This window comes from Oncorhynchus tshawytscha, linkage group LG19, assembly GCF_018296145.1.
Source record: "Oncorhynchus tshawytscha isolate Ot180627B linkage group LG19, Otsh_v2.0, whole genome shotgun sequence".
NCBI classification, from domain to species: domain Eukaryota; kingdom Metazoa; phylum Chordata; class Actinopteri; order Salmoniformes; family Salmonidae; genus Oncorhynchus; species Oncorhynchus tshawytscha.
This window is the reverse complement of record NC_056447.1, coordinates 8,133,938-8,252,170: the sequence shown is the minus strand read 5'-3', so window position 1 is coordinate 8,252,170 and position 118,233 is coordinate 8,133,938. Positions and strand designations below refer to the sequence as shown.

General features: G+C 41.7%; 3 protein-coding genes across 5 annotated transcripts; 2 read left to right on the top strand and 1 right to left on the bottom strand.

Moving 5' to 3' along the window:
• Positions 1-16,851: 16,851 nt before the first annotated feature.
• Positions 16,852-40,277, top strand: ireb2 (iron-responsive element binding protein 2). The gene is made up of 22 exons (XM_024379018.1): positions 16,852-16,899; positions 24,398-24,487; positions 24,712-24,877; positions 25,502-25,639; positions 25,839-26,069; positions 29,152-29,221; positions 29,421-29,604; positions 30,005-30,144; positions 31,826-31,997; positions 32,890-32,990; positions 33,131-33,247; positions 33,590-33,749; positions 33,859-33,994; positions 34,249-34,333; positions 34,590-34,746; positions 34,982-35,106; positions 35,224-35,328; positions 35,545-35,687; positions 35,894-36,041; positions 36,288-36,410; positions 37,587-37,772; positions 37,902-40,277. Exons 1-22 carry the CDS (start codon positions 16,875-16,877, stop codon positions 38,010-38,012), a joined length of 2,913 nt encoding a protein of 970 aa, XP_024234786.1. The 5' UTR covers positions 16,852-16,874; the 3' UTR covers positions 38,013-40,277.
• Positions 40,278-56,506: 16,229 nt separating this feature from the next.
• psma4 (proteasome 20S subunit alpha 4) lies at positions 56,507-74,727 on the top strand. 3 transcript variants are annotated; one of them, XM_024379016.2, is made up of 9 exons: positions 56,507-56,645; positions 57,215-57,239; positions 57,370-57,412; positions 60,597-60,759; positions 60,839-60,916; positions 64,129-64,217; positions 64,526-64,656; positions 70,010-70,133; positions 74,464-74,727. In XM_024379016.2, the coding sequence occupies exons 2-9, from the start codon at positions 57,237-57,239 to the stop codon at positions 74,616-74,618; spliced, it is 786 nt and encodes a 261-aa protein (XP_024234784.1). In that variant the 5' UTR covers positions 56,507-56,645; positions 57,215-57,236; the 3' UTR covers positions 74,619-74,727. The 3 variants fall into 3 exon arrangements, with proteins under 3 accessions (XP_024234784.1, XP_024234785.1, XP_024234783.1); XM_024379017.2 differs by lacking the exon at positions 56,507-56,645 and adding an exon at positions 56,652-56,944; XM_024379015.2 differs by lacking the exon at positions 56,507-56,645 and having other exon boundaries at positions 56,652-57,239.
• Positions 74,728-76,714: 1,987 nt separating this feature from the next.
• On the bottom strand, positions 76,715-101,087 carry oaz2a (ornithine decarboxylase antizyme 2a). Its single transcript, XM_024379014.2, is given in 6 exon segments — positions 76,715-79,179; positions 81,473-81,558; positions 84,171-84,343; positions 91,831-91,911; positions 91,913-91,979; positions 100,860-101,087. Coding segments are annotated over 6 exon segments (648 nt in total). The 5' UTR covers positions 100,970-101,087; the 3' UTR covers positions 76,715-79,048.
• Between the last annotated feature and the right edge of the window lie 17,146 nt (positions 101,088-118,233).

Here is a 118,233-nt window from a genome sequence, read left to right as displayed (position 1 = left end):
CTGCAGGAGGGACTGGTGCACTTCACAAAATAGATGGCATCATGAGGCAGGACAATTATGTGGTTATATGGAAGCAACATCTCAAACATTAGTCAGGAAGTTAAAGCTTAGTCACAAATGGGTCTTCCCAGGCCAAAATTCACACAACTTATTGTGGGAAGGTGGTGGAAGGCTACCCGAAACGTTTGACCCATGTTAAACAATTTAAAGGCAATGCTACCAAATACTAATTGAGTGTAAAACTTCTGACCTACTGGGAATGTGATGAAAGAAATAAAAGCTGAAATAAGTAATTCTCTCTACTATTATTATTCTGACATTTCACATTATTAAAATAAAGTGGTGATCCTAACTGACCTAAGACAGGGAATTGTACTAGGATTGTGAAAAAACTGAGTTTAAAACGTATTTAGCTAAGGTGTATGTAAACTTCTGACTTCAACTGTAAGTGATCAGTACATGGGGTGTTCATAGATTGGGTGTTAACTGACCGGCATGCCTGTAAAATGACCTACATTATCCTAATGATGATGAGCAGGCTGCAGACTTTACACGTGTAAATCAGCCCAAGGCCAGCCTGAACGTGCCAAAACATGAATTAGGTCAAGCGTTTTGGCTAGACAAATAACATTTATTGGAAGGCAGTATCCTAGTAAGATCATGCTGCTATAATATCACCCCAATTATGCCTGTAGCCTATCAACGGTTATCACATAGGTTAACAGCGCTTTTCTTCAACCCATCCTGGTCGCAATTAATCAAAAGGTTTCCATCTTGGACTGAAATTATTTGCGATGTGGGTTCAGGTTTTTGTGATTGTGTGACCTATTATTGCCTCGTAAAATAGCTAGACTCTGGTGAATAGACTGGACACAATCGATTGTTTTGCCAGTGCAGTGCTATATTTGAACAGTATCGTGTCCAATAGCTCCATTTTAAGCTGTTTGACCACAGTAAAACTCCAACGCTTGCTATGCCCAAGCTTTTAGTTAAAACTGGAAACCCATTGTCACTAAATGTATCCATATCATACACATAGCATTTTACCGCAGACCTTTATTTGGAAGGGAAAAGCAGAAAACCGGAAGTGTTAATGCTGCTGACATGACGCTTATGCTGCCATGAGCTAATGCTGCCTGCATGAAAATTGACAAAAGGTGAAAGGTCACACACCGCATATTTAAAATAAGTGTTATAATTTTTTATAGTGATTTTTAGATGTGGGTGTTGTCAAGTATGCATAATGTTATTCTCAATGACTGTGATGCAAATGTTTATATTTATTTATAAAAAAGTCGTTATAAGCATTGTCTTTACATCACAAATTGTCATGTTCTCTGTTGCCCATGACTGGAACAAACTGCAGAAAGCACTGAAGCTGGAGACTCATATCTCCCTCACTAACTTTAAGCATCAGCTGTCAGAGCAGCTTACAGATCATTGCACCTGTACATAGCCCATCTGTAAATAGCCCATTCAACTACCTCATCCCCATATTGATTTTTTTTTTTTTGCTCCTTTGCACCCCAGTATCTCTACTTGCACATACATCTTCTGCGCATCTATCACTTCAGGGTTTAATTGCTAAATTGTAATTATTTCGTCACTATGACCTATTTATTGCCTTACCTCTCTAATCTTACTACATTTGCACACACTGTATATAGATTTTTCTATTGTGTTATTGACTGTACGTTTCTTTATCCCATGTGTAACTCTGTGTTGTTTTTGTCGCACTACTTTGATTTATCTTTGCCAGGTCGCAGTTCTTGAACATGGAACTTGTTCTCAACTGTCCTGAGAACTGGAAGGAAAGGCGGCCAAAGTAGGAATTGGCTTTGGGGGTGACCAGTGGGCTGAGGTGACCAGTGAAATATACCTGCTGGAGCACGTGCTACGGGTGGGTGACCAGTGAGCTGAGCTGAGATAAGGTGGGGCTTTACCTAGCAAAGACTTATAGATGACCTGGAGCCAGTGGGTTTGGCAATGAATATGAAGCGAGGGCCAGCCAACGAGAGCATACAGGTTGCAGTGGTGGGTTTTATTTTTATTTATTTTGTTTTACCTTTATTTAACCAGGTAGGCAAGTTGAGAACAAGTTCTCATTTACAATTGCGACCTGGCCAAGATAAAGCAAAGCAGTTCGACAGATACAACGACACAGAGTTACACATGGAGTAAAACAAACATACAGTCAATAATACAGTATAAACAAGTCTATATACAATGTGAGCAAATGAGGTGAGAAGGGAGGTAAAGGCAAAAAGGCCATGGTGGCAAAGTAAATACAATATAGCAAGTAAAACACTGGAATGGTAGTTTTGCAATGGAAGAATGTGCAAAGTAGAAATGAAAATAATGGGGTGCAAAGGAGCAAAATAAATTAAATACAGTTGGGAAAGAGGTAGTTGTTTGGGCTAAATTATAGGTGGGCTATGTACAGGTGCAGTAATCTGTGAGCTGCTCTGACAGTTGGTGCTTAAAGCTAGTGAGGGAGATAAGTGTTTCCAGTTTCAGAGATTTTTGTAGTTCGTTCCAGTCATTGGCAGCAGAGAACTGGAAGGAGAGGCGGCCAAAGAAAGAATTGGTTTTGGGGGTGACTAGAGAGATATACCTGCTGGAGCGTGTGCTACAGGTGGGAGATGCTATGGTGACCAGCGAGCTGAGATAAGGGGGACTTTACCTAGCAGGGTCTTGTAGATGACATGGAGCCAGTGGGTTTGGCGACGAGTATGAAGCGAGGGCCAGCCAACGAGAGCGTACAGGTCGCAATGGTGGGTAGTATATGGGGCTTTGGTGACAAAACGGATTGCACTGTGATAGCATGCATCCAATTTGTTGAGTAGGGTATTGGAGGCTATTTTGTAAATGACATTGCCAAAGTCGAGGATTGGTAGGATGGTCAGTTTTACAAGGGTATGTTTGGCAGCATGAGTGAAGGATGCTTTGTTGCGAAATAGGAAGCCAATTCTAGATTTAACTTTGGATTGGAGATGTTTGATATGGGTCTGGAAGGAGAGTTTACAGTCTAACCAGACACCTAAGTATTTGTAGTTGTCCACGTATTCTAAGTCAGAGCCGTTCAGAGTAGTGATGTTGGACAGGCGGGTAGGTGCAGGTAGCGATCGGTTGAAGAGCATGCATTTAGTTTTACTTGTATTTAAGAGCAATTGGAGGCCACGGAAGGAGAGTTGTATGGCATTGAAGCTTGCCTGGAGGGTTGTTAAAAACCTCTTAGGGAGGCTGCGAATTTTCGCAGCTTTTTGTTAAAAATCGCGCAACATTTCAGCGCCCTGCTACTCATGCCAGGAATATAGTATATGATTAGTATGTGTGGATAGAAAACACTCAGACGTTTCTAAAACTGGTTAAATCACGGCTGTGACTATAACAGAACGTGCGTTTCATCGAAAAGTGCAGGAAAATCTGATCACTGAAAATGGGAAAATATATCCATGCGCCACTTCAACCCATTGTTAAAAGTGACCCACATTAAATGGGGCCGAGGTTGCAATACCTACAGCTTCCACACGATGTCAACAGTCTTGTCATTTGTCTCGGATTTGTTTCTTGGTCAAACCGAAACAAGGCAGCCGATTTATTCCGGTCTCCGACAGGATGTTTTGGTTGAGAAATATCCGGACATGATTTCAAGACGTGGAGCTATAGAATATACATCGCCCCGTGATCATTTTGATAGATTATTAACGTTTACTAATACCTAAAGTTGCATTACAAAAGTATTTCGAAGTGTTTTGTGAAAGTTTATCGTCAACTTTTTTTAATTTTTAAAAATGACGTTGTGTTATCAAACTCAGTTTTTTCCTTGATTACACAGTCTTCATAGATCGATATCTAGGCTATATATGGACCGATTTAATCGAAAAAAAGACCCAAATAAATGTTTATGGGACATCTAGGAGTGCCAAGAAAGAAGCTCGTCAAAGGTAATGAATGTTTTATATTTTATTTCTGCGTTTTGGGTAGCGCCGGCTACCGCAAAATCTGTCGTGTTAGGTGACGTTGCAGTATTTTGGGGGTACATGCTATCAGATAATAGCTTCTCATGCTTTCGCCGAAAAGCATTTTACAAATCTGACTTGGTGGATAGATTCACAACGAGTGTAGCTTTAATTCACTACCTTGAATGTGTATTTTAATGAAAGTTTAATGAAATTATGAGTTTTATCAAAAACTATAGGTGGCGCTCTGAAATCCGCTGAGTGATGTTCCTGCATGGGAACAGTATTCTGCGTCATCCTTAAGAAGTTTTAACACAGTGTCCAAAGAAGGGCCGGAAGTATACAGAATGGTGTCGTCTGCGTAGAGGTGGATCAGAGACTCACCAGCAGCAAGAGCGATATACAGCGGTATACAGAGAAGAGAGTCGGTCCAAGAATAGAACCCTGTGGCACCCCCATAGAGACTGCCAGAGGTCCGGACAGCATACCCTCCGATTTGACACACTGAACTCTATCAGAGAAGTAGTTGGTGAACCAGGCGAGGCAATCATTTGAGAAACCAAGGCTGTCGAGTATGCCGATGAGGATGTGGTGATTGACAGAGTCGAAAGCCTTGGCCAGATCAGTGAATACGGCTGCACAGTAATGTTTCTTATCGATGGCGGTTAAGATATCGTTTAGGACCTTGAGCGTGGCTGAGGTGCACGGGTGCAAGGTATGGTGAGATTCGAAATGGTCGGTAATCTGTTTGTTGACTTGGCTTTCGAAGACCTTAGAAAGGCAGGGTAGGATAGATATAGGTCTGTAGCAGTTTGGGTCAAGAGTGTCCCCCCCTTTGAAGAGGGGGATGACTGCAGCTGCTTTCCAATCTTTGGGAATCTCAGACGACACGAAAGAGAGGTTGAACAGGCTAGTAATAGGGGTGGCAACAATTTTGGCAGATAATTTTAGAAAGAAAGGGTCCAGATTGTCTAGCCCGGCTGATTTGTAGAGGTCTAGATTTTGCAGCTCTTTCAGAACATCAGCTGAATGGATTTGGGAGAAGGAGAAATGGGGAAGGCTTGGGCGAGTTGCTGTAGGGGGTGCAGTGCTGTTGACCGGGGTAGGAGTAGCCAGGTGGAAAGCATGGCCAGCCGTAGAAAAATGCTTATTGAAATTCTCAATTATGGTGGATTTATCAGTGGTGACAGTGTTTCCTATCTTCAGTGCAGTGGGTAGCTGGGAGGAGGTGTTCTTATTCTCCATGGACTTTACAGTGTCCCAGAACTTTTTTGAGTTAGTGTTGCAGGAAGCAAATTTCTGCTTGAAAAAGCTAGCCTTGGCATTTCTAACTGCCTGTGTATAATGGTTTCTAGCTTCCCTGAACAGCTGCATATCACAGGGGCTGTTCGATGCTAATGCAGAACGCCATAGGATGTTTTTGTGTTGGTTAAGGGCAGTCAGGTCTGGGGAGAACCAAGGGCTATATCTGTTCCTGGTTCTAAATTTCTTGAATGGGGCATGTTTATTTAAGATGGTTAGGAAGGCATTTTTAAAAAATATCCAGGCATCCTCTACTGACGGGATGAGATCAATATCCTTCCAGGATACCCCGGCCAGGTCGATTAGAAAGGCCTGCTCGCAGAAGTGTTTCAGGGAGCGTTTTACAGTGATGAGTGGAGGTCGTTTGACCGCTGACCCATTACAGATGCAGGCAATGAGGCAGTGATCGCTGAGATCTTGGTTGAAGACAGCAGAGGTGTATTTAGAGGGGAAGTTGGTTAAGATGATATCTATGAGGGTGCCCATGTTTAAGGCTTTGGGGAGGTACCTGGTAGGTTCATTGATAATTTGTGTGAGATTGAGGGCATAGTATATGGGGCTTTGGTGACAAAATGGATGGCACTGTGATAGACTGCATCCAATTTGCTGAGTAGAGTGTCGGAGGTTATTTTGTAAATGACATCGCCGAAGTCAAGGATTGGTAGGTTTTTGAAAGAAAAGCACATTTTTTTGTCCATTGAAATAACATCAAATTAATCCGAAATACAGTGTAGACATTGCTTATGTTGAAAATGACTATTGTAGATGGAAACGCCTGATTTTTAATGGAATATCTACATAGGCGTACAGAGGCTCATTATCAGCAACCATCACTCCTGTGTTCCAGTGGCACGTTGTGTTAGCTAATCCAAGTTTATCCTTTGAAAAGGCTAAATAATCATTAGAAAACCCATTTACAATTAGCTTAGCAAAGCAAAAAACTTGTTCTGATTAAAGAAGCAATAAAACTGGCCTTCTTTAGACTGGTTGAGTATCTGGACCATCAGCATTTGTGGTTTCGATTACAGGCTCAAAAGGTCCAGAAACGAAGTACTTTCTTATGAATGTCTTCAGTCTATTCTTGTTCTGAGAAATGAAGGCTATTCCATGCGAGAAATTGCCTCGAATCTGAAGGTCTCATTCAACGCTGTGTACTGCTCCCTTCACAGAACAGCACAAACTGGCTCTAAGAAAGAGGAGTGGGAGGCCCCGGTGCACAACTGAGCAAGAGGACAAGTACATTTAGTGTCAAGTTTGAGTCCTCAACTGTCCTCAACTGGCAGCTTCATTAAATAGTACCTAAGGATTGTGTTTGTCTTGGAATAGAAACACCATAATATTAATCAAATTAATTCACCTAATTTCTTCAAATCAATCCCATATATGTTCTAGTACAGCCAATATTAAAAACAGTCAAATTCTTCTCAAAGATGCCCTCTGGTGGTCAAACTAGCACTAACTAGCATTCATGGCAACAATGGCCGACACTCAAATACATGCCATAGAATTCTGTGGCAGCCCGCAAGCTGTCCTGCATTACGACTACTTTTAAAGAAAGAACCACTGTATGTGATGGGGGTCTATGGTCAGTCTGTTATATATGGTGTAATTCTGTCTTATTTGGTGTCCTTTGTGAATTTAAGTATGCTCCTTCTAATTCTCTCTCCCTCTTTCCCCTCCCCTCCCGGAGGACCTGAGCCCTAGGATCATGCCTCAGGACTACCTGGCCTGATGACTCCTGGCTATCCCCAGTCCACCTGATCATGCTACTGCTCCAGTTTCAAATGTTCTGCCTGTGGCTGTAACAGGATTATATTGGTGATTCCCCTTGTCACTTTATTGTTAAGCCAATGGGTTTTTATTTTTGTCTTGCCTTCACCTACTCAACATGGCATCTTATTGGCTGGTTTGCATAGCTTGCTTACGAGGGAGGATGTTTCAGTTAGTGCTTGTTCACTGGGACGATTCTAAGTCAAAAGTGATTTTTATACACCCAAGTGATGATTTAAATGTACAATTTATATACATTTGTTTGTAAATGTTATTAAAACACCACACCTAAGATGTAACGTTTTTTGGTGCATATTTGTTGTGCATTTTGTTGCAGAACATTCCAGCTAATACTAGCTAGCAACTAACTGTGTCTGGTGGGGGGGTTTGTGTATTTTGTACAGTGCGTGAGTGCAGAGTTGGATGGTGAGCCGTGCATTGCATGACGTGCAATTTTGTGCTGTTTCTATCAGAATAAATCTCCATGACTGGTGCTACAAGTTGGAGTTCGTGTCGATGATTGATTGTACACAACGCAAGAAGATTACTGTTACACGGCTATGGAACCCTGACCTGTTCACAGGACGTGCTACCTTGTCCCGGACCTGCTGTTTTCGACTCTCTCTACCGCACCTGCTGTCTCGACCTCTGAATGCTCAGCTATGAAAAGCCAACTGACATTTACTCCTGAGGTACTGACCTGCACCCTATACAACCACTGTGATTCTTACTTGACGCTACTGGTCATCTATGAATGTTTGAACATCTGCCACCCGGCAGAAGAAAAGAAAATGGCCACCCCTCAGAGCCTGGATCATCTTTAGGTTTCTTCCTAGGTTCCTGCCTTTCTAGGGAGTTTTTCCAAGCTCCCGTGCTTCTACATCTGCATTGCTTGCGGTTTGGGGTTTTAGGTGCTGATCTGCTGATGTAAAAAGGGCTTTATAAATACATTTGATTGATTGATTGATTGATTGATTTAAGTGTCCCTATGTTGCAAGAGACCTTACCATTGAAAAGGCAGTGAAGTCGAAGGATTTCTATATCAAGGAAGTGTCACGCCCTGGTCGAAGTATTTTGTGTTTATCTTTATTTATTTGGTCAGGCCAGGGTGTGGCATGGGTTTTTTATATGTGGTGTGTATGTATTGGGATTGTAGCTAGTGGGGTGTTCTAGTTAATTCTATGGCTGTCTGAAGTGGTTCTCAATCAGAGGCAGGTGTTTATCGTTGTCTCTGATTGGGAACCATATTTAGGCAGCCATATTCTTTGAGTTTGTCGTGGGTGATTGTCCTTAGTGTCCTTGTTCCTGTTTTTGTTAGTTTACACAAGTATAGGCTGTTTCGGTTTTCGTTTGTTACGTTTATTGTTTGTAGTGTTTGTATTTAGATTCGTGTTACGTTTGTTCATTAAACATGGATCGCAATCTACACGCTGCATTTTGGTCCGACTCTCCTTCACACCTAGAAAACCGTTACAGGAAGGAGGGTCTTATCGCCTCTGTGATGACCATCCTTACTGGCACCAGGCCCAAGGTCAGCTCCACATCACTGGAAGGGACACCTGCTTTTTCATTGTGTGGACCACCAAAGCCTCCATCACCATCCAGCTTGAAGACTTCTGACAGACTCATTTAGCTCCTCCTGTCAGTACCTGTTTTCAGGAAACCCAATGATCAAAACATATTCCACACACACGGCTCCCATAAGCAGCCAACTAAAGTAATGTAGTTACCTTTATCATGGGCGCACTGGAATTTCTATCTTTGATGTTCAGATTATTTCTTACCCCATGTCTTACGAAAGCCCCCTGCCTGTACTTGACATTGTTGAAAAGCAAGTTAACAATGAATAAAGACCATACAAACAGTAGGCTCCTAGAATAGATTATATTACATTCAAGTTTTGCTCAGCCCAGCCAAATGAACTAATGTACACTAAACAGAAATATAAATGTAACATGTAAAGTGTTTGTCCCATGTTTCATGAGCTGAAATAAAAGATCCCATTTCTTTTCCATATGCACAAAAAGCTTATTTCTCTCCAATTTTGTGTACAAATGTGTTTACATCCCTGTTGGTGAGGATTTCTTCTTTGCCAAGATAGTCCATCCACCTGACAGGTGTGGCATATCAAGAAGCTGATTAATTTTAAGCAGCAGGATCATTACTCAAGTGCAACTTGTGCCGGGGACAATAAAAAGGCCACTCTAAAATGTGAAGTTATGTCACACAATGCCACATATGTCTCAAGTTTTCAGGGAGCGTGCAATTTGCATGCTGACTGCAGGAATGTCCACCAGAGCTGTTGCCAGAGAATTGAATGTTAATTTCTCTACTATAACCTGCCTCCAACGTGGAGTATTTCTGTCTGTAATGAAGCACTTTTGTGGAGAAAAACTCAGTCCAATTGGCTGGCCCTGGCTCCCCAGTGGGTGGGCTGATGCCCTCCCAGGCCCACCCATGGCTGCATCCCTGCCCAGTCATGTGAAATCCATAGATTAGGGCCTAATGAATTTCAATTGACTGATTTCCTTTTATGAACTGTAAAGCAGTAAAATCGTTGAAATTGTTGCATTTATATTCTTGATCAGTATAGTTAACGTAAGTTCAATCACAAAGGCTGGTCTAAGTGCATCTCACAGTTTCATTCAGTAGTATAACACAATTCACATTGCATTTTTATCATGGCCACAGTGGGAATGTACATCTGTGATGTTTAAATTATGTCCATTTTTGTATTATTGATTTTTAAAACATACAATCTACCTGCAGTGAAGCCACTCAACATTTACATTACATTCAATCATCTAGCAAACACTCCCATCCAAAGTGACCCAAAGGAGCAACCAGGGTCAAGCGGCCCGCCTAAGGGCACATCGACAGATCTCTCACCAAGTCGAATCAGGGACCCACACCAGCGACCTCATTGAGGGGGGCGTTGATCATGCACTGATCTCGTGGGATGTGCCTGATGTTCCGCATGTGGTAGCAGTTGATGTTACTCTTGTTGTTTTGCTTCCCTTTTTTTTGGCCACAGCCTTTTGTTACGCTAGTGTTTCAGCATTGGATGTTCCCTGTACTGGAGTTACTTTTTAGGGTGAAAAAAGACCTGTTTAGTAAATGATACAAAATAAACCACTGCCTCTGGTCTGTTCAATATATGCCTCCCACCTGTGTTAGGGTGCTTCGGACAAACTGAATTGTTTTTTTGCGTTATTTCTTACATTATTAGCCCAGATGTTTTTTGGTGCTATTACATACAGCCAGAAATAACTTTTGGATATCAGAGCGGCTGTAACTCACCAGCATTATGACCAGGAATACAATTTTCCCGAATTGGATTCTTTGTTCGTGCCCCCCAGGGCAATTTAACTTATTTCAGAGGCTGCTCCAAAACACTTCCGGCGGAGAAGGACTTCTAGTCTGACTCAATAGGCATGCACACCATCCACCACTTCCGAGTATATTACTCGTTCAGTCTCTGGATAATAAAGTAGACAAGCTCTGGGCGAGGATCTCCTTCCAGAGAGACATCAGGGTTTGTAACATACTCTGTTTCACGGAAACATGGCTCTCTAGGGATATATTGTCCCAGTCCATACAGCCAGCTGAGTTCTCAGCACATCGTGCAGACAGGAATAAAGAACTCTCTGGGAAGAAGAAAGGCGGGGGTGTATGTTTCATGATGAACTACTCATGGTGTGATTAACATTAAGAAATTCAAGTCCTTTTGTTCACCCGACCTAGAATACCTCAATCAAATGCTGAGCATATTACCTCCCAAGATAATTGTCTTTCGGTTATAGTCACAGCAGTGTACACTCCCCCTCAAGCCGATACCACAAAGGCCCTCAATGAACTACGCTGGACTTTTTGCAAACAACATATCCTGAGGCCACATTTATTGTAACTGGGGATTTTAACAAAGAAAATTTGAGGAAAGCGCTACCGAAGTTCTAACAACACATTGACTTCAGTACATGCTCAGGAAAAACATTGTACCACTGCTACTCAACTTTTCGAAAAACCTCCCCCGCCCTCCCGTCCGCATATCTGATCACGACTCCTTTTTGCTTCTCCGTTCCTATAGGCAAAAACTCAGACAGGAAGTACCCGTGCTAAGATCTACTCAAAACCGGTCTGACCAATGGACATCCATGCTTCAAGATTGTTTTGATCAGGTGAACCGGGATATGTTCCAGGTGGCCTCTGAGAATAACAGATGAATACGGTGACTGAGTTCATCAGGAAGTGTATAGAAGATATTGTACCCATTGTGACTTAAAACCTACCCAAACCAGAAACCGTGGATAGATGGCAGCATTCGTACAAAACTGAAAGAGCGAACCACCGCATTTAACCATAGCAAGGTAACTGGGAATATGGCCGAATACAAATAATCCCCCCTTAAGGCAATCAAACAGGCAAAACATCAAAGTGGAGTCTCAATTTAACGGCTCAGACACAATACTTATGTGGCAGGGTCTACAGACAATCACCAACTACAAAAGAAAAAACAGCCACGTCGCGGACACCGACTTCTTGCATCGGGACAAGCTAAACACATTCTTTGCCCGCTTTGAGGATAACGCAGTGCCACCGACGAGACCAGCTACTACCAAGGACTGTGTGCTCTCCTTCTTCGTGGCCAACATAAGTAAGACATTTTAATTTAAAAAAACATGTATTTCACCATTATTTAACCAGGTAGGCCAGTTGAGAACACGTTCTCATTTAGAACTGCGACCTGGCCAATTTAGAGCAAAGCAGTGCGACACAAACACATGGGATAAACAAACGTACAGTCAATAACACAATAGAAAAGTCTATATACAGTGTGTGCAAATGTAGTAAGATTTGGGAGGTAAGGCAATAAATAGGCCATAGTGGCAAAATAAATACAATTTAGCAATTAAACACTTGAGTGATAGACGTGCAGACAATGAATGTGCAAGTAGAGAGAGATACTCGGGTGAAGGAGCAACAAAATAAAAAATAACAATATGGGGATGAGGTAGTTGGGTGGGCTATGAAAAGGTGCAATGATCGGTAAGCTGCTCTGACAGCTGATGCTTAAAGTTAGTGAGGGAGATAAGTCTCCAGCTTCAGTGAATTTTGCAATTTGTTTCAGACATTGGCAGCAGAGAACTGTAAGGAAAGGCGGCCAAAGGAGGAGTTGGCTTTGGGGGTATACAGTTGAAGTCGGAAGTTTACATACATTTAGGTTGGAGTCATTAAAACTCGTTTTTCAACCAGTCAACAAATTTCTTGTTAACAAACTATAGTTTTGGCAAGTTGGTTTAGACATCTACTTTGTGCATGACACAAGTCATTTTTCCAACAATTGTTTACAGAGATTAATTCACTTATAATTTTATAATTCACTGTATCACAATTCCAGTGGGTTAGAAGTTTACATACACTAAGTTGACTGTGCCTTTAAACAGCTTGGAAAATTCCATAAAATTATGTCATGGCTTTAGAAGCTTCTGATAGGCTAATTGACGTCACTTGAGTCAATTGGAGATGTACCTCTGGATGTATTGCAAGGCCTACCTTCAAACTCAGTGCGTCTTTGCATGACACCATGGGAAAATCAAAAGAAATCAGCCAAGACCTCAGATTTTTTTTTTTGATGCCTGAAAGTACCACGTTCATCTGTACAAACAATAGTACGCAAGTATAAACACCATGGGACCACACAGTCTTCATACCGCTCAGGAAGGCGACGCATTCTGTCTCCTAGAGATGAACGTACTTTGGTGTGAAAAATGCAGATCAGGCCCAGAACAGCAGCAAAGGACCCTGTGAAAATGCTGGAAGAAACAGGTAGAAAAGTATCTATATCCACAGTAAAACGAGTCCTATATCAACATAACCTGAAGGACCGCTCAGCAAGGAAGAAGCCACTGCTCCAAAACCACCATAAAAATGCCAGACTACGGTTTGCAACTGCACATCGGGATAAAGAACGTACTTTTTGGAGAAATGTCCTCTGGTCTGATGAAACAAAAATAGAACTGTTTGGCCATAATGACCATTGTTATGTTTGGAGGAAAAGGGGGAGGCTTGCAAGCCAAAGAACATCATCCCAACTGTGAAATCATGTTGTGGGGGTGCTTTGCTGCAGGAGGGACTGGTGCACTTCACAAAATAGATGTCATCATGAGGCAGAAAAATGATGTGGATATATTGAAGCAACATCTCAAGATATCAGTCAGGAAGTTAAAGCTTGGTCGCAGATAGGTCTTCCAAATGGACAATGACCCCAAGCATACTTCCAAAGTTGTAGCATAATGGCATAAGGAAAACAAAGTCAATTGGAGTGGCCATCAAAGTCCTGGCCTCAATCCTATAGAAAATGTGTTGGCAGAACTGAAAAAGCGTGTTCGAGCAAGGAGGTCTACAAACCTGCCTCAGTTACACCAGCTCTGTCAGGAGGAATGGGCCAAAATTCACCCAACTTATTGTGAATGCTTATGGAAGGATACCTGAAATGTTTGACCCAAGTTAAACAATTTAAAAGGCAATGCTACCAAATACTAATTGAAACTTCTGACTCACTGGGAATGTGATGAAAGAAATAAAATCTGAAATAAATCATTCTCTCTACTATTATTCTGACATTTCACATTCTTAAAATAAAGTGGTAATCCTAACTGGCCTAAGAGAGGGAATTTTTACTCTGATTAAATGTCAGGAATTGTGAAAAACTGAGTTTAAATGTATTTGCCTAAGGTGTATGTAAACTTCCGACTTCAACTGTACATCTTGTTTTTGCCCTCTCAAGGGACGCCATTTTCCAACTCTTTCCCAGAGCTCAATCACAGTGCGACATTAGCTAAGCGACCTGTTTGACTTCTTTGTTAAGGTTTAACGGCTGTTGGTATCTAATAAATGTTGCATTACCGCCATAACTAGACTGGAGTATAACTCCCTTATACTTTGCTATAACTGCATGACATCAAAACACAGACCTTATATGAAGTAGTTCAAAAAATTCCCAATGGAAAAATGAATTGTGAAAAAATGATTCGAACCATCTCCGGGTTTTACTGCTAGGTTTTCTGGGTATTATGACTAATGCTGTGTTCAAAGTCGGAAATCCCCGACTGGAGAAAATCGATTTGAACGGTCATTCAACTCAGAATTCCAGCTAAGGCCTCTTTCTAGAGTTCTGACATGCCATGTTCAAAAACACTGGGTACTCAGAAAAATGATGACATCAGTGATCACCAGGTCAGAAAGTCAGCGCTCTAAAAAGAAGCCAGAGTTCCCGAGTTAGAATTCTGAGTTGGATGACCCTTCAAATAGATTTTTCCCAGTAGGATCACGCGGCATCAATAAAGACACGCCAGGTGCCCAAATTGATGAAGTATGTTGCACAGCGAGAGTGGAGAAAAACTGATTTGTTTCAGTCAGTGGTCCTGATGAGCCCTTCCCAGCTAGCTAGTTTAAAGATGTGCCAAGAAACGTGTCTGCCGAAGTTGGGGCTTAGGCACGTGTTCAGAAATAATTGCGTTTTTAATCAGAGTAATGAATATGATTTTTCACAAAATGTAGACGTTAATGCCGTAGTTGTACATTTCCGGTGTTTATCACTACATTAAATGTGCTTTAGCCGTCACCCTGGCCTGATATGGGGGGTCAGAGGTGCCAGGACAACAACCTCTCTCTCAACATGATCAAGAAAAAGGGGATGATTGTGGACTACAGGAAAAGGAGGACCAAGCACACCCCCATTCTCACTGATGGGGCTGTAGTGGAACAAGTTGAGAGCTTCAAGTTCCTTGGTGTCCACATCACCAACAAACTAACATGGTCCAAATACACCAAGACAGTCATGAAGAGTGCACGACAAAGCCTATTGCCCCTCAGGTGACTGAAAAGATTTGGCATGGGTCCTCAGATCCTCAAAAGGTTCTACAGTTTTTTTTCACCTTTATTTAACCAGGTAGGCTAGTTGAGAACAAGTTCTCATTTGCAACTGCGACCTGGCCAAGATAAAGCATAGCAGTGTGAACAGACAACACAGAGTTAAACATGGAGTAGACAATTAACAAGTCAATAACACAGTAGAAAAAAAAGAGAGTCTATATACATTCTGTGCAAAAGGCATGAGGAGGTAGGCGAATAATTACAATTTTGCAGATTAACACTGGAGTGATAAATAATCAGATGGTCATGTACAGGTATAGATATTGGTGTGCAAAAGAGCAGAAAAGTAAATAAATATAAACAGTATGGGGATGAGGTAGGTACAATTGGTTGGGCTATTTACCGATAGACTATGTACAGCTGCAGCGATCGGTTAGCTGCTCAGATAGCAGATGTTTGAAGTTGGTGAGGGAGATAAGTCTCCAACTTCAGCGATTTTTGCAATTCGTTCCAGTCACAGGCAGCAGAGAACTGGAACGAAAGGTGACCAAATGAGGTGTTGGCTTTAGGGATGATCAGTGAGATACACCTGCTGGAGCGCGTGCTACGGGTGGGTGTTGCCATCGTGACCAGTGAACTGAGATAAGGTGGAGCTTTACCTAGCATGGACTTGTAGATGACATTGCAACATTGAGAGCATCCGGTCTGGTTACATCATTGCCTGGTATGGCAACTGCTCAGCCTCCGACCGCAAGGCACTGCATTTTTTTCCTTAATATTTTATTTGTATTTTTTCGATAATTTCTTAAAGTATTGTTGGTTAAGGACTTGTACGTAAGCATTTCACTGTATGGTCTACTACACCTGTTGTATTCGGCGCACGTGACAAATAACATTTGATTTGCCAGCATAAACTAGCTTGCTGGGAAGGGCCATTGAGCTTTAAAAGAACATGAAAGGGCTCATCAGGGCGACTGACTGAACCAAATCCAATCTTCTCCACGACATATGTCATCAATTTAGGTAACATCTATTGCCGCGTTCACGTGACATTCGGAACTAGCAAACTCTAACATGTTCGACTTGCTAACTGGTATAGCGATACACGTGTCGCGTTCAACCTGTTATCAAGTGAGAAATGTCCGAGGTTCCGACTAGTACGTGGACGCGGCATAAGACTCTATGGCTGTATAGCCAGAGATACTGGATCTAATAACGAGATGCTCAGGTCTCAGCCCTAACAATTGAAATCGATGTCCACCGCGTGGAACGGCGTGTTTCTATGCTTTCTTTTGATTGGTGGATACATATCTTTATTTTAATACAATTTGAATATTCGATGAGGGGTGTTGACGTCAAACGGCCTGAATTCAATGGAGAGTGAAACGCTATGCTAGCCTCATAAATATAAATGATTTCACCAGGGACAAATTAAATCACATTTTATTTGTGACATGCACCAGCAGGTAACCAAGTGGTTAGAGGGTTGGGCCAGTTACCAAAAGGTTGCTAGATCGAAATCCAGAGCTGACAAGGTAAATATCTGTCGTTCTGCCCCCGAACAAGGCAGTTGACCAGCTGTTCCTATGTCGTCATTGTAAATAAGAATTTGTTCTTAACTGGCTTGCCTAGTTAAATAAAGGTTAAATAAAAAAGTGAAATAAAATGAAATGCTTACTTACCAGCCCTTAACCAACTGATAAAGTAGTTTTTTTCCACACAGTTGCCAGGATACCACACTTGTACTGCTTAGGTTATTAGGAGTGGACTGACAACTTTTATTTGATCAATATAGAATTTCATTTTTATCTCCCTAAATTCGACACTCATTGCCCCCACATACAAAAACGCCTCACCTGCTTAATAATTAATGAGTTGCTTAACGTGGACATGTTTTGGGCGGAGTAAACCCTCTCGCTTCGACTCTTCCTCTCTGCTATAGCCTCTCCCGTTTCAGAAGTCATCATGGCGCTCACTTCCTCAGTCAAAGGTAAGAGTCGTCTAAAATAACATTGCCAAGCTATTATTTCAAATCAACACAGTTTGCAAAGCAGTTGACGGCCATGTCAATTATTTTATTATGTGTAAAGCCTGAAATGTCTCACGTTTACTTGAGCTTCCTCACTGTCAATGTAGCTTGTTATGCTAATGATACTTAGCTAGCTAACGTTAGCTGGCTAGTAACATTACTCCTTTAATCTTCACTTGCAGTCGCCCCAAAAAAGTCACGTTACCTAGCTAGCTATACATCCAATTATCTAACGGGGAATTGCACTACAGTAACGTTATTTATTGAATGTGTTGGTGAAAATATTTCGCCAACGTTAACTAGCTATTAACTATAGCGTGCTAGTAACGTTAGCGCGTTTGTTCTATCAGGATGTAATACACAATTGGTATATACACAGGCTGAAACTAATGCTTCCAAAATCGTGTACATTTTTCTTACAAGCCAGAATGTTGAATAAAATTACATTTAAACGTACTCTACCGCTTGTACGTGTCCTATAGCTGCTCGAAATTTGAGACAAAATATCCACAGGAAAGTATTTTTTTACCTGACTTTTTAGAGAGCCGGTAGGTACAGTGGGGAGAACAAGTATTTGGCACACTGCCGATTTTGCAGATTTCCTACATGTACATCAGAAACCTTTGTTTGCAATTACAGAGATCATACGTTTCCTGTAGTTCTTGACCAGGTTTGCACACACTGCAGCAGGGATTTTGGTCCACTCCTACATACAGACCTTCTCCAGATCCTTCAGGTTTTGGGGCTGTCGCTGGGCAATACGAACTTTCAGCTCCCTCCAAAGATTAGGCTAAGATTTGGCTAGGCCACTCCAGTACCTTGAAATGCTTCTTCTGAAGCCACTCTTTAGTTGCCCTGGCTGTGTGTTTTGGGTCGTTCTCATGCTGGAAGACCCAGCCACGACCCATCTTCAATGCTCTTACTGAGGGAAGGAGGTTGTTGGCCAAGATCTCACGATACATGGCCCCATCCATCCTCCCCTCAATACGGTGCAGTCGTCCAGTCCCCTTTGCAGAAAAGCATACCCAAAGAATGATGTTTCCACCTCCATGCTTCACGGTTGGGATGGTGTTCTTGGGGTTGTACTCATCCTTTCTCCAAACACGGCGAGTGGAGTTTAGACCAAAAAGCTCTATTTTTGTCTCAGACCACATGACCTTCTCTCATTCCTCCTCATCCAGATGGTCATTGGCAAACTTCAGACGGGCCTGGACATGTGCTGGCTTGAGCTGGGGGACCTTGCGTGCGCTGCAGGATTTTAATCCATGATGGCGTAGTGTTACTGATGGTTTTCTTTGAGATTGTGGTCCCAGCTCTCTTCAGGTCATTGACCAGATCCTGCCGTGTAGTTCTGGGCTGAACCCTCACCTTCCTCATGATCATTGATGCCCCACGGGGTGAGATCTTGCTTGGAGCCCCAGACCGAGGGTGATTGACCATCTTGAACTTCTTCCATTTTCTAATAATTGAGCCAACAGTTGTTGCCTTCTCACCAAGCTGCTTGCCTATTGTCCTGTAGCCTATCACAGCCTTGTGCAGGTCTACAATTTTATCCCTGATGTCCTTACACAGCTCTCTGGTCTTGGCCATTGTGGAGAGGTTGGAGTCTGTTTGAGTGTGTGGACAGGTGTCTTTTATACAGGTAACAAGTTCAAACAGGTGCAGTTAATACAGGTAATGAGTGGAGAACAGGAGGGCTTCTTAAAGAAAAACTAACAGGTCTGTGAGAGCTGGAATTCTTACCGGTTGGTAGGTGATCAAATACTTATGTCATGCAATAAAATGCAAATTAATTACTTAAAAATAATACAATGTGATTTTCTGGATTTTTGTTTTAGATTCCGTCTCTCACAGTTGAAGTGTACCTATGATAAAAATGATAGACCTCTACATGCTTTGTAAGTAGGAAACACTGACGATTTTGTAGGTTATCAAATACTTGTTCTCACCACTGTATATGGTTCAGCACCGATTATAACGTTAAAGTGAGTTTTGTATTGGATATTCGGTTTCCTCTCGTCAATAGCAATTGAACCAAGCATGACAATGGACAAGTTCATTTTGCATGGCCCTGTGTCAAAGGTGGGCGGATTTTGATCATTTTAGACCATTCCATTGGTCCTTAAAGGAAATGTTCACCCATTTTCAATGTTGTATTGTTTTTGTGCATCTCTGAGTGATGTTCTATCGATTTTCCCTGGGTTATTTCGTGCTTGCATGTGTATCTGAGGTATTGCCGTTCAAGCAGTCAGATCCGTCCGGTATGGGTTAGTACTGTGATAAAGTCGCTCTCAGTAAACTGGAAGATAATAGAAATATGACTTTTAGATTGTGAAAACGTCTTATCATTTATGTCAGATTTCAATACTGGCCGATGTGATAACTCGGGAGAATGTATTTTCTCGAATGAGCCATTGATCATATTTTTGCGATATTCCTACCTTGAGAATTCTTTTATTTAATGGAGGTTCTATCACATTTTTCCTTTTTGTCTGCCTCTAGGCCAGAGTGCATTGCATAGTGCCATTGCCAGATATATATTATAGAAAGGAGATAGGAATCGAATGAATGAAGGAATGTATAATGCAGCACCCAGCAGACTGTCGACAAATCATGTTTACGTTATCGTGCTGCTCACGCGGTTGCTAAGCTAATCGTCACACAATCCTTTCTCAAAGTCATTAGCTGCGCTCGAATACTCATACTATTTGTGACGTGAATTGAATGTATATTGTATGCTTATTGGTTATAGTATGGATATAGTTAGTATGTCAAAAGTTCCCGGATGTCGTACTAAATTTGCCAAAATATGAAGTATACAGAGGACACTGTCTACTTTAGGGCTCATAATGCAATTCTTCAGGAAATGGGCATGGCTACACATCGTTTTCAGATTTGAAGAAAATTGCGGAAAGTTTGCAGCCGAAGTACAACGAGATCGGATACAAATTCATAGCGTTAACTAACGCATGGTGTCTCCGGGAGAAAACCTTGCGTAAAATACTGAGGTAGCCATTTTTCCAATCATTTTTTATGAGAAACCAACTGCCTCCACGGATATATTATCGAATACATATGTTAAAAACACCTTGAGGATGGATCCTAAACAACGTTTGCCGTGTTTGTGTCGATATTATGGAGCAAATTTTGAAAAAAGTTTGGCGTTATAGTTTAAGTATTTTCGGTCGATTTCTCAGCCAAGCAGGATATTCTTTTTGGAAAAAAGGAACATTTGCTATCTAACTGGGAGTCTCCTGAGTGAAAGCATCTGAAGTTCTTCAAAGGTAAATTATTTAATTTGGTTGCTTTTCTTATTTTTGTGAAAATGTTGCCTGCTGCCAGCACAGCCTAGCATAGCATTATGCCATGCTAAACTTACACAAATGCTTGTAAAATTGGCTGTAACGCATATTTTGAAAATCTGAGATGAGTGTTGTTAACAAAAAGCTAAGCTTGTGTTTGAATATATTTATTTCATTTCATTTGTGATTTTCATGAATAGGAAACGTTGCGTTATGGTAACGCGCTTGAGGCTATGATTACGCTCCCGGATACGGGATTGCTCGTCGCTAGAGGTTAACTTCTCTTGCAGTCTGTGCAAGCAGAGTCAGGGTATATGCAGCAGTTTGGGCTGCCTGGCTCGTTGCGAATTGTGTGAAGACCATTTCTTCCTAACAAAGACCCAAATTAATTTGCCAGAATTGTACATAATTATGACATTGAAGGTTGTGCAATGTAACAGCAATATTCAGACTTAGGGATGCCACCCGTTCGATAAAATACGTAACGGTTCCGTATTTCACTGAAAAAATAAACGTTTTGTTTTCGAAATGGTCGTTTCCGGATTTGACCATATTAATGACATAAAGCTCGTATTTGTGTGTGTTATTATATTATAATTAAGTCTATGATTTGATAGAGCAGTCTGACAGAGCGGTGGTAGGCAGCAGCAGGCTCGTAAGCATTCATTCAAACAGCACTTTCCAGCATTTGCCAGCAGCTCTTCGCTGTGCTTCAAGCATTGTGCTGTTTATGACTTCAAGCCTATCAACTCCCGAGATTAGGCTGGCAATACTATAGTGCCTATAAGAACACCCAATCGTCAAAGGTATATGAAATACAAATGGTATAGACAGAAATAGTCCTATAATTCCTATAATACCTTCAATCTAAAACTTCTTGACTGGGAAGACTCATGTTAAAAGGAACCACCAGCTTTCATATGTTCTCATGTTCTGAGCAAGGAACTTAAATGTTAGCTTTTTTACATGGCAAATATTGCACTTTTACTTTCTTCTCCAACACTGTGGTCAAACATTGCACAACCTTCAATGTTATGTCATAATTACGTACAATTCTGGCAAATTAATTAGGGTCTTTGTTAGGAAGCAATGGTCTTCAAACAGTTTGCAACAAGCCAGGCGGCCCAAACTGCTGCATATACCCTGACTCTGCTTGCACAGAGCGCAAGAGAATTGACCATTTCTCTAGTTAAAAGAAATTAATGTTAGCAGGCAATATTAACTAAATATGCAGATTTTAAAATATGTGTGTGTTGATTTTAAGAAATGCATTGATGTTTATGGTTAGGTACACATTGTTGCAACGACAGTGCTTTTTCCGCGAATGCACTTGTTAAGATTGATTGTTTTTTATAAGATCGGTTTAATGCTAGCTAGCACCTTACCTTGGCTCCTTGCTGCACTCGCATAACAGATACTTGTGGGGTGCAATGTAATAGGCCATATTCGGTGTCCAAAAATACTGAGTGTTATGAAAACTTGAAATCGGCCCTAATTAATCGGCCATTCTGATTTAATCGGTCAACCTCTAGTATTGTGTGTACGCCATTGACAAAAAATCTAGATGTAATCCTTTTTCAATTCAGGCTGTAACACAACAAAATGTGGGAAAATTAAAGGGGTGTGAACTTACCGACGGGCATTGTAATAATAAAGCAATTCTCAGAGCTTTGAGAACTATATAATGAAAAGCGGTATACAAATTAAATGTGTTATTATATACATCTAGTCTTTTGTATGATTAGCTAACTCCACACTAGCAACGGTGTTTATACTGTATGCCTAATCTTTCGAAAACATTTGACATGAGGCTTGTGATGATAAGCAGAACACGTTACCTCCCTTTACTAAATAGGAGCATATTTGAGTTCCCTTCCTTGTGTCCATCATTTCTTTTTACTCATGATCTTATGTGGTTGATTTACTGGTGACGGTACGCATGTTGATTTTTCAGTATGCATGCAAGTCTTAACTGTTATTCAATTATTTGAGGCTTGTCATGCCTAGAAGGAAGAAATTAGTTGCCTTACACAGATGCACAATGGACAGTTATGTTGGCAACAAGATGCTTGCATTTTTCTAATACTAATGTGGTGAAATTACGACCATTGTTTTCAAACAGTAGCCACCTAGTCTCGGAAATCCCAGGCCTTGGTGCAGAGCATTCGTACATTTTGGGGGGCAACCCGTCTGTCTAGAGAGACTCGTAGGCACCTGTTTATCTAAATCTCAACACGTTCCTAGTGCTAGTAGGCTGGTTAAGTCACAAACATTGGGACCACTTTGCTGTCCCCTACGGAGGCCTTCCTGACCACTTGTGATTTAGCTTTCATTCTAGCCTTGGTTCAAAGGGCCAGGGACCAAGTTGAACAGAACACACAGGCCTACATGACATTCCCCAGGCTTCTTTTTTTTACAGGCAAAATTGAAGGGAAAGTTAAATGGCGCTGATTTAAAGCGAGTCAACCACTGAGAAGGTGGTGAAGGCTCTTCAAATGGCCCTCAAAGTTTACATAGGATGTACAGTGTAATTTTCGCTCCGATACAGAATATATCGGGGCGGCAGGTAGCCTAGTGGTTAGAGCGTTGGACTAGTAATCTGCAGGTTGCAAGATCAAATCCCCGAGCTGACAAGGATACAAGCTGTCGTTCTGCCCCTGAACAAGGCAGTTAACCCACTTCCTAGGCCGTCATTGAAAATAAGAATTAGTTCTTAACTGACTTGCCTAGTTAAATAAAGGTAAAATAAAAATACAATGATCCCTCATGCTAATAGACACTAGAGGTCGACCGATTAATCGGAATGGCCGATTAATTAGGGACGATTTCAAGTTTTCATAACAATCGGAAATCTGTATTTTTGGACACAGATTATTTTTTTATTTTTACAACGGTGGGTTAACTGCCTCGTTCAGGGGCAGAATGATAGCTTTTCACCATGTCAGCTTGGGGGATCCAATCTTGCAACCTTACAGTTAACTAGTCCAATGCAATAACGACCTGCCTCTCTCTCGTGGCACTCCACAAGGAGACTGCCTGTTACGCGAATCCAGTAAGCCAAGGTAAGTTGCTAGCTAGCATTAAACTTTAAACTTTAGCATTAAAAAAAAATTATCATCACTAGTTAACTACACATGGTTGATGATATTACTAGATATTATTTGGCGTGTCCTGCGTTGCGTATAATCTGACTGAGCATACAAGTATCTAAGTATCTGACTGAGCGTTGGTAGACAGGTGCGTAAACATTCATTCAAACAGCACTTTCGTGCATTTTGCCAGCAGCTCTTCGTTGTGCGTCAAGCATTGCGCTGTTTTTGACTTCAAGCCTATCAACTCCCGCGATGAGGCTGGTGTAACTGAAGTGGCTAGCTAGTTAGCGCGCGCTATTGGCGTTTCAAACGTCACTCGCACTGAGCCTTGGGGTGGTTGTTTCCCTTGCTCTGCATGGGTAACGCTGCTTCGAGGGTGGGTTTTGTCATTGTGTTCCTGGTTCGAGCCCAGGGAGGAGCGAGGAGAGGGACGGAAGCTATACTGTTACACTGGCAATACTAAAGTGCCTATAAGAACATCCAATAGTCAAAGGTTAATGAAATACAAATAGTATAGTGGGAAATAGTCCTATAATTCCTATAATAACTACAACCTAAAACTTCTTACCTGGGAATATTGAAGACTCATGTTATAAGGAACCACCAGCTTTCATATGTTCTCATGTTCTGAGCAAGGAACTTAAACGTTAGCTTTCTTACATTGCACACTTTTACTTTCTTCTCCAACACTTTGTTTTTGCATTATTTAAACCAAATTGAACATGTTCAGTTATTTATTTGAGGCTAAATTGATTTTATTGATGTATTTAGTTAAAATAAGTTTTCATTCAGTATTGTTGTAATTGTCATTATTACAAATATATTTTAAAAAATCGGACGATTAATCGGTACCGGCTTATTTGGCCCTCCAGTAATCGGTATCGGCATTGAAAAATCATAATCGGTCGACCTCTAATACACACTCACTCACTCGTTGTGTGAGGCTGGAAGTAGTAGTAGCCTAGTTGAACTCATGCGGGGTGTAAATAATGAGTGTACGTGCTCTCCTCTAGGACGGGCAGTCTCTAGTGTCAGATTGATATGTGTTTCTCTTTCCCTATACAGGGGAGCATCCTTTTAACCACCTGATTGACACGCTGAAAGATGGCGACCGGAAGTATTTCAATCCACAGAAGATGAATGATGCAAGATACGGTGAGTGTGGATTTGTCAGCTCCTGTGTTGAACAACAATAGGCTAAGGCTTGCACTTATGCATCAAAAGACCAAACCAGAGTCTAATTATTTCTCAAAATGCAGCTTTTGTCATTATAGGGCCATGAGTTGAACTGTGGTCAACCAATAGAATGTAAATAAATGCCACATGCATGCCAAAAGTTATTTTTTGATAATGGTCTCTCATTCCTTTCCTTTCCATAGACAAGCTGCCTCTATCCATCCGTGTCCTCTTGGAGGCGGCCATACGCAAATGTGACGGTTTCTATGTGAAAGAAGAGGACGTCCACAACATCCTAGACTGGAGCGAGCAGCAGAATGTGGCAGAGGTGCCATTCCCTCCTGCCCGGGTCCTGCTGCAAGACTTCACGTGAGTGTCTTTTCCTACCTCCCCAACCTTGGATTATCCAGGTTAATCTCTTTGATATACAATATTTTTCGCAAGAGAAACCTGGTCCAAGATACCAGCAGTGTCCCTGTGTCATAGCATACTCCCTGTCTATCCCTCCAAAGAAATGTAGAGTTGCAGCCATCCCCAGACCTTTTTGTTGGCTTCCTTTTTGTAGCGCCTGTAGGTGAAGTATATGGAGTCTCTAATATTTTGTAGTTCAGGGCTCACCACCGGTATCCTCAGTGTATTCATCTTGGGCAGTTGATCAAGTACACACAGTCTTGCTTGTTGTCTTAGGAATGAACAGTATTTTTCTGAAGAGACCTTGCTCAAGGTTATAGCAACATTGCAGCACTATCTGGTTACATGATCGAATCAAGATCTTGAGTACAATTAGTTAAACTAGCCTATTGCAAAGACTGTTCCACTAATTTCTATGGTTCCACCTCCTTAAAATCCCAATAGGCCTACATGTATTAAATCCTAGTGCGATCACCAATACTGCATCGCAGTGCTGTCGGTCACCAGTGTTGGTTTCCCTGTGTGTTATTGTTTGTTTTGTGGAGTAGTATGGTGGATCTGATTGTTGTTCCTTCCACACAGGGGCATCCCTGCCATGGTGGACCTGGCTGCCATGAGGGATGCAGTGACCAAACACGGAGCTGACCCCAGCCTGGTCAACCCTGTGTGCCCCACAGACCTCATTGTTGACCACTCGCTACAGATCGACCTCAACAAATGGTGGGCTTAAAGGGACTGTTTGCGTAAAGTTACATATTTTACCTTACGATAGCTGGGAAACCCTCCTGAGGTTGATGGCTTCTTTATCTGAGTTGGATATCTTGATACTGTGCTATTTCTGAAATTAACCTTTGCTGTTTCTTAATTATCCTCAGAAATTATCCTGCTCTTTCTGAAATTATCCACCCTTTCTCTGCAGTGCTATACAGAACGCCCCCAACCCTGGTGGAGGGGATAGCCAGAGCCAGGGGCCTCCGTCTCGCCCCTCCCCCGCCAGACCCACACCCAGAAGGGGGTCTCAGTGTGGAGGCGAGAGAGGCAGCTGCAGCAAAGGGGGCTGCAGTGACACCCCGGGAAGACCCGCCACTGCTGTCCAGCAGATTGAGAACACCCCTCTCCTATGCCCCTTCCATCTACAACCCGTCTCTGAGTAAGACACTATACATATTCATGAATTGCACGTTGCATCAAGCCATTGTTAGGAATATTCTCTTGAAGACTGGGGTGTATTCATTACGCTAATTCTGTTGCTAAATATTTATTCTGTTGCAAAACTGTTTACTTCAAACGCTACTGAGATTCGTTTTGTTAAAAGGAAGGTTTAGTTCAGTTGCGTCTCAAAAAAAAAAAGCGGCTGTAAGGAAAAAACCCAGTGGACTTCACTCCACTTTAGAGCATGGAAGTATGGATCATTTATAGATTTGAAGTGAACTACAACTTCACATTGAAGTGTTTGGAGTAAACAGTTTGCTGCAGAACGTTTTGCAACAGAATCAGCGTAATAAATAAAGAAAATGAATACATCCCTGAATACTGACTGAACGTTCTACTTAATGCTAATCAATTGGTGCATATGAAGATGTCATCAAAAGTGCATTATAGTGCCTTGGAGATTACTTGTATGAAGGAGACATAATTGGTAGGAATAACTTTTGTCGTCATTGTGATGTCAGATTGACTTTAGATGCAGTTTAACATTCGCTAGCTAGCTAAGATTGAGGGGAGAGGATTGGAGCTAGCTAACGTTAGCATTGCTAGGGATTTTTGACAAACTTTAATGGCTAATGGCAATATGACCATGTCTAAAGTAAAATTGTCGACAACATACTGATGGCAAAGTTGTTTCCTACTAATTATTTGTCATTGTTTTGTTGAATATTTGTTATTTTTAAATACCTGCAGGCAACTTGTGCACAAGGTTAATTAACTTTTTGGCGCACCCATCCCGTTAGTGGGATCATTTTTGTCAACATCCGCTGAATTGCAGAGTGCCAATTTCAAATTAAATTACTAAAAATATTAAATTTTCATGAAATCACAAGTGCAATATAGCAAAACACAGCATAGCTTGTTAATCCACCTGGCGTGTCAGATTTCAAAAAAGCTTTTCGGGCGAAAGCTATCCAAGCATTTATGTTAGGACATCTGTCTTAGCAGACAAAACATTACAAACAGCTAGCAGCAAAGTAGATTGGTCACGAAAGTCAGAAAAGCAATAAAATTAATCGCTTACCTTTGATCTTCGGATGTTTGCACTCCCAGTTACACAATAAATGTTCCTTTTGTTCCATAAAGATTATTTTTATATCCAAAATACCTCCATTTGTTTGGCGCGTTATGTTCAGATATCCACAGGCTCGAGCGGTCACGACGGGGCAGTATCCGTAAATTTGTAGAAACATGTCAAATGTTTTTAATAAATAATCGATAATATTTCAACCGGACCGTAGCTTTTTCAATAGGAGTGAGAGAGAAAATGTCTGCTCCAAGCTGCTCACGCATGCAAAACTCTGCTAGCACCCAGCCATCCAATGACGCGATGTGATCTTTCTCGCAAATTTTTCTGAATAAAAGCCTGAAACTATGTCTAAAGACTGTTCACACCATGTGGAAGCCATAGGAAAAGGAATCTGGTTGATATCCCTTTAAATGGAGGGAAGGCATGCAATGGAACAGAGAGGTTTCAGGAAAAACAGCACTTTCTGGTTGGATTTTCCTCAGGTTTTCGCCTGCAATATCAGTTCTGTTATACTCAGACAGTATTTTGACAGTTTTGGAAACTTTAGAGTGTTTTCTATCCTAATCTGACAATTATATGCATATTCTGGGCCTGAGAAATAGGCAGTTTCATTTGGGTACGTTTTTCATCCAAACACCAAAATACTGCCCCCTAGGTTAATAGATAAAGCAGATTGCGTTCTTCATTTCGCTAGTTGCATTATTTTTTAATTATGAAGCCATTCCCCCAAAGCAGCTGATCGAGTCACATGGCGTTTATTTGCGAAGAGCACACAGAGCAAGCGGAAGCTTTCGTGACGTGACGATCCACTGTTGTGTAGGTGATCAAGTTGCACTTAAAATTCACTACTACTGTTTTCCAGTTAAATATATTATAGGTATAAGTTTAACTATGTAAGATGTGCCAAATAAATGATCTACAGCTCAGCGCTCCAACTATACTATGTAACTGGCTAGCTTGCAAGATCAAGCTTCTTGACAACCAATATTTTTTACCTTTTTATTTAACTAGGTAAGTCAGTTAAGAACAAATTCTTATTTTCAATGACGGCCTAGGAACAGTGGGTTAACTGCCTGTTCAGGGGCAGAACGACAGATTTGTACCTTGTCAGCTCGGGGATTAGAACTTGCAACCTTTCGGTTACTAGTCCAACGCTCTAACCACTAGGCTACCCTGCCGCCCCAAATATGCAGAAACAGTTTGTGATATATTGAAAACATAGAACATTTTATCTACACAGCATGTGCAACAATAGTAATCATATTACTTGTATTTTTTTAAACGATCACTTTATAAACTGCACATTAACCAAAAACCCAGTTGAAACTACCACAACTTTTTTTTAAACATGCGGGAGACAGAGTGCATTCTGGAGAGAGCCTATAAAAAAACAGAGAGGCAAACAATTCACACAATGAAACTATGAATACACACAAATTAACGGGAGACTGAGAGCGCATTCTGGAGAGAGACTTGCTTACTAGTGCATCTTCGTCACACACCCCAGTTCCCTTCTTTTTGTGCCGACATTTTACATTTGAGATGTCATTTCTGAAAATACTAAGCTGTAGTGTAGACCACAACTAAATTATTTTAGCTAGGCCTACAACAGAAAATGCATGTGAACCGTTAACTTTCACTGCCTGCTAGACAAGTCAAAACAATTCTGCTGGCTTGCGCAGCAATTGAGCTGCATTATTTTATCTTTCGGATCCATGTGGGATACAGGCCCGACCCAATTTTGCTTCGATTCTCCCTCATTTCTGACATATTTTGGGTCGGGGGGGACGGGGACTACTGGGTCAAGTCGTTCTGGAGTTTCACACATCCAATTCCATTCGGATCTCAATTTCGGAATCCGAGAGCCTCTAATTCGGGAATGCAGGTCCTGGCTCCTGCGTATTGGGTGGATTTATAGTGTAGCAAAGCCTACTTGGTACCCTGTATAGGAGAGAGGAAAGGTGCACATTGTCCTTGTCATTGTTTTCTGCAGACCTGAAACAGCTCTGAAAAACCAGGAGTTGGAGCTGATCCGAAACAAAGAACGGCTGCAGTTCTTTAAGGTAACTTTCTGTCTCTCTCGTTTCCGTCAAAGTAAATTCAATGTAAACAAGATACTTAGTTACAGAGACTCTGCAGCAGCTATTTCGAACTGAAACCAGCACCTATAATCACACATTGTAACACGTCTGCAACTTATTTAGGCCCGTGTAGCGCACCAGTCTAACCTTTTTCTTACGTCTTTCTCCTTTTCCCCTGAAGTGGTGCTCCAAAGCGTTTAAGAACGTGAACGTGGTGCCCCCGGATGTGGGCGCAGTACACCAGCTAAACCTGGAGTACCTGTCTCAGGTGGTGCAGGAGAGCCAGGGCTTCATCTACCCAGACAGCGTGGTGGGCACAGACTCTCACACCACCATGATCAACGGTCTGGGCATCCTCGGCTGGGGTAAAGAACAACAATTTAAAGTTCTATCAATGTCCACACAGCTGCCAATACTGGCTGAAATCATTGGAATTTAAAAAAAAGTTATGCATATAACTACAGTGCCCTGAAGGAGGGACATTTCGCAAGTGATCAACCTCACAATAGCTGTCTGTTGCACAGAGTATACGGACTGAAGTACCCATTAACCCCAATAAATACTAGATTAGCATCAAACAGAAAAACGTCAAAGAGAATAGATAAAAGAAAGGACTAAGAATTATGCTGAAACCACATTCATCAGGTCATAGGTTAATATCCAAGTTACAATGCTTTGGTGATGAAAGAACTTAGGAAGGAGATTGACGTGTGAATTATCCAATAGCTTTAAGGTTTCCTGTCTCTTTCCCGCTCTCTGTCTCAGGTGTGGGAGGGATCGAGTCAGAGGCAGTGATGCTGGGCCAGCCCATCTCTCTGACCCTTCCCCAGGTGGTTGGCTGCAGGCTAGTAGGCTCCGTCAACATCCTGGCCACGTCCATCGATATTGTTCTGGGGATCACCAAGGTAGGCTACAGCTAAGAAATTAAACATACTGGTACACATCTGAGGGTAGCTCAGAAATGTTGAAACCATATTCAAAAGAAGCTTCCATACATAGGACTTGCAAAGTATCACTTTTTATTGATTGCTAGCGTTTAACTTCTCTGGGATATGTGGGACGCTCGCCAACAGCCAGTGAAATTGCAGGTCGCCAAATTCAAACAGACATCTCATAATTAAAATTCTTCAAACATACGAGTAGTATACATCATTTCAAAGATAAACTTCTTGTTAATCCAGCCACAGTGTCTGATTTCAAAAAGACTTAACGGCGAAAGCACACCTTGCGATTATGTTAGGTCAGCGCCTAGCCACAGAAAACCATACAGCCATTTTCCAAAGAAGGAGAGGTGTCACAAAAGACAGAAATAGCGATAAAATTAATCTCTAACCTTTGATGAGCTTCACTGGATGGCACTCCCAGGACTCCATGTTAGACAATAAATGTGTGTTTTGTTCGTTAAAGTTGAATCTTTATGTCCAAAAACCTCATTTGAAATTGGTGCGTAATGTTCAGAAATGCATTGTCTCAAACATCCGGTGAAAGTGCAGAGAGCCACATCAAATTACAGAAATACTCATCATAAACATTGATCTAAGATACAAGTGTTATACATACGATTATATATAAACTTCTCCTTAATGCAACTGCTGTCAGATTTTTTTTAAACGTTACGGTAAAAGCACACCATGCAATTATGTTAGGGTGGCGCCTAGTCACAGAAAAACATACAGCCATTTTTCAACCAAGGAGAGGTGTCACAAAACTCAGAAATAGCATTATAAATATTCACTTACCTTTGATGATTTTCATCGGAATGCACTCCCAGGAATCCCAGTTCCACAATAAATGTTTGTTTTGATCGATAAAGTCCATCATTTATGTCCAAATACCTCCTTTTTGTTTGTGTTTAGTTCACAAATCCAAATTCACAAGGCGCAGGCACTTAGTCCAGACAAAGTCAAAACAGTTCCATTACAGTTCGTAGAAACATGTCAAACAATGTATATAATCAATCTTTAGGATGTTTTTATCATAAATATTCAATAATATTCCAACCGGACAATTCCTTTGTCTTTAGAAATTAAAGGGAAGGCAGCTCGCTCTCACAGCCATGCGCGACTTAGCTCATGGCATTCTACCAGACCCCTCATTGAAACGGCTCTTAAACGCCTGAAACAAGGTTCTAAAGACTGTTGACATCTAGTGGAAGCCTTAGGAAGTGCAATATGACCCCATAGACACTATACTGGATAGGCAATGACTTGAAAAACTACAAACCTCAGATTTCCCACTTCGTGGTTGGATTTTTTTCTCAGGTTTTTGCCTGCCATATGAGTTCTGTTGTACACAGACATCATTCAAACAGTTTTAAAAACTTCAGTGTTTTCTATCCAAATCTATTAATTATATGCATATTCTAGCTTCTGGGCCTGAGTAGCAGGCAGTTTTCTCTGGGCACCTTTATTCATCCAAGCTACTCAATACTTCCCCCCAGTCCCAAAGAAGTTAAGCTACATGTCGTTGAACCTCCTTTAGGTCTTTTTAATTTCCTTTGTATTATCTATATTGTCATTGTAAAGTACATGATGGAGATGTTTTAAATGCTCTGCCAAGCTTGATTCTATGTGTTCTCCATCTCAGCACCTTCGTCAGGCGGGCATAGCTGGGAAGTTTGTGGAGTTTTTTGGTCCCGGCATGTCCCAGCTGTCTGTCCCAGACAGGACCACCATCGCCAACATGTGTCCCGAATACAATGCCACCGTCAGCTTCTTCCCTGTCGACCATGTCACACTCAAACACTTTAAGCAAACAAGTAAGACAGGAAGCTGTCACTAGCCTGTTTCCAGGTCTGTTTGTGCTGTCTTGCCAACTTATCTGGTCATTAGCGTAACAATTACCATAGGAGATGGTAAGACAGCACATGCTGTGAAAATTTACCATAAGAATTGGCAAGAGCTGGGAACAGGCTAGACTGTCACTTCTGAGGCTGGGATGTATGTCAGGTGTTATTTCGAGATTTATGTGCATGCTATTTAGAACATGCTGTTATAAAGAAAATTTTTATTGCAACCTCTTTGCAATAAGGAATTGAGACCAAAAGCTCATGAGAAGTTTCAAGTGTTTATTACCAAGGATGCCATCAGCTGAGTGCATACATTTATAATCTTCCCTCCTTTTGGTCACCAGCTTGTAGGTGTCACCTCCCCAGCCATACATTTTATGACCCAAATGAGTTTCCCGTATCTCCCATGTGGAATGTCCATTGTCCTCTCTTTGTTTAGCTATATGACAGAATCACAACCTGTCATTGTCCTGGGCCTGACCATGCTTTCTGATCCTAGGCAATTTCCTCTTATCAGATTAGGTCAACCTTTACAAATTAGCATACACAGAGTTTCATGGCCTAAACTCCATTTAATACTCACAGTAATCATTCACGAAACAGGATACAAACAAACTACAGTTTAACTTGAAACATGTTACATTTGAACAGAATCCATCAATGCTAAGAGAAGCTGTATTAATTGTTTTTCGCTCAGCAATGTTAATGCTAACTTCAACAAACCCAAATTCGGTCAACAGACTACTTTCTTGGTTTCCATAAGGTGGGGTAAATTTGGCATTTGGGTGAACTATCTCTTGATTTTTAAATGTTGCATATGTGGCATGTAATGTTAAAACTTGATGTTTTCCTTTGCTCTCAGACTTTACTGAGGAGAAACTTGAATTATTGGAGGCTTATCTGAAGGCTGTGAAACTCTTCAGGAGCTACGAGGACTCGTCAGAAGACCCACAATATTCTGAGGTATTCTTTTAGTCTTTTCAGATATTAGTGGCCAATCAGTAGAGGAAGCTATGGCGGAATATTGGTCCATATTACGAAGTGCATCGTTTTTCTGTTTCACAATCAGAGGTATAGTTATGTTGTCCCTGTTTTCTCTAAAGGTGATTGAGATCAACCTGAGCTCCATGGTGCCCCATGTGAGTGGGCCAAAAAGGCCCCAGGACAGGGTGGCTGTCAGCAGCATGAAGGAGGACTTCCAGAGCTGTCTCAACGAGAAGGTAACATATCAGTCAGACGCCTTAGGTCAACAAAGTAGAGAACTAATACTAATACTTGAGATCATCACACAATTGGCCTATTCATATTTTAGTTTGCATAGCAACAGAAAAGTAAAACTGCCCATTGAGGGGAAATGTCCTACAGGCTTTTTGTTGGTTCATCTCAAACGAATCAATCATGTGACCCTTGTTCACTACGACTTTATATGAGTGATAAATACTTTTGTTAGAATGACCAGTTTTTTTCTGTTACGTAGAAAGAGGTGAGATCCCTGCCACATCTTCTGGCTGTAAAATATTGAAAGTATGGATTAGTTAATTAAATTTAGTTTCTCTTTCCAGGTGGGTTTCAAAGGGTTCCATATCTCCAAGGAGAAGCAGGAGAGCCTGGTGCCTTTCCTCCACGGCGGTCAGGAGTACGAGTTGGCCCACGGCTCTGTGGTCATCGCAGCCGTCATCAGCTGCACCAACAACTGCAACCCCTCCGTCATGTTGACAGCAGGTGAGAGACACTGGAGGAACACGGTACTATATTCGCAGGTTTTCCTGAAATCCCAATTGGACTGTCAGGAATTTTGCCAATGCAACTGGTATCGCCTTTTGATTGACAGGTTTGCTGGCCAAGAAAGCGGTGGAGGCGGGCCTTATCGTCAAGCCTTACATCCGCACCAGCCTGGCTCCTGGCAGTGGCATGGTCACCCACTACCTCAACACCAGTGGAGTACTGCCTTACCTCAGCCAGCTAGGGTGAGGACACGCACGTCACGGACAGGATCTGAACCCAGGTCTCCTACGGGAGAAACCAATGTCTTGACCGTTAGACCAAGAGACTCTTGGGCCAAGGGCTGACACAGGTTTTAAAGTCACAGGCAGGGCTACCTCATCACGAGACCATGAGCAACTATGTACCTGACTCATGTCCGACACACACCCACATCACTTGATTATGCATAATTGGCAGGAGTAGAATATTAGATAATTGTTCCTCATATCTGACTCAGGTTTGAAGTGATAGGCTATGGATGTGCCACCTGCGTTGGAAACACTGCACCTTTACCGGAGACCGTCTCTGAAGCTATCAAAGAGGTACTTGAACAAACTCTGTTTTAACTTGGTTACTATTCACTGCAGAGCTGGGAATGAATAAGACTGTATTCCAGAATGAAGTATTTAGGAGATATTATCCATTCCAGTGTTAATTTGATCCTTGGAAAAAATCAAATACACTTGGCTGCCTCCTTTAACGCACTCTCATCAAATATTTTGACCAAATGGGTAACTAAGAGAGAGTGACGGAGAGGTTTTATAGGAAGGTCTAACCTTCCCCATGCGCCCGCTGTAGGGGGACTTGGTGGCCTGCGGAGTGCTATCTGGGAACAGACACTTTGAGGGACGCCTATGTGACTGTGTCAGGGCCAACTATCTGGCCTCTCCACCCTTAGTAGTGGCGTACGCCATCGCCGGCACCGTCAGCATCAACTTCGAGAAAGAGCCTCTGGGTAAGTGAACAACATCACGTTTCAAGCCTCAAAACCACATTTTGAGGTTTGTTTGACACTTTATTGTAATCTGTCTTCTACACTTTTTGGTACCTTTGATGAACTACCGTTCACTTGCTGTGATGGTCCAAAAACGTTATCTGGGGGGGGTCCATTTGTTCCCCCTGGGGGAGACCCCAATGGAAGGTTAAACATAATGTGTTAGCATGTTTGTTACCCTGTCCCTCTGGTGTAGGTGTGACCTCTGAGGGGAAGGAGGTGTACCTGCGGGATGTGTGGCCCACCAGGGAGGAGGTGCAGCAGATAGAGCAGGACAAGGTCATCTCTTCCATCTTCACAGAGCTCCGTGCCAGAAGGGAGGTGAGGGTCCTTTTTGTTTAGGGTTGGCTCCCTCTCTTGAGTCTTTTTCTTCCTCAACCTATTCAAGTTTCATTACGGTGCAGTCATTACGGTGTGCTGTTTGTCACTCTGTTACAGAAAGGGAACACGTTTTGGAATAACCTTGAATGTCCAGAGTCTGTGGTTTTCCCATGGGATCCCAAATCCACATATATCCGCTCTCCTTCCTTCTTCAACAAACTTGTGGGTCTTATTTTTTGTGTGTAAAATTACTCAAATGTACAACAATAATAAACACTTTTGAGAGAGATAATTTAAGAAACTCCGAAGTAGATATATTTCATATATTCAAAGTGTAATGGATAGTTTGTGAAACATATTAGCATCAGGTTAAGCTGAATTCATATTTCAGAACTACTCTGGGCCCTGGTTCTATATGACCTCTCCCCTCTCTCCCAGTGTAAAGAGGTCCAACCGCCCCAGTCTATAGAGAACGCCCATGCCCTACTGTTCCTGGGAGACAAGGTGACCACCGACCACATCTCCCCTGCCGGGAGCATCGCCAGGGTCAGTGCTGCTGCCAAGTACCTGCTGAGCAAACGGTGAGCATCCTATAATTTATGTACGCAGACTGCTGCAGCAGGGGCTGGGTTGTTCAAATTCTTCACCTCCATGTAATTTATTTATTTATGTCGTATGCAAAGTGCTAGCATTTTACCAGGGTCAGGAGCAAATGTTTTGGTAAACTCTCAGTGGAACTCAGGAGGAAAGCAGTTTGACCTTTAAACTCTGGATTTCTCACTCTCAGCCTTACACCACGAGAGTTCAATTCGTACGGCGCCCGGAGGGGAAACGACGCGGTGATGACCCGAGGGACATTTGCCAGCATCAAACTCCAGAACCGGTTAATCGGCAAACCGGGCCCCAAGACCGTGCACATTCCATCAGGCCAGACTGTAAGTGAGAGAGAGGGTCAAGTCTAGAAACAGTGCACTTGAACTGTGCTCTTCATTCAGCTCTGTACGGAAGGGAATAAGTATCTCCCTATTGCTCACGATTTGATAACCCAAGCAAACGCTTCAAGTGATATAGCAAAATACCTTATTACAAATAACATGAGATTCATCTTTGCAGTAAATGGAGAGTGGATAATATACATGATTTCGGCCAAGTTGTTTAACAGTGTGTTTTTGTGCTGTTAGCTGGACGTGTTTGAGGCAGTAGAGCGCTACCAGAGAGACGGGATTCCCCTCATCATCCTGGCAGGGAAGCAGTACGGCTCAGGAAACTCTCGGGACTGGGCGGCCAAAGGACCCTACCTACTGGTAAAGGCTACATTCCACACCCAAGAGCCTCCAGCACTGGTCACATGCCAATAAAACTGGCTTCTGGGTGGAGCTTGTTCTTTAACACTTTTTAAAACACTCTTTAACACTTGAAGTGTTGCAAGATTTTTCTAATATATATATATATATATGATTTTTTTTTTTATATTGGAAGAATCTTTAGAGGTTTACTTAGTCGCAGCTACAGTATGCCTAATTGCATATCATGGCACAGCTACACTACATGACCAAAAGTGGACACCTGCTCGTCTAACATCTTATTCTAAAATCATGGGCATTATTATGGAGTTGGCCTCCCCTTTGCTGCTATAACAGCCTCCACTCTTCTGGGAAGGCTTTCCACTAGATGTTGGAACATTGCTGCGGGGACCTGCTTTCATTCAGCCACGAGCATTAGTGAGTTTGAGCTCAAATGTTTGGCGATTAGGCCCGGCTCGCAGTCGGCATGCCAATTTATTCCAAAAGTGTTCCGTGGGGTTGAGTTCAGGGGTCTGTTTAGGCCAGTCAAGTTCTTTCACACCAATCTCGACAAGCCTTTTCTGTATGTAGCTCACTTTGTGCACGTGGGCATTGTTGCCTAGTGGTTAGAATGTTGGGCCAGTAACCGAAAGGTTGCTGGATCGAATACCCAAGCTGACAAGTTAAAAATCTGTCGTTCTGCCCCCGAGTTAAGCAGTTAACCCACTGTTCCCCGGGGGCTGAAGATGTCGATTATGACAGCCCCCCGCACCGCTCTGATTCAGAAGGGTTGGGTTAAATGCAAAAGACTCATTTCAGTTGAATGCATTTAGTTGTTTTACAATTGACTGGGTATCCCCCTTTCCCTTCCCTTTCCCATTGTCATGCAAAAACAGGAAAGAGCGGTCCCTAAACTGTTGCCACGAGGTCGGAAGCCGATAATCGTCTAGAATGTCATTGCATGCTGTAGCGTTAAGATATCCCTTCACTGGAACTAAGGGTCTTAGCCCAAACCGTAAAAACAGCCCCAGACCATTTTTCCTCCTCCAACAAACGTTACAGTTCGTATGTACACAATGAAATTCTAAATAAGTCAAATATTCCTTGGGAAATTTCATTCAATTGTATATGTGCCTTTTTTCTCCATGGGATACAGATCCCATTGGTCTCTTATTCTGTGTGTTCTATGGTTGGCAGGGTGTGCGAGCTGTCATAGCAGAAAGCTTTGAGAAGATGCACAAGAACCACCTGGTGGGCATGGGCATCGCGCCCCTCCAGTTCTTGCCAGGCCAGAGTGCCGATTCGCTAGAGCTCTGCGGGAAGGAGAAGTTCACTATCACTCTACCAGAGGACCTGTCCCCAAAGCAAATGCTGACTGTCAAAGTATGGCATCCAATCAAATGTTACCTTTTTATAACTCAAATTTCCCATCCCCAGTTAATGTCTCACAACTATCTTTGTCCGTGGCATTGTCTCTTCATTGACATACATTTTTCCCTTTTTTCTCTCTAGACTAGCTCTGGAAAGACCTTCAGTGTGACGACTCTGTTTGACAACGAGATGGATGTGGCCTTTTACCGGCATGGCGGGCTGCTGCGATACGTGGCTCGGACCATGCTCTAGACTAGATCATTTTATCTTAACTCCGCTTTAACCCCAAGGACTGATTTTCTTTCTGTGCTTATATATGGGGTTAGTCAGGCTCCAACCATCTAGTTGAATGTGTGGAAATGGGCCTACTAAACTAGCTTGCTCAAGTAGGGAAGACACAGAAGCTAATTCACAGAGATTATGTACCCTCCCCTGCCCACAGACAAATGCCTCCCAGGTCTAAACCGAACCTGTGCTGTTTTGAACTGCTTGTGACCAGTCCAGTCTGCTCCACTTCAGACTAGCTCAGACCTGCCCAACATTCTTTCAGCTCCAAAACCAGCTCAGTCCTCTTTGACGATATCAATCTGCTTCAGCATTTAGACCAACACAATCCACTTTAGATTGATATTTAACGGCTGAGCATGCCCCATTCAGAACAACCAGCTCCAGCAGGGTGCCTGTTCTATAGGGTGGAACATTCCGAACGTTGCAGTGTAGAAGCCCAATGTAAAGAATGGGCATAACCTGATAAAGTCATTGAATTTTATCTGTGTCAGTCGGAAAGTTTAATCTCTTTTGAACAGGTATCTGCACTTTTTATCAGCGCTTGAGCTTCCTAACCACATCAGTCAAGTTCAATTCTGAAACCAGATCGATCTGCTTTAGCCGAACAGATGAGACCTTGTGCCCAATTGCAACCCAACTCTTTCTCTCTACTCCTTTGATGCGTATGTAGATCTGGACAGATTGGATTGCTGTAAGCAACAGAGAGAATATTCTACTTTGCCTACATAATGTAATCTTTTAAGATTTTGATTTGGAATCGTGCACCAGTCTCGGCTGTGCATATCTCCTGCAGACTCGTCCATCCTTTACAACAGAGTATTTCCAGGGATGTCCTCTTTTGCACTTATGGTCAGAATGAGAATGTGGAGGAAACAGTTGTTATTTGCTCTCCATGTCTGCACAGCTTCATTGTCTACTGGTTGAACTGATTATCTGACAACGGGGTTAGTTTCCACACCCAAATACTATCGATTTCACTGGTGCTGAGGCAGAGGTGTCAAAATGTCCTTCGCTTTGGTGCTTCTAATGACAATTTGCGAGGTCCTCTGTAAGATGCATACAATCTAGAACTGTATATCTCTATATATGGCTCTGATAGTCTAGTTTGATCTACAATATCTCATTACATGTTGCTTGTCAGGTACCAGTATTTAAGGTTTACAAAGTAGCGGGCAACCATTGTTCGTGTGTTGGTATTAACACTGTGGTTGGACATTTTGCATGTTAAGGCTGTCTGTGTGACAATGTTGCCTCAGTTGGCTTACTCAGATAATGGCACTATATGAAACTTTATTCATACAATATAATTGAGACTTCTGGAATGTGGATTTGAACATTAGCTTTTAAACAAATACTTTAGTGGTCATTGAGATTGTCAAGTATTTATTGTCATACTAAATTCAAACAGTTGACTGTCTGGTGCTGTTTGAAAACCCAACATATTTTTTTATTTTTTACTTTCCAAGAGTGAACAATGCCGTTGTGTTGTCATGACACATTTCCAAAGCAAGTTTAAGCAGAGAACAGAGTTTCCTGACCTGTAATGTCATTTGTTTTGAGGGTGCATACACACACACACACACACGTTGATGTCTTTGGTTGTCAAACTACAGAGCTTCAATTAGCCTGATTTGGGCTTATTGGTTTCCTTTGTTTTGTTGTGTTTTGATTGGGTACTTGAGTCCTGGCCGCTGGTCTGATCAAGATGGTGCAACACTGAAGAACTTTCAGAATCAGGTAGAAATGTCTAGTGTAGATACGATTTAGTTGTCACGTAGAACATGTAATCAAGTCAACTGTGTTCATTTCTATCTGCAATGTTATTCTGAGTATTTCACCTCACTGAGTATACCCCAGTTTTATCTTAATGCAGTTTCCCTTGAAAGTGTGATCCGTTCTATTGGCTTGACTTCAAAGGTATGCGTCTCACTGACTGCTTTGGGGATTTTAGGTTTTTCCCTGAGAGTACAAGCACACGGTAATGTAGTACATTTTAATTCATGGATGACGTATGTGATGTTATTATTTGTGTGTAGCTGTTGTTGGGGTACTGCTTCATTTTTCATTTTCACAAAAAATTACCATATGCAAACAAAGCAAGTGCAACATTGCACATAACAATAAGTACCTGGTTAATGCAGAGAAGTGGTTAAAAAAAAAAAATTAAGTACCGAATACTGAATTATAACAGATATTGTATATAGTTTTTAATAAATGATTAAAATGAAAGTTTTGTTGAATGTTTTACTGTAAAGAAACTACAAAAAAAACCATCTCTTTGGATGCTGGGCTCTCAAATCAGTGCTGGCATTATTGTTCCAGCACATCACCCGCAAGTCCAAGACAGACCTTTTTCACACTGCTTTGTTCTTAGTCCTGGGCTATCTTACCCCCAGGCTAGACTGGCTCATTGTTTTGCTTAGCAATGACCAAGAAGGGTAAAGAAGCTTCAGAATTTTGGAAAACCCATTCACTTACATGTTTGCTTGAAATTAACATGCTACATTTGTAGGTTTAAATGCTATCTTAACTGGCTGTAAAATAGATCCTTTACTACAGCACTACTAATATCCAAATTCGACTTGAAGAATGTCTGTTCTTTGCCAGGAGATACCGACCCTGCCGTTATGCTTGTTTACACTGAGCTGCACTGTCGGGATGCGATCCATTACGTTCTATCCACCACATTTTCTAACGTTTCTATGGACACTGCCAAACAACAGAAGTGATGGATTCGACTTCTGTTTACTTTCTTATTGCAGCGCAACGGTGGCAAACTTGCCGGAGTAAATTATTTGAGCGTCAATTTATAGAGAATCAAAGTCAAGTAAACGTGTGTGTGTGTGTGTGTGTGTGTGTGTGTGTGTGTATATATATAAAAACGTCCCCTTTTCAGGACCCTGTCTTTCAAAGACAATTTGTAAAAATCCAAAATAACTTCACAGATCTTCATTGTAAATGGTTTAAACACTGTTTCCCATGCTTGTTCAGTGAACCATAAACAATTAATGAACATGCACCTGTGGAACGGTCATTAAGACACTAACAGCTTACAGACTGTAGGCAATTTAAGGTCACGGTTATGAAAATTTAGGACACTACAGAGGCTTTTCTACTGACTGAAAAACACCAAAAGAAAGATGCCCCCGGGTCCCTGCTCATCTGCGTGAACGTGCCTTAGGCATGCTGCAATGAGGCATGAGGACTGCAGATGTGGCCAGGGCTATAAATTGCAATGCCCGTAATGTGAGACGCCTAAGACAGCGCTACAGGGAGACAGGACGGACAGCTGATCGTCCTCGCAGTGGCAGACCACGTGTAACAACACCTGCACAGGATCGGTACATCCGAACATCACACCTGTGGGACAGGTACAGGATGGCAACAACAACTGCCCGAGTTACTCCAGGAACACACAATCCCTCTATAAATGCTCGGACTATTCGCAATAGGCTGAGAGGGGCTGGACTGAGGGCTTGTAGGCCTGTTGTAAGGCAGGTCCTCACCAGACATCACAAGCAACAATGTCGCCTATGGGCACAAACCCACCGTTGCTGGACCAGACAGGCCTGGCAAAAAGTGCTCTTCACTGACGAGTCACGGTTTTGTCTCACCAGGGATGAAGGTTGGATTTGCATTTATCGTCGAAGGAATGAGCGTTACACCGAGGCCTGTACTCTGGAGCGGGATTGAGGTGGAGGGTCTGTCATGGTCGGGGGCGGTGTGTCACAGCATCATTGGACTGTGCCTGTAATGACAACAAGCTATCTCAACGCTGTGCGTTACAGGGAAGACAGACATCCTCCTTCCTCATGTGGTACCCTTCCTGCAGGCTCAATCTGACATGACCCTCCAGCATGACAATGCCACCAGCCATACTGGTCGTTCTGTGCATGATTTCCTGCAAAACAGGAATGTCAGTGTTCTGCCAGGGCCAGTGAAGAGCCCAGATCTCAATCCCATTGAGCACGTCTTGGTCCTATTGGATCAGAGGGTGAGGGCTTGGGCCATTCCACACGGAAATGTCCGGGAACATATATATATAATACAGTTAAAGTCGGAAGTTTACATACACTTAGGTTGGAATCATTAAAACTCGTTTTTCAACCACTCCACACATTTCTTGTTAACAAACTATAGTTTTGGTAAGTCGGTTAGGACATCTACTTGGTGCATGACAAAAGTGATTTTTCCAACAATTGTTTACAGACAGATTATTTCACTTAAAATTCACTATCACAATTTCAGTGGGTCAGAAGTTTACAAACACCAAGTTAACTGCCTTTAAACGGCTTGGAACATTTCAGAAAATTATGTCATGGCTTTAGAAGCTTCTGATAGGCTAATTGCCATACTTTGAGTCAATTGGAGGTGTACCTGTGGATGTATTTCAAGGCCTACCTTCAAACTCAGTGCCTCTTTGCTTGACATCATGGGAAAATCAAAAGAAATCGGCCAAGACCTCAGAATTTATTTTGTTGACCTCCAGAAAGGTCTGGTTCATCCAGCAATTTCCAAACGCCCGAAGGTACCACGTTCATCTGTACAAACAGTAGTACTGTCGTGGAAATTTCCTGTATTTACCAAATCATGAGAGCAAACCACACACAAGTCAGAGTTTATCACAAAGTCCATCTTTAATTATATGAGCTCCATCACAACCATGTGACTCTCAGATCAATTCAGTGTCTATAAATGAATTCTCCGAGAGTCCCTTACACATTGCAACTGAGATCCTTTATAGCAAAGACACACATAGCCAGACAGCATTGGCCATAATTTATCGTTCAGCTTTGTCTCCCAAACTATGTACTTTTCTCAAACTCAGAACCTAAACAAATCCTCATATCAACAGGCATACATCAAATCCATCCTGGGGGACAAAATGGCGCCGTAGAGAGAACACAGTGTTTCAGCGAGCTCTCGTGGCATTCGTAAATTTATATTCTTACATTAATCTCCTAGCTTGAAAAAGTGGTAGAATTGGCTAAATAAGTTACCATATAATGAGTCTTGACGACTATTTCGCAAAAATCTCCGACAACATGCCCAATAGAACTACTAAGAAGTCGACCAAAACCACCACCCCTGTGGATGTGCATGAGGAGCTAGCTAACGTTAGCGAAGCTAACACCATTGCGGATCCAGGCACAATGGACCTGATGATTCAAAAGATGACTGATAACATAACATTACTAAAGTGATCGATGCTAAGATAAGAACGGTCTTGGAAGCAATAGCAGGCCATTCAGCTGAAATACAGAGCGTTGTGAAACGTGTTGTTGAGGCGGAAGGAAGAATTGCTGCAGTGGAAACTTCAACTACATCTATGGACGCTAAGATAAAAGCACTTGAGAAACAGGTGCGCGAAATGGCGGAGCACATTGACGACTTGGATAATCGAGGACGCAGATGCAATATTCGTGTTGTGGGACTCCCGGAAAATTCTGAAGGGACACGTTCAGTAAAATTCTTTGAGGAATGGATCCCTGGCTACCTACAAATGGACACTAAGGCTGGTCGTGTGAAGCTGGACAGAGCCCATCGCTCTCAAGCACCGATACCCGGTCCCAATCAGCGCCCACGGCCGGTGGTTATAAAGTTCCACAACTTCACCGACAAGCAGCGCGTCATGGATGCGGCTAGAAACATCGGCTCTGATGGTAGTCAACATAAAGGTCCAAAGGTCTCATTCTTCAATGATTATTCCACAGCGGTTGTACGAAGACGCAAAGCGTATGATGAGGCGAAGGCTCGACTCAGGAGAATGAAGATGGACTACGCACTGTTGTACCCGGCCACATTGAAGATTATGGTCAACGGATCACCTAAAAAGCTCTACACACCTGAAGAGGCTGCTGCGTTTATTGACTCTCTCGGGTAAATAACTTTAAGCTGCACCTCCAAAAGCATTGAATAACTTTGTTTATTTTTGGTTGAATCTGATCATGAAACAGTGGTGTGAGTCCTCACGTACTCCGGCTCAGTAATATTCGTATCTTTATTATTTTTCTTGCTAAAGTAATAGCCGCTATAGCTCAGGCTGAGATATGTGTGAATCCATATTGGTGCCCAGGCTTGGTTTTAGGTGGAAGAGCCTCAATCTTCTTCTATTGATTTTCTTTTCCATATATATAAAGGATGAGGCTATTGAGCGGCAATGCGGACTTAAGAGTCTACATTGGAGTGTTGAAATCCCCTGCATGTTAGCTAGTGGGAAAACCCCCTTTTGGATCTTTACATGTTTAATTTTTGGGTTTAGTATAGTTCGAGTTCAGGGTTCATATTTTTTGTTTATGCTCAGTGAGATAGAGGAGAGTTCAACACATGGAAAAAGGTACCACCCCACTTTTACAGTAGGATCCAGTCTGGATATTGAATGGTCAAGATACAATGGCAGATAACAGACTGCGAACATTAGAGGGGGCCATAACCCCATTAAAAGGAAGAAAGTACTGTCTTTTTTGAAAAAAGAAAATATTGATATTGCCCTGTTGCAAGAAACTCATTTGGATGATAAGGAGCACCTGAAATTACAACAAGGAGGGTTTGGTCAAGTGTTTTTCTCATCATTTACATCCAGGAGTAGAGGTGTAGCAATTCTGGTGAAAAAGAACTTACCACTTAAGGTCTTGAATTGTGTGAAAGATAAATTTGTTCGCTTTGTTATAATTAATGGTACTTTACAAGGGCAGAACATTTCCATAATGAATATTTACTTCCCCCCTGCTCACCCCCCTGATTTCCTCACTAAGGCATTTCTAGACTTTTCAGAATTAAACTCAGACACTGCAGTGGTTGGAGGAGATTTTAACTGCTTGTTGAACCCCCTTATTGATAAGTTTCCCAGTGGTATAGCTTCACTCTCTCCTCAAGCTAAGTCACTTAAAGTTATTTGTGATGATCTGGGGTATGCAGATGTCTGGAGAGCTTTTCATCCCTCCAACAGAGAGTTCACTTTTTTCTCTGCACCTCATTGGATGTCAGACTAGAATAGATTATTTTTTTATGCCCAAGACATCTTTGCAGTCTGTTTTATCCGCTAGGATAGGAAGCATAGTCATATCTGATCATGCTGAGGTGATCCTGGACATAAAACTCAACGGGGCATTCAATCGGTCAAGACATTGGAGGTTGAACACAACCATTCTTAAAGACCATACATTCACATCATATTTTATAATAGAGTTTAAAGCATTTTTCTCTTAACTCTCAATCAACAGATAACCCCTCGCTCCTTTGGGAGACCTGTAAAGCGTATGCCAGGGGTCTGATTATGTCATACACAGCTACTAAGAGACGGAAAAAGCGGGAAAAGCAAAAAATGTTAGAGGGTGAATTAGTAACTAAAGAGAAGGACTACGTTAAAACGCCCACTCCTGCCCTATTAAAGGAAATATCAGTCATTAGATCAACGTTAGACTCTCTCCTAACACAGGACGCTGAAAAGAAAATGAGATTTGTCAGGCAAAAGCTATATGAACATGGCGATAAGCCAGGAAAGTACTTGGCATACCTAGCTAAAAAGAGGGCTGACTCTCAGTCAATTGCTACTATTACTGATTCTGATGGTAATCATTTATATGAAAATAAATTGATAAGTGACTCATTTAAGAAATTTTATACAAACCTTTATGCCTCAGAACTGCCAAAGGATGCACCCAAATTAATGGAGAACTTTTTTGTAAGATTGAGCTCCCTACTATCTCCGAAGAGCAGAGGTCCCTCCTTAATGCCCCTATTACCAAGGAAGAGATAATGTTCGCAATTATGAATCTGCAAAATGGTAAAGCCCCAGGACCAGACGGGTTTTGTAGTGAGTTCTATAAAGAGTTCCATGGCCTGATCCTTGAGCCATTGCGTGATATGTTTAACCACTCATTTTCAAATGACCAACTCCCTCAAATGCTGAGAGAAGCCAACATTTCACTTATTCTCAAAAAGGGAAAATGTCCAGAGTCTTGTTCCTCGTACAGACCAATTTCCCTTCTGAATGTGGATAGAAAATTGCTTTCTAAAATTCTAGCCACAAGATTAGAGGACTCACTGCCACTAATTGTGAAAGGAGACCAAACTGGCTTCATTAGGGGCCGTAAGTCATGCAACAACGTCAGGCGCTTCAAGCCTACCAACAAAGTGCTGTGGATGTTCTTGTGCTCTCCCTAGATGCTGAGAAAGCATTTGATCGTGTGGAGTGGTCTTACCTATTATTTGCTCTAAATAAATTTGGTCTGGGGGACAACTTTATAAAATGGGTGAAAGTTTTATATGATGATCCTCAGGCTGCTGTCCTTACTAATGGGCTACGGTCAAATAGCTTCTCTATACACAGAGGTACCAGACAGGGCTGTCCTTTATCCCCGCTCCTCTTTGCACTCGTTATGGAACCACTGGCCGAGGCCATCAGGGTAACGCCTGCTATACAGGGGCTGCTCATTGGTGATGTTCACCATAAAATAAGCTTGTATGCGGATGATGTCCTGATATTCATCTCTAGTCCCGAGACTTCAATTACATCTCTTATTAATATTATTGAATTATTCAGCGAATTCTCAGGCTACAAGATTAACCTTACTAAGTCAGAGGCTATGCCACTTGGTAGCCTACACTCTGTACCTAATACTTCTCCCCCTTCCCTTTTAAATGGTCTCCCTCAGGTTTCATGTATCTGGGTATATTTGTAACTCCTAAATTCCAGCTAATGTACAAAGCCAATTTTGTTCCCTTGTTTGATACAATAAGACAGGATCTGGAGCGCTGGAACTCTCTCCCGATTTCTTGGTTGGGTAGAATATCCCTCTTGAAAATGAACATTTTACCTAGACTACTTTACCCAATCCAAATGATCCCAGTATTATTCTCCAATAAGGTAATAAAGGATGTAAATGGATGGCTAAGTTCCTTTATATGGAGTAAACTCAAGCCAAGACTTAAGATGGCAATATTGCAGCTGCCAAGTTCTATGGGCGGCTTGGACCTGCCCGATATCAGGTTCTATCAATGGTGTGCCCACCTTTGTTATATTTCTGACTGGATCACAAACGATGACTCTATTTGGTTAGACATTGAGACTTCTCTTTCAAAATACCCCTTACAGGATCTTTTATTTTTCAGAAGTTTCAAGTCTGTAGAAGATCACTGCAATAATAATAATAAACACACTCAAAGTATGGAGGTCAGTTCAACGCTTCCTGGGAAGGTCCAAACTAACCTCTGCTCTTACCCCAATTCTTAACAACCCAGATTTCAGTCCAGGATTGCTGGATGCTGGCTTTAACTTGTGGCTTAATAAGGGCATACGCAGGCTAAATTACTTATTTGCTGATAAGATTTTGTTGTCATTTGAGCAGATGGTCGAGAAATATCGACTCCCAAAGCAGGACTTTTTCCGCTTCCTACAAGTAAGACATTATATTCTGAAGAGCACCACCTTAATTGGTAACCCTGATGTGTCTGTCATTGAAAGAATGCTTTTTTTCCCACAAAGGAAAATGTCTGTTAGTCTGTTTTATGATACTTTAAGGTCCTTTTCTGCTGTCAACACACAGAGGGTGAAACAAGTGTGGGAGAAAGAATTGTCTGTTACTATTGACGAAGAGATGTGGGAGGACATTTGGAGATATGCAAAAACAATATCTATATGTAACCGTACTAGAGCAATCCAATAAAGAATAATACACAGATTGCATATATCCCCAAATCGCAGACATGCTTTTAGCCCCACTTCCTCTTCCCCTCAGTGTCTTAAATGCAAAACTGATACAGGCACCCTAACACATTGTTTATGGTCATGTATCAAAATACAAAGATACTGGTCTGGTGTTCTGCAAGAAATTGAAAAGATCCTAGGGGTTGATCTAGAATTGGACCCAGTTTCTTTACTGTTAGGTCTCCCTAGTAGGCATGTTACTTCTGTCGGTAAAAGGAGGCTTTACAACATCCTTACCTTCGCAGCGAGGAAAAATATCCTTTTACAGTGGATTAGTGATAAGGTTCCTTCTATTAACGATTGGCATAAGATACTATTTGAATGGGTGCCTCTGGAATATCTGACATGTACATTTGCATTCTAAAACAGACCAGTTCTACAAAGTATGGGAACCTTATCTAAATGACCTAGAACCTGAGGTATCAGTTATTATGCTGCAAGGATTCTCTTAGAATGGCGGGGGATCTATGTATTTCAGAACTACACTGTACGTTCCATGTGTGGAACATAACCTCTTGGTTTAAACTGAGCTTTTTTGTTTAATTTCTGTTTGTAAGTTTGTTTAAAATGTATATATTGAGAGACGCAATGATGGTGATGGGGTGAGAGAAGTAGCACCGAGCGGGAAGAGGAAAATGGTGTACGTATGTATGGGTGTGTATATGTGTGTGTGAGCGTGCGTGTATGTATGCGTATGTGTGTGTATATGCATGGGCATATGTATGTGTGTGTATGTATGTGTGTATATATATGCACGTAGATATGTGTAAGTGGGTGCTGTTTTTCTTTTTTTTGTTCTGTGTGCTTTGTCTCTGTTGTATCTCTTAATATGGGTGAAAATGGTGAAATTCCAATAAAAATACTGTTACAAAAAATCCATCCTATCTTGACAAGATCACAGAGACACATTGACTGGCACACAGACATTGTGGAGCCAAGAGATACACGCTTGACCTCTCTCCGGCCCCAGTAAATTAGTCTTGACAGAGAACAGATGACGGCAAACCCGGCCACAGTATTATACAAAAATTAACATTCTGATGAGAAGTAACTTACAAACATATGTTGAATATAAAACATCTTACCTATGTTACCAACTAATTCTGATTATTCCCCAACAGTACGCAAGTATAAACACCATGGGACCATTCAGGCATCATACCGCTCAAGAAGGAGACGTGTTCTGTCTCCTAGAGATGAATGTACTTTGGTGCGAAAAGTGAAAATCAATCCCAGAACAACAGCAAAGGACCTTGCGAAGATGCTGGAGGAAACAGGTACAAAGGTATCTATATCCACAATAAAACGAGTCCTATATCGACGTAACCTGAAAGGCCGCTCAGCAAGGCAGAAGCCACTGCTCCAAAACCGCCATAAAAATGCCAGACTGCAGTTTGCAACTGCACATGGGGACAAAGATCGTACTTTTGGGAGAAATGTCCTCTGGTCTGATGAAACAAAGTAGAACTGTTTGGCCATAATGACCATCGTTATGTTTGGAGGAAGAAGGGGGAGGCTTGCAAGCTGAAGACCACCATCCAAACCGTGAAGCACGGGGGTGGCAGCATCATGTTGTGGGGGTGCTTTGCTGCAGGAGGGACTGGTGCACTTCACAAAATGGATGGCAACATGAGGCAGGAAAATTATGTGGTTTACTACGAGCCCATCCTCCCCAATTAAGGTGCCACCAACCTCCTGTGTACATCACACGGAACGCACTGCAAGGCAAACCCAGCATTCCATTGGAAATGAATGTACTTCTGATGTACCAAAACGCAAGAACACTGTCGGTGTGAAGGCCTTAATGCTGTAGCTAATTTCATTCAGAAATCAAGAGAAAGCGTGCATCTGTCCTCCGGTAGGCTACAGAAAATAAGTCAAAATAAGTATCCAACAAGTTTTTGTAGTCTGGCTTTTCCTGGGATGGACTCAACAAGATGTATAAGGAATAGCCGTGGCAGCTGAGAGGCCAGGTGAGTAATTGTGCAACAGAGCAATGAAGACAGACAGGCTTGAGATGTAACCTATATCCTAAATTAGAAGCGTAAGCATATTATCCCACAATTCATAAACTCAATGTTAGGCTTAATACTGCAGTGAATATATCCAGTCAATTTACACAGTGAAATATATATATTTTTAAATGAGATAATAAAATCATAGATAGCTTACACTATGAGCGCTCCCTCCCAGTCCCCGGGAATGCAGCTCGAAAATCTACCATATTGTTTCAGTTTTTTAGGGACAATAATTGTATTATACCTAGGCTACAACAACACAACGCAATGAAGAATTGTATTATTGTTTTCGAGTACAAAACTCTAGTATGGGCTGTAAACTGCAGTGAATAGCCTGTGTAATTTGAATAACCGCTCAAAAGCCTGTCGTTTAGAATGCATATTCATCATTTCAAAATAACTGCATCTAGCCTGCCTGACTGGGCAACCATTTGGATCAGTTACGTTTTTTATTTTCTTGGCAGTTTAGCCTACAAGGGGCAAACACATTAGCAGGGTGTATTTTGTATTTTGTCATGATGTATGATGTATGGGCTAACAGAAACATGCTTATGCAGGGATTTCTAGTGGCGCTCATATGAATTATAATAATGCGTGAACAAAAAATAAGTTGTATCCATAGTTTCCGCGTTTGGCTTCTGTTTTTAAAAACGTTCTAAAATGAAGGGGATACTGAGAAGGAACTGCCAGATGCATCATAATAGCCCGGAAGTAAAGCTGCACTAGGAGCCAAATTTTAAATGGAATAGATTGAATACATGGAGCAGGGTATAAACACTCGCATAAAACACTATTTAAATGTATTTTCAGAAGGAAATGGTCATCATTCAATTATTACATCAAATATATACAGTGCCTTGCAAAAGTATTCGGCCCCCTTGAACTTTGCGACCTTTTGCCACATTTCAGGCTTCAAACATAAAGATATAAAACTGTATTTTTTTTGTGAAGAATCAACATCAAGTGGGACACAATCATGAAGTGGAACGACATTTATTGGATATTTCAAACTTTTTTAACAAATCAAAAACTGAAAAATTGGGCGTGCAAAATTATTCAGCCCCTTTACTTTCAGTGCAGCAAACTCTCTCCAGAAGTTCAGTGAGGATCTCTGAATGATCCAATGTTGACCTAGATGGCTAATGATGATAAATTCAATCCACCTGTGTGTAATCAAGTCTCCGTATAAATGCACCTGCACTGTGATAGTCTCAGAGGTCCGTTAAAAGCGCAGAGAGCATCATGAAGAACAAGGAACACACCAGGCAGGTCCGAGATACTGTTGTGAAGAAGTTTAAAGCCGGATTTGGATACAAAAAGATTTCCCAAGCTTTAAACATCCCAAGGAGCACTGTGCAAGCGATAATATTGAAATGGAAGGAGTATCGGACCACTGCAAATCTACCAAGACCTGGCCGTCCCTCTAAACTTTCAGCTCATACAAGGAGAAGACTGATCAGAGATGCAGCCAAGAGGCCCATGATCACTCTGGATGAACTGCAGAGATCTACAGCTGAGGTGGGAGAGTCTGTCCATAGGACAACAATCAGTCGTATATTGCACAAATCTGGCCTTTATGGAAGAGTGGCAAGAAGAATTCAATTTCTTAAAGATATCCATAAAAAGTGTCGTTTAAAGTTTGCCACAAGCCACCTGGGAGACACACCAAACATGTGGAAGAAGGTGCTCTGGTCAGATGAAACCAAAATTGAACTTTGTGGCAACAATGCAAAACGTTATGTTTGGCGTAAAAGCAACACAGCTCATCACCCTGAATACACCATCCCCACTGTCAAACATGGTGGTGGCAGCATCATGGTTTGGGCCTGCTTTTCTTCAGCAGGGACAGGGAAGATGGTTAAAATTGATGGGAAGATGGATGGAGCCAAATACAGGACCATTCTGGAAGAAAACCTGATGGAGTCTGCAAAAGACCTGAGACTGGGACGGAGATTTGTCTTCCAACAAGACAATGATCCAAAACATAAAGCAAAATCTACAATGGAATGGTTCAAAAATAAACATATCCAGGTGTTAGAATGGCCAAGTCAAAGTCCAGACCTGAATCCAATCGAGAATCTGTGGAAAGAACTGAAAACTGCTGTTCACAAATGCTCTCCATCCAACCTCACTGAGCTCGAGCTGTTTTGCAAGGAGGAATGGGAAAAAAATTCAGTCTCTCGATGTGCAAAACTGATAGAGACATACCCCAAGCGACTTACAGCTGTAATCGCAGCAAAAGGTGGCGCTACAAAGTATTAACTTAAGGGGGCTGAATAATTTTGCACGCCCAATTTTTCAGTTTTTGATTTGTTAAAAAAGTTTGAAATATCCAATAAATGTCGTTCCACTTCATGATTGTGTCCCACTTGATGTTGATTCTTCACAAAAAAAATACAGTTTTATATCTTTATGTTTGAAGCCTGAAATGTGGCAAAAGGTCGCAAAGTTCAAGGGGGCCGAATACTTTCGCAAGGCACTGTACATCTCATGGTAGTGGGTAGTTATTTTATATATTTTTTCACAGGTCCATTATTTTTTGCAAAAGTCTTATTAGCGACCTTATATTTTTGGCAGCCCTGGTGTGAAGGTTGAGGAATGGAAGAGCAGACTGTCATATCGCAGATAGAACAATGAGACGGATATTTCACTGGATGTAGGGCCCATACATGTGAAGCATCCAGTTGGAGTTTCCACTCACTACCAAATCTGGTGATGAGAGGAAGTCCCCATGGTTGGCAGTGGGAGAAGATGGAGGGAGATGGATTTTGGCGAACATTCTGCAGGTTTTCTCATAGATAAAACATTTGATCTCCATACAGTTTTCTGTTTCCATAACTAGAATCTGTTACAAACAGAGTGGACTGTGTTGTGTAGAGCAATGACAAATTGAGCACACATGCACTTCAAAGAGTAGGCGATTAAATGCTTGAACACACCAATAGGATCTCACTAGCTGGTGCTTGGCTCTGCACACCTTGCTTGTTCTGCCCACTAAGATGAATTTACTCCCATTGGAAACAACACAACAGGATCTGGTCTATCTTGGGTTAGTTATACAAATCTTTGGTCATATAACCATAAATATTATTGATGTGCAATTTGGAATTACAATTTAAGAGGACTAAGTAGCAAAACAAATCTCAGATCCGTCCTGTTTGGGTGCAATGTAAGACTGCATATCATTCTTAACTCTTCAGAGCGCACTGATGCACAAGTGATAGGCCTACATTGTATATCATGCTGACTACACCGTCTGCGTGTGTGAGCGTTGCAAAATAAATGTACAAATGCATGTTATTCAATCATTTCATCCAAAGCTTGCACGTCAATGAGCGTCTGCGTAAGCAGGTGCTAAAATAGAATTTGGTTCTATTTTTGACGCTTGACATGCTGCAAGTCCAGCCTCTCTGATTTCTTCATTGGTTTTTAGGAGCATATACCCATGTGGGTGATTTGAAAGATGACTGAGGTCCACACTCCAGTCAAAATTGTTTGCCAACGGCCATATAAAGGCCATAGAAGAAGACTAAAGGAGGAGAGATTACTAGAAACTAACTAGGTTTCACCTTTTATTTGTGGATTAATTGTTGGAGTAGCCAACACATGATTTTGTGTGACTCAAAATTGGTAAAAATTCTACAAAGATCCAGAAAAAAAGGACCTTGTGCATTTCAGGTTAAATAACAACCCAATGTTTATGTCCCAGGACAAAGAAGCTAGCAATAGCCAGCTAGATAGGTAAATATCCATTAATGTTTCATGTGTTTTGACCTGTCCCTAAATTAATATAATTGGTTCAGAGTTTGTTTGGATATTTCAACCTACGGGTCCTGATCGCATCTGGTGTGGATGGACAAAATCAAAATGCATGGTCTAGTCAGCACAACTCAGTGAAACATAAGATATTACCGATTTTAATGTCCCGTTGGTAGGATATTCGTGATCATAGCTTGTCTATTTTGTTATCCAATGATTGTACGTTGGCTAATAGGACCGATGGTAAAGGCAGATTACACACTCGCCGTCAGATCCTTACAAGGCACCCCGACCTACGTCCCTGAAAACTCTCTCTTTCTCCTGCGAATGACAGGGAAGTTGGCCTTGTCGGGTGTCGATCATAAGAGACAGTGGCAGAAACATTATGTACAAAATAAGTTACAAATAATGTGAAAAAACACACACAATAGCACAATTGGTTAAGAGCCCGTAAAACGGCAGCCATCTCCTCCGGCACCTATTATGGCCATTGCACTACTGACGTCACGAACTGCAGTAAGAAATCCATCGCCATCTGCGCCCATTCAACATAGCCGATGTTTAAGTTTTTATTACTTCTAAATAAAATAACTTTTTGGGGTTCTCATATGCTTTCACTGATGTTTTGATTCTTGCTTGAACACTCGCTAAGATTATATTTGGTTGTTATCTTTGCAAAATAACTCTTTTGGATGTAGCAGTTGTTAGCTAGAATACTAACTTGCATAACCTAGGACGTAGGTGCATTACTATCAGAGGTCATAGAGGGGGCGGAGGATACGAACTGTACCTCTCAAAGGACCAAAATAACAAGGGTTACATAAGCATAACTCAGGAAGTGTAGCGGAAATGTTGTTTCCTCAGATTGAGGCACCATAGCTGTAAGTGTATATTTTCTATTTGAAGGATTCTTTCTCGCTGATGAAAGATAAGGGCCATATGTTTCAAAGCCGTGTCGCATGTGATGATTATTGATGTTTCTAAACGTTAAAACACAGCATTGGGATTTTAGTTCACATGAGTCAATCGTGAACGTAGCCAGTGGTGTAAAGTACTTAAGTAAAAATACTTGAAGTACTACTTAAGTAGTGTTTTGGGGGTATCTGCACTGTGCTTTACTATTTATATTTTTGACAACTTTTACTTCACTACATTCATAAAGAAAAGTATGTACTTTTTTACTCCATACATTTTCCCTGACAACCAAAAGTACTCCTACATTTTGAATGCTTATAGCAGGACAGGAAAATGGTCCAATTCACACACTAAGAGAACATCCCTGGTCATCCCTACTGCATCTTATCTGGCAGACTCAAGAAACACAATTGGTTCGTTTGTAAATTATGCCTTAGTGTTGGAGCATGCCCCTGGCTATCTGTAAAAACAATAATAATTATGTAATCTAGTTTGCTCAATATAAAGAATTTTAAATGATTTATACTTTTGATACTTAAGTATATTTAAAATCAAATACTTTTAGACTTACTCAAGTAGTGATGACTTTTACTTGAGTACTCTTCTATGAAGGTATCTTTACTTTTACTCACGTATGACCATTGGCTAATGGCTGAAAACTGTAGGTAGAAGGCAGAATGCCCCTGAGTTTGAGAGCTATGTTCAAAGCATTGATCTTGAAAATGTAATCTATTTCTATTTTCTTTTCTAAAGCTATCTATCCGGATTTTGGATATTGGATGGGATTAAATGCATAGAAATAGAACGAGAGTCCCCATTAAACTCAATTATTTGTATTTCTATGCATGTAATCCTATCCAATAGGTGAAATCCAGATAATTTTTGAAAAACTGGGCACTGGAGTGCAAAACACTTGCCAAGTCCTCCACAACACTAGGTGGCATAGCCGAGGCAGTTTTATTTTTTTTTATTTCACCTTTATTTAACCAGTTAGGCCAGTTGAGAACAAGTTCTCATTTACAACTGTGACCTGTACAAGATAAAGCAAAACATTGCGACACAAACAACACAGTTACACATGGAATAAACAAACGTACAGTCAATAACACAATAGAAAATTCTATATACAGTGTGTGCAAATCAAGTAAGATAAGAGAGGTAAGGCAATAAATAGGCCATGGTGGCAAAGTAATTACAATAAAGCAATTAAACACTGGAATGGTAGGATGTGCACAAGATGAATGTGCAAGTAGAGATACTGGGGTGCAAAGAAGCAATCAAATAAAACAATATGGGGATGTTGGGTGGGCTATTTACAGATGGGCTGTAATGATCAGTAAGCTGCTCTGACAGCTGATGCTTAAAGTTAGTGAGGGAGATATAAGTCTCCAGCTTCAGTGATTTAAAAAAATATATATATATATTATTTTTATTTTTTGCAATTCGTTCCAATCATTGGCAGCAGAGAACTGGAAGGAAAGGCGGCCAAAGGACGAGTTGGCTTTGGGGATGACCAGTGAAATATACCTGCTAGAGCACGTGATATGGGTGGGTGCTGCTATGGTGACCAGTGAGTTGAGATAAGGCGGGACTTTACCTAGCAAAGACTTATAGATGACCTGGAGCCACTGGGTTTGGCGATGAATATGAATCGAGGGCCAGCCAACGAAAGCATACAGGTCGCAGTGGTGGGTGGTATATGGGACTTTGGTGACAAAACGGATGGCACTATGATAGACTAGATCCAGTTTGCTGACTATTGTGTTGGAGGTCAAGGATCGGTAAGGATAGTCAGTTTTACGAGGGTATGTTTGGCAGCATGAGTGAAGGATGCTTTAATTTTGGATTGGAGATGCTTAATGTGAGTCTGGAAGGAGAGTTTACAGTCTAACCAGACACCTAGGTATTTGTAGTTGTCCACATATTCTAAGTCAGAACCATCCAGAGTAGTGATGCTAGACGGGCGGGCGGGATCTGTCTAAAGTCATAGTGGCCGGTCTTTAAGATTGTTGAGATAATGGGCGAAAGGCTTCATACTCCAGTAGAGTAGGTGGCGGTGTATGCACCTTAAATTGGATGTGGTCCTCCAACCTAATCCCGAAGAAGAAGTCGAAGGGGGAAAAAAAGTACAACAAGGAAATATTTTTGACAGTCTTTTTTTCACGCCGGCTACGTTAGGTTACAACTCAAGAGAAGGTGTATGACAATTTGCGTTGTATATTTCCGCTTTTAGTTATCCCTTTAAAAAAATGAGAACACGCGTATTGCTTTGCACAGTAATGATATTGTAATTCATGTCATTTAGCTAGCTAGCCATTTCCTTTAACATCTGTAATGGTGGATGGAGTGGGGAGCTAGTGAGCTAAAAGTTGCTGCTTCATGGTAGCTCGAGAGCTAGCAAGCATACTAATTGATAGAGCTTGCGCTATTACAAAAGTTGTAACTATGGCGTAAACAGAAGTTAACGTTAACTTGCAATGAATCAATCCATATTGGTGTGTACATATGTTGTCCTTATAGCGAATTATTTCAAAATCCTCAGGTACTACTGCACTTTCAGTTTCACTCTGCTGGCCTCCGCACTAGCGCAGGCAAACTAGCTAACGTTAGCCATAGCTATGACAAGCAAGCGCTGAAAAACTAGAATACCGGCATGGATAAATATCAATCTGGCAGAATGAGTTGCTAAGCCTTTAGCAACTTGCTTATCACATAGTGGAGTTGATGAATTTGTTATCTAAACATTATTTGTTTAACCTCCACAGCATTTTAAAGGAAACTACTAAGATGGTGAGTATCAAAGCAACCTGAGATCTTAAGTTTTTGTAATGGAAGCCAAAGAAACTGATGGATGCGCAACAGCAATTTATGACAGTTTGTAGTCTGCCCTATGTAGTGTGATATTGTTGACCTTTTACAGTCTCGTCGATATGATTCAAGAACAACCATCTTCTCGCCTGAAGGTAAGATTGAGCCTCTCAATTTATAGGCAGTAAAGTTATTGACAACTGATGGACATTCATGTTGGAATACTTTTGAATGCATCCTTCACTTGCTCCTTGAAATAAGATGGATCAAATACAATTGGATAGGTGAAAGCTTATATCCTACTGCGAAGTTTTACAAATCGAATCATGTCAGATCAGTTATTTCTTCATCTTGGGCCAGCCATTAGGCAGGACTAGGCTGCCGCCAGTTGGCAGATTGACACGGGCGGTATTTTCTGAGCTGAACTGATCCAGACGAACCTCCAATAACACAAAATCTCACAATTCTACCCAAAAACAAAGACAATTTGTCAGCCTGTGTCATATGGGCTTTTTAGGTGAGCGTTGATGCCACCCTGTGATAGGCAGTGCCCACTTTGTCAAAGGCAGGGATGCAAATGATTTATATTGTCCATTCAAAGCACTCCTCTCAAGGCTGCTGTTGGAGCGAGTCACCTCCAACATTCTGTCAACAAAAATTATCGAACATAAATCATGAGGCAAATATAGCATATGGTAGAGAGTATGTGGTCTTCTCTGTAGCCTACAGGCTGGAGATAAATGTATGACAATGTAATGAGACAGAAACCTTTTACTTCATGCAGGGTTCTCTGATCAAATAGCCTAACCTAAATGGCGCCCAATCAAAAAAAAAAAAAAAATGTGCTGACCTGTTGAACAACATATCCTAAAAACAGGACAGACCAAAGTAAAATGTAGAATATGGAACGGACAATCAGGCTACTCCATGAGTTTCATGGACAGCAGTTGTCATGATCAATGATTTCAAGTTTTTAACTCAATCTTTTATGGGCTGATCGTAGCGAAAAAGAAAATACTTCTGCATTTCCTGCTGTGTTATTGCAAATTGGTTTATGAGAACTCCTGATAAAGTTGGGTATCTGATATTCAGAGCTTAAATAGCCACGTCGATTAGTGACAGGAAAGAGGACTAATAAAGCCAATGCAACGACCTGTTTTAGAAACGGTGGGCCTACCACATAGATAGCCGTTCCTAAAATTAAATTTCAGGTGACACTGTAGGCTATACCTCAGTAAGTGCGCACCGCCGCTGACGCCTTTTGGACCTATTTTCTTGGTCCGGACATATTTTTTTGGTGCAGTTCGGATCGTCCTTGATTTCCATATCCACGGACATTGCATTTTGGTCTGGACCAAATCCGAACCAATCATAGACATCTAATGTTTGGTTCAGATTTTGTCCGGTCTGTACAGGCCTTGATTTGGCCCAAACATAGATGTCTTTAAATGATGTATTTTCACCATATCATAACTTCAATGTCTGGTAAATAGTTATTTTGAACGTCATTTTGCTTACTGTTCTAGTCTTGTGGGGGAAGGCAATTTTAACCCTAAAAGGAAGGGTGCATTTATAAACTCAGTAAAAACAAACATACTCACAGTCAACTGCGCTTATTTTCAGCAAACTTAACATGTAAATATTTGTATGAACATAACAAGATTTAACAACTGAGACATAAACTGAACAAGTTCCACAGACAGACTAACAGAAATGGAATAATGTGTCCCTGGGTGAGGTCAAAATAAAAAGTAAGTCCGTATCTGGTGTGGCCACCAGCTGCATTAAGTACTGCAGTGCATCTCCTCCTAATGGACTTCACCAGATTTGCCAGTTCTTGCTGTGAGATGTTACCCCATTCTTCCACCAAGGCACCTGCAAGTTCCAAGACAAATGGCCCTAGCATTCACCCTCCGATCCAACAGGTCCGAGACGTGCTCAATGGGATTGAGATCCGGGCTCTTTGCTGGCCATGGCAGAACACTGACATTCCTTGCAGGTAATACCGCACAGAACAAGTGGCTGGTGGTATTGTCATGCTGGAGGGTCATGTCAGGATGAGCCTGTAGGAAGGATACCACATGAGGGTGGAGGATGTCTTCCCTGTAACGCACAGCGTTGAGATTGCCTGCAATGACAACAAGCTCAGTCCAATGATGCTGTGACACACTGCCCCAGACCATGATGGACCCTCCACCTCCAAATCAACCCCGCTCCAGAGTACAGGCCTCAGTGTAGCGCTCATTCCTTCGACGATAAATGCGAATCCGACCATCACCCCTGGTGAGACTAAACCGCGACTCGTAATTGAAGAGCACTTTTTGCCAGTCTTGTCTGGTCCAGAAACGTTGGGTTTGTGCCCATAGGCGACGTTGTTGCCGGTGATGTTACAACCGGCCTACAAGCCCTCAGTCCAGTCTCTCTCAGCCTATTGCGGACAGTCTGAGCACTGATGGCGGGATTGTGCGTTCCTGGTATAACTCGGGCAGGTGTAACGATTAGCTGTCCGTCCTGTCTCCTTGTAGCGCTGTCTTAGTCGTCTCACAGTACAGACATTGCAATTTATTGCCCTGGCCACATCTGCAGTCCTCATGCCTCCTTGCAGCATGCCTAAGGCACGTTCACGCAGATGAGCAGGGACAATGGGCATCTTTCTTTTGGTGTTTTTCAGAGTCAGTAGAAAGGACTCTTTAGTGTCCTAAGTTTTCATAATTGTGACCTTAATTTCCTACAGTCTGTAAGCTGTTAGTGTCTTAACGACTGTTCCACAGGTGCATGTTAATTTATTATTTATGGTTCATTGAACAAGCATGGGAAACGGTGTTTAAACCCTTCGCAATGAAGATCTGTGAAGTTATTTTGGATTTTTACGAATTGTCTTTGAAAGACAGGGTCCTGAAAAGGGGACGTTTCTTTTGTTTCGTTGTGCTGAGACACACAGGCAATTCCATGGTAACGGAGTTGCGCAGCGACTCAGATTTTGTCACAGTAATGTATACCAAACAAAAACAATGATTTCACAGTTTAACAAACCATAGAGCTCTATGCACCAGGACTACTTTTAACATTTTCCACTGACAATTTTACAAAAACACATTTACAGGAACTGTGGAGATGCAGTATTTGGTCAAAATAAAACTGAAGGAGGTTTTACCTTTTGTTTCCAAACTTTGCATCTGCACAGTTATTCCAGGAAAGTATTTTTTAATTTGTATTATTTCTTACTGTGTAAATTGTTCAAAGTAGTCATTGTGCATGGAGTTATATGGTTTGTTAAAATTTGACATTCCGTTACCATGGAATTGCCCACACTTATCATTTGCCATCTGTCATTGGCAGGCCGCCTATACCAGGTAGAGTATGCCATGGAGGCCATTGGTCACGCTGGCACTTGTCTGGGGATTTTGGCCAATGACGGTGTGCTGCTGGCGGCTGAGAGGAGGAACATCCACAAGCTATTGGACGAGGTGTTTTTCTCAGAAAAGATCTACAAGCTGAATGAGTAAGTTGCTGTCAAGCAGAAGTGCCCTTCCATTGCCTCTACTGGCTTGTGTGACATTTCCTCTTGTCTTGTGTTGCAGGGATATGGCGTGTAGTGTGGCTGGAATCACATCCGATGCCAACGTACTGACCAATGAGCTGAGACTAATAGCACAGAGGTGAGCAGGGGACCACCTAAGAGATGAATAGAGCACTGATATATATATATAGGATACATGCACTTCATAGCTATGATGAAGCATAATAATACATTTGGAAAACATTTCAGAGAACCGAAAAGACAATTGTTTTCCTTACCAATGACAAATGTCACTTCCATTTTACAGGAATGCACTATATATACAAAAGTATGTGTACATCCATTCAAATGAGTGGATTCAGCTATTTCAGCCACACCTGTTGCTGACAAGTGTATAAAATTGCGGCCACAGCCATGCAATCTCCATACGAAACATTGGCAGTACAATGGACTTACTGAAGAGCTTGGTGACTTTCAGCATGGCACCGCCATAGGATGCCACCTTTCCAACAAGTCAGTTCATCAAATTCCTGCCCTGCTAGAGCTGCCCCGGTCAACTGTAAGTGCTGTTCTTGTGAAGTGGAAACTTCTCGGAGCAACAACGGCTCAGCCGCGAAGTGGTAGGTCACAAGCTCACAGAACGGCACCGCCGAGTGCTGAAGTGCGAAAAAAATTGTCTGTCCTCATTTGCAACACTCACTACAGAGTTCCAAACGGACTCTGGAAGCAACGTCAGCACAATAACTGTTCGTCAGGAGCTTCATGAAATGGGTTTCTGTGGCCGAGCAGCCGCACACAAGCATAAGATCACCATGCACAATGCCAAGCATCAGCTGAAGTTGGTGGAAAGCTTGCCACCATTGGACTCTGGAGCAGTGGAAACGCGTTCTCTTGCGTGATAAATCACGCTTCACCATCTGGCATTGCAACTTACAAATCTGGGTTTGGTAGATGCCAGGAGAACGATACCTGCCCGACTGCATAATGCCAAATGTAAAGTTTGGTGGAGGAGGAATAATGGTCTGGGGCTGTTTTTCATGGCTTTGGCTAGGCCCCTTAGTTCCAGTGAAGGGATATCTTAACGCTACAGCATACAATGACATTCTAGACGATTCTGTGCTTCCTACTTTTGGGGAAGGCCCTTTCCTGTTTTCAGATGTTTGCGCAGGTGTCCACATACACTACCTGAGCAAAAGTATCTAATTTACATAAGTATTCACACCCCTGAGGCAATACATGTTAGAATCACATTTTGGTAGGGCCTCCCGATTGGCTCAGCGGTCTAAGACACTGCATCGCAGTGCTTGATGCGTCCCTACAGACCCGGGTTTGATCCCGGTTTGTCACAACCAGCCGCGACCGGAAGACCCATGAGGCGGCACACAATTGACCCAGCGTCGTCTGGGTTAGGCGAGGTTCCGGCCGGCTGGGATGTCCTTGCCCCATCGCGCTCTAGCGACTCCTTGTGCATGCACGCTGACACGGTCGCCAGTTGTATGGTGTTTCCTCCGACACATTTGTGCGACTGGCAACCGGGTTAAGCGCGCAGTGTGTCAAGAAGCAGTGCGGCTTGGCAGAGTCGTGTTTCCGAGGACGCATGGCTCTTGACCTTTGCCTCTCCTGAGTCCGTACGGGAGTTGCAGCGATGGGACAAGACTGTAACTCCCAATTGGCTATCATGAGAATTTGTGAGGAAAAAAGGGTTTAAAAAGTACAAAATAAGAATAACCTTTAGCAGTGACTACAGCAGTGAGTCTTTCTAGACAAGTCTCTAAGAGCTTTGCACACCTGGATTGTACAAAATTTGCACATTTTATTATTTTCAAAATTATTCAAATTGGTTGTTGACGATTGCTAGTCTTGCCCTAGATTTAAAAGCAGATTTAAGTCAAAACTGTAAGTCGGCCACTCTGGAACTTTCACTCTCTTCTTGGTAAGCAACTCAGTGTAGATTTGGCCTTTTTTTATTTTAGGTTATTGTCCTGCTGAAAGGTGAGTTCATCGCCGGGTGTCTGGTGGAAAGCAGACTGAACCAGGTTTTCCTTTTAGGATTTTGCCTATCCATTTATTTTGAATCCTGACCAACTCCCCAGTCCTTAATGATTAAAAGCATACCCATAACATGAATCAGCCACCACTATGGTTGAAAATATGGATAGTGGTATTTGGTAATGTATTGGATCTGATCCAAACGCAGCCCTTTGTATTCAGGAAAAAATGTTTTTTTGCAGTATTACTTAAGTGCGTTGTTGCAAACAGGATGCATGTTTGGCAATATTTTTATTCTGTACAGTCTTCCTTTTCGTTCTGTCAATTAGGTTAGTATTGTGCAGTAACTATACTGAACAAAAATATAAATGCAACATGCAACAATTTCAATGACTTTATTGAGTTACATTTCATGGAAGGAAATCAGTCAATTGGAGAAAAAAAATATTAGGCCTTATCTATGGATTTCACATGATTGGGGTGCAGCCATCTGTGGCCCTGGGAGTGCATGGGCCCACCCACTTGGGAGCCAGGCCCTGCCAATCAGAATGAGTTTTTCAGAAATACTCAGTTTCACCAACTGTCTGGGTGGCTGGTCACAGATAATCCACAGGTGGAGGTCCTGGGCTGGTGAGGTTACATGTTGTGAGGCCGGTTGGACGTAGTACCAAATTCTCTAAAATGACGGAGGCAGCTTATGGTAGAAAAATGTACAATAAATTCTCTGGCAACAGCTCTGGTGGACATTCCTGCAATCAGCATGTCAATTGCATACTCCCTCAATTACTCCCTCAATTTGAGACATGTGTGGCATTATGTTGTATGACACAACTGCAGATTTTAGTAGCCTTTTGTTGTCGCCACCACAAGGGGCACCTGTGAAATGATCATGTTTAATCAGCTACTTGATATGCCACACCGATCAGGTGGAGGGATTACCTTGACAAAGGCTAAAATGCTCACAAATAGGGATGTGCTCAAAATTGGAGAAATAAGCTTTTTAATGCGATTGAAACATTTCTGGGATATTTTATTTCAGCTCATGAAACATGGACCCAACGGTTAACATGTTGCACTTTATAATTTTGTTCAGTGTGTTTGCCTGTTCTAAATAAGATAGCTAGCTAGCTAACGTCATTTAGAATGTGTGTCTTGCTAATCGCACTCTGAAAAGTTTTCTGTAGAAATCTCACACGCTCCGGCAATCCAAACCAGAGTAGCGTGTTTCATATGTGAAAATGCCCTAAAGGTAGCCTAAATTTCGGTCTTTGTGCCTTTTTGTTGCTCCTAAATAGTTTATTGAAGCTAGTGATGAAGCAACATTGTGGAAACGTATGGAATTCCTCTTCTCCCTTCCCACAGATACCTACTGCAGTACCAGGAGCCTATCCCCTGTGAGCAGCTGGTTACAGCTCTGTGTGACATCAAACAGGCCTACACACAGTTTGGAGGTAAGTTGCGGTCTACACCAGATGAGGCTTTATTCAGTAACACTCTCCAATGAAACGAGAGTCCACCTGCAGGTCACCGTAAGCAACTAGAGCGCTGTGTCAATTGGAAGGCCATTATGTTTAGCTCACTGCTCCTCAATACTGTAATTTCAAGTGTGTAGTTAAGTGGCTGGTCCGGCCACCTTCAGTGTAAAAAGCAGTGTCTTCTGAATTCATGATTGCCTTTCGATCTCTGAGGTTGTTCAAAAAGCAAAGTTGACTTTATAGATACCATTCTTTACATTTCTGTTTGTGCGGTTTGACCACAGGGAAAAGGCCGTTTGGCGTGTCTCTGCTGTACATGGGTTGGGACAAACACTATGGTTTCCAGCTCTACCAGAGTGACCCCAGCGGCAACTACGGAGGCTGGAAGGCCACCTGTATCGGCAACAATAGTGCCGTAAGTCCCTCTTAACATTGGATGTGTTTACGTGCTGCGTTCTTCATCTGTTGTGGCAAATTGCAATCACCAGAGATTTACCACGGGTCGACTATGGACAAATGACCCATTTTTGTTTTTTTGTCAGCCCTAAATCCCCTTTTATATAGAGCAGCCTGTTTCTGTGGTAGATTCTCAGATGACCTGTAGTATACTTTGAGATTTGAGTTAGTTATGGAGAACCAGTACATGAACAGTACCATAATACTGGTTCCTACATTACTACCACACCCGATTTCACTTAGTCCACCAAAAGACCACTCATCAAAGACCACTCACTCATGGCTGCACCTGCTTCCCCCTCTTTGTTCGTATGCTGTGACGTCTTTCCTGCAATACATTTAATGATGAAACTATGCAAAGCTTGGCCACCAGAGGGCGGAAGCTGTGCTTCTGAAGGTCTCTGCATGTTGGAAAAGTAAACTCAAATGTTTCACCACACAGGATTGTTGTATATGATGGCTCAGTCTTTGACTAACCTGAATATCAAGGACATGTTTGCTTAGCCAGATTGTGTATGCATTTTTGCCAAATGGAATGGCATCAAGCACATAGAACCATGTGTTTGATACCATTCCACTCATTTTGCTCCAGCCATTACGACGAGCCCGTCCTCCCCAGTTAAGGTGCTACTAACCTCCTGTGCTATACAGTGCCTTCAGAAAGTATTCATACCCCTTGACTTTCTAAATCAAATCAAAAGTTTGTCACGTGTGCTGAATACAACAACACCTTACAGTGAAATGTTTACTTACAGGCTCTAACCAATAGAGCAGAAAAGGTATTAGGTGAACAATGGGTAGGTAAAGAAATAAAACCACAGTAAAAAGACAGGCTATAGAAGTAGCGAGGCTACATACAGACACCGGTTAGTCAGGCTTATTGAGGTTGTATGTACATGTAGATATGGTTAAAGTGACTATACATATATGATGAAAAGAGAGTAGCAGTAGTGTTAAAGAGGGGTTGGCGGGTGGTGGGTGGGACACAATTCAGATAACCCGGTTAGCCAATGTGCGGGAGCACTGGTTGGTCAGCCCAATTTTGTTACAGCCTTATTCTAAAATGGATTTTCCTCAGCAATCTACACACAATACCCCATATTGAAAAAGTGAAAACAGGTGTTTAGAATGTTTTTTGCAAATGTATTAAAATAAAAAAACATTTACCTTATTTAATTAACTATTTAGACCCTTTGCTATGTTACTCGAAATTTCGATCAGGTGCATCCTGTTTCCATTGATCATCCTTGATGATTCTTCAACTTGATTGAAGTACACCTGTGGTAAATTCAATTGATTGGACAGGATTTGGAAAGGCACACACCTGTCTATATAAGGTCCCACAGTCGACCAGTGCATTTCAGAACAAAAACCAAGCCATGAGGTCGAAGGAATTGTCTGTAGAGCGCTGAGACAGGATTGCACAGATCTTGGGAAGTTTACCAAAAAATGTCTTCAGCATTAAAGGTCCCCAAGAACACAGTGGCCTCCATCATTCTTCAATGGAAGAAATTTAGAACCACCAAGGCTACCTAGAGCTGACTGCCCAGCCAAACTGAGCAATTGGGGGTAAGGAAGGTGACCAAGAACCTGATAGTCACCGTTCTAGAGTTCCTCTGTGGAGATGGGAGAACCTTCCAGAAATACAACCATCACTGCAGCACTCCAACAATCAGGCCTTTATGGTACAGTGACCAGACAGAACCCACTCTTCAGTAAAAGACGCATGACAACTGGCTAGGAGTTTGCCTAAAGGCACCTAAAGACTCAGACCATGAGAAAAGACATTCTTTGAAGAAACCAAGATTTAACTATTTGTCCTGAATGCAAAGTGTCATCTCTGGAGGAAATCTGGCACCATCCCTACATTGTAGCATGGTGGTGTAGCATCACTACTGGCTACACACAGAGTGATTGACAAATGCCTGCACCACACAGTAAAGGGCAATATTGCTGGAAATAATTCATAAGCAGATATTTGGCTTTTTAAGCTAATAGTGGCTAACCAGGGGTGAGAGAATGTTGCGTTGGTTAGATAGTAGCTGGGATCTTGCAGTGTCTGATACTTGAGATTTGTTTATGACAGTTTGTGGTGGAACACGGGGAAATTGCATATTCTTTCAGAATTGTTTGGTGAGCTACTTATCGGTGGTCTGCGAGCTGCTGGTAGCTCACGGTCGACCTGTTGGAGACCCCTGCTATAGCCTACAAAATAACGTGTGCCTCTTTGCCCTGTCATTGACTCTTCAGACAGTCACATTTGATATGCCTATGCACAATTCACAACATAGGCATCTCTGTCACAGACATGAATCCTGTTACAATTTCCCCTCGTGCCTTTGAATTATCTTCTGTCCTAGAGCCTAGGCTAGTTTCCAAACCCACTGAAACCCCAAATCAAATCAAATTTTATTTGTCACATACACATGGTTAGCAGATGTTAATGCGAGTGTAGCGAAATGCTTGTGCTTCTAGTTCCGACAATGCAGTAATAACGAACAAGTAATCTAACAATTCCAAAAAACTACTGTCTTATACACAGTGTAAGGGGATAAAGAATATGTACATAAGGATATATGAATGAGTAATGGTACAGAGCAGCATAGGCAAGATACAGTAGATGATATCGAGTACAGTATATACATATGAGATGAGTATGTAAACCAAGTGGCATAGTTAAAGTGGCTAGTGATACATGTATTACATAAGGATGCAGTCGATGATATAGAGTACAGTATCTACGTATGCATATGAGATGAATAATGTAGGGTAAGTAACATTATATAAGGTAGCATTGTTTAAAGTGGCTAGTGATATTTTACATTTCCCATCAATTCCCATTATTAAAGTGGCTGGAGTAGAGTCAGTGTCATTGACAGTGTGTTGGCAGTAGCCACTCAATGTTAGTGGTGGCTGTTTAACAGTCTGATGGCCTTGAGATAGAAGCTGTTTTTCAGTCTCTCGGTCCCAGCTTTGATGCACCTGTACTGACCTCGCCTTCTGGATGACAGCGGGGTGAACAGGCAGTGGCTCGGGTGGTTGATGTCCTTGATGATCTTTATGGCCTTCCTGTAGCATCGGGTGGTGTAGGTGTCCTGGAGGGCAGGTAGTTTGCCCCCGGTGATGCGTTGTGCAGACCTCACTACCCTCTGGAGAGCCTTACGGTTGAGGGCGGTGCAGTTGCCATACCAGGCGGTGATACAGCCCGCCAGGATGCTCTCAATTGTGCATCTGTAGAAGTTTGTGTGCTTTTGGTGACAAGCCGAATTTCTTCAGCCTCCTGAGGTTGAAGAGGCGCTGCTGCGCCTTCCTCACGATGCTGTCTGTGTGAGTGTACCAATTCAGTTTGTCTGTGATGTGTATGCCGAGGAACTTAAAACTTGCTACCCTCTCCACTACTGTTCCATCGATGTGGATGGGGGGGTGTTCCCTCTGCTGTTTCCTGAAGTCCACAATCATCTCCTTAGTTTTGTTGACGTTGAGTGTGAGGTTATTTTCCTGACACCACACTCCGAGGGCCCTCACCTCCTCCCTGTAGGCCGTCTCGTCGTTGTTGGTAATCAAGCCTACCACTGTTGTGTCGTCCGCAAACTTGATGATTGAGTTGGAGGCGTGCGTGGCCACGCAGTCGTGGGTGAACAGGGAGTACAGGAGAGGGCTCAGAACGCACCCTTGTGGGGCCCCAGTGTTGAGGATCAGCGGGGAGGAGATGTTGTTGCCTACCCTCACCACCTGGGGGCGGCCCGTCAGGAAGTCCAGTACCCAGTTGCACAGGGCGGGGTCGAGACCCAGGGTCTCGAGCTTGATGACGAGCTTGGAGGGTACTATGGTGTTGAATGCCGAGCTGTAGTCGATGAACAGCATTCTCACATAGGTATTCCTCTTGTCCAGATGGGTTAGGGCAGATGACTTCTGTCTCGCATGGAAATTCCTAACTTTATTCTGTCATCCATAGGTTGCATTATCAAAAAGCACATCTTTCAACCTATGAATGCCAAAATACCGCCATAACATTTCACCCGCATCTTTGCGCTGTGTCGTAAATTATGCCCGTACTAGAGCTTTCGGCAGAGAATGTGAGATCAATGTTGGTATTTTAACTACTCTTAACAAAAAATATAAAAGCAACATGTAAAGTGTTGGTCCCATGTTTCATGAGTTGAAATAAAAGATCCTGGGGAACTTGTGCAAAATAATCTTATTTCTTTTAAGATTTTGTTTACATCCCTGTTAGTGAGCAGTTCTCCTTTGACAAGATAATCCATCCACCTGACAGGTGTGGCATATCAAGAAGCTGATTAAACCGAATGATCTTTACACAGTTGGACCTTGTGCTGGGGACAATAAAAGGCCACTCTAAAATCTGTAGTTTTGTCACACAACACCACAAACGTCTCAAGTGTGAGGGAGCATGCAATTAGCATGCTGACTGCAGGAATGTCCACCAGTGCTGTTGCCAGAGAATTCTATTCCTTAAGCCGACTCATTGTCGTTTTCGAGAACTTGGCAGTACGTCCAACCGGCCTCACAACCATGTATGGCAAGCGATTTGCTGACGTCAGCGTTGTGAACAAAGTGCCCCATGGTGGCGGTGGGGTTAAGGTATGGGCAGGCATAAGCTTGCGTACTCACAAGACATGTCACCCATTGAGCATGTTTGGGATGCTCTGGATCGACGTGCACAACAGCGTGTTCCAGTTCCCAACAATATCCACCAACTTCGCACAGCCATTGAAGAGGAGTTTGACAACATTCCACTGGCCACAATCAAAAGCCTGATCAACTCAATGTGAAGTAGACGTGGAGGAATGGGCCAAAATACCAGCAACAGTGTGTGAAAACCTTGTGAAGACTTACAGAAAACGTTTGACCTCTGTCATTGCCAACAAAGGGTAAATAACAAAGTATTGAGAAACTTTTGTTATTGACCAAATACTTATTTTCCACCATAATTTGCAAATAAAATCATAAAAAATCCTACAATGTGATTTTCTGGTATTTTTTTTCTCATTTTGTCTGTCATAGTTGAAGTCTACCTATGAAGAAAATTACAGGCCTCTCTCATCTTAAGTGGAAGAACTTGCACAATTGGTGGCTGACTAAATACTTTTTTGCCCCACTGTAATTCTTTTGTAATATTGTATTTTTCTCACAGGTGTGTGGGATCGTCTGGACAATAATTTATGGCCATTTAGGGGACCCTTTTTGGCTCACCAGCACCCCCAGTGTCTTCTTAATTTAACTTTAAAGTGTGTGTTTTTTTTCAGTGTTGTGTTAAAGATGTTAAGTGTCTTGTTTGTGTCTTCTCCAAGGCGGCCGTGTCCATGCTGAAGCAGGACTTCAAAGAAGGAGAGATGTCTCTGTCCTCTGCCCTGGCTCTGGCCGTCAAAGTGCTCAACAAGACTATGGACGTCAGCAAGCTGTCTGCTGAGAAAGGTGTGTGTTAGTGAAAGATTGCCTGTGTGTATGAGAGAGCTCTTGAGACTCAATCAGAATGGAATATTACTCAAATTGAGAGTTAATGGACATTTTTAACTTAAGCCATGTTGACATTGGCAGTTTGAAGTGACTCAGATATTTCAGGCCACATTTCAAACCACCTTTGTAGGTTGTTTAAAGTCAGATGCAAATCTGATTCCTGCCCTAAGGCTGGGTAGGGTACCCTATTTTACTATATACTGGTGTTGATGGACGGACCAGGCTGGGTTTTTACTTAACCTTCTGTAACGGCATTTGAATGTTGGTTTGTTAAATGTGATCCCCCGTGTATAACATCCATTTTTATAGTTGACTTTGTTACTTGGGTCATCTCTCTCTATGCCACTTTCTACACAGACCTAGCCCCGACCCCTGTCACTCAAGGAGCGCAATTTGTTGTTCCTCGAACATGAGAGAGAGACACTTGCGTTCAGTCTGCATGGTCAATGCAGCACATGCAACAATGCTTCTTACTATAAATCCACTAGTGTTCTATACTGAACAAAAATATTAACACAACATGCAACAATTTCAAAGATTTTACTGCGTTAGTTCATAGAAGGAAATCACTAAATTGAAATAAATTCATTAGGCCCTAATTTATGGATTTAACATGACTGGGGCCCACCCACTGAGGAGGCAGGCCCAGCCAATCAGAAATATTCATTCTCTACAAAACTAAATTCTCTTCAGCATCCCACCTCCACAGACGATCCCGCAGGTAAAGAAGCTGAATGTGGAGATCCTGGGCTGGCGTGGTTACACGTGGTCTGCGGTTGTGAGGCCAGTTGGACGTACTGCCAAATTCTTTAAAATTACGTTGGAGGCGGCTTATTGTAGAGAAATTAACATTAAATTCTCTATTGACATTACTGCAGTCAGCATGCCAATTGCACGCTCCATCAAGACTTGAGACATCTGCGGCCTTGTGTTGTGACAACTGCACATTTGAGTGGCCTTTTGTCCCCAGCACAAGGTGCACTTCTGTAATGATCATGCTGTTTAATCAGCTTCTTGATATGCTACAACTGTCAGGTGGATGGATTATCTTGGCAAAGGAGAAATGCTCACTAACAAGGATGTAAAAAATGTGTGCACAATTTGAGAGAGAAAAGCTTTTTGTGTGTATGGAACATTTCTGGGATCTTTTATTTCAGCTCATGAAACATGGAACCAACACTACATGTTGCTTTATATTTTTGTTCAGTATATAATTACACTATTAGTTTGTTTCATACATCTGCAAATAGCTAGTTTGTTTTTTCTTAGCAAGTTGTTCCTAAATCTTGTTAGTCACTAATGTTAGTTAGCTGGCTAGCTAGCTAATAAATGTACTTAGTCAGAGTAAAAGTAATTAGCTATACAGCCTGATAATACCAGTAATGGTGTAGACTTAAATGCGCATGTTTGTGCAACAGGATCTTCTAAATCAGTGGTTCCCAAACCTTTTTATAGTCTTTTTCAAACATTCAACCTCCAGCTGCGTGCCCCTTCTAGCACCAGGGTCAGCGCACTCTCAAATGTTGTTTTTTGCCATCATTGTAAGCCTGCCACACACTATACAATACATTTTTTAAACATAAGAATTAGATTTTTTGTCACAACCCAGCTCGTGGGAAGTGACAGAGCTCTTATAAGAGGACCAGGGCACAAATGATAATAATTATGCTCTTTATTTAGCGATCTTACATATAAAACATTATTTGTTAATTGAATATTGTGAATAACTCACCACAGGTTACTGAGAAGGGTGTGCTTGAAAGGATGCACATAACTCTGCAGTGTTGGGTTGTATTGGAGTCGGTCTTAAATAATTCCCATTCACAGTCTGCGCCTGCATTTAGTTTTCATGCTTGTGAGGGCTGAGAATCCACTCTCACACATGTACGTGGTTGCAAAAGACATCAATGTCTTAACAGCGCGATTTGCCAAGGCAGGATACTCTGAGTGCTGCCCTATCCAGAAATCTGGCAGTGGCTTCTGATTTTAAATTCAATTTTCACAGAACCGCTGCAATTTGTTGCAGTTGCAATTTTTTGATGAGGCTTATATCAGTAAGTGGACTGGAGGCAGGGCATGAAAGGGATAACAAATCCAGTTTGTGTCATCTGTTTCGGGAAAGTACCTGTGTAATTGCGCACCCAGCTCACTTGTGCTTCGCTGTATCACATTTGACATTGTCCGTATCTTGAGTTCATTTGCACACACATCATACAATGATGGAAAGACCTGTGTTGTCCTTGTTAATGCAGACAAAAAATATCTCCAACTTCTTTAGCCTCAATTTTGTCCCGCACATTGAATATAGAGGCCCTGTAATTCAGATCATTCAGGCGAGGGGAAAAAACATCATCCAGATAGGCCAGTCGTGTTAGAAACTCGTCATCGTGCAAGCAGTCAGACAAGTGAAAATTATGGTCAGTAAGAACTTTAAGCTCGTCACTCAATTTTTTTTTTTTGAAAGTGTCAATACTTTGCCCTTTGATAACCAGCGCACTTCTGTATGTTGTAAAAGCATTACATGGTCGCTGCCCATATCGCATAATGCAGAAACTACACTAGAGTTCAGGGGCCTTGCTTTAACAAAGTTAAAGTCCAAAACATCTTTCAAGCTGTCAGGCATTCCCTTGGCAGCAAGAGTCTCTCGGTGGATGCTGCAGTGTACCCAAGTGGCGTCGGGAGCAACTGCTTGCACGCGTGTTACCAATCCACTAGGTCCCCTTGTCTTGGCTTTTGCGCCATCAGTACAGATACCAACACATCTTGACCACAAGTCCATTTGATGTCCCCCCCATGTCTGACATCCAACTGTAACGCACACAATTCACTGGCTTGTATGCGAAGCAGTAATTGTTTCAAAATAGTGTTGTTTGATGAAGGCATTGTCTATAGTTTTTTTTTTTTGCCTTTTTCCCCCAGCATTGTCCCAGCCATATCTGCGGCAGCTGGGAGAATTAAGTCAGTAGCTCACCATATAAGACTCTTCTAGGCTCTTCTTATTAATGGTATCTGTTGCATTTATTCATGTCTCAAAAGTAATCTTTATTCTCGATCAAACTCCTGTGGCTTATTTTTCAAATTGTCATATTTCATTTCAAAATGTCTGCGCAAGAGTGAAGGTTTCCCACAAGAGAGTAACGGTTAATGTGATTGGATGTTAACTATTTGACTAGGCTACCTGTATTTGACTTAGTGTGGTTATTTCGCTGAACACTAGATGGTTTAATTGTATTTTTGGCAGTGAAACGAGGTTCCTCAGGCGAGGGCAAAAAACCTCACCCAAATGTATAGTCCCATTTTGGAAAATATAAATGTACTGTTTGAAAATGTGAAGGAAAAAAATATTAATCACATTTTTATTTGGCGTAACACGACGGCATTGCGCGTACCCCTGAGGAATATGCAAGGCATGAATGGTAGCTACCAGAAGTAGCTAAGAGTAAGGATTCCATGTAGCCAAAGATTATAGAGTCACCTATGAAACACTTTATCAACACTTTGGTTCCTACCCTGTCACAACTTTTATTATTCGACAACATAAATTCCGTCATATTGTCAATTTCTTTTTCAATGCTGTGATATATTTTGGCCATATTGCCCAGCCCTATCCTTGACATGTGACTTGTCTGAACGGTCAAATCTGATTTATTTGCCCTCAAGTGGTTTTTATATAGTTTATTGCTAGCTACTCTGTTTGACAAGAACATTGTAGCTAACTAGCTTGTTAATTGTTTACAAACAAATTGGTGATTGTGCTAGAAAGCCAAAAAGGTGTAGTTATGAAAGTTATAATTTTGAGGCTTTAATAGTGTTCTTATCCTATGATTTAGAACATTCAGAGGAAATGGAAAATGTCCATGGCAGGCATTGTCACCTTAGCTTGCTACTTAACTTTTGAGGAATGGGAAACAAGCACCACCATCAATCAGCTTACACACTGCACACACACACTGTTGTTACTATGACAACTAGCATAGACTTGTCAGCAAATGACTGCTGTCTGAAAACACACACACCCATTTTGGTCACTTGTAACTTGCTGTTTGGACAGTCCAGTAGTCCAAAATGGATTTGAAATACTGATTTGAGCATTAAGGCCTGCTGTGTGAACAAGGCTTTATTTGCATATACTGTATATGCATGTCTGTTGTATTGCGTTCCTCATTTTTCCCCCTTCCAATCTCCTTAAGTGCTAAATATTCCCCCCAAAAGTTGTGTTATTGGTTTACATGCTGGGTGGTAGCTTCCTTTTTGTAACCCTATGTGTCTCCGCTTTGGTGTTATCTAGTGGAGATCGCCACTCTGACCAGAGAGAACGGAAAGACTTGCATCAAGGTGCTGAAACAGAAGGAAGTGGATGAGCTGATCAAGAGACATGAGGCGGAGGAGGCCAAAGCGGAGAAAGAGAAGAAGGAAAAAGAGCAGAAGGAGAAAGACAAATGAGTGGCCCACATTGTTACTTTTCTGTTAAAAAAAATCCAAATAGTTCAGGTTTTCTAAATTGTTCTTTGACTATCTGTTGTATTTCTTTAAATAAAGGCTAAATACTATACATGTCTGGCATCTGCTGAATGATGTTTATTCAGAAAGCTAGGGCTGACTGCATGTTTTCTGTGTAACAACTCTGTACAAAACTCAAAGCCTCTGCACAGTCTAAAATTTGTCACACTACGTGTGCAGTGTGTCATATATTAATCATATGAGCCATCTTTTCAGGACACAGTATGTTTGAGAGGGAATATGTGACTTATGCTGTAAACTATATGCTGAGCCATCAGTGCTGAGGAAATGTTCATATCATGTAATGTGGAGAATATTGAAGCTCCCTAAATGTGCTTACGCAACATCCATATTCCATGCGCTTTTCTGGTGGAATTGGCGGATATCAGATGCGATGTAAAAGATGAGTCGGTCATTTTTAGAAGGGATTAGTCATTGATTCTACCTTGCTTTAATTCTGCTGACCTGATCCTCGAACCCTGATCGCTGTACATGCAGAAAAGGGACTTCTGCAAAAGGTCGTGACTGACATCCATGCGATAAGAGCGTCAATCTGAAGGCTTGTTGTGTAAAGTAAAGTGAAGATTAAGGTCAGAAGAGACTGACTGTCCTTTTTTGCACCGCCAGGGATTAGTGATGGGAGCCAGAATGGCAGCTGGGTTTCTGCTGTGTCAAAGTCATGTTGCATAAAACATTTTGTGTGGAAAATCATCTAATGTGTTGTACTGTACATCAGCCTTACAACTGGAGTGTGTACAGGGCCTAAAATACACCTTGTAACCCAGCAACAAAATAGGCCCACATTCAGACTAAATAAATAGCATGTCTAAATGTCTGAGACCATAGTGATTGTGTGACTACATAGATGAATAGGATTTTTAAAGTCCGTTTCAAACCATGCTGCTGCTATGAAACCGAACAGATGCTTTGGGAGCAGCCTAGGTTAAACAAGTTACTTTCCACTTAGCAGTAAACAGGCCTAACTCTGTCATCTGCACACAATGCCTGTAAATGAGGTCAGAGGTCAAGCTCTGTCCTTTGAGCTGCCTTGACACTGGACTGGAAAATGCCTAGGTGAAGTGGACCATAAGGCATGTAGCACAGCACCTTTACTGGCCTGACACCCCGGAAATAGATGGAAAGATCAACCAATTTGGGACAAAGTGGGCTTGGCAGAACATCAGGAGTGTCAGGACAGTTTCCCGGAAACAGTCTGAAGATTATTGGTTGAATCGGCAAGAGAGCTGAGAGCCCAGCAGGAGAAGAGCGTTTTATAGCCTTTGGCCTACTCATTCTGATAAACAACTCTGCATTTGACTCACCTATTCCATTAATCCCAACATCTTTGTCTCTCACATGCACTAGGTTACTGTTGGTGTATACCTTTTTTAAGGTTTTGTAAAGCCTTGTCTAAATAAGGTTGAGGTGGTAGTTCACAATCACACACACAAGTGTAGGCCGACAGACAGCAGACCCAAAATGTATTTGTGCTACATCTGAGATAAAGGGAAGGCCCACACATGGTGTATTGCTGTTCCCCATTGTATCATATCATACTGCAGCAATAAAGCAAAGGTTTGACTTCACAGAAGCCTTTGTCAGGGCCAGATCACTGAAGTCTAAATGGTGCAGGAAATGGAATAAAGCCCTGGGGATGACATTGACTTCTATGAAGTCAACACGTATAACATCAGCGCAGGAATAACAGTGCACTTTTTTCTAATTCTACAATTTACTTTTTGTCTTATGTTTTGTAGGTGGATATGACCGACCCTATTTAGCGTCACCACTACATCATCCTAATTACTGCCAATTACAGAAGATTAAATGCTAAATTAAACAACGGGTTTGTTGGACCGTTGTCAGTACAGGTTCTGTCTGTCAAATAATGGTGCTCATGAGGCGGTTATTACCGTTTATTATATTACTTTTTTTGGTGCCAAAGCCCGGGGTCAAACCCAGGGACATAAATTCTTACTCAAACACATTCTCTCTCAATTGTCAGCAACTATGCACACACATCCCAATGGATAAACAAACACAAGCAAGATAGATTTTTATTTTATTTTTTTCCAGACAGAAAAAGTTAAAAGGTATACATGTATGGATTGCCATTGAATGATCCTCTGTATGCCACTGTAAACAAAACAACTAAACTAGGCTATAAGAAACTATCAAACAAGAAAGATACATAAAAATATAACTCTGAAGATGAATAGACTCGTTTTCGTCACTGCTCATTCAACAGCTAGACGGGTTGGTTGTTTAGCAACACAACTGACGCGTGCGCAACTATGGGGCAAAACCGACTGGGTTGACTTGTAAACTATATTTCTTCAATGTTTATTGAAATCATAAATGCATTTGCATTAATGAACATTTCTCTCTCAAATACATATTTACAGTTGTTGGTTAGCTAGCTAGCAAAATTTTCCCATAAGCATTGACATGAATTCAGTCAAAACAAGACATGGTATCAAGAACATGATGAAACTAGCTAAAAATGAGTCATTTACAATTCCCCACATGGCAGATTCTTGTTATTTTTGGTAGATATCTGGCCAATCAGAATCACAACTCCTCATGGACTTCTGCCCCATTTGAAGTGTGTATAGTTTTAGTGACGTTATCTAACCCATCTATGAAGACTCAACCTCTACACACATGCAAAAATGAAAGCCCCCTGCACATAGGATCCCAAGCACACATCACTCTTGTCCATGTTCCTCTGAGACAAAATGCTATTGTTAGGGGAATATATTTGTATACTGCTTTCCTGAACAAACCAGGTCACCCTAGCACTGTTTTAGGGATCTTGTTAGTGTGAGAAAGAAACTTAAGCCAGTATCCTATAGGATTACTGTTGACCGGAACTTTTTAACTGTTACTGCTGAATGTAGAACTATTTCTTTGGCAATTCTGTCTGGTTTGCACGGCAAAACAAAATAGAAGGCGCTGGCCACTTCTCCGTAATGGACCCTAATGCACTTCCACTCGATTTTACGTGGCTACCTAAAGTGCTTGTGTTGTGACTTTTCCCTTCATGGGTTGGTTTCCTTTTTGCCACATTGCTTTGGGTAGCTAGGGATGAATGTGGGAAATAAGACTGAAGTGTAAAAGAGAACATTGCACTCTTTTCTTAGGTGGAAAAGGCCCCACCACAACCCTCTCAAAATAGTTTCAACTGAGCAGAGGTGTTGTTGGGGGTGGTACTACTAGTTCAAAAGGGCTCTGGTTGATAGAACTGTATACAAAGATATGAATTTTAACTGGGATTGAAACCAGGAAGAGCTGTCTCAGCCCATGCTAAATGATGAGGGCTAAGTCTAGCCATATTTATGTGGTGACTTATGTGCCGAGTGAGAATGGATTACAACATATGTTTAATGCTCTTCCACTCTTCTCGATGTACCTCTACTGGCTCAATAATTCAGGTGTTAGTTTCACAGGTTCATTGCGTAGCTGAGCGACCTCAAGTGAGGGGAACGCACATCATTGCTGCAGAAAGCTGTGAACTAGATTGCCCTGACCCAACATTCAAAACAACGACCTTCGCTCAGCTTTCAAATATCAAACGAGACTAACAATATCACGCTAACTATAATCTGGTAAGAAAATAAGAAAACCGTAAGCTGAAAGATCATAGCTAGTGACGCAAAAGTAGGAATGAAGACTTAATATACCCAACAGTTTGAGAAAAAAAATATATGTTATAGAATGAATGCAATTGTAAAAGAAAGATCAGTGTTATACTTGTCCCTATCATAGAAAAAAACACAAGCAGAACAATTCATTCATTCATGTTGACCCAACCATACCCAGGCAAATATCCCCTTAAAATAATTCCCTTATGCTACCCATTACATTACTGTCCCTACTAAACAAGCCCTGCTTTGTATAGAAACTACTGTACATTAAAAGACCCAAGTCAGGCTCTTTGATATTCCGTGCAAGCTGTCAGAGTATAGATATGCTTTTTCTTCCAGCCAAAAAGTCACCCTGTTGGATTGTTGTGGGCAGGCATGTAAAGCCTGGCATGGAGTGGGGCGATTAGTAAAATCTGAACCAATCGGGTGATGACTCGGTCCAAGCTCCGCCCTTCCATGCTCCACCGCTGTGCTCATCAGGGGAAGATGTATCACCACAGAGATCTTAGCATCCCCAAGCAGCATATCCCTCTTATAATGGAGTCTACAAAATTGTGACAACCCAATCAATGAGAAGGGTAGAGGTTTGGGTGGAAGAGTATCTTTGGGGTTAGGGAGGGGGCACACAGTTTGAGGATGGGGGACAGGGATGAAGGCAGCTGGCGGGAGGGGTTCTGTGGGGGTCATGGGTGGGCTAGGGAGCGGCAGGGTGGTCCGGTGTTTCATTCACTCCTCATCGGAGCTGCTGTTTTCCAGAGAGTAGACCATGAAGATGAGGTCTGTCCGAGCCGGCACCAGAGGGTTGCCGGGTTTCACCACCTCAAAGCCCATGTAGTGGAAAGTCTTTATGATGGATACTGTTCAGAGAAAAAAAGAGAGACCATGCAGAGAAGTTAGTGAACCTAGCAGGACCAGGACAGGATTAACCAGTGTTGTGGCCGTTCTGTCTTGGGTACCAGATTATAAGCACTCTCTCAGTTTAACTTCGCTAGAACATCACTGCCACTTCTATAATCAAGATACTTTTGGTCATGTAGTGTATGTGGACACCTACTCATCGAACATCTTATTCCAAATTCATAGGCATTAATATGGTGTTGGTCTCCACTTTGCTGCTATAAGAGCCTCCACTTTCTTGGAAAGCTTTCTACTAGATGGCGGGGTGGCAGGTAGCCTAGTGGTTAGAGCATTGAACTAGTAACTGAAAGGTTGCAAGATCGAATCCCCGAGCTGACAAGGTAAAAATCTGTTGTTCTGCCCCTGAACAAGGTAGTTAACCCACTGTTCCTAGGCCGTCATTGAAAATAAGAATGTGTTCTTAACTGACTTGCCTGGTTAAATAAAGGTAAAATAAACAAATTAAAAAATGGTGGAACATTGCTGCGAGGACTTGCTTCCATTCAGTCACAAGAGCATTAGTGAGGTTGGGAATTGATGTTGGTTAGGCCTGGATCACAGTTGGCGTTCCATTCTACCTCAAAGGTGTTTGATGGGTTTGAGGTCAGGGCCAGTCATGTTCTTCCACACCTATCTCGACAAACCATTTCTGTATGGACAAGAGCATTACCGGTAGTCAGGTCGGGCACGGATTTTGGGGGATTAGGTCTGGCTCACAGTCGGCGTTCCAATACATCCCAAAGGTGTTCGATGGGGTTGAGGTCAGGGCTCTGTGCAGGCCAGGCAAGTTCTTCCACACCGATCTTGACAAACCATTTCTGACAGACCTCACTTTGTGCACGGGGGCATTGTCATGCTGAAACAGGAAAAGGCCTTCCACAAACTGTTGCCATAAAAATGGAAGCACAGAATCGTCTAGAATGTCATTGTATGCTGTAGCGTTAAGATATCCCTTCACTGGAACTACGGGGCTTAGCCCGAACCATGAAAAACAGTCCCAGACCATTGTTCCTCCTCTACCAAACTTTAAAGTTGGGACTAGGCATTTGGTCGGGTAGCGTTCCCCTGGCATCCGCCAAACCCAGAATCGTTCGTCGGACAGCCAGATGGTGAATCGTGATTCATCACTCTAGAGAACATGTTTCCACTGCTCCAGAGTCCAATGGCGGCGAGCTTTGCACCACTCCAGCAGACCCTTGGCATTGCGCATGGTGATCTTAGGCTTGTGTGCGGCTGCTCGGACATGGAACCCCATTTCATGAAGCTCCCGACAAACAGTTCTTGTGCTGACGTTGCTTCCAGAGGCTGTTTGGAACTCAGTAGTGAGTGTTGCAACCGAGGACAGATGATTTTTACGCATTCTGTGAGCTTGTGTGGCCTACCACTTTGCGGCAGAGCCGTTGTTGCTCCTAGATGTTTCCACTTCACAATAACAAAACTTACAGTTAACCGGGGTAGCTCCAGCAGGGCAGAAATTAGACGAACTGACTTGTTGTCAAGGTGGCATCCTATGACGGTGCCATGTGGAAAATCACTGAGCTGTTCAGTAAGGCCATTCTACAGCCAATGTTTATGTATGGAGATTGCATGGCTGTGTGCTCGATTTTATACACCTGTCAGCAACGGGTGTGGTTCATTTGAAGGGGTGTCCACATACTTTTGTATGTATAGGTGTACATAAGCTATGGTCGTTTGATTTCATGGACGTTATTAATATACTAAAGGATAGCTCAATCAAATGTAATTATCCATTCAATGTTTTTTTTCTCCAAGGAAATGTTCTACAGTTGGAAAGGAACTGAAACCCTTGCTTTCCAATGTTTATCATAGTCTAAACATCTAATTGGGACAGTCCAAGTACATTATATGGAAATGAATTAGCATGCTAATGCTAACCACCAATTATGTGCCCATTATTGGCAGTTGCTTCATCCATTTGTGACTTATACATTAATGATATATAGCCATTGATTCTTTAAGAATATAACTTAAATGCCCCCAAATGTCATACCTCATCAGAACCCAAAATATAAGATTGTTTACAAGATTAGAGTAAAACAATGTAAATGTAAACAAACAGTGTATAGCCTCAACATGTTTAAAACTATAATTTTGATATCATGGATGGTCAGTCCTTGCATCCATCCAGAGCTTTTCACCAAAACAGAGGCGGGGTGGCATTTTTTTTGTTTCAAATAAGAATTCTAGCTGCACTCCTCTTTTGAACCCAGCACTAAATAGTGGAACGCTTACATCGATCCTCTCTGGCTCTATCGAACCACAAGAACACGTAGTTGACTTTCAGCTTCTCCTCAGCAAACTCCAGCAGGCTGGTGAGCCTGGAAAGAGAAGGGGGAGAGAATGAGATGATGCACTGTTTTTACATAAGAGAGTAGACTTACATAATAATGCAGTGGCAGCTGCAGTGGCCCTTAGAATTAGCTCTGCAGTGTCGGAGAAGACGCTGAGACTGTGCTGGCACCTCGCCAATGTCGTGCCAAGAGGATATTGACATGACACTGATGACATATTACATGACGACGCCACGTAAATGGCTCATTTCTATTCATAAAAGGAAAGGACTAGAGCAGTGTTCCCCAACCCCAGTCCTCGAGTACCCCGAACAGTACATATTTTTGTAGTGGCCCTGTTGACAAGAAGAAACATACCTGATTCTACTTGTCAAATATTGATCAAGCCCTTGACAAGTTGAATGAATCAGGTGTTTTTTGTTCGGGACTACAACAAAAATGTGTGCCGTTAGGGGTACTCGAGGACCGGAGTTGGGAAACAACACTGGACTAGAGAGAGAGGATAGCCTCCCTGAAAGGCATTTTTTCAAGTTTTATTAGTCATATGTAAGGGACATGCATGCAGGGCCGGATTACCGAACAAGCACACAGGGCATGTGCCCCTCGTGACAAAATGTGTAGAATAGCGTTATAAACTGCACATTTTACTCTCCGCACCATGGAAAAATGCTGTAAGTTAGATTTCTTCCGCCGAAAATCTTCAGGAGCATTAGGAAGTAGAGGCGCTGTTGCACCCTCTTGACTACTGGTGATGTTGTTGGTCCATGTCAAGTCCTCGGTGATGTGGATGCCGAGGAACTTAATACAATTGACTCTATCAGAAGTCCCATTCATGTGGATCGGAGCAAGTCAACATTCAAATATTTTGTTTTGCTGACGTTGAGGGAGAGGTTGTTGTACTGGCACCGCAATACCAGTTCACTTACCTCCTCCCTTTTAGGTTCACTCGTCGTTGTAGGTTCAGGCCTACAACCGTTGAGTTCGTGCAAAGCCACGCAGTTGTGGGTGAACAGGGAGTACAGCAGAGGGCTGAGGACACACCCCTGGGGGGCCCCTTTGTTAAGAGTCAGTGTGGTGGAAGTGTTGTTGCCAATCCTCACAGCCTATGGTCTGCTCGTCAGGAAGTCCAGGATACAGTTGCAGACGGTGGTGTCCAGACCCAGGGCTCTGAGCTTGGAGGGAACAATAGTGTTGAATGCTGAACTGTAGTCAATTTACAGAATTCTCACAAAGGTGTTCCTCTGGTCCAGACAAGAGTATGCGAGTGGAGTTGAGTGGTCGGGAAATCCCACTTATTGCTCATGGAGTGGTGGCTTGCACACTACTCAGCGCTCCACGTCCTTTCCAACTGCTCCGCTAAAAACCGCTCCTAGCTCAAAGGTAAATTAAACTGCTACTCCAAATTCACTCAAATCACAATTTAGCCAACACACATCTATTTTTTTTGACTACCTGGACCTACCATTTGGTGTTGAAGTATTGAAACCAAATCTCCCGAGTGGCGCAGCAGTCTAAGGCACTGCATCTCAGTGCAAGAGGAGTCACTACAGTCTAGAGGCTGTATCACATCTGGCCGTGATTGGGAATCCAGTCGGGCGGCGCACAGTTGGCCCAGCGTCGTCCGGGTTTGGCCGGGGTAGGCCATCATTGTAAATAAGAATTTGTTCTTAACTGACTTGCCGAGTTAAATAAAATATGATTTGAATGAAAAGTATTTCAATAAATAACAGGAAAAAGTGACTGTAAAAGGTGCTTATAATTTCAAGTAGGCTACATGTCATACAGTATTAAACAGCATATAAACACTCTAAATAGGTCAGGAGCCAGACAGGTAGTCTAAGAAGGAACGATTAATTTATTATTTAGGCTATATTATTTACATTATTTCAAGGCTATAGCCTTCAAATAAATAAATAGTGAAGCATTTGAATGTGTGACACTAGGTTGGCAGGGACATTAAGCGCTCAGAATTTAAACATTAAATTGTATGAAATAATTGTAGATTATAAATTGCACATAAACTGTGACTTACTTAGAATTCAATTCAAATTGAAAAAATGCCTTATTAGGCTCAGTCTTATGTGCCTTTTGAATTCATTTTTAGAAACATGAGTTTGGCCAGAGTCTGGTCCCTGGAGAGCAGGCCAGCAGAGGAGAATACCCTGTCAGTGCTTGCAGAGCCACTGGAGACGCTAAACACCCTTTGTGTCACTCTTACCAGGCTGTGCAGGGATGTGTAGTTTTCTTTCTGTAGGTAGGCCTAAAGGATTTTTAGATCAAATAATCCTATCAAAACTGAAAGCTCATTGAAAGAGGTAATGTGCCAGGCCAAAATCAATCATGGTAATAGAACGAAAATTAGATCAGATTTTTTGTTGATAAATACTTTGCTACAATGACACACTTAGCTAGCTACCCACCTCGTCCTTTCTGTTAGCATGTGCACACTCCGTTGTCCTTATACTATAAATGTTGTCAGAGTATAACTTGCATGTGAAATTAGTAACCTAACAGGCTATCCAACATTTCTGTAATGGGTGTCTGCAGGCAAGCTGGTAGGTCTTAACAAGGGGTATGTGTCTCAGAGCTGTGTGTAACACCCTGCCTGTCTGTCCGTCTGCGATTGTGCCCATGCTTACCCCTCTTTGCTGCCCTCCGCCAGTGCCCCAGCGGGGATCTCCAGAAAGAGGCTGTCCGAGGAGAGGGCTGTTTCCCAGCAGGCCGTGCGGCACTCGCTCAGTTGGTAGTGGAAGTGCAGGATGGCTGGTGTCCCATTGACAGGAGCTGCCCGCGTCACCGTAAGCCTCTCGTCCTTTAGTGGAGAGGAAGGGAGGACAGATGAAAAGGTACATTTCCTGAAGATAATTTGTGTGCTTGCGTCATACAAACTGTTCACACAGCACTCTGACTCCTAGCTCATTTAAGAGAACAGTGGCCATGGCGTTTTTCAAAAGAGTGGGAATGGGGATTAGAGTATTATGGGAGGTCTAAATTCTCTAAACCTTGAAACAATGCAGATTTCTTTTCCTATTGACTGTATTCAATCCCATGAGTTTCCCATGGAATATTTGAGATAAAACCAATGAAGTACAGTATATAAACCCTGGATTTCTGATGCTATGTATTGGCCAATGAGAGGCTTAAAAGCCACCAGTCAGCCATATTGGTATTCCCCAGTAGGAGCAGTCTTCCATAGGAATGAATGGAATGCTACAGTATTTCAATTAAATGTTTCAAGAACAAAATGACATCTATTTAAAGACTGACTGACACAAAAAAATAAAAAATAAATCCCTTTGAAAACGGCCCATGTGGCATCGATATGAGTCAGAAACATAGATTTGTGTGTCAAAATTTACTACGAAGTGTAAATAGGATCATGTTGGCCATAAAGTCAGTCTGGTCTATAACCGAGTTTGGAACCTCAGTGCATCACAACGAGGTTGGGTTTGGATTACAATTATGTCTATCGTGGGTGAAGAGACAATAATAAGATGAATGCGTACTGTCGCCTATCATTGAACGTCTGACTGACATGTCGTGACAGCTGCGTCTTAGAAAATAGCATTGAAATATATTGTTCATCTGCAGGCTATTATAATACCCTTAAGCCTCAACTGTGAGAGGGTCTACTCATACAATTTTGATTAGATTGTCTTTTAGGTTCAAAAGAATCGTGTCTTCTTACATGGTAAGCCTACTGCTGGTAACTTTAGACTATATTGTGCTGGTTTTTTTGGGGGGGCACCATTGCATTGGATGTCGGCATAAACACCACGGCAATTATGCACTCCAACAGTAATTATATGCAACATGCTTCAATCCACTGTAGGCCTATCTAACAATGTAATTATTACCCCAGCATCACTGCCGTAGTGCAGTTTCTCTGGACCACCGCAAGGTCGGAGTCCAGACAGAAAGTTTCCTAAAATAGGCCTAGCCTGAATGGACATAGAGAGAATTAGCAAACTGATACACACACACTTTAAAAGGACCCATCAACCAAAGCAACCTGCAGCGTAAGCAAATCAATTTCTCCTTTCCCCAAAAACCTTGCCTTAGCTTTAAATCCTTTCTGTAGGATATCAAAAACTATACATTATTGGAGCATGCTAAATCAATGTAGCCTATCATGTAAATTGAGGGGGAAAGTTAAAATCAAATCGTATTTGTCAAATACCAACAGGCTTTACAGTGAAAAGCTTACAACAATGCAGTTAAGGGGAAGATAGAGACAGCTGTGATATACAATGACTTCTGAATGTATTCACACCCATTGACTGTTTCCACATTTTGTTGTGTTACAAATTGGGATTATAATGGATTTAATTGTATTTTTTATTGACGATCTACACAAAATACTCTAAAAGAAATTCTAACACTTTTAAACATGAATGAAAAATTAAACACTGATATATCTTGATTAGATATATTGTAGTCAATACATGTTAGAATCACCTTTGGCAGCGATTACAGCTGCGAGTATTTTGGGGGTAAATCTCTAAGAGCTTTGCACACCTGGATTGTACAATATTTGCCCGTTTATTTTTTTTTTTAAACTCTTCAAGCTCTGTCAAGTCAGTTGTTGATCATTACTCGAAATCCATTTGAAAGTACTGCCATAGATTTAAGTCGGTTTAAAATCAAAACTTTAATTAGGTCACTCAATGTTCAATGTTGTCTTGGTAAGCAACTCCTGTGTGTATTTGGCCTTGAGTTTTAGCATATTGTCCTGCTGAAAGGTGATTTGTCTCCCAGGGTCTGTTGGAAAGCAGACCGAACCAGGTTTTCTTCAGGGATTTTGCGTGTGCTAAGCTCTATTTTTTATACAAAAAAAACTCCATAATCCTTGTAGTTGACAAGCATACCCATGTAGCCACCACTATGCTTGAAAATATGAAGTGGTACTCAGTGATGTGTTGGATTTGCTCCAAACAACATAATGCGTTGTATTCAGGATAAAAATATTTATTTATTTGCCAAAAACCTCTGGTCTTTGGGGTTGAATCTGTGCTTGAAATTCATTACTCGCCTGAGGGACCTTTACAGATAATTGTATTTGTGGGGTACAGAGATGTGGTAATCATTAAAAAAATAAAATAATGTTAACCACTATTATTGCACTCATAGTCCATGCCATTTGTGACTTAATCAAACGTTTATTCAACCTCTTTGTTATTGCAAGCCTAAATACATTCAGGAGTACTTATTGATTAAAGACATTTCAGCTTTACTTTAAAAAATAAATCATTTCAAAACATTTCTAAAAACAAAATGATACTTTGCCATTGTGTGGTGTTGTGCGTAGATCAGTGGCACAACATCTCAATTGAATCCATTTTAAATTCAGACTCACATAACAAAATGTGGAAAAAGTCCGTGTGAATACTTTCTGAAGGCACAGTAGGCCTAGGCTATGAAGATGAAATTGACAACCATTCGAAAATAGAAACACAAACGCAACATGTCCATAGCCGATTAGCCATTGATTCATTTTAGTGAAGCATTGGGTAGTTGTGTTCACACTAAGCCTGCATTTACATTTTAGCGCTTTATCTAAATCTGTGACACCACTTATTGATATGGGTAACCTAAACTCCGGCGGATATTTCACTGTTCCCTTCTTGTAATTCACGCATCTCCGCTGGCAACTACCCTATCCCTTCGCCCTCTCTCTAGCGCTTAAGCAAGTAGTCTAGGCTATCCTGAAAATGATTCGCTCTGGTGTGATGTGATCCCATTGGCTAAATTGATACATTGTCACAATGATGCATGGCAAAAAAACAAAAAACAGGCAGAAATATTCAAACATTCATTCACACAATGAACCCACAGACCTGTCAGCAGCAGACTGTCAGTGGCAGGCTAAATAGCCTTCCCTGTATTTTTTGTTGTCTTAAAAACATTCTGATAAGGTCTCCAGTCATATAAAATGTAATTTTTTCCCAGGCAGAGAAAGGAAGAAGAAATGTCTCTCTATTTGCCATTTCTAACATAGGCATTGGAATTCTTCCATGCAGCTCTCACGCAGTAGCGTAGGCTACATATACCTACAATAAAGCATTGTTTTATATAGGCCTATATGCGTTTATTCAAACAAATTATAAAAACAGGATCATCGAATAGTTTCATTAATTATGTGCCTGTGTTTGTCGCCATGCGTTCAATGTTAGGCTAGGCTATATGTTGTTAGAGATCAATTGTTTTGTACTGTTTAAAAGCAACGTTTTACAATATCATGGAAAGAAAAATATATACTGAACAAAAATATAAACCCAGCATGTGAAGTGTTGGTCCAATGTTTCATGAGCTGAAATAAAAGATCCCTGAAATTTTCCATATGCATAAAAAGCTTATTTCTCTCAAATTGTGAGCATTTCTCCTTTGCCAAGATAATTCAAGTTGAGGGACTGTGCATTTGGCATGCTTACTGCAGGAATGTCCACCAGAGCTGTTGTCAGAGGATTGAATGTTAATTTCTCCACCATAAATCGCCCATTTCATTTTAGAGAATTTGGCTGTATGTCCTCTGTATGTCCTCTCACTCAAACCCTTGTCATGTTTTTGTCTTATGCTTCACCTACCACACATTTTCCAGGAATATTCCTGAATGTATCCAGAGTATTTTCAGATTTCGTTGCTGCCAAAAGTACAGTAAATGTCAAATTCACATAAAATCAAGCAGAATGTTTGGATTCATTCTTGTGTCAGGTGAGCTGTTGTGTCCTCGCCTTTGGTCTAATCATTTCCCCATAATCTCAAAACTGAGATTAAAACTATACTAGTGTATATATAAATCACTGAGTAAAACTAATTTCAACATCAGTCAATTCCGAAATTGAACTGGACACAGTATCCAATACGACCACACCTCTGTTTTTGTTATTAAATGTGTTTAATGTTGACCCTCCACCTCTCTTTCCCTCTTCTCATTGGTGGTACCTAATAAAACAGAGGGTAGCAGCAGAGCTGCGAGCCTTCTGCTGTCAATGAAAGGGCTCTTTCTTTCATACGTGAGGCAATGATGTTGATATCACAGGTGTGACTGATCTGTTTAAGCCTAACCCTCTTAGCCCACTCTGAGACAGTCACATGTCTGGGGCAAGGACACACCTGTGTGTGTGTGTGCAAGTGTTTGCAAAGAGAAGGAGGGTAGAGCAGATTCAGGTGCGAATACAGTTGCAAAGACTCAAATGTGTGTGCTTGGGGCCTCCCGAGTGGCGCAGTGATCTCAGGCACTGCGTCGCAGCCGGCCCTTGACCGGGAGACCCATGGGGCGGGGCACAATTGGCCCAGCGTCATCCGCGTTAGGGGAGGGTTTGGCCGGCAGGGATGTTCTTGTCCCATCGCACTCTAGCGACTCCTGTGGTGGGCCGGGCGCAATGCACGCTGACACTTCAGGTGTACGGTGTTTCCTCCGACACGTTGGTGTGGCTGGCTTCGGGGTTAAGCGGGCAGTGTCAAGAAGCAGTGCGGCTTGGCTGGGTTGTGTTTTGGAGGACGCACGGCTCTCGACCGTCGCCTCTCCCGATTCCGTACGGGAGTTGCAGCGATGAGACATGACTACCAATTGGATACCACGAAATTGGGTAAAAGTACAAAATAAATAAATCCACGGTAGCACAGATGGTTATTAAGAACCCAAAAGGATATTGTGGTAGAGAGCTTCAAGTTCCTCGGTGTCCAAATCACTAAGGACGTATCATGGTCCAAACAAACCAACAGTCGTGAAGAGGGCACTACAACACCACTTCCCCCTCAGGAAACTGAAAAGATTTGGCATGAGCCCTCAGATCCTCAAAAAGTTCTACAGCTGCACCATTGAGAGCATCTTTACTGGCTGCATCACAACTTGGTATGGCAACTGCTTGGCATCTGACCGTAAGGCGCTACAGAGGGTAGTGCGTATGGTCCAGTACATCATTGGGGCCACCAAAGTCAGACTGTTCTTTCTGCTACCGCACGGCAATCGGTACTGGATCGCCAAGTCTGTGACCAAAAGGCTCCTGAACAGCTTCTACCCCCAAGCCATAAGACTGCTGAACAGTTAATCAAATCACAGATAGGACACACTTTCACTCTTCACATACACTGCTGCTACTCTGTTTATTATCTATCCTGATTGCCTAGTCACTTTTACCCTTACTTACATGTACATACAGTGCATTCGGAAAAGTATTGAGACCCCTTGACTTTTTCCACATTTTATTACCTTACAGCCTTATTCTAAAATGGATACAATAAAACATTTTCCTCATCAATCTATACACAATACCCAATAATGACAAAGTGAAAACCTTTATTTTTTTACATTTTAGCACATTTATTAAAAAACAAACAGAAATACCTTATTTACATAAGTATTCAGAGCCTTTGTTATGAAACTCAAAATTGAGCTCAGGTGCATCCTGTTTCCATTTATCACCTTTGAGCTGTTTCTACAACTTGATTGGAGTCCATCTGTGGTAAATTCAATTGATTGGACATGATTTGTAAAAGCACACACCTGTCTATATATGGTCCCATAATTGACAGTGCGTGTCCGTAGAGCTCCGATACAGGATTGTGTAGAGGCACAGATCTGGGGAAGGGTACCAAAACATTTCTGCAGCATTGAAGGTCCCCAAGAACACAGTTGCCTCCATCATTCTTAAATGGAAGATGTTTGGAACCACCAAGACTCTTCTTAGAGCTGGCCGCCCAGACAAACTGAGCAATCGGGGGAGAAGGGCCTTGGTCAGGGATGTGGCCAAGAACCCGATGGACACACTGACAAAGCTCCAGAGTTCCTCTGTGGAGATGGGATAACCTTACAGAAGGACAACCATCTTTGCAGCACTCTACAAATCAGGCCTTTTAAGGTAGAATGGCCAGACAGAAGCCATTCTTCAGTAAAAGTCACATGACAGCCTGCTTAGACTCTCAGACCATGAAAAACAAGATTCTCTGGTCTGATGAAACCAAGATTGAACACTTTGGCCTGAATGCCAAGCGTCACATCTGGAGGAAACCTGGCACCATCGCTATGGTGAAGCATGGTGATGGCAGCATCATGCTGTCACAATGTTTTTTCAGCGGCAGGGACTGGGAGACTAGTCTGGATCAAGGGAAAGATGAACGGAGCAAAGTACAGAGATATCCTTGATGAAAACCTGGCCCAGAGCACTCAAGACCTCAGACTGGGGTGAAGGTTCACCTACTATCAGGATAACGACCCTAAGCACACAGACAAGACAACACTGGAGTAGCTTCAGGACAATTATCAGAGCCCAGACTTGAACCCGATCCAACATCTCTGAAGAGACCTGAAAATAACTGTGCAGCGACGCTCCCATCCAACCTGACTGAGCTTGAGAGGATCTACAGAGAAGAATGGTAGAAACTCCCCAAATACAGGTCTGCCAAGCTTGTAGCATCATAGCCAAGAAGACTTGAGGCCGTAATTCGCTGCCAAAGGCGCTTCAACAAATTACTGAGTAAAGGGTCTGAATACTTATGTAAATGTGATATTTACATTTTTTCAGAAGAACAGTTTTTTCTGTCATTATGGAGTATTGTGTGTAGATTGATTTTAGAATAAGGCTGTAACCTAACAAAATGTGGAAAAAGTCAAGGGGTCTGAATACTTTCCGAATGCACTGTATTACCTCAATTACCTACACATTGACTCTGTACCAGTAGACCTTGTATAGTCTCATTATTGTTATTTTATTGTGTTACTATTTTTTTATTGTACTTTTACTCTGCATTGTTGGGAAAGGGCTCGTAAGTAAGCATTTCACTAAATGTCTACACCTTTTGTATTTGGCGTATGTGACAAATAACATTTTATTTGACTTGATATTAACTCTTGGACAACGCACACTTTCTAGATCACCATGTACAGAGTCTATGGTTGATAACTTATCTCAGATATTTTGACTGCCTCTGTTCAAACCATATATGGTTTCAATATTGTCTGCGGGGCTATAGATCAGCAGCATTTTCATGTACTATAATTGTACATAAGACACGTTTTTATCAGGTTATTACTTTGACAGTACACTGTGTATACAGTTCACTGTGTACATTATACATGCTGATATGGGGTGATCAGGGCAAAATAGGAAGTGCATGTAGGATTCCTGTGTTGTCTCAGCATAAAGAGCATAAATCATTCAATGATATTCAGCTTTTCAGGGGATCCATTTGAGCAAGGCGAGGCTCAGACTCATTTATCATGATCACTTAAGGAGTATTTAGGGGTTGATGTGATTTGTTGATCAGTGGCTGCAATGAAGTTGCCTCTGGTGTTCTCACCTTGTGTAGTAACAGGCCGAGAGAGTGATCCCTGCCAGTCCCTCGCCCACCCGGGATCTTCAAGTGTGGGTGAGGGGCATCAGGAGCACCACAGAGGCCCCGGAGCCTGGTGCCTGGAGCAGTGGAACCTGGAGCCCACTAACAAAGAACTGCAGAGAGGGGATAGAAGGAAAAAGAAAGAGAGAGATGAATGACCATGCCACAGGATTCATGAAAGAGACATGAAAAGCAGGAGCACTTGACTGATTGAGCATTCAGGTTCAGGTTTAGATTTGTCGGTTTTTAGAGGTTTGGGGCAAGGTTTGGAATATATACGATTTCCCTAGTCTCATTCACCAGCCTTGTGTCTGTTGGCAGCTATTAACTTGATAAAATGTTGGCGGAGATACTATTTCCGTAAAACCATTGATTCAGTGTTTCAACATAGGACCAGGATCAATAAGTAGTTAAAAGGGCCCAGGGTATTTCATCTTCTTTCCTAGAGGTACCAGTTTTGTCCCAAATGGCACCCTATTCCCTACATAGTGCACTACTTTTGACCAGGGCCCTATGGATCCTGGTCAAAAGTAGCACACTATACAGGGAATAAGGTGCCATTTGGGATACACGCACTGTTACAATAACACTAAGTGGTGCACTGCCATGTCATAACGTCAACCCACATACCTCCCGTTGCTACTCTACTTGGACATTTATGATTTTAATACACTTAATGAAAGTGGATGGCTAATGGGAACCAAGCACCCAAGTAATAAAAGTGCCCAGTTTGCATTAGATTGATGTCTTTCTTTGGTTGTCTTCAATTTGCCAGCTTGTTGCGTCACTGGCACTAGGACAGTCCTACCTTAGTGTTAATCTAAGTGCTGTTCCACAAATAGCACCAAATAACAGCATCTCGGTAACAACACCTCTTTGCTCCTGCCTATGCCAAAGGCAAAGTAATACAGTTATGTGTTTGAGAAGTAGCAGTGTGCCATCTGCACTGCATCTAATCTCAGCAACCTCAACCTTCATTGAGGCAGGCGATGTCATAGAGAACAAATGGACTTTTACAATAACAACCTGCTGAAGTTAAGTGTTAGCTCTGCCTCTGTCAATGCCCGCCCCCTCTGTTTTATTCATGGTTCACCTCACTGCAGTCCTTGGCTGGAACAGCTTGCCCTATTTTCCCAAGTCATGTCTAATCAGGGCCTGAAGAATAGTACATTATAACATGACATGCTGTGGCTGTACTTGTCATTGTCTGCTCTCATAAGACGTCTCGTAAACATCCCATAAGACTAAAGCAGCCGCCAAGCCTCTTATCAGACGCAGGTAGTACTGAATGTACAAAATCAGTGGCCTTCACCTTGAGCTTTAAGGCAGGCTGGACAGGCTTGACTGGCTTGACTGGTTTTAACTTTCTCTGGGGCAGACAAGTAAACAAGTCTGTGTAATCAACTCTTTGGCCTCAGGGCCTTTCGACTAGTAATAAATAATACTAACCCAGCCTAAACCATAAACAAAGTAAATAATCAAAATGTCAGGGGTAGCCAACTCTGGTCTCCGGTTCTGCAAATATTGTTATGGAACAAATGTGCGCATACACTGTAGCTACTCAGGAAGGGGGTTGTCTATGCTACCCATTGTTGCAATATGGGAAAAAAATAAAAAACGACTTTATTTTCAAAGCTATGAAATTATCAGCACTTAAATCGAAAAGTCACACTACACTGTGGTTTGACTTGAGAGGCTGCTAAGTCTTGTACCAGCAGCAGAGGAACTACTGTGATGTGAAGAGAAAGGCTCTGGCTTGTGGTGGAAAGGCATGCATCACAAACAAGCGCATGATCTGTAAACACCTCTGCAAATAGCCTCGTCGGGGCCCAGGAACACACATCTCGGTCGTTTGGAGTTACGGGGCCTAGTTTCAGGGCAGTAGTAAGAATAGCCCGATGCTCCCGAGGGGGCTTACAAAAACATTGCATGGGTCAGTATTTCCATTAAGAAAATGTGCCGCCGCACATTTGACCGGTAACATTTTGATTGACCAGAAATTAACCGGACCCATACGCATTGGGTGCATAACTCAATTAGGGGATCCAACCACAGTGCTCAGAATGACAAATCACATGTAGAATATGGTAGTTCATTTTAACAGACCATGCAAGTCGAGGACGCAACAACATGGGTCCTTCTTACCGAATTCCGATGTGTACTTTGAAGATTTTATAATAATGCCCCATTCATATCAACCATAAGTAGTCCATTACGTCGCCACGGAGGTAATTCATTTGAATGGGGACCGTCCACAACGCCCCCTTACGGTCGAAGAACAGGAAGTTGCCAAACCACTGAAGAAGAGGCAAATATGTGGTTTTGGACGATGGATTTATGGGATAGCTAGCAACTTGTAAACAATTACACATTCCTATAAGTGAGTACTATTTTAATAGTATGTTAAACAATACACATTTACTGGTATGCCAATTATACTTCATGACTGTTGCCTCCCGTTTTAGTTTGTGATGGTAATGACGTTTGTTTTTTTATGATAATTATTAGGTGGAGGTCGCTAGCTACAGTATAGCCTAGATTTTAGCTAGCTAGCTGCTCTGTAAGCTATCTTGACTTGCTATAAAGCTATAGAAACAAGTTCAGGAAAACTGTTTTATTATCAACTGAATCAATATGGTTCCACCTGTCTTGAATAAAAAGGTCATATTTGACAATCTCACAAAATAAATGCGATCCCTGACAAGGCACTAGGCTCTCCACAATCGTATCTTGCATTGTGAAAACCTTCTTAAACTCTCCGTCCAGGAACTGAACAAGATTGCATGAAGATAACGTATGGCATAATGAAACATAACTGTACACATTTACTTTCCCTCAGGCAACAAGACAAGTAACAAATAGCAAAATCACTAGCCTATGTCAATCTACTACACCCCAAAGTAGAAAAATGTACCTATTCTATTGGTCACCTTGTAGATAAAGAAACCGCCTATTCCTAACAGATTGTGGGACGACAGATTCCAAATTCATACCACCAGTAGGCCTGGGCTACATAAAACAACTTTAAAAGGCAATGAGGCTGATGCAACAGATTAGAATGTTTAGCTTTAAATGTTGATAAAATAATATTTATTCACATTGTAAGCGCAGCAATGCGCACAAGGTAGTACGTAGGCTACGAGAAAATGTTCATTCCACGATGCAATTAGCACATAAACACTTGTCAAAAGCGCACCGCACATGCGAGCGGTTCCATGTGACCAAGATGAAAATAATTTAACAGCTTAATGTATTTCCATCGACTGGTATTTCCATCAATTAATAGGCTAAAAAAAACATTATTTCGCAAAGGGATTTTTTGTCCTTTTTATTCATCAGTTTAAAAAGAGAGAAAAAAGATATCGGCCAAAAGCTGAGCCGACAATTACTGGCTGACTGAAGCCCTGGTATGGGGTCAATTCACTCTGGGGAGTGTCTGTATGTCTCCCCTGCAGCTAGTGTGGACTGGTGGTTAGCCACGTAAGTTCAGAGGCTTTTTTCAAATCAATTATTATTTGTCACATGAGCTGAATACAATGGGTGTAGACTTTACAGTGAAATGCTTGCTTACGAGCCCTTCCCAATGATGCAGAGTTAAACACCCTCTGTAGTGCTTTATGGTTGCGGGCGGTGCATTTACCATACCAAGTGGTGATGCAGCCAATCAAGATGCTATGATGGTGCAGCTGTAGAACTTTGAGGATTCAAGGGCCCATGACATATCTTTTCAGCCTCCTGAGAGCATCTTCTCATGTCATCTTCACGACTGTTTTGGTGTGTGTGGACCATGTTAAGCCCTTAGTGATATGGACACCAAGGAACTTGAAGCTCTTGACCTGCTACACTACAGCCCTGTTGATGTGGATGGTGAAGTGCTCTCCCCTCTTTCTCCTGTAATCCACAATCAGCTCCTTGGTCTTACTGATGTTGAGGAAGACGCTGTTGTCCTGGCACCACACTGCCAAGTCTCTGACCTCCTCCCTGTAGGCTGTCTCATTGCTGTCGGTGATCAGGCCTACCACCTCTGTGACGACAGCAAAATTGATGATGGTGTTGGAGTTGTGCGTGGCCACGTGATTGTGGGTGAACAAGTACAGGACGGGACTAAGTACAGACACCTGTGGGGCCTCTCTGTTGAGGGTCAGCGTGGCAGTGGTATTGTTGCCTCACCACCTGCGGCCGGCCCTTCTGGAAGTCCAGGATCCAGTTGTAGAGGGAGGTGTTCAGTCCCAGGGTCCCGAGCTTGGCGACGAGCTTGGAGGGGACTATGGTGTTGAAGGCTGAACTGTAGTCTATGAACAGCATTCTCACAGTTATTTCGCCTCTTGTCCAGGTGGGAGAGGGCAGTGTGAAATGCAATTGAGATTTTGTCATCTGTGGCTTTGTTGGGGCGGTAAGAGACTTGGAGTGAGTCCAGGGTGTCTGGGATGATGGTGTCATGACCAGCCTTTCAAAACACTTCATAATTACAGATGAGAGTGCTACAGGGCGGTAGTCATTGAGGCAGGTTACCTTTGAGTTCTTGGGAACAGGGACAATGGTGGTCAGCCTGAAACATGTTTGGATTATAGACTGGGACAAGGAGGATTGAAAATGTCTGTGAGGACACTTGCCAACTGGTCTGTGCATGCTCTGAGAACGCGCCCTGGTATTCCGTCTGGCCCGGCTGCCTTACGAGTGTTAACCTGTTAAAAAATTTGACCTACATCGGCCACAGAGCGAAATCACACAGTCATCTGGAACAACAGGGGCTTTCATACAAGACTGTGTGTTGTTGTCCTCTAAGTGAGTATAAAAGGCATTTAGCTCATTTGGAAGTTCTTCGTCACTCACGGGTGGGTTTCCCATTTTAGTCTGTTTATCGTCTGCAAGCCCTGCCACATAAAACAAGCATCGGAGCCGGTGTAAATGGGATTCCACTTCCTATGTCCTTTTTTATTTTTTTATGTCTCGGAGTTCATAGTTGGCTTTTATGTGTCCATGTCTGTGTCCCGTTCCTTGTAAACGGTAGCTCTAGCCTTTAGCCTCGTGCTTAAATGTATTGATGAAGTCTGTGACTGATGTGTAAACTCCTCAATGCTATCAGATGAATCCCAGAACATATTCCAGGCTTGTACTAGCAAAACAGTCTTGTAGCCACACGTCTGCTTCATCAGACCACGTCCGTACGTCCATATGTCACTGGTACTTCCTGTTTGAGCTTTTGTTTGTAAGCAGGAACCAGGAGGATAGAGTTGTGGTCTGATTTACCGAAGGGAGATCGAGGGAGGGCCTTCTGTGTTTCTGCGGGTAGAATAAAAATGGTCTAGCGTTTTAGCGCCATATTGGCGCAGGAGACGTGTTGGTAAAAGTGAGGTAGAACGGTTTTAAGTCTCACCTCATCATTACCTCGGTTTTAAGTCTCACCTCAAGTCTCTGCCCACCAGTAATGCTGCCTCTGGGTGTGCGGTTTCTTGTTTGTTTATAGCCCCATACAGTTCGTAATTCAATCAAAAGTGGTTTCTTGGAGTTACCTTGGAAAGGCTTTGAGAGAGCATTATTTACCAGTTGCTGTTCTGATAGTTGATTTAGTTAATCTATTGATTATATTGTTCCAAATGTGCAGCGCAAAATCTAGCAGTGCAAAACAAATATGCTCTTTGGGCGAATCATGGAAACTCCTAGTGGGTGACTTGCATTGATTTATTTGTTGTCACTAGCCACATGATTAATGTGTCACGAGATGACGAGAGCATTCCAAAAGTTTCAGGAGGGTCACAGCTCCTAAAAAGTTTTGAACCCGCTCAGCATTCTTAGTTGTGCTAACACTTTCTTGGGCACATTCCATTTTTACATTTACATTTTATACATTTACCAGACACTCTTATCCAGAGTGACTTACAGTAGTGAGTGCAGGTTTTGTTTTTACTTTTTTTGTACTGGTCCCCCATGGGAATCGAACCCACAACCCTGCCGTTGCAAGCGCAATCTTCTGCCAACTTCCTAAGGAGGTTACGGTTAGGATTAAATAATGGTGGCACTGCTAATAAAATGCTGAGAACCAGCACCTTTTTCCATTCCCCTATATAGGAAAGCTCCTGTCCTTGCACGAAATGCCAGCTTGTTTTGAAAGGCAACACTCTCGCCCTCTGACATTCAGACCCCCCCTAGTGCCAAAGGGCGCTAGGCTAAATAACCACAGTCACAAGTTGAAAAACGAACAAAAACCACTGCACCCTAGTATAAACATTATTCAAGTCATGCAGCAGTGACCTAGCTTGCACTGTACTGTATTAACATACGGGTGAGGTATTAATCATATCTGTGTTGCAGGCACAGCACTGGGACACAAGGATATAAGTGCGTCATGCACCATGTATTCTCCCGGGACTTGTGTGAGAGAGTGGTTGTATAATCACTGGAACCCAGGCAAGCATACCAAACTCTGCTTTAGGGTTTAATATAGAGTACACTGCAGTGCAATGAGAGAGTACTGTATGGAAGATCGATAAATAATATGGTCTGAAGGTGATAGGTAAATCCAAAACCCATAGTGCTTTTTGTCTGGTCAGGATTTTTGGATTATTTCAAATATCATGAGTTCTGCAATTATTAATAAAACTGTGTTTTTTTTCAGTCCATTTCCCTTGGTGCTGCAGTTGTTTGAGTTTCAACCTTTGGCAGCCTGATTTGAGTTAATTATTCCTTAGATAATGGCTTTGGATTCTATGTTTGCCCTGGTGACTGGTTAAGAGTTTGTGAGTGTGGCACACATCCAAGGAACAGAAGGCTCCAAAACAGGATACTATTCCTCGGAAGTCTTCCAGGAAAACGCTAACAGACTAGCTCAGAGAGAATGGCCAAACCACCTATTAGCCAGTTAATCTATGTGTCAAACCTGAGCTGCTCCAAATATTTTATAACTAGTTTTATACAATTTAAGTGAGTCAACAATATACTATTAACCATACTATTAACCATTTGCCTACTGGATAAACAAATCCTTGCCTACATTGCAAACCAAAAGTTCCCATGAACTTGATGGGTAGCATTTAGAGCTGTACCGTATAAGTGTGAATGTAGGTTCTCGTTTCTAAAAAAAAAAAACAGGATACCAAACTGAGAAGTTCTGGTAATTCGAGCTGCATGTGCTCATTGGAGACTACCATGTGTACCCTGTCCCGATCCCCTTTCCACTCTTGACTTGGCTTAGGTCAAGAGTATCACGACCACAGTAAATGTCACCTGACAGCCAGAACCTACTACGTACAAAAATGTTTATATGACGTTTGTCTTAACCTACAGTACAGTATCAAGTTGCATTCAGGATGCCATTTTAGGACAGAACAGCACATCACAAGGTGATCCCTTGAGGAGATCAGTGTACTGTACAGCATGGCATAGCCTCATATGATCTATTCAAAGTGTTCCCCTATCATCCATAGAAATTAATCGCATTAGACTAGTAAGAAAATCGTACTGTTAAACAGATAGCGTCCATAGCATCCCACACAGGTTTCCACTGGTGCTTTAGCCACAAGCTAATATAATCTAGTCCAAGCCCATTGGGGGCTCGGCTGGTTGTGTAATAGTGTGTGTCTGTGTGATGTAGGGCAGCTGATGCCTTCTGCTGACAGGGACATAAGCTAGCACGCTAGTGAATGGACCCTGCGCTTGCCACCACACATGTAAAACATGAATGCACATGTGTGCATAGTACACACATACTATGTTGTCAATGTATTCAATGTAGGCTATTTTTATATTTTTAGCTTCTGCATATCATGTAATGCATACTTTTATGAGAAAGGCTGGTGGTATATGATGATGGAATACTGCTGTGGACATTGGCACTCATTCTTGAAAAGGCAGGACCATGTTTACCAAGATTGAGTGATAGGCTATAAATGACTCTCCTGATGGAACATGGAAGAAGATTCTGAAGATGATAGCATTGTGGATGCATCACGTCATTATATAGGCTAGTCTAGGAGGCTACTGTTGCTCTGATGCTTCGACTACAGCTAAGCAACCCTGTCCTGAGGAGCAATTTCCACTTTGACACAAAGCTGATTTATAGATGAAAGCAAAAAAAATCTAAGTAGGTCTAGGCATGGGGGTGATATCAGGTCATAGGTAGGCATGGCACCTGGACAGATTATGGCAACAATAGCCTAATAATAAGAGGTGCATCTATATTTTTCCGTATTATCATCTCATTTATATTAAAGGGATACTAACCCTATTGATTTGACTTTCTAAGAAAATATGCGGTATTAGTGCGACATTTGGGCATCAAGAAAATAGGTTACGTTTACTGACACTGCACAAAATGAAATGTCCCGTGCGCAGAAAGTACAAGGCGGAAATGTTTTTGGTAATTCGATCCATCTTCAACGCTGTATGAAAACAACTTCGTTGGACAACTGTTGTAAGACGTAGGGGTAAGCATTATAAAAAAATATTAAGTATATGCCAATTTAATTATTGTTGGAGCAATTAAATGCAAATGCATAGTGCGCAATAGGGTCATTGTTGAATACATTGATACAAAATGTCCTATAACCAATAACAAACCATATGTGGTCTATGTTATGCATGTAGGCGTACAAATGCTATTAGGACATGTTACATTATATGGGCCTAGTATGTGACATCGATACTATTCTATTGGTGTTCATAAATAGTATAGAAAATTCACATGCATAACGCTACTGTAAATTAATCTAATCAAAAACCTAAAGCAAATCATGAATACACCAGCTATTATTGACAACCTACAGACAGGAATTACAGCCAAATATTCAGTTATTATCACAACATGAAATATCTGGTTATTATTGTGTTATTCTGAAAAGTTAAAGGGTGGAAAACTAATGCATTTAAATAGTCATAATCATTTAAATATTATTAATCAATGGTCAGTTTAGCAAATCAATGGAAACAAATATTAGGAAAATAAATATCCATAATTGTAGAAATGTATTCGCAAAATCGTGTAAGACATTGCCTACCTTTCCTCGGTATTCAGCATGATACCCTCGAGGAAATCGAAAACTTTATGTCCTTTTTGACAACCAAAGCAATGACTATTTAACAGAAGCTCCACGGAGAAGTGCACCATCCGTAAAAAAACGGAATTAGAATTAACTCCGGCGCGGTTCTAGCTATATAATATGAGGCTTCAATTCGCTAAAGAACCAGCCGTAGACGCCTCTGCATCGACAATAGTGTTGATGCTGGAAAGGGGCTATTTATATGCCCGTCATACACGACCATTGGAATCATGGGTAACTCAAAGCAGGAAGCAATGTACTAGTTATTGACCGATTGGGTAAAGACAGTACAGTATGAAGATACGCAGAAACAGCTTCTCCAATAGAAATCCCCGATCACGTATGTAGACGATGTCATGGCAACGTTGGCTAGCTAAACTCATGCGCAGAAACACGTAATCGTCTTAACGGTCGTCTTGTGCCAAACTGCGCATGTGCAGACCATCAAACCAACGACACTCTTTCCATATAAAGTTGTTTTTGACGAAAATTAAAAATGTGTAGGTTTGTAAATTCCACGAGCTTGGATTAATAACATGTTCAACTACTTAAGACATTGGCTCGAATTTAGGTTGTGTCTTTTATATTTTGAGAAAATGAACAACTAAGAAATAATTGTTCACTTATTTTATTAACTTCTCACACCCTACCCTAAATCTAACCATAACCCTTGTCTGCGTGGTCTTCTTCGCAAGCGTTCCTGGAAGTCTCATTATGCTGAGCTTCTGCGTTTAGAAACTCTGTGATTTGTGTGCGTTTCAAATAGGAAGATTAGTGCTAACTGGAATCCTTGGGAAATCCCTACCCCAAACATAACCTTAGCCATAACCCTTACCTAAGCATACCCTTAACTCATACCTTAAATATTTTACAATGGGTTTGGGACCTCTCAAGGACCTCAGATAGCAAGGACTGTTCCGGATACACAAAGGGTCACAGACCTGAGCTGGTTATCAAATCTTTACAATGCCTGCTCAGCCTCAGTTTGCCACCTAGCTAACGTTAGTGTTAGCCACCTATTTAAGAAAAGTTTTTCAACAGAATCAGTAGAATGAATACACATGAATTAACACAGTTAATTTTCATAGCAGCCACGTTGTATTCCTTCTTTCATCTATGCACTCTCCTCTCACATTTTCCCTTTGCTTGTGGACTTCAATGCACAACTCATCAGCTGTATGTGACCAGGCAAAAAACCTTTCCAAGCCAAACCATATCCGCTACACACAGCCTACATCATTGTCACCATATTGGCTAAAGTAAGGTCATAGTAAACATAGCTAATAGAACTAACACGTTAGTAAACACAATACAATCATGGGGCGGCAGGTAGCCTAGTGGTTAGAGCGTTGGACTAGTAACTGAAAGGTTGCAAGATTGAATCCCCGAGCCGACAAGGTAAAAATCTGTCGTTCTGCCCCTGAAAAAGACAGTTAACCCACTTTTCCTAGGCTCTCATTGAAAATAAGAATTTGTTCTTAACTGATTTGCCTGGTTAAATAAAGGTCAAATACAATTTTTAAAATGCAGTAATGTTACAGTGTACTGTCAGTAAGCAGTTTAGCACTTACACTAAATTTCCTCAGCCGGTAATTGTCAAACAAATAACTGTCGGTCTCACGATAATTGACCATTAATTAACATAAACACATTTAGCATCTCCTGGCTTCCACACATGGCCTACCAGCCATTTTAAAAAGTCAAATCTATCTAATATAGCCTACACCTTCACAATGAGTCCATTATTTATTTTAGACACATCTAAAGAAGCATGATATGAAGAAAATCTAGTCTATTTCCGAAGAAAAGAAAAGCACAACTCAGAGTATGCTAATGGTAGGTCCTGATGTGGCTATGCCAAATGGCTGTGGGCTGCACTAGTTCATTTAGCAGACAGGATTTGCTTATAATTCTGTGGCATTATTTTATATTATTTTATAGTATGAAGAATACAATTGAACAAAGCTGAATAAAATATAAATATTTTCTCCAAACAATGAGTCAACCTATTCTGTGCGAGAAATAAATATTCGGTCACCGCAGCAGCCTTAACCTTGACTTGGAAGAGTTCCGGTGTTGTGTTGGGTAGTCCAAGCCAGCTAGCTAACATAGCATCCCTCTGTTTTAGCAGGGTGTTTGAGTAGGCTAAACTAGCTAGCTGCGTTTAGTAGATAAGTAAGTGAAACTGAAAGTAGAAGAAAATGCTAAATCTCTCCATCTCTCTCTTGCTTCGCCTTCATTTTGAAAGTAATGAATTTGTTCACAACTGTTAAACTATTGTCTTTCTCTCTCTTTGGGTCAACTAATCACTACAGTGCTAGCTAGCTGTAGCTTATGCTTTCAGTACTAGATTCATACTCTGATCCTTTGATTTGGTGGACAAGAATTCATGCTGCAAGAGCTCTGATAGGTTGGAAGACGTCTTCCGGAAGTTGTCATAATTATTGTGTAAGTCTATGGAAGGGGGTGAGAACCATGAGCCTCCTAGGTTTTCTATTGAAGTCACTGTATCCAGAGGAGGACGGAAGCTAGCTGTCTTCCGGCTACACCATGGTGCAACCCTACAGAGACGCTACTGTAGAGCTTCATTGCAAAACAGTGTGTTTTAATAAATGATTTTGTGACGTGAATATATTTAGTATAGTTCTATCTAATAAGGATAACATTTAAATGTTTTAACGTTTTCATTTTTATTCAATTCTGAGGAGGGTGGTCCTTCCTCCTCTGAGGAGCCTCCACTGGTTTGAAACAACATTAGCTAGTTACAACATATATTTATAACTGTTTTGGTTGTTTACACCACCAAGTGTATCCCAACACTTATGTAAAGCCAAGGATGGAAAAGAGCCACTCTGCCAAAACAGATTAAGAGATTAGTAACAAGATACCAACTTCGGTACTTGAACCTGGCATCAAGGTGACTTTAATAACGGTGTCAGTCCGACTGGCCTTGATAAAGCTTGCTGTGTGAAGGCTAACAGAACCACAGCCACCTTGTATAGTGCCCATGGCTCTGGTCAAAAGTAATGCACTATATAGGGGATAGAGTGCCATTTGGGATGGACCACTTGTGAGACACTGAAATTCTGTCGTTATGCAAATTCTATTTGACAGCTCGTCTCGGACATTGTGTCATCGTTCAGGCCGAGATGTACCATGGAGTGGAGTATAAATGCTGAATCATGAGGGGTGCTGATTCTGAATCAAAGGTTAAAGCCCCGGAAGGGAATGCTCTCCCATGTGTGTTATCTCACTGTAACATTGCGATGGGATCGTCTACAGTATGTCAACTCCAGATATCCATGTAAGCATACACTCAAATGAGACCCTTTCCATAAACATAGGGCTCTAGTCAAAAGAAGTGCACTATGTAGGGAATAGGATGCCATTCGGAAAGCAGCCTATATCCTTCCCTCCCATGGGGATGAAATATTCAGGAGCTCTAGGTGGAGAACAAAGCCATGAAAAATTTGAGCCAAAGACCGTCTGCCGCCTCCTGTTACCAGATGGAGAGGTTAGATAAGAGAACAAGGCTAGTCGTCAGGGCTGGGACATCCCAAGGAAAGTACATATCTCATGGAGATGTAGCTGGACAGTGTATTGTTCATTCTGTGGAGAGTGATAGCCTCCCTCCTATCCATACGGTGCACACACTGTCTACTGTCTACCTGGTATGTGTGTCTACCTGGTATGTGTGCGTACCTGTCTGTCTGTGTCCAGTGCATGAGTGTATCTATATGACCGTGCCTATGTGTGTGTGTCTTGTGAGTGAGATGCCGACCTTTTCCACCACTCACATTCTCTGGACAGCCTACTTAATCTAATTAAAGGGTCCATTGTATCTCTTCCCCTCTGGCACTCTCCTCCGGTATGTCCGGGAAATGTATATTTACTAGGCCAGGTAATCACAACAAACATTGAGTGCAGGAGAAGTGAATTCCATGCTGGCTTGATTGTCTGGATTGTGTAACGGGATGACACTGGCAAGGACCCACTGCAGCACTCTTGCAGCATCCACTTCCATGGATTTTTGATTTAAGGGTGAAGTTCGGGTGCGATCTCAGAATAATGCACTTGACTGACTTGCTCTCTTTCTCTCCTTCCAAATGTATTTGCTCTCTTTTATTCTCTCTGATGTGTATTTTTCCCACTGCAATGCTATGTCAGTAACCTTACTCCATCCATGTTTGGGAAAAATGTGAAACATCTCATCAAATGTTGTTTGTTGAAAACTTTAAAAAACCATTTGGATTCCACAATCAATCATCTAGGACGGGATCCCAAATTAATCTGTTTTGGGGGGGAAGTTTGCAGCTGAGATGATGCTAGTTACATTATCTAGAAATCAGGCTGTTATGGTATGAGAGCTGGTGCCAGATCTGTTTGACATGTTAAGGCTGATGTAAGTTGGAGTTGGCAAGGCATCACAAACAGATCTGGTAAATAAACGCACAAGCACCTCCCGCAGCATTACTGCATCATATCTTAGCACACAAGGAACTGTCTTGTCTCTCTCACGGATGAAATCAACACCTTCTTAAGCTGATTGTGTGGCAGTAATACGGCCCAGGTATGTCTACCTCAGAGTTTCCATGGCAGGGATACACACAAACATGCATGCACACAAACACACACACAAACGTATTAAATGCACGCACACACACAAAAGTACACAAACACATGTATGCATGCACGCAGACACACACATGGTTTAGCAAGGCTAACTGAGGACAAGGCTAACCCAGGACAAATTATGTATTGTAAATAGGTATGTTTTGATTAGAGGCACTGAAGTAGGTAAGAATGGTAATATCATTAGGAACTCCTAGAAGCTCAAGCATACACTACTCTAAGCCATTGCTAAATTGGAATATTGTGGCTAGCCTCTTAGAAAGGGACACTGCAAATATCAATGCAGAGTAAATCAAATATCTGGCAGCATGCAGTCAGCGTGTGGATCTGTTAAGTCGGGTTTTATTAAACCAAAACTAAATTGAGGACAAAAATAAAAGTGAATTACATGAATGACTTTCAGTAAAGCTTCTCCCCTGATCCATTCATTCACTAGATTTCCTATTTGTCTACATTCTAAGATAAGTTTATGTTGCTTGCCTAAAAACGTAATGCTAAGTGGTCATGTGACCATTGACATCCTGAGGCGAGTGAGGCAGTCTGTGCCAATCTGCACTGTCAGGGCCCATGATCTTTGCTCTGTTACACATCTGTCTTTTCACCCCACTACCTGTATTACCAATATGCATTTCGCAAAACACCCGCAATAACATCTGCTAAACATGTGTATGTGCGAAATAAAATTTGATTTGCTCTTATCTTCTCAAAAGGAGGTCTGTACTTTGCTATGTAACCCCCTCCCCTTCTCCACTCATCCTTTCCCTCCCCAAGACTGCAGTGCAGTCCAATGGAAAATGCTGGAAGCCTAGGTACACACACACACACACACACACACACAAATGTGCATGTACACACACACAGAGAAACACACACAGGATCAAAAGTATGCATGGACACACACGCACAAAAGTGCAGACTCAAGACAGAACCCACTCAAGGTCTCGCCTGAGCATTACAGTAAGATTAATATTTAATAAGATTACGCAACCTGGACCCACTGCTTAGCTATCCTTTTAAGTGTCTTGTCACTGCTGTCAAATCCCTACATAAGACAAGGCCTGCTAGGGAGGTGTGCGGACTGCTATGTCAGCCTTGTGTTCCATGGGGTGTTGTTGTATGGTACTTATCCCGGAGCACTGACCTAACGTCAGCTTTTATTAAAACTCTCAGTGCTCAAGGGCCATGTTGAAGGAGAAGTGAACAGATTCTAGAACAGCCCTTAGGGGAGACTCCGGTTTGGAGGTTGTTTAGCGTATTGTATTACCCCTTAGAGTATTGCATTACCCCCTATTGCTAATTCAGGTATTGCTGCCAGACACAGGGGGATAATTTGTGATGACAATTATTGAAGAGAAGGAGAGCGAGAAAAAAAATACAACATACACAACCACATACACAACCACACACACACTAGCACACAAAAGAACGTGCACACACTAACATCTCCAGATGATAAGGTTTGCAGCCTGTGCAAAACAAATTGCTTCATGGTTTTCATTACCAAATCAAATTTTATTCACATACACATGTATGTTAGCATGTATGTTAGGTCACATACACATGGTCAGCAGATGTTAATGCGAGTGTAGCGAAATGCTTGTGCTTCTAGTTCCGACAATGCAATAGTATCTAACAAGTAATCTAACAAATTCACAATAACTACCATATACACACAAATGTAAGAGATGAATCAGAATATGAACATATGGACGAGCGATGGCCGTGTGGCGTAGGCAAGATGCGGTAGATGGTATAGAGTACAGTATATACATATGAGATGAGTAATGTAGGATATGTAAACATTATAAAGTGGCATTGTTTAAAGTGACTAGTGATACATTTATTGCATCCCATTTTTATTTATTAAAGTGGCTAGAGATTTGAGTCAGTATGTTGGCAGCAGCCACTCAATGTTAGTGATGGCTGTTTAACAGTCTGATGGCCTTGAGATAGAAGCTGTTTTTCAGTCTCTCGGTCCCAGCTTTGATGCACCTGTACTGACCTCACCTTCTGGATGATAGCGGGGTGAACAGGCAGTGGCTCGGGTGATTGTTGTCCTTGATGATCTTTTTGGCCTTCCTGTGATATCAGGTGCTGTAGGTGTCCTGGAGGGCAGGTAGTTTGCCCCCGGTGATGCATTGTGCAGACCTCACTATCAATCAAATTTATTTATAAAGCCCTTCTTACATCAGCTGATGTCACAAAGTGCTGTACAGTCCCCTACCCTCTGGAGAGCCTTGTGGTTGAGGGCGGGGCAGTTGCTGTACCAGGCAGTGATACAGACTGGTACAGCCCGGTACAGGATGCTCTCGATTGTGCATCTGTAAAGGTTTGTGGGGGTTTAAGGTGACAAGCCAAATTTCTTCAGCCTCCTGAGGTTGAAGAGGCACTGTTGCGCCTTCTTCACCATGATGTCTGTGTGGGTGGACCATTTCAGTTTGTCCGTGATGTGTACTTCAAACTTTCCACCTTCTCTACTACTGTCCCGTCGATGTGGATGGGGGGGGAACACCCAGTCAACATTTTTGGTCAATCTCATGTGAACCAAAAACAGTGGCATTTCTTTGATGACTTTATTTACCATTCCCATCCTGACACACAATATCTATTTCAGTTAAGCTTCTGAGAAGAAACCCAGATCTGATCAGATCCTTTTGGTAATTCCCATGGGAGAGAGCTAAGGATGACCAGACCTTGCCCTGCAGCTTCCAGCTTCCCTCTATGTTTGTTTGACTAAATTAGCCCTGCAGTGCTCTCTGAATGGACTGGAGGCCTTTGTTGACTTCCTCTTTCGAGCCCTCAGCGAGCAGTAAAGGTGAAGGAAGTGCAGGGGGTCGTGGGAACTCGCTCTGTGCCATAACACACCACGTCCATGTCCCAGTGAAAGCTCTTTCCAGAGAACAACATCACTCTGAAAAAAACGCCACAAAAAGAAAATAAAAAAAACAGAGGAAGCTAGATAACAATGAAGTTTCACATCGAAGCAAGGCAGTTTAGTGATCTTGGGTGGGAACCCAGAGCCTGCGGCCCTACGTTACTGTGCTGTTAAGCTAACATTGTGGGCGTAAAAGAAATGCCTGAGCAGGGTATATGTAACCGGTTTTCAGTCTTCCCCTCTTCTTTTCCCCTGAAAACGGATGCTTCCTGTTTCTACAACCCAGCTGAGGGTGCTGTGCTGTAGCCTACATCTGGGTCTCTGTATAGTCGTGGGAAGATGTTTGGGGGTGGTGGTTCTGCGAGGAGGGGGACTATATCAGTCCTCTAATCTAGGACTGGTAAAGGCCCAGTCCACTACTTTTGTAATAAAAACATGTAATGTATTATTCATATTCTTTTTAAATTCAGATTTTTCAGGGGGTACTGCAGCACCCTCAGCATCCGTACTTCTCGTGTCTGTGGGTCTCTGGCCATCCAAGCTCATTGACCCAAAATTTGACCTCAGTTCTCACAGTGACCGTTCCCACAGTAGTTGCAAGTCTTCTATTTACATGTGCCTTGTTGCCTCTACTTTCCCTCTGACTGGCCAGAGTCACAGCACTTTCTTGATGAAAGTATTACTGTTGTATTTGACCCTGTGTGATTTATGTTTTTCCATTTTTCAGGCAGATTTGTCTGGATTTTGTTGTTTTGGTTGAAAAAGAGAACTCATATTTTAGACCATATTCATTTAAAATGTGACACGAGTTGTAATGAACTGTCATTCTGTGTTAGGTCAAGTTCCAAGTGGAGTTGTTTATGACAACGTTATGTAGGCAATTCTGAAACAATAATGCATGTTTTTTAGTTCAACCTGTCTTGCCAATTTACAATTTACACAGGGAAATAAGCCGGTACAGATAGATCTTTGGAATCCATCTGTATCTGTGGCCTAGTATACACTCAGCTTGTACTGATGTAGGCTGCAATGCATTTGACAAAACGGTTGTGATACAAGTTTTTCTGCACAAATATTTTGACACAACCATTGTGTGGAACCATTTCTAGCAAAGATAACTGCAGAAATGTGTACTACAGTGCATTACATTGCAGTTATACTGTGGTTAAACTGCAGCTACTGTTTCCTAAAAACTAGGCACTTTCATAACAGCAATGATATTTCAGTATGCAGCATGTCTGCAGTGCAGTCATTTTGCATTCAACTGCAGTTCAACTGTGTTGTGTACTTTGCAGTTCAACTGTGTTGTGTACTCTGCAGTTCAACTGTGTTGTGTACTCTGCAGTTCAACTGTGTTGTGTACTCTGCAGTTCAACTGTGTTGTGTACTCTGCAGTTCAACTGTGTTGTGTACTCTGCAGTTCAACTGTGTTGTGTACTCTGCAGTTCAACTGTGTTGTGTACTCTGCAGTTCAACTGTGTTGTGTACTTTGCGGTAAGACTGATAAATATGATATTTGACACTGATATGATCCTTGCTTGATATTATTTTGGGGTGATACTGCAATTTCGAGGTCCACAAACTCAGTTACTTTCGCAACTACGGTTTCAAAATGGCAATAATATTTTTGTAATTGGTGGCACAGGAAGAACTGACATAAGAGCTGTACGGGCCATCGGTGTGACAGAATGCATTTACGGGCATCCAAGCTGGTGTGTTGTGATTCCCTTTTAATCTCTGTGATTTCGTAACAAAGCCACTTGCAGGAAGCTATGCCAGATATGTCCGGCCCGTCATGCCCTTCCCAGCAGAGCCGCTTCGTGAACAATAACACTGTTTCACTGAACAATCCCAATCGACACAAACAAGGCCAAGCTTCACAACAGGGGATTTAGCCAAGTCCACGTTTGTGCCGACTCCAGGGAATTCTTTCCATACTTCCCTCCCGGTGAGCCACCGTATGCCTGACTGCACCTGGGCAAAACAAGGACCATGGCAGTTATGAGATAGGTCTGACCTGGTCTGGTAGAAAGCCCAGAGTGTTTCTGTCAGAACAACACAATTCTGTTTTTTTCCGAGCTGGTGGATGGACGTTTAGACAATCCACAGCAACCAGGTCGAAGGAATTTTGGGGTCAGTGCAAAACAACATTCTTCCACAGCAACAAATCATGCTGGAATGGAGGGCCTTCTTTCTACAGAGTTCCCATTTGTTTAATAGATTCGCTGAACGTAAAAGCAAATTCACAAAGCTCACATAGTATCCAGACGCCTGAATATTGCTTTTCATTGAATAGTCCCATCAGTAATATTAATTGATTTCATCACACGGTTGTATTTAGCCTCATTGGACTCATCGTCACTTTATAATAAGGTAGGATGATGTGTGTGTCTCTAACTGTTAGAAACTGGAGTAGAGTTTATCGATGAACACAGACCCAGTCATAGTGGGTGTGTCTGTCGGTCCGTCTTGGTCGGTCCGTCCCTCTATACGTGCGCGGGTGTGTGTGTGTGTGTGTGTGTGTGTGTGTGTGTAAGAGACAGATCGACATTTACAGAATGGTTACCTGGAGGAAAATGGGAAGGGTCATGCTTTTTCAATTTCAGTCGAGGGGAGGTTTTGGTATTTTTTTAAATCTAAATTTAGTTGAGGGGAGGGTCATGTAATTTGCAATTGATGAAATGTCAATATTTCTGACTTTTAGAATGAGTTGCTTATTAGGCTATGCTGTGTATATCAATGTGTGTCCAATGCCGCCCCTCATTTCTAATTCTCCGCTGGGAGCGGAATATCAATTGCACATATAGGTTATTTAGTGTGGTCTCAATCAAATGATCCATATCCTATAGGCTATAGGCTATAAAGTGCATGCTCGGAGAAGCACAGAGCAAAGTTATATTCCTAAAATAGCTGCTGTGATGATGTAAATAAATCACACTGCAATAGATATTCCAATCCTGAGCCCCGGCCTGGTCTGCTCTTGCTGATCATAAACTGTTTTGTGTGCTGCTTAACCAATGGCTGTTCTGTATAGAGCTATGGTGGCAGTTCAGGAAGAGAGTCAAAGGTTTATTCCGAAAACATTTTTTTATTGGGCTTAGTCCAAAAAATGCACTATCATGCACGCAGACTAGCCTATGTTCTGTTCAGTTTGAGAAGGACAGCACAAAGACGAGGACGACCGGAGGTCAACTTTGATAGATTGCTACTACTATAATTTCTTTTTTATTAAAAACAATATATTTCTTGCCCATGATATACAGTATTTATCAGAGTTACTGACTTCACAATATAAACCAGATTCGTTGACACAGCAGATGCGGCACAATCAATTGGAAATGGACAGCTCATGGTGCTGAAAGTAGGCAAATTCGAGGAGGCATAATTCATTTAAACCGTATTCATTTTAGTAAGACTTTACTAACTAACAACGAGGTCTTATTGTTGGAGCCTATTTCTTCCTATTTAAGAAATAAGAAGTAGGCCAGTGGAGGCTCTTCAGAGGAGGAAGGGGAGGACCATCCTACTCAGTGGATTTAAGAAAATGTCAAATAATATTTTTTTTTAGATAAAATTGTACTAAATATATCCACGTCACCAAATACCTGTTTTTGCAATGAAGGTTTACAGTAGTCTCAACAACACACTCTGGGCTAGCAACTTGGTGAAGCCGGAGGACAGCTATTTCCCAGCCTCCTCTGGCTACATTGACTTCAATACAAAACCTAGGTGGCTCGTAGGCCTTACCCCCTTCCATAGACCTACATGGTAATTATGACCACTTCAGGAGGATGTCCTACGACTAATCAAATATTTTGTAATATGAACTTAATATGAACATGTTGTCCATCCAATCATAGGAGTAAGATCAGAGAACAAACCTAGTGTGATGTATTGGGGTTGTGCCACAGAGCATTATGGGGGTTCTATGTGTTGAGAAGCTTGGTGAGTTGGTGAAATATTGGATTGAGAGTGAAGAGTGCTAGTTGAACATTTTTAGGATATTATAGTGAAGAGGTAGATTATATATTGTTTTCTTGGTTTTAGAACAATTTTTCTGTGGAGTCAGCAAGGCAAATTGTAATAAATTGCACTAACTTTTAGTAACAAGTAGCTAGCTAACATTCACTAGCTACCATAGAATGCCAAGAATGTGCAAAGATGTCATCAAGGCAAAGGGTGGCTACTTTGAAAAACCTAAAATATGACATATATTTGGATTTACTTAACACTTTTTGGTGTACTCCATGACTTCATATGTGTTATTTCGTAGTTTTGACGTCTTCACTATTATTATACTATGAAGAAAAACCCTTGAATGAGTAGTTGTGTCCAAACTTTTGACTGGTACTGTATATATTCCAGATTTTTCAGGTGCTGCGGCATCCTTACTTTCCGTGGCTATGGCTGTGATGCTGCCCTCATATTATTATTATTATTATTGCTAAACATTGGACTTCGCTATTATTATATTGCCTATGGTCCAGGACATTTAGACAATGATTCCACGGCATTTAATGAACAATGGACAGACAATATATTGAAGTGTCATATAGACTGGGGTTGCGTCCTTGTGGGGCTACAGCGCATTGCATCCTTATGGGCTAAACTGTTTAGGATAAATGGCCAGTCCCATATGGGCTACCACACAACTTTTTTTAATTTGATTTTTTAACTTTTTTTCTTATAAATGGCTGTTTTCGCCGCTGAATTCATCTCCCAGGGAGGACTTTTCCTACCAGCCACGATTCACTATTGTGAAGATCTGGATTATAGACCTAGACTCCATTTCTTGCACATACCCTCTTCTTTTTGATTTTTTTTTGTACATAGTATAGAGCACCTATATGCTTAATACAAATTGAGGGGACATTATGTTTAGGACAATTTACACCATATTGCAAATGAAAATGGATCAAGAGCCATTGTTCCTACAGCCTTCCCGTTTGGTTGTTTAGGCTTGAATTTCTCTTGTTATATTTAACTTTCTTTTTAATTTTCTCTTCCTTTTCCCCCTCATGAACCACCCTAATTCATCAAGGGCCCGATTCCGACTTTCTTATGCACACCTTTCCTACACACTTATCAGTAGTTGGTATCCAGACTTATTTTATGAAGGTGCGTATTGGGCTTTACAGGCGTGGTTCCCTTGCACACACGGAATAAATGCAATTCGACTGCTGAAAACCCTCCCACTTGCTGGCCAGCAGATTTCTGTGGAGTTTTCATTCAATAGGGATTTCAGTACAGCCATCCCTTTAAATACGGTGTACACTTTAGTTTGAATTTTGTCAACAGACTCTGTAGAATATATTGAGAGAACATATAAGAAAAAACATACAACAATGTACCGTACCAGTCAAAAGTTTGGACACACCTTCTCATTCAAGGGTTGTTCTTTATTTTTTACTATTTTCTACATTGTAGAATAATAGTGAAGACATCAACACTATGAAATTACACAAATGGAATCGTAGGAACCAGAAAAGTGTTCAAACAAATCAAAATATATTTTATATTTGAGATTCTTCAAAGTAGCCACCCTTTGCCTTGATGACAGCTTTGCACACTCTTGGCATTCTCTCAACCAGCTTCATGTGGTAGTCACCTGGAATGCATTTCAATTAACAGGTATGCCTTGTTAAAAGTTAGTTTGTGGAATTTTTTTCCTTCTTAATGCGTTTGAGCCAATCAGTTGTGTTGTGACAAGGTAGGGGTGGTATACTGAAGATAGCCCTATTTGGTAAAAGACCAAATCCATATTATGGCAAGAACAGCTCAAAAAAGCAAATAGAAACAAAGGTCCATCATTACTTTAAGACATGAAGGTCAGTCAATCTGGAAAATGTCAAGAACTTTTAAAGTTTCTTCAAGTGCATTCACAAAAACCATCAAGCGCTATGTTGAAACTGGCTCTCATGAGGACAGCCACAGGAAAGGAAGACCCAGAGTTACCTCTGCTGCAGAGGATAAGAACATTAGAGTTAACTGCACCACAGGTTGCAGAGTTCAAGTAACAGACACAAACATCAACTGTTCAGAGGAGACTGTGTGAATTAACAACAATTTCACTTGCACTGTACAATACACGTTTTCTACACTCAACCTATCAATGTTCTAAACCTTAAATGCACATTGCCCTGACCTTGAAGATCCTGGCAGTGGGGACTGCTCTGGAACATGATCTGAACTTTGGAAGTGTGGTCAAGTTCCTCAGTGCTCCTTTACTCTCCAGTTCTCCACCGTTTACGCTTCTGAGGCTGGTCTCTCTCACTTAAATCACTGATCTTTTTCCCTGCCTCAACATTTCTTTACGATCTCTAACGCTCTCTCAAGGTATTTTTCCCTTTTCTCTGGGTCAGCATTTTGACGCGCTTGACACTGCCTTTGTCTTTCTGCTGGTGATGTGGGTGCCATCATTCCCTAGATGTTTCAATGGATAACGTTAAATCAAAGATTCTTAGAATATATACAGTTGAAGTTGGAAGTTTACATACTTTTAGGTTGGAGCCAAATTTCTTGTGGAGTGGTTGAACTATAGTTAAACTATAATTGAAATTATAGTTTTGGCAAGTGGATTAGGACATCTACTTTGTGCATGACACAAGTAAGTTTTCCAACAATTGTTGACAGAGATTATTTCACTTATAATTCACAATTCCAGTGGGTCAGAAAAATGCAAATGAATTACTTAAAAATCATACAATATGATTTTCTGGATTTTTGTTTTAGATTCCGTCTCTCACAGTTGAAGTGTACCTATGATAAAAATTACAGACCTCTACATGCTTTGTAAGTAGGAAAACCTGCAAAATCGGCAGTGTATCAAATACTTGTTCTCCCCACTGTATAGTACAATGAGTCCTATATCGACATAACCTAAAAGGCCGCTCAGCAAGGAAGAAGCCACTTTTGGTATCTTTTAGTTACTGTATTAAACTAAGCATTGATGATGTTGAAATGTTCAAGTTGAAATGGTGCTGGAATAGTAGAGGCAGCTCCTGTTTTCTTTGCGACTTGCTTTTACTCTCTGTGGTTCTAAATCAAAAGTTGTTTAGTAGTCCGAAAATGTTGAAAACGTTGACTTGCTTGACCATTCTTTAGGTCATGTAACTGAATGTTTCATGCAATATGCTTTGTGTACTTCAAAGGACAGAGGCTGCTCTCGGGATTTGTGATGGAAAAGGAGTGGTTGAATTTATTCTGCCACTGTCTTCTTATTGTCTCAGCCTTAAGCCTAAATATCATGGTCACAAGGCATATGAACTAACAGGTTATAGAGCAAACAACGCAATTATCACAACGCATAAATTGTAATTTGGCTTTTTTTATGGCTTGACTTACTCAGTGATATTACCCACGCACCGCTACTGACCTAAATATATGCATATTTGTCTCAGTTTTAGCACCAATTGGTAGATTTAAAAATACTCTGATCTTGTAGATTATTTAGGGTTAGGAAAGTATTTATGAATCATAAAAAACAGGGTGGGGAACCGCATTGGGTGGGTTTCCCTGTGGGTCCTGATTTTTGTTTGACATCCATGGGCTTATCAAGATTAAATATAACAATTACATCATTAATGATTAAACTTTTTTTTTTTAATTCTCACTTGGAATTTGAAAGGCCTAAACTGCCCTATTAAACATCCCAGCTGTCTTGATCTCCTAGCAAGAAACCATGTTGATATAGCAATGCTCCAAGAAACACACCTATTCCAAAATGGCTCACATAAAATAGAGAACCATTGCAAACTGGCTGCTTTTTCATCATCCCCATACAAAAAGGTGCAATCATAACTGTCCATAAGAAACTAAAAATGACTATCTTGGGTAAAGGCGACAACCAAGAATGCAGAATTACTTTCCTTAATGTAACTATCCATAGTGGAAAGAAAATAACCTTTGTTAATGTGTATACTTCAAATTCATATAATCTTACGTTTTTTGATTCTCTGAGCAGCATATTGTTACAATTAACTGAATTTCATCTGGTTATTGGGACAGACATGAATTCCATTTTGGACAAGCGGGACAAATCTAATAATACCAATCACAATCTACATGCAGCCAAGGCTCTCCAGTATACACTCTGATTACAACCTCATTGATGCCTTGCTGATGAGCACCTAATCCTAAAGATAAAGAGTACACTTTCTACTCAAACAGGCATAAACGATGATCTCGAATCGATTTCATACTATTATCTACACCTCTATTTTCTTTCATTAAGAAAATAGAAATTTCACTTATAAGCTTGTATGAACACCACGCTTACTATTGCCATCTTCAAATGTCAGAATCTCCTAAAAGATCCACAAAATAGCATTTCAACGATTCATTACTACAAATTCCTACATTCTGAGATCAATTTGAAATTGAACTAAATTAATTAATGATGATCAATACAAATTAGGCATTTACGCATAGGCTACAAGCTGCATACAAGCCGCTGATGCGCGTCTTCAGAAGATCTACATTTAAATAAGTCTAATAAATCAATTTAATATTCAGTACACCATCACAATAAATCCATTATTGATTTTAGGCAGTTCTAAAGAAACATGATATGAAGATAATGTATTTCAGAAGAACAGTATGAGTTGGCCTACTGTATGTTATTTGGCTATGTGCCATTCCATAGGCTGTAGGCTTATTCATTGAGCAGACAAGATATGCTTAAGTCCCGTGGCATTATTTAACATGATGTGATTTTATAGTAAGAAGAATGTATTTGAACTTTGCTGAATAAAATAGAAAGGATATACTTCCCATTGCGGAGCAAGTGCACATTTGAAGTGGCTGTTGAGCGTAAAAGTGATCATTTGAAACAGGTCATATAGATTTAGAGTTATTTGGCAACTTTAGTTGTGAATGATACAGGCCTTAGAATGTCTAAGAAATCAAAACATATATGGGCTGCATGATGTGACTATAGGCTATTGATATTTAAAAAGTATTTTAAAAAGCTTGCACTCTGTTCCTGTCATCTTATCAGCCGGAGATGATATGCTCCTAACCAACTGTGCTATTTTGTTAGTTTTCTTGTGTTGTTTAACTTATTTTTTAAACTTATTTTGTGCATAATGTTGTGGTACCGTCTTTTGACTGAAAATAACTTCTGGACATCAGAACAGCTGTCAGGAGGTGGGTGTAGCTGGTGCATGAAGTCAGGCGCAGGTGAGCAGAGATAAGTGAACAACGCACTTTAATAAAGGCAAATGCACAAAGTAACAAACCCAATGTGAGAACAAAAAATAACGGTAGCCTCTAAACACTGGGTGAAACAGCACCCGGGAATAAACCAGCCGGAAACGTACAGACCTAACAATAAACAATCATGCACAAAGACATGGGGGAAACAGAGGACTAAACCAGGTGTGTGGGAAAACAAGACAACACAAATGGAAAATGAAAAATGGATCAGTGATGGCTAGAAGACCGTCGACCGCCGAACACCGCCCGAACAAGGAGAGGCATCGACTTCTGACAACAGCGATTACTCACCTCAAACTGGAATAAGCTTTTTCCATTAAGGAGACCGACAACTCCGAATCTGACGCGAAGGATATTCTGCTTCCCAGGAACAGGACCAAATCCCCATAATTTGCTTGAAGAAAATGCGGAGAAAAAGGAGGGCGAAGTTCAGCTGCCTTCTGAGAGTTCGTAGGCGAGCGAGCAAACTCCCACTGCCATTCGTTCTATTGGCCACCGTGCAATCATTGGAAAATAAAATCGATGACCTACAATCAAGATTATCCTACCAACGGGACATTAAAAACTGTAATATCTTATGTTTCACCGAGTCGTGGCTAAACGACGACA

Excerpts from the sequence above, each read along its gene's own strand:
- ireb2 (XM_024379018.1), top strand. The coding sequence starts at position 16,875 with ATGGCGCTCACTTCCTCAGTCAAAG. Across the intron at positions 29,605-30,004 it reads TCTGGGCATCCTCGGCTGGG|GTGTGGGAGGGATCGAGTCA; the intron begins GTAAAGAACAAC and ends TCTCTGTCTCAG. Across the intron at positions 32,991-33,130 it reads AAGACCCACAATATTCTGAG|GTGATTGAGATCAACCTGAG; the intron begins GTATTCTTTTAG and ends TTTTCTCTAAAG.
- psma4 (XM_024379015.2), top strand. The coding sequence starts at position 57,174 with ATGAATTTGTTATCTAAACATTATTTGTTTAACCTCCACAGCATTTTA. Across the intron at positions 57,240-57,369 it reads TAAAGGAAACTACTAAGATG|TCTCGTCGATATGATTCAAG; the intron begins GTGAGTATCAAA and ends GACCTTTTACAG. Across the intron at positions 64,657-70,009 it reads GTATCGGCAACAATAGTGCC|GCGGCCGTGTCCATGCTGAA; the intron begins GTAAGTCCCTCT and ends GTCTTCTCCAAG.